We start from the raw sequence: 144,179 nt of genomic DNA on the forward strand, positions 1-144,179 counted from the left end.
CCTGTATTGTTTTCACTGTCTTGCTTTGACTGATTTTGTTCTATTCTGTTTTGTTTTATAGCATCAAGTCTGAGGGTATAGGCAACTACTTTCAAGACAGTAAGATTTACAATGATACCCGTTCTGGTTTGACTATTATCTTCTTTTGGAGTCATATAATGTCTCCAATGTTTTGTTTTTGTTGGTTTTGTTCTGTATTGTTTTGTTCAATATTGCTATACCTGATGATATGGGCAATTCTTTATAAGGTACCAAGAGGCATTATGGTAACCATTTTTGATCACCTTGTATTCTGTTTTTACATCATGTACTGTGTATTTTGTTTTGTCACATTTGGTTTTATTCTCTTCATAATAAAAAAAAGTTTGAAAAAAGAATATTCCCACCACAAGAAGAACCAAAGCTTTGAGGAAAACATTCAAATAATTCCGAGGAGATTGGAGTGGCTGTCATGAAAAGATGAAAGCACGATTCTATACAGTAGTAAAAGAAGTGAAAGTTGTAAAAGGAGAACAAATCAATCACATATCATTAACCTTATTGTTGGCTATACTGCAAGAAAGCGGAGTGTCACTGGGGACATTTGAACAAATGAATGACATGACCTGACTCACATTTTAATAGAATCATTCTTCCTATTCTACTAAGAAGGTACTCCAAAAGGAAAAGAATGATGGCAAGGAGGTGACTAAGTGGCAATTGGAATAGTCTAGGCGACAGGTAGGAAAACCTAGACCAAATTGGTGGCAGCCTCCAGATTTTTTTGTTGAAGAACTGTGTAAAATAAATAATGCCATGCTGTAAAACTAATGGTCAGTCACTAAATAAACCATGAATTAGCCACACTAATAAAATGTCATGAATACTAAACATCTGAGGTAAATTCTACACTATTCTCAAGTCATTAATTTCATAAATAACATCATAGCATAATTTTATCTTTTCAAGGCAATTTTATACCCATATTTTTGATACTGCACAAGATTTAGTGCATTAAAAAAACAAGTGGGTGGCTGAGCTGTGAATTCTGAGGCCAGATGGATTTGCTCAGTCTGGAATCTAATACATTCTCTCCCTGGCATAAGAAATTAAAAAAAGTAAATAAGGCCTAAAATATGCAATGGATATGGTAAAATGGGAATAAATTGTTAAAAAAGGAAAACAAGAGCTAAGATGGAGGAAAGGAAGAAAGAGGAAAGAGAGAAAAATTTCAAGTTAATTACAATATTAGTGTCTCTTAGTTCATAGAAAAGGAAAGTTTGTGCTAATATAGATTGGATAATTATTTATGCCCATATCTTGTGCTCTGAGAAACTACCTTAAAGAAAATAATATTAAATGTATTAACTACTGTTATTCTATTATCTTATTATGAAATATTTTTTTACTTTTTTTCCATAAAACATTTTTTACAAAAGAAGCTTCTCTGGCCCAATGTTTTTGATCTCTTGCCTCAGTAAAATGGTAAATTACTCAGGATTATTTAACATAAATAGCTAAATATTGGCAGTAGAGCTTCTAAATGACATGTGTCTACGTGAATTAAGATTTCAAAGAAGTTTGTCCAGTCATTTAGAAATTTCTTGATGCTTTATAAAACTGTCCACTTTGGAGCTGAGAGACTGAAGAGATTTGTGCAACATGGGGAGGGTTCACATGACTGTTACCAAAATGATTAAGTCATTGAAAAATAAGGACCATGAAGAAAGGTTAATGGAATGGGTATTGTTCAGCTTGGAAGATAGAATGCCAAGAGGGGATTTAATAATGGTCTTTAAGTGTCTGAAGAGCTATTACAAAGAGAATGCTCACCAGCTGGTCTCAATCTTCTCTTAGGACAGAGCAAGGAGAATGGAGTGTAAATTGCATCATGAGGGATTTAGGCAAAATATTAAGAAGAATTTTCTGACAAAGAACATTGTTAAATACTGAGCTAAGCTGCCACTCCAGAGTGCCTCTGACAATGTACCTGAATTTGCAAAGACTGTATCCATTTACGGCAATTTGGTACATATTTCCTCACTTCAGCCTATTATGGGTCAAGAGATTTTCTGTGGAGGGCCATTGTTGTAATTCACCTACTGACTTTGAAGGGAAGAGATTGTGACTTGGTTTATATAAGGAGTGACTTTAAATTCGTGAACTAGAAAGCAGAAGCTGAAGGTGGTATGATGCAAAACTTGCTAACTTTGGTATACAGATGCTGCTTTAATATGATAGGAGGAAAAGGGAATTATAGAGTGCAGTATGTGGGGCTGAAAGCAAGCAGAAGTGGGCAGATTAAATGGAGCCATGACGTGGGCAGATTAAATGGAGCCATGACGGTCATTCTGCTCAAGGCAAAAGGCAGGTGTGATGGGTCGGCTGGCCTGCTTGCTTCAAGGTAAAAGGGCAGAGCAATGGTGGTGCAGTTTATATTGCACCAGCCAGGTCCATGTGTGGAAGTGGACATGCAAAGTTACCCCAAGACAAGTCCAAGAAACTCTTTTCACTAGCCGAATTCATATTCTGACAGTTATGATTTATTTTCTCACTGCAAGTTTCTTCTTCAAGTTCTGTGGAGTGTTATCCAGTGGTTTTGCTAGATGTTTCGTTTTATTTATACTTAAGATTAAGGAATGGGGCCAGTTGAAAAAAAGAGGCATGAGTTTCCATTTGAGGTCAAAATCCTAAGTCCATACATAACATTGATACCAACATAACCTATTCCCTATAATTTAAGTAAATTTAGGTAGCATGTGTCAGGTGGTTGTAGAAATAACAAGTGTTCTTCTGAGTTTATTGCTGGTCACTTTAACCCCTCTGGGAGCTTCAACACATTCTTTAATTATCTTCACTTTAAATTTCTATGTCTGTAAAGCAAAGATAATAATTACTCCAATGAATTTTGTGAGAATTAAAAATTCTTCAAAATGAGAGGGTAGAGGAATGGGAAAAAAATCAAGTTATGTCCTATGCAGGTACAAATTCCCTATGATGAATGTTATCACTATGCATACCTAAAATGTACCAATAAACTTAATAAAAAAATAAGAGAGTTTGTGCCTAAGATGTATTCATCTTACACTAGTTTCCTTAATTTCTCTCACTGAAAAAACCCCACCAGCTATGAAATGACATCATTCTGTGTTCTTTCTCTGATGAGAAATCCTCTTTGCCTCAGTGCAAAGCTCTCCAGGTGGTTACCTTAACTCCTGTTCTTATGGATAATATCTAGTTACCCTTCTGAAGATACTCTCTAATGTATCAGTATCTTCCTCAGGTAATAGCACGATCAGAATGAAACAGGTAATCCTAAATATAATTCCCACAAGTCTAATTATATTCTCATCTGAAGAGAACATTATGACCTTATTGTAATGTCCACTGTTGTAGAAAATACGATTCTATAAATACATTCATAATTTGTATTGTTGTTTTTTACAGTTATATTCTACCCCTGAAACACACACTGACAAATCATAGGTCCTAGTTTTTTTTTATAACAGTGATAATTTAAATCTGACTTTGTCAGAAAGTATGTCATTGGACCAAATAATAAATTATCATCTTTTTAGCCCAGTGAATCTATGATTTTTAGAGACCAGGCAACTCTGAATGAGACAATTCAGTGTCCAAAATATCTAATGGATTTCTAAATAGCATATTCCGTATCATAAAATACTTCTCTGTGTCCACTGACCTAACAATAGACTATATCACTTCTATTTATTGCTAAACTTATTGTAAAAGTTCCCTGTACCATTTGTGTTCACTCTTTCAGCAGGTAATTTATCATCCCAAAGAAATCTCGCTTTCTTTAGAAACTGCTTTCCCAAAAGTCACCAAAGACCTAATTGTAAACTCCATTGGATTGTTTTCAGTTATATCCTTCACCAGTCACTCTGTGGCATTTGAGAATTTTTGATCATTTGTGTCAGTCTCATTCTAGCTTGGGCAAACTGAACACATATGGAAATTTAAGCGAAGACCTGAATGCAGGGGATGATTTCCATAGGCAATGGAAAAACTGATAATTCAAAGAGTGGATGGTAATGTCACATGAGATCAGCAACTTTAGAAACCATCACTGCTGAAGTCTGGGGAACAAAGGGAAATTGAAATATTACCAAAGTCCAAAAGATGAAACTACTGATTGAAAACTAGAAATGGAGAGGAAGCTAAATGTGCAGAGACAAAGAAGGGGAATGGCTACTGTGGCTTCTTTCCTCATCCCGTTCTCCAACCTTGTGTCTGTGGTTTTGACTGGGTTAATCTACTGCGAGTTTGCTGGGAATGGAGCCTGGGAAATAGACTGCGGAGGCCTTTCTGTTTCCCTTTGCCATACAGAGAAGAGAAAAGGAAAGGTGGAGTGGACATGCAGTCAAAGGGATCCAAAATGGTATGAGAGCCATTTGAGATCCATTCTTACACTTCTGACTAATGCTTCTTCATACTTCAGCCTAAACTGAGGCAGATTCTGTGATATAATACTGCTTATGTCCCCAACTCAAGCATGAAAGACCAAACGGACCCTCAGGTACTGTGTTTACCTGAATATCAGTGATTCAGCTTGGCCCATCAAGTGTCACTTTTCATGGTCAGGTATCCTTTAGACTAATTTGTAAAATGACACACTACCTATTGCCACCTACAACATAGTAGGTTGCTCTAATTTGTTTACCTACTTTGTTAATTCAGGCTTTCATTGTTTCTGATTGGATACCTGAAATAATCTACTAAAAATCTCTCCTCCTTTTTATTTTCCCTGAGATAATTCAAATTCTACACATTTTTCAAGTTTACCCATCTGAAACACATAACTGATAATGAAATATCATTATGTCCATTATCATTATTTCCATTTTGTATGACCAGAGTCATAAAAAAAAATTCAGCTTCCTTACCTCAACTTTCAAGCTCCTCCTTTCTCTGATGACCTTGCCCATTCCTCTGCATCCATTTTTAGTTTTCAACCCCATCTCCTGAGTTACTAAACTAACCCCATCACTCATAGACCAGAGATTATACAGAATTCCCTCAAATACTGTGGATTTCATATCTTTAATCCTTCAACAGTTCTATTTGTTTTACTCGCAATGAAAGTCTGGATTTTTTACCTGTTAGAATTCAATCCACTATATAAGGTTTAGTTAAATATTATCTTCTCTATAAAGCTGTCTTTGGTGATTTCCGTTGCTCTCTGTTATTGACTTTGACTATCTCTTCCTTTATATTCTTGATTATTTTGGAGTACAAGGTTTTTTGGTACTTAAAAATTTATATATTACAGCTTTCTGTTTTCTTCCTGCTTTTCTTAAACCAAGTTATATTTCTCCAAAGCTTTCTATAATAATAGGGATAAGGTCCCGTATGGTGAATGGGGATCTATATGAATGGTTATATGAATTGATGTTACAGTTGAATAATGTAGGTACAATCTCTTCATTCGGGTCTATCCTTCACTGTGGATAACAACAACTCTGTCGTAAAGCTATGTTGAGGAATATATCCTGAAGTGAGAGCACCTTTGAATCCTGGACAAGGGTAGCTCAAGTCCCCTAATTTTTCTTGGAAAAAAAAAAAAACTAGAATAAAATGTCATATTCTAAAAAGCCCAGAAGAGTCATATTACACAGAGAGAATGGGAATTGCGGGAAGAGCATCTAACCTGTTATTTGATAAACCTGGATCATTTTTTGCTTTGTTACTTATTTTCTATTATACTTTGAACAATTCTAAAATTCCCAGTTTCCTATTCTAAGACTCAGATTTGATCTTAAGACTGATAGGACATCATGAGACAGTACATTTGAAAATATCATATAAATGACCAAATATTACTACATGAAAAAGCGAGTAGTGTAATTTAATCATTAAAAATTTAGTATCTAATATCAGATACTCTTGGATTTCTGCTCTAAATCTATTCCTTATAGGTTGTGTGAATTTTGTCAAGCCATTTAACTTCATTGAGCTTCAATTTCTTCACGTGTCATATGAGCATTAAAGGGTGCACAGTTTTCATGATAGTAGCTATAATTAAAGGATGATGAAAGCTAATTACATAACAAAATGCAGCACAGTTAGGTAAATCCTCAATGATAATGCTAATGAAAGTTAACAATTATTATAATTATCACTCACAATCTGAGCATCAAATTATGCCAATGAAGAGATACACTAACACAGAAACCATTAACAGGAAAAAATATTTCCCAATTGTTTTACTAAATTATCCAAGTTTGATTCTTCCAGCTATCCTCTTATAAACTGGCAATATTGTAGTCTGGAATACAAATTATAGTGCATGGTGTGAGGTCTGCTCCAAAAACTAGGTAAATATGAACTTTTTTTTAGAAAAAAAAAAAAAAAAACGTATTATAGTAAAAGACACATTGTCATTAATTCTTTTCAGAATACTCCCAGTCTCCTCAAATACGCTTAGCTCATCGTTTTGCTCGCTTTCTGAAGCAATTCTGAAAGTCTTTCATGAAGGTCCTTAGTTGATCATTATGGTTGTGTTGATGTCCTGACGCAATTTAAAATGCATATCACAGTCATTTTTACTTTGGGGAAATATCAGAAGTTGCATGGTTCCAGACCTGATGAATGAGATGGATGGAGACACACGATAACTTTAATACTAGTTTACCTCTCATAGTAAGGTATACCACGGCACTGGGCAGCACATTCACTGTATTTGTACCGCACCTTGTAAAGACACTTATGTAAGAGGATGTGTAGAACTGCTTCAGAAAGTGGTCAAAACGATGGGATAAGTATGTTTAAATTGGGGGAGGTATTTGGAGGGTGCTTTATAGCAATTTAGCTTTTATTGTAATAAATTTTTATAAATGTAAACATTCATTGTATATTTTGACCATACCTCTTATGTTTGTAGTGTACAACTGTGCAGCACAATGAACAATTACTATGGTATGTACCAAGAAAATATTTTAGAATTCAACTATAGATAACCACTACCTTGAGGCCAGCATTAGTTTTCAAAGCATGGATTTTTCTTTTTCTTTTTCTTTTTTTTTTTTTTTTTTTTTTTTTTTTTTTGTCTTTTTCCTTTTTATCTGTACCAAAGATCGAACTCACGACTGCCTGCTTGCAAGGCAGGCGCTTATGCCCCTGAGCTAAATCCCCAGTCCCAAGCATGGATTTTTCTATTGTGATGATCATTTTCTAGTTGAACCAGTATTGTTAAAGCTTGATTATGAAAAAGAGTATCATTTTTAATACTATATATAAAGTAAGTCTTCCAAATTATTCTCAATTTTACATAATTTAAAATCAAATTTAAAATTTTTATTATTGAATTTCATTTCTTAATAAAGGAAGAAATGAAGCTGTCGACCTCTTTTCTCCTTTTTTGTGTGCTTTTTCCAAGTTAAGGTATACAAATCAGTATTTGAATTTCTAGTTGCTCTCCATGGTAAGTAATATATGGCACGCTAGCAGAATTGCCTAGTTGAGAGACCACTAAGGAACTTTACAGTTTGATATGACATGAGATCAATTTCATTTTTAACAGTGCATTTAAATTCAGAAACTAATATATCTATAATATGAATAGAATACCTTGGAAACAACACAAACATATCCTTTATTGTATCCCCTTGTGGACACTTTAGAAGTTATTTTGTTTAATCCTAAAAATACACTGGAAGAGTTACCAGATTCTATGACTTAACCAGAAAAAAATTAGAAAATGTGGGATATCAGGTCGAGAAGCAGGCTTCAGAGGATAGCACTGAGATTTATCAACTGTGATGGATTCAAGTATATTTAACTGCTTCAAGGGAATATTAAAGACTATAAAATGATATGTTTTGACACGATTTTATTTTGCGTCACTATAGAACTTCAAATCTCTTGTCAGGCCTCTTGCAGAATTGAAGAAAACAACACGTTTTGAAAAATAAGAGATCTTCAAAATTCTTTGCGTGTGGTTGACTTCTGTTTCTGTTTATAATGTGTGACTGGTACCAGGCTACCTCTCTCAACATAAACTTTAAAAATGTGGATGTTACTCAAGGGTATTCTTCAGGTACTGACAGCCAGGGAACTGTGACAGATAGAGAATGAAAATGCACCACTGAGTTCTAGAACATTGTAGTTCACTGAGCAGGGTGATTTTTCAAGCATAGTGAGCTGGTATATGAGCAAAGAATGAGAGTTTTTCTTAGCCTTGGGACAGGGAAATCAGAAATTTTGCTGGATTCTGCAAGGCAGTTAACAACAGAAAGGGAGGTTTGCAGAGGATGAGCCTTAATATCCATGTATGAATGCTCCATTTGCCAATGTGACATGTAGAGATACAGAAGGATCATGGAGCAAAATATCTATGATTGAGTGAAAAGTGGGGGTATATATAAACTAGAAAATGTGAAGAAGATGTGAAATTTAAAGCATGATGTTAAAACATTGATTATATTTTGATAATATATGGTTAGCCTTAGAGCAATCATTAAATAAATCCAGAGGTATATCTAAAAATCTAATGCATGAAATAAAATAGAACATAAAAATTCAATTCAACTCAAACATTAAAAAGGAGATGGGGAACATAATAAATCAAGTGGGAAAATATGATAATCACAAATTTAAAATCAAATATTTGATTCTATTAAAGACTAAGCACTTAATTAAAAGGCATATTTTAAAATTGGATATGAAAATAAAATGCCTATATCTGTAATGATTAACAAGAAACACAGAGTTATTAAATACACAAATATGCAGAAAGCAAAATGACGAAAAAAATTTTGTATATATCATACACAGCAAGGGCAGTAAGAAAGCTGGAGAAGTTTTAAGAAAAGCAAATAAATTAAACCTGCAAATAATATGTAAGTTAAGACGAGTAGAAATGCTCATCAACAGATCATTAGGAAGTGAAAAATTCTTTAATATGAGCAGGTATGAAAACAGAACGTCAACCTGAATAAAACAAAGGTGACAAAACTGTAAGCATCAAAATACAGTCACAATTACAAATGGAGATTTTCATACATTTTACTGGCATTTTAAAAAGGAAGAATCAGTGCAACATAGAAGACATCAAGAACATTTTCAACAAACTTTATTACATGTAAATACTGTGTGAAAGTAAAAGCAGAACACTTTCAAATTGCACTTGTTCTACTCACAAAGCAAGGCCAGGAAATAGCCCATTGCTTTTCAAAAACTTAACACAATATAGGAAAATATAGGATTATGGTTGTGTGACAGCAACCATAGCTGCAAATATTAATAAATTGCTAACTCCTTTGCAAGTCTTAGGAAAACCCAAGTGAAATATTTAAATTACCGAAATCAAGACTCAAGTTGGGTTATTATTATGAATCTTACACATACTGAAGTGAATTTAAATTACAGACATGACAGGTTGCAGAGTCACATGTGGACAGGTAATAAAATTAACTCGATAGAACTCGTTAAAAAATGATAACTCGATAGAACTCGTTAAAAAATGACATTTGAAGGGAACCGATGCCAGGGAAGTAATGTCTTCTGACCATGACCAAAAAGACTTACCTTGGTATATGGTCCTAGAATCCTGCCCGTAAAGCTGTCTGTGCTCCTGGGGCAAACTTCAGAAACAGGAATACATGCTTATCGCATTATTTATTGGTACTCAGTTTAGGTCTTGGTGTTTGCTGCTGTAATCTCTATTACCTACCAGTGTTACCCAAGGCAACGTAGTCTCTCTATTCTATCATTGATCATTGCTATTTTATCAACACTTCTGTTTGTAAAATGGATTGAGGATGCAGAAAGAAATCAATCCAAAGAGACAAAGTGGACATAAATATTGGGACTGCTATTCATACTAATATTATTAGTGTAAAAGCTGACAATATTCCTGAATAAAGAGATGGGTTTTATTTGTATTATACCAGAGAGTAAGTACTACATAATGACTCCTGTAATATTACTTCACATTGAAAAACACCTCTAGAATTCTATACTTTCAGAAAGAATGAGCATCAATAAATTATGGCAAATAAATCTCCCACAATACAGTTCTGGAAAGTTCTGCCGAAAGCATCTATTTTATGATCTTGCAACTGGCAAAGCCCTGTGCCAGAGCCAATGAGACATCACGGTCCAATTTCAATGGGCTCATACAAAAGCATGGGTATGATATATAATCCTTCTGAGAGTGAAGTTGATTATCTATATGGACCTACTATGCTACTGGAATAGCACATTGAAGTTGCAAAGAAAAATATTGTGAATTCAGGCTCTGGCAGGTAGATGGACTTGGGTAATATTTCATTAACGTCAAGGAGAGTTTAGATCGAATAAATCTCATTGGATTTTACAATGATGGGGAAAAATGAATCCCAAACAGATAAGTTATTTAATTAAAAAGCTTCAAACTAAGGATGTATCTCCGAGGCACACAGAGCCTGCCTGGCAAATGCAGGGTCCTGAGTTCGATTCATGATACAAAAAAAAAAAATAAAATAAAAAATAAAAAAGCTTCTAGTGTTCAATATAAAAAAAAATAAAGAAGGAGCTGTTCTTAAAATCCTGCCACATGCAGATAAAATAAAAATGACGGCTGATGGACACTTAATAAAAAGCCATAACCAGGAAACTAGAAGTGTGCAAGTCCCCTGAAGCCATAACTCAGATCCACTAGGAGAGACCATTTTGCTAACTCACAAGTACCACAGAATCCCATCAGTTTTGTGGAAAGAGAGCAGGATCTCCTTTCCAATGGTCATCATTCTCCTGAGAAATAATCCCTTTGCTTACTTTCTTGGTCATGTCCAGTTCTATTTTTGAAGAGAGCTCTTGTATTATGAGCATATTCCAGAGGAAACATACTGGGAAAAATCTTCAGGATATAAAAAATCATTGGCAAAGAAGGATAAATTTGTGGAGACGCAGGAGAATACGAACTGTTCAGAGAACGGAAAAATCAAGAGCTGAATCTATCATGTGGGTTTACGAAATATATTGGAAAAATTAATAGGATTTTTAAAATGTTCAAAGTTTAAAAACACTACAAAAATAGAGAATTATAAAGCCCTTGCTGTTGTAGTCAGTGGTTGTGAGGAGAACAAATGGAATTAGGACACAGAATCTATACTATTATTTTATGATGGTCATCCAGGGTTAAACACAAGAAAGTGCAGGAAATCTGTCCACAATGCTGATGACTCAAAATATTCAACAAAGGGCCTGGATCCCACAGCAGTGTCCTGCATGAGTCCAGCTGAAGACCTAGAGTCCATGACAACGCCTCCCATGAGTCCAACTGGAGGTCTAGAGCCCACTAGAAGGACTCACGCCAGTTTGTTATGCATCTGCACTTGGAAGACCCAAAGGTCAGTGGTGGAAGCTAAAAAGTCTACGTCAGCAGGATGAAGGGGCTGTGCTGGTCAATTGAGAATTCTACGCCAAAATGTCATCCTCAAAATAAGTACCAGAGCTATCCTAAAAAGCACCACAATCATCCTCAGCAACATGGAGGTCCCAAGCTCCTTCAAAGATAATAACATTTGAGTACATGCGAAAAGCCAGCATGAGGAGTGTCTCCTGGAGATTAAATGTCACACATCTTCTCCCCCAGTGCCAGGAAGCGATGTTCAATGTAAAGACCAGAGCTTCCCCAAAATGAACCACAGCCACACTAACCAACAAGGTCCCGAGCTCCCCTGATGACAATGGTGGAGTTCACACCATAGAAGTTAGGCATGATGAGCTGTTCGAAAAGAACCAAAGGCTCAAAACAGCAACACTTAGGAGAACCCATAACTCCCACCTCTTCCTTTCCATGTCTTTTTTTACACTGGCAACTTTCTTCAGGTGTAACATCTACACTCAGCACCATGCTGATTTAATTCAACTGGTATTAAGATGACCACCAGTTTTTAATCCATAACACTTGCTAATCCTTTAAATCAGGAAAAATAATCTATTTTTTGAAGAAAAATACTTCCCTGAACATCTTTCCCTCTGAGAATTCAGAAGACTTGGAGGTGGAAGAGAAAACTGAAAATGACAATTGAATCTATGATAAATTTCTTCTTTCAAGAAACTAGTCTTCTACTTCCTTCCAAAGGCATATCTCCTAAAAAAGTTGCCAGGACCTAATTTGAAACATGCAAAAGAACTCCTTCACTTTTCGCATCATGTTCTGGCCCACTCAAATTGAGAATGACTTGAAGATTATTTTGTACAAAGCAAATGCTCTAATTTGCAAAGCAGTGGAATAAGGGATCTGTGAGACTGCTTTAGAGAAACAGATTGAGGCCAAGCAAGAGGGACTGACATCCAAGACCATGTTTCACAGGCCGCTGGAAAGATCTGTGAAAGATCAAGACACACGATGTGTCATGAGCTGACAGGTGCAGAAATTTGAAGCAGATGTGTTGAAGCTTACAAAATACCTAGCCGCTGCAGAAAGAATTGAACTTAAGACCTGCTGGTGATGAAGTGCATCATATTGCATGTGCTAAGGTGGGAAAGAATGTGAGACCATTTTTTCAGATGTTAGCAATAAAAATGAGGTATATGAAGAAAACACCAATTCTGGGATGACATGTAAAACATCAAATGCAATGTATGGAAAGAGCAAATAAATAGAATTCTATGTGGAAATGCTATTCAATCATCATGACATAGTTTCAAATAGAAATTTCATTATTTAGATGAAATCGATGATTTTCTTTTAAAACAATTGCAGACTGATTGAAGCAAAAATTTAAAAAAACAAATATTTATCTGCTTATTAAAGAAATGTAAGTAATAAAAATTTAACTGCATATTAAAGAAATGTAACTAATGAAAATGTAACTAATAAAAATTTTCCTATAAGATTTTCTCAAATCCAAATAATTTCACTGGTGAAGGTGAAGAAATATTTCTGTAATAAGCAGTACCAAACTAAATCATTTCTTTCACATAGTAAAGTACAAAGTGGTCGGAATGGAAGAGGTCAAGTGGCGCCACTTAATCACCAAAAGCAGGGTCCACGTACTTACTGTAATGGACAGCAAAGGCAGAACAATGACCAGAATAATCTAACACGTGCAGACCTCTGGCATTGGCTGATTAGCCATGGTGATCCTAGAAGTGAGATAGATAGGAAGCCTACAAAATTTTTACTAGATTTATATAATCAAAAAAATTACGGGCAAGTAAATAGAATCTTACATCAAATCATGGTAACAGGGAATCACGACTCCTCAACCAGTTCCCAGATTTGGGCCAGTTTACAGAATCAGAACCCCTCGAATGATGGGGAGGCCAGGTCCCCTTGGAGAAGGACTCTGATGCACCAAAAATTTACACTGTTAATCTTTCTCCCATCCTTCCCCAGAGGGACCTAAGGCCTTTTGCCCAGGTGACCGTCCACTGGGTGAAGGGGAATGATCAGACATTTTGGGGATCACCAGACACTGGTTCTGAACTAACACTGATTCCAGGGCATCCAAAACATCACTGTGGCCCTCCAGTAAGAGTAGGGGCCTATGAAAGCCAGGTGATCAATGGAGTTTTAGCAAAGGTCCGACTTACAGTGGGTCCAATAGGTCCTTGGATTCACCCTGTAGTTATTTCCCCTGTTCCAGAATGTATAATTGGATTAATGTACTTAGTACCTGGCAGAATCCTCACAATGGTTCCCTAACCTGTAAGGTGAGGGCCATCATGGTTGGGAAGGCCAAATGGAAGCCACTAGGGTTGCCTTTGCCTGGTAAAATAGTAAACCAGAAGCAGTATCGCATTCCTGGAGGGATCCAAGAGATTACTGCCACCATCAAGGACTTAAAGCATGCAAGGGTGGTGGTGCCCACCACATCTCCATTCAGTTCCCCCATTTGACCTGTGCAGAAGACAGATGGGTCTTGGAGAATGACCGTGGATTACCGTAAACTGAATCAGGTGGTGACTCCAATTGCAGCTGCAGTACCAGATGTGGTTTCCTTGCTTGAGCTGATTAACACATCTCCTGGTACTTGGTATGCAGCTATCGATTTGGCAAATGCCTTTTTCTCCATACCTACCCACAAGGATTATCAGAAACAATTTGCTTTTAGCTGGAAAGGCCATCAACATACCTTCACAGTCTTACTTCGGGGGTTTATTAACTCGCCAGCCCTATGTCACAATTTGGTTCAAAGGGATCTTGATCGCTTTTCTCTGCTACAGGATATCACACTGGTCCATTACATTGATGATGTTATGCTGATTGGGCCTAATGAGCAGGAGGTAGCAACCACACTGGATTTGTTAGTCAGATTTGAGAGCCAGAGGATGGGAAATAAATCCAACAAAAATTCAAGGTCCTTCTACCTCAGTGAAATTTCTAGGAGTCCAATGGTGTGGAGCACATAGAGATATCCCTTCTAAGGTAAACGATGAATTGTTGCATCTGGCTTCTCCTACAACTAAAAAGGGGCACAACACTTAGTGGGCCTATTTGGATTTTGGAGGCAACACATTCCTCATTTAGGTGTCTTACTCCGTCCGATTTACCAAGTGACTCAGAAAGCTGCTCACTTTGAGTGGGGCTCAGGACAGGAAAAGGCTTTGCAACAAGTCAAGGCTGCTGTACAGGCTGCTCTTCCACTGGGGCCATATGATCCCACAGATCCAATGGTGCTCGAGGTATCAGTAACAAAGATGCTGTTTGGAGTCTCTGGCAGTCCCCCATTGGTGAATTACAGCGGAGGCCTTTAGATTTTGGAGTAAGGCTCTGCCATCATCTGCAGACAACTACTCTCCCTTTGAGAAACAGCTGTTAGCCTGCTACTGGGCCTTAGTGGAAACTGAATGCTTGACTATGGGACACCAGGTCACCATGTGACCTGAGTTGCCTATCATGGCCTGGATATTATCTGACCCACCAAGTCATAAAGTTGGACGTGCCCAGAAATAGTCTATCATTAAATGGAAGTGGTATATTCATGATCGAGCCAGAGCAGGCCCGGAAGGTACAAGTAAATTACATGAGGAAGTTGCCCAAATACCTATGGCTCCTATACCCACTATGTTGCCTTCAGTTTCCCAGCATGCATCTATAACCTTGTGGGGTGTACCATATGATCAGTTATTAGAGGACAAGAATTGTAGGGCCTGGTTTACGGATGGCTCTGCACCTTATACAGGCATCATCGGCAAGTGCAGAGCTGCAATATTACAGCCCCTTTCTGGGACATCCTTAAAAGACAGTGGTGAAGGGAAATCATCACAGTGGGCAGAACTTCGAACAGTGCATTTGGTAGTACATTTTGCCTGGAAGAAGAAATGGCCAGATATGAAACTGTATACTGATTCATGGGCTGTAGCCAGTGGTCTAGCCAGATGGTCAGGAACTTGGAAGGAATATAATTGGAAAATTGGTGACAAAGATATATTTTGGGAAGAGGTATGTGGATAGACTTTTCTATATGAAAATATTTGTTTCCAATGTAAATGCTCACCAAAAGGTAACATCAGCAAAAGACAACTTTAATAATCAAGTGGATAAGATGACTCACTCTCTGGACAGTAGCCAACCTCCTTCTTTAGCCACCCCAGTCATTGCCCAATGGGCCCATTAACAGAGTGGCCATGGTGGCAGGGATGGAGGGTATGCATGGGCTCAGCAACATGGACTCCCACGGACCAAGGCTGATCTGGCTACAGCCACTGCTGAATGCCCACTATGCCAGCAGCAGAGGCCAACACTGGGTCCCCGATATGGCAGCATTCCCCGAGGTGATCAACCTGCAACTTGGTGGCAGGTTGATTATATTGGACCACTTCCATCATGGAAGGGACTGTGCTTTGTCCTCACTGGCATAGATATCTATTCTGGATATGGCTTTGCCTTTGCTGCACATAATGCTTCTGCCAAGACTACCATCCATGGACTCACAGAATGCCTTATCCACCGTCATGAAATTCCACATAGCATTGCCTCTGACCAAGGAACACATTTCACAGCTGAAGAAGTGAGACAGTGGGCATATGCTCATGGAATTCACTGGTCCTACCATGTCCCTCACCATCCACAAGCAGCTGGATTGATAGAAAGATGGATTGGCCTTTTGAAGACACAGTTACAATGCCAGCTAGGTGGCAATAGTTTGCAAGGCTGGGGTAAAGTACTTCAACAGGCTGTATATGCTTTGAATCAACGTCCATTATATGGCACTGTGTCTCCCATAGCCAGGATTCATGGGTCCAGGAGTCAAGGGGTGGAAGTAGGAATGGTGCCCCTCACCATTACCCCTAGTGATTCACTAGCAAAATTTTTGCTTCCTGTTTCCATGACTTCATGTTCTGCTGGCCTAGAAGTTTTGGTTCCAGAGGGGGGGAAGGCTTATACCAGGAAGCACGACAATGGTACCATTGAACTGGAAGCTAAGACTTCCCCCTGGTCATTTTGGTTTCCTCATGTGTCTGAGGAAACAAGCTAAAATGGGAGTCACAGTGTTGTCCGAGGTGATTGACCCAGACTACCAAGGGGAAGTTGGACTACTACTCTACAGTGGAGGTAGGGAAGAATTTACATGGAGTGCAGGAGATTCCTTAGGGCACCTTTTAGTATCACCATGTCCTGTCATTAAGGTTGGTGGAAAATTACAGCAACCTAATCCAGACAAAGTGACAAGTGGTCCAGAACCTTCAGGAATGAAAGTATGGGTCACTCCACCGGGGAAAGAACCAAGACCTGCTGAGGTGCTTGCTGAATGCCAAGGGAATACAAAATGGGTAGTGGAAGAAGGAACTTGTAAATACCAGCTACGACCCCGTGATCAGTTACAGAAAAGAGGATTATGATTGCTATTTCTCCCCAATACAGTTTCAATGTAAAATAATATTAGACTTAATGTTGTGTTTTGGGAATTGTTAAACTTGTGCTATAATGTTAAGCTTATGAACTGATAGGAGTAAGCATCAATCAAAGAAAAGTTACATTGTGTATTTTGGTAGGGGAATGATTGTGTTTCCACTTGTACGAAGGACAGTTATAACATGTTAGGCGCAATTATATATATATATATATATATATATATATATATATATATATGTTTGTGTATCTGGAACTAGTTTAAAGAAATGTGTCTCGTTGCCAAGTTGACAAGGGGTGGATTGTAGTGGTGATTGATTGTGTCAACTTGAGACAGTTAGAAGCTAACTAAATGGGGTTAGCAATTCTACACCCAAGGATGTAGAAGAAGACCCACCCTAGGGTGAATCATCACCTCAAGGTATAAAAGGGGAGGAGGAAGGACGAATCCATTCCATTCTTGGGAGAAGCTCCAGTCTTTGCCTTTGGTTTGGACCTTGCCTCCTGGCTTCCAGTGTAGACTCTTCAGCTTTCCAGCATAGACTCTTCAGCCTTTCATCCATCAGCCTGCTGGTGTGGACTTGCACAAGACACTAGCGTGAACTCCAGACCTTGAAATGAATCCTTCGGCCTCCAGTGCATAGACACCCTCTGCACGCTTCCTTATCGGACTCTGTGACTGATTATGGTAAGCCAGTCTTGTTGTTTCTGTATATCCCGGGTTATATCTGTTCTCTCTAGTAAAACCCTGACCAATACAGACTAGTACATATTGCATTCCAAAATCTAGAAAATGCATTTGAAGAATATTCCTTATCAAGAAGAAACACAAACATATGTGTAAAACTTCTTAAAATTGGTAAATGTAATTCAGTAGCACGTAAATTATAGTAATATGACATGAGAAATGTATTTATCCCAGAAAGGCAATTTGCTCATTTTAAACCAATCTATAAATTTTATCATAATAAAATAATACAGTGTAAAATTATATTATTATTCCAATAAAAAAGGAAAATCAGTTTTTAAAATGTTAAACACATTTAACTGCAATTTTGAGCAAAGATATATCATCCATAATATTCAATGATTGACAGACTTGCCTTAATATCTGTAACTAGGCAAATGTTTTTTTTTTTCTTCTCTTAAAACTTTTACTTGAGAGTCTACACTGTTCAATAAGAAAATGAAGTATATAAAACTCATAATATTTGAACAGAAAGATTATATTGTTTCTATTTCCAGACTGTGATCTGTTGTAAAGATTTAGTTTATGAAAACACTAGAAATAAATATGAATTTGGTTAAACAAAAGGATGAAAGTTAAATATATTCATACCTTGAAAGTCATAAAACATCATTAACAAAGCTCCAAAAATAAAATGTTAAAATACAATTGTTAAAAGTAAAAATAAATCGAATATATGCACTATTTGTAAGTTGAAAAACAATAATCCAAAGAATCACTAATAAAAATAAAAAATGACATATAGGTCTATATCATACTTACAAGTTATAACCCTCAGTATTATTATTATTATGTTGTTGTTGTTGTACCTGGGATCGGACTCACAAACTTGCAATTGCCAATCAGATGCTTGCAGCATGAACTATATCCCCGGCTAAGCTTCTGTATTGTTAAAATAGAATTTTTTTGCCAATTCAATATATAGTCTTAATGCAATTCAAGTCAAAATCAACCAGACTGGGCTGCTACTGGTGACACATGCCTATAATCCTAGCACTCTGTAGTCAGAGGTAGGAGGATCACAATCAGTTTGAGGCCTGTCTTCATGTACATAGTGAGTCCAAGGTCAGTTTGAACTACATAGTGAAACCCTGTCTCAAAAACAAACAAACAGGGGCTGGGGATTTAGCTCAGCGGCATAAGCGCCTGCCTTGCAAGCAGGCAGTCGTGGGTTCGATCCCTGGTACCGGTAAAAAGGAAAAAGACAAAAAAAAAAAATCAATCATCAACAGATGATTGGATTAATAAAGAATGTAGTACCTATACATGATGGAATACTACTTGACTATAAATAATGACAAATTTGAGATATTTCTAGGAAAATAGAGGCCCCCAGAAAGTATATTGATGAATGAAGTAAATCACATACACAAGCTTAAGTACTGTATGGTGTTGCTGATTTTAGTGAGGCAAAGTACAAATAACGGACATGAAAAAAGCATAGGTAGAAATGGGCAAAGAGATGCATCTCCTGCAATAAAGAAGTGGCTCAGGGAAACAAGGGAGAAGGATGAGGAGGAGGAGAAGGGGAAATAAAAAGGATGAAGTTGTGCAGTGCACAGGAATCTATTAACCCTATTAATGTAAACACCATACGCCATAGCGTGAACTAAGACAAATATCAACAAGAATGGAAATTTGAATAGGGAAACTGGAGGAGGGGAGGGGGAAGGGGAAAGGAATTAAAAAAGGAATGAAGCTGTAATATGCACATGTGCCCAATCCCAGGATGATTGGCAACTGCATCGATTCCAAACATGTACACATAAAAAATTAATATTGCAAAATTAAAAAGTAATGGCAATTAAAATGTGAGCCAAACTGATTCTAAAATTTATATGATAATTCAGTTGAACTAATTTCAACAAATTTATTTTGCATCAACAAACTAATTTACTGTTTTATGTACAAAAATTACTCTGAAGCAGTGTTTTTCAACTTCAATATTATTGACAACTTGGGAGACATATTTTCTTTGGGAGGGGCTGATTTGGATACTGTTACTGTTTAGCGAATTCCTTACTCTTTGCAAACAAGATACCACTAACACCAACCCACTCAGTTGTGAAAACCAAAAGTGTAGGTATTGCTACACAGACCTTAGCAGACCAAAACTGTCATTGGCTGGAAAATATTCATCTCAAATTATAGTAATCAATATAGTGTGACACTGACATGAACATAGTACACACTCCAATGGCATTAACTAGACTTTAACTAAATTTCTGTGAATGAAACATTGCAAATGCTCTATGAACCAATGTAATACATTAATTAAGGTTGTATGCTATTTAATATACTTATTCTGGATTATTGTTTTGAAAGTTAAAAACAAATTTTCTCCAATCATTTTTTCAGTCTTTCTCCTGCAGAACATTTATAGAGAGTATGACAATAAGGATTCTAGACAGTTCTCTTTTAATCTGCTCAAATCACTTGACAAGAGCAGATACAGTTGGAAAATACACTTTCTAAATAAATGGCTCTGGACTAATAAATATCAGTCTAAAATGTAGTCTTGGTACCTTGCTTATACTGCACACACATGTGCACACACACACAAGTGCATGAAAATACATATACACATAATTCCAGAATAAATCAAAGACCTAGGTAGAAGACTTAAAACTACCACATAGTTTAAAATAATCATAGAGAAAGCACTCATTGCCTTGGGTAGGCCAAGATTATCAAGACAGAACATGAAAAGCATAAGCTATGTCTAGCATGATCTTTGTGATCTCCAGCCCAGGGATATCATTTTTAAAATCTGACCAAAGTTTTGAAAGTATGCTTAACAGAAGCACTGACTAGGATGAAAATTAAGAACATGCACATTTTCTCAATAATTGGTACCAATTAGAACTACAAGATATCATTATACATCCTGCAGAATGACAGAAATTTAAAAACTGTTAGTGATAGATGTGGTGCAAATGGAAAGTTAATCCTTTATTTCTGGTAGTGGAAAGTTATGCAGAAGCATTGCAAAACAGTTTAAGAGATTTCTATAATGTAAAACACACATGGCATGTGCAAGCACACACACACACACACACACACACACACACAAACACAGATATATATTGCAGTCTAGCAATTTTACTGCTAGGTATGTACTCGTGTAAATCATATGCTTACAGAGTTTTGTGGATGATTGTTCACAGCAACTTTATTCATAACATTCTCAAACTTGAAATTTCCCAAATGTGCATGAATAGGTGTATGAATAATGTAACTATGATATATTCATGCAATGCAGTACTATTCATCCAGGAAAAAATTGCACTGATACAGCAAAGACAAGGATGATTTTTTTTTAAAAAATGTATGATAAATAAAATCAGACACAAAAGAGACCTGCTCATGTTTTTATTTATATCAAGTTATAGGACCAACAAAAATAACCTTAGATCTAGTGTTTTGCAATCATCCAAAGTTCTTGTGATTTAAGGTGACTCTTCAGGGGCTTCTTGCTCCTTTAGTCTCATCTAGAACTCCTATAGTCTCATCTAGAATGGGTGCCTTTCAAGATAAAGCAGCAAGAAAGAAAAGTGACTGGAGAAATTTGTAACCTGGGAAGTAATTCTTAAAAGTTTTTTTTTTAAAACATTGCCAAAATAATATGGGTGAACTAATGATTGCAAATTGCTGAAATGCCATCCCTATACGTTCCATTTCTCAGTAGTCTTATAAACTCCCTCATGTACACAGTCTGCTTTGAACCTAGAGGAAGTTGTAACATGACTGGGGTTTTATGCTATTGCATCTCATTCTAGGTCTTCTAATAAATGCCATATTGTGCTTACCAAAGCATTCTTCCTGTCATAAGGAAATTCCTAAACTTCAAGGTTGAAAAGCTGGTACATATTAGTAGATGCAACCTTAGCAAACATGCATATTCCTGCTTCTCAATCAGCCTTCAGAAACAACACTACTAAATGAGCAGGACTCTTGAAGTTATTTGATAGCTAAAAAACTAGTGAAGATATATTTATCCAAAATAACACTAAGTGTCTTGTTATCCACCAAGAACCTAAAATACACACCGCTGAGCCACTTTCCAATGGCCTATGTGCTTGGTAAATCAAATAATTAACATCAGCAGTTACTAAATATGGCAATAAAAAGTTGACTGATGCTACTTTCCTAATTTGGCATCCATATGCAGAAAGTAAGTCCAAAGAACTACTCTTTTAATATATATGTTTGCATTATAACCACTGATTTGGCTGATAAGTTAAATATCAAAGCCTTCTCTGATGAGTATTAAATAACTGTATGTCATAAATTACAGCCATCTACATAGGTGTTTCTTTTGGATTGCTGAGGTGAAAGTAGAGGCCTGCATGCTTTCTTTGAAATTTGCCTGCAACTGAATCACTATAGGAATGCTTGGTAAGTACTCATCACAATTTAAAATTTTTTCATACATTTACATTGCTGTTCCTTCTACCATTCGTGCTGACAGTGCTGTTTTGAATGTCTTGTGCAGGTGCGCTGGGATACATGTATACTAACCTGTAGTGTAATAGTTCATTCAAGGTAATACCAACTTTCTCAATGGACATATAATGGAAAAAACCACTTGTGTCAAATTTTGCATTTTCAAAGCTTAAAAACTCAAATGTTTTACTTCTATGTCGAATATGGATGAAATTTTCATTGTCATTTTTAAGAAATATTTAATGCCTGAAAAGAACTTCACTACAAGAAAGTAGCTCCAAAGTTTTTTATTCTTTTTATTTCTAAATTGCCAAAGTGGTGTAAAATATATTACTTCAAGAGCTTGGCAAGGATAGTCATGACATCTGGATTTAATTTACTCTAGAAAACATCTTGCTTTTGGTTAGAGGGTGGGAATCATTAGCACCTTTGACTTGCGAGCTCGAGTTACAAGGCAACTGTGGTAAGATAGATGGGAGATAGATGATTCCATCCTAGCGACCTCTTGGAGCAAAAGAAAGATTAGCTAAAATTACTTATGGGGAAAAAAAAAAAAACTGCTTTGCCGCTAAGCTAAATGTAATTTAGATAGTATCTTCTGGTATAATATTGTGTTAATAAAGTGCATGGCTAACTGCTTCCATTAGTTCTGGACGATTTGAGTTACCTGAAAATGTGTGTATGTCAACACATACACAAAACTTCTATAATTCTATCATGTCATGGAAACAATTAAATACAAATGTCTTTAAGTCATATAAGCAAACATTTCAAACAATGAACTTGTCACATAAAAACTAGAAAGGGGCACCCTGAGGATTTGCAATAGAAGTGTTTTGGATAGGTACAATATACCAGGACATGATACTGATTTTCATTTATGTTTTGGGAAAGGCACTTTGGCACGACATGATCTTAAAGGTCAGTAGCAACTGTGTCATTACGTATAAAACAGTCTGGGTAGATGACATGCGGGGAGAGGAGCCTAAGCATTTAAATCCTCAAGTTAACTCACTGACCCTTTGAAGCAAAAATCTCTAAATATTCAAGTGCAGTTTTTATTCAGCATGAGATATTGACACTTAATATCTATTTATATTGATAGGGCAGAATATAGTTTGTCTCCCTTCATTTCTTTCTGTCTAAAGGTATCTTACTTCTTCCTAAAACAGTCTCCAATTGAGTCTCCTCCATTTTTTCCCACTTTGAGCTCCTACAGTTCAACCAGCTTAAAAAACTTTTGTAAATTCACACAGATCATGTAACATAAGAATAGGACTCAGAAACAAATCTGTCTGACTCAAAAGTGATAATAATCTTTACACTACTTTTTGGTGTCTCAATGTGAAAAACCATGGAATTTCATTTAAAAAGGCCTCAGGCAATTGTGGACCAGGGGCCTAGTGTAGTTCACACCAGTAAGCAGAGAATAGAAGCATAGAAAAATCTGAAGCTTTAGTAAGAATGCGAAGCAGCAGGTAGTGAGGAGGTGAATGGGCACTGTGCTCTGGCACATAGTCAGGTGAACCGAGGCAGTAAGGCAGGGTCTTCATTTTCCTTCACAGGGCTCTGAGTAAGTCCAGGAGCAGAAAAGTCACAGGTCACTTCATTGTCAATGTTCCAGAAGAAAGAAGAGGCATCCAGTCACAGTAGAATGATGGCAGATGAGAAGCAGACTGTTACAATCAGGTTTTCTCCCATGTACGACAACATGGTGGTTGTTGAGAGTCATACCCATCATAAGGATTACCATAATCCAGTACTAAAAGACTGGGTAGTGAACCAAATAGATAACCGCTTTTCATCCTTAGTAAATTAGGAAGATAAATTCTTGGAATGGGCACAAATACCAAAACCAGCCTATACCTAGAAAACTTCCCTGAGGAATAAACAAACATTCCATAGAGAAGCCCTGATACTAGTGATAAAGCTATTTACCTTAAGAAGTCTACAAGAACCAACACAGAAGACAAAATAAAATTAACAAATAGAAACTGACAAGGTATGGAAGCAAAATATAACTCCATTCCTCCAGTACACTCAGGACAACTGCAGTGCACAATGAGATAGAGGAAATTATAAGTCACCCCATGAATCTTTTTGAAATGATTGTAGCAGAAGTGAAAAAAAATGGATGAGGCTATAGAAAAAAAATGTCTCAGGTAAAAAATGAAATGACAATCAAAATGAAAGCATCAGAGTAGATACATACAGACAAATAGAGGGGCTTAGAAAAACAATGGGAACCATTTGCAAGCCCAATATGGGAAAGGAATGGAATCCATGGTGCAAATCCAAACAAATGCAAGAGATTAAAATCTCCATGGAAAGTATATGCCATGGGTTGACTGAAGACAAGGACTGAATATCAGCTCTAGAAAAGAGGACTGCAGCTAATGACCATGAATAGAAAAATAACTTAAAAAAAGAAAGGGGCCATGAAAAATCATTTCAAAAGCTACCAGATGAAGCAAAGAAGAACAGTATAAGCTTGATTACAGTCAATAAGAAATTTGCATAATGTGCAAATGCCATAAAAAATCTTCACAGAAATACTGGCAGAAAATTTCTCAGACATGGCTAATGAATTTGATATACAAATAAGTGAAGCATATGTAAGTCCATATAGCATGATCAAAATAAATCTACACCAAGGCATGTAATAATCATGATTCCAGAAATTCAGCACTACAACAGGATATTTAAAGCAGAGAAAATAAACAAATCACCTGTATGGGAACAGCCATTAGAATCATAGCAGACTTTCCAACACAAACCCTCAAATCAAAGGAGAATTTGGATTGAGATATTTCAAGTTCTAATAGAGAACAAGCTTCAAACCAGATTGATGTACTCCACAAAACTATATTTCAAAATCAGGGGAAAAATAAGATACTTCCATGAGAAAAGCAACTGGAGAAATTCATGACCATCAAACCAAGTCTCCAAAATGCTCTGAAGAATATTTTAGAAAGAGCAAATGAACACCACTGTATCAGTTAGTAAAACTGAAAATGTAAAGAAAAAATAAAAACATAGTGACAAAAGAAAATCCCAGGCCATGACGGAGTCACTGTAGAATTCTACAAGAAACTTAAAGAAGATATAATGCCACTAAGGCTGAAGCTCTAAGGAAAATGAAACTGAAGCAATACTTGCAAATTTTTTCTTAGAAGCAGATGTTACTCTGATACCCCATACGAGAGGAGGACCCAGTCAAAAATGAAAACTACAGACCAATCTCCCCAATGAATATAGATGCAGAAATTGTGAAAAATATACTGACAAACAGCAGCAAACCATCACAGAGATGATACATCATGACCAAATATGATTCATCCCAGGGATGCAGGAATGATTCAATATACACAAATCAATAAAAGCAAAACACTATATCAACAGAGAGAAAATCACAGGATCATCTCTATAGATGTGGAAAAACATTTGACAAAGTCCACCATTTACTCATGAGAAAACACCTACAGAAAATTGGAAGAGATGGACATTCCTTCAATCTATAAAAGTCATCAAAACAACAGACAGTGTCACATTAAATGGTCAAAAACTGAAAGCTTTCACAGTAAAATCAACAAGACAAGGTCATCTACTATCACCTATTCAATATAGTTCTGGAAAAATTAGCCAGAGCAATTAGACGACAAAAATTTAAAAAGATGAATAAGGATAGAAAAGGAAGAAGTTTAATTATCATTATTTGCAAATGACATCATACTCTACATAGCAAACCTCCAAAAACTTCACCAGAAGATTTGTAGGTTTAAATAACCACATTTTGTAGCTGGATACAAAATCAACGCTAAAAAATGAATAGCATTTCTGTACACAAACTAGAAACACAATGACAGAAATTAAGGGAATCATACCTTCACAATAGCATCACCAAAAATGAAACACTTAGGAATCAATCTAATGAAGGAAGTGGAAATATATCCACTGAAATGGTAGTATTCCCAAAAGGAGGTTGAAGAGGATATCGGAGAATATAAAGATACCCCTTGCACATGGATGGGAAGAATCAACATAGTGAAAATGACCATACTCCCAAAGTTGGTACAGAGACTTATTACAATCTCAATCCAAATATCATTAACATACCTCACAGAAATACAGAAAACATTACTAAAATTCATTTGGAACCAGAAGAGACCTAGAATAATAAAAACAATTTTGGACCACAAAGACAAGGCAGGGGGCATCACAATCACTGACTTGAAATTTTACTATAAGCGTTACTATGATAAAATTAGCATGGTACTGGCAGAAAAAACAGACTTGAAGATCGATGCATCAGATCATAATATGGATAGATAATTCCAAACACACTCAGCCACTTTATCTTTGACAAAAAGGCCAACCATTTTCACTGGAAGAAATATAAACTCTTTAATAAATGGTGCTGGAAAAACTGGCTTTCCACATGCAGAAGACAAAAATTAGACCTATGCCTTTCAAAATGCACTAAACTAAAATAAAAACAGATCAAAGATCTAAAATTTAAAATAGAAATATTAAATCTGCTGGAACACACAATGGGCAGTATTCGTGAAGACATAGGTGTAGGCAAAGATATCATGTACAAAATGCTGATTACTTGAAAAACAATATAAAGAGTCGACAACTGGGATAATCATATTTTTAAAAAATTACAGCAAAAGAAATCATCAACAGAGTGCAAAGTCAGCCCACAGAGTGTGAAAAAAAATTGGCCAGTTATCCTTCAGGCAAAGGACTTACACCTAGAACATATAAAGAATTGAAAAAAAATTAAACCCTCTAAATCTGAAAGCCCAATCCAAATATGAGCATCTGAGAACAATATACCCTTTTTCAGGGGAAGAAATGCAAATGACAAATAAATGTACAAAAACATTTTCAACATTACTCATTTTCAAGAGATGCAAATTAAAACAGTGCTGGGATTCCATCTCACTCCAGAAAGAATGGCTAGTATCAAGAAATCAATGAATAAGAAGCTGAAGTAACTGGAAAAAGAACCCTTCTCCATTGCTAGTGTCTATGTAGACTGTTGCAACCACTGTGGAAATCAGTATGAAGATTAGAGGTCCCACTTGATCTTGCTATTTCTCTTTATAGAATAATTAAAAACATCATACCACAGTGATATCCATGCACTCATATTTATAGCAGCACATTTTGTAATAGCTACATTTGGAAACAACGCAAATGCCCATGAACTAATGAGTGGATTGAAATGGAGAATGGAGTACTACTCAGTTGTAAAGAAGGATTACTTTGAGACACCCCTAAATGGATGTACTTTCAGACTATACTCTTAAGTGACACACATTTAAACACACATTTAAACATTTCTTTGTCTCCCTGGTATAAGAAACTGAGAGAGCAAATAAGGTCCAAAATGTGCCAAAGATATTGTGAAATGGAAAGGAACTATTCAAAGGGAAAGAGGAACTCAGGTGGGGGAAGGAGAAAAATAAAGAAGGTATAAGGAAAAATTGATAAAAAAAGATAAAAGGGAAACAAAGTTTCATTAATATGGAAGGGAAGAGAGGTTGAAGAGTGGAGAGGGGATTGGGAACCAAAAAAAGGCATCAAAATATATTATATGCAGGTACACATTCTCTATGATGGATATAATATTTATGTATTTCTAAATTGTACCAATAAACCTAATTTAAATTTTAAAAAGCCACATAAAGTAAAATAAACCTCAAAAATAAAAAAAAAATACTCAAAGTTTGCCAATGTCACATGAATTCCCTCTCTCTGCCACTTGTTTCATCTGTTCAGATCAGTTGCATTTGGTTACCAGGAACTTGTATACTTCAGTTTATGTAGACTATAGGAGATTCCAATCCTCCATTTCAGAGTCAGTCTGTTACCAACTTGTTGATGAAGTTCTCTCTGAGAGCTGGAATCTACAGAGAGCACCATGCTTCAGGTTTACACCAGTCCTCATCTCCATGACTGAAGGAAGAATTCAGTGGGACCCAAAGAAAGGTGTGCCTCTGAGTTCACCTCACAAGGAAGCCTGGGAAAGCTGATTTGGAGCTGGAGAACCACCGTTAAGGGTTTTAGTTTGGGGGGCTTTGTTAGCCCTTTACCATGCATCACAAGCAGGCTTTGGTGTCCTCTCTTACTCAAAAACTGACCTGTACTGTACTGCACATTCTCTGGTGAAATCTCATTGTGAAATGTTCCTGTGTGTAAAATTTGTGCAAGCACAAGATTCCAAGAGACTTTTATGTCATTCTGTCATCATCTCTCTTGTCTCCTTCTGTTTCTTGGTCTCTTTCTCAAAATTTATTGTGATATTCACAGAATATTTGATCTTTATAAAGTAAGGAACATCTTCTCTCTTTTGCCATAGAAATCTAAGGTATATATTGGGTTTGCTGGGAGGGTTTTCTCTATCATAGTTTTATGTCATAAGGAGCTCTCTGTTCACATAGTTTCTGGAGGTGATTTTTGTTGGTTTGTTTTTCCTAATTTATTTTTGTCAGTATATGTTTGCAGTAGATGATGCTCACATTCCTCATGCAGAGTTTGTCCTTCATAAAATATCTTAACTCCCTTTGTACCCTCTTTCCCTTCTCTCCCTTCTCTTCCATCTCCTGACCCTATTCTAACTTGGGGAAGATCCATTCTATCTCCTATGACCTATGACCTAGCTTCTATGTTGCTTGTTATTTATAATTTGGATTTCTCATATAAAAGAAACCATGCGATATTTAAGCTTATGTGACTGATCTATTTCACTGAAAATTATGGTCTTCACAGTGTCTTTCCATGTACTTCAGGGTGGCTGGCTTTGAACTCGCTATGCAGCCCAGGTTGGCCTCAAATTCTCGGCATTCCTCCTGCCTCAGTCTCCCGAGTGCTGACACCAAAGCAGTGTTTTATTTTTATCGGTACCTATTTGCAGCGCGTGATGATTGCATTTATTCTGGTGAGTTGGTACACAAACATGAAGCACATTCGTTCCTTTTTAATCCTCTTTCCCTTTCTTCCCCTCCCACTCAGTTCATCTTTGGACTCATCTTATATAACATCTGAATCGATAAAAGAAAAAAGCGACATTTATATGCAGTGGAGTCTTCTCTGCCATAAGGAAGGAGAAACGAGTCTCTTGTAGGAAAATGGATGCACATTGTGACCATAATGTTAAGCGAGGTATATCCAATACTCCAGTTTAATTATCATACGGTTTCTGTAATGTGAAAAACCCAAACTATAAATGAAGTGCAAAATAAAAGATGGATAATAGGAAACAGAGAAAGAGAGAGATCTTTATGTATAAGAGGGGAACCAAGAGAAGGCAAGAGTGGGGAAGGCAGTTAGGGAAAGGAGAGAGAGGAGAAAAAGAGATTGTTGTGTTTTGAATACATGCTTTTTTTAAAATTGATACTTCAGCTACTTATTAACTATGGAGTTGAAGTTTTGGATACCTATTGTCATGCTCCATCAGATTAGATGCATATATAATGTACTAGGTCACATCACAGTAGATTCATAGGCTGCACTGTTTTATATGGAGGCCATTTTTCTATTCTGTTATATTGTTTGGCAGAGGAGAATTCAGTACATCTATTTGGAGATCATCCACTGATTTGTGAAATATTTCTTCTAAGTTTTTTTTTTCTAGCTAGTTAGGAGTAATACTGACTGGGAATTTTTTTTAAAGAGCCTAATGGCATGGCACTGTAGCCCTTCCTACCAAATTGCATGTCTTTAAATTGTCCCTCTTATGCACACTTGCTAAACAGTTACTTATCCACATAACTGTCCTAGCTTCTAGTTTCTATATTTTTAATTTATTTTAAGCATCTCCTGATATCTCTTGCTAGATTACTTTTTGAGTCCAGTATTATTTTGACCTCCATAGATTCTGTTTTCACTTCCCTAGACTAAGATGCTCTGTACCCACAAATGTCAAGTCCAGCTTCCTGCTTGAGACCTGAGCAGGTCACAGTTATGGTTTGCTCATGGGCACTCCGGAAGAATGTCGAACTAAACAGAAGATTTTGATCTGAAATTGATAAATGAAGATTTAGATGATATCTGAGAGCTAATGTTGGTGTTCTTATCTTAACTTTATCATTTGTCTGAAATTTCCAACATCAATTCATGTCATGCTGTAACTTTTAGACCACTTTTCATTTTCTCCTGTGATGGATAAATTACTCAAAAGAGAGGACCCCCATATAACTGAATAATGCAATATCGTTTTGCTAGCCTTGTGAAGACAAAGTCCGATCATTTCTGTATTCACACAGTAAATTATTATTTGAAAGTCGAAGCCTTTTATTTAGGTAATGCTAAAGCTTCTATCTCTTGTTCTAGGAAGATGTTAAGTGGGCCAGTCTCATTGACGTTAGTCCTGATGATACTCTGATAGTCTCAATGGCCTGAGAATGTGAGTTCACATTTTAATCACACTCTGCTTTCTAATAGTCTAGGTGAATAAACATGTCAGAAATAGTTTAAATTCATCTTAACCTACTGAAATCCCTTAGTGTTGAATGCACAATAGGCCTACAAATGTAATTATTAATATTTCCTTGTTCTCTTTATAATCTGATCACATGTTAATCTTTTTTCCATTTCAGAAATTTCAAGTTCCCAGCACTTTTACTGTTTGAAAACAAGTGAGAGTTCCTAGTGAAACAGGAAATTAACTCAAGGTCTTGGCATGAACTCATTTTTATCTTGAAGAAAAGAATGGAAGTTCCTGGTGCCAATCTTTAAACAATATTGTAGCTTGGGAGTTATTGCTTGGCTATTTGGGAAGAAAGTAAATGAAATACCTGTATAGTCTCATTCCAAGAAATCTTGACTCGTGGAGTAAAATATCACATATTATTTTCCAATTCTCTGTTTTGTTTCAGTTTATAATTTATCCTACCACCTAGAATTCACTGCGGTGCTTGTCAGTTTTAGCACATCATCTACTTGTCAGGCTGGGCAAGTACAGCTCTTTTAGATGCTTAAATCACAATCACTGTAGTCCACTGGGAAACTCACCTGAGTCAACTCTGACTGCTTCCTCACCCTGGTGCCGTGCAGATTGTTGAAAGTTCTATGTATCGACAATAAATGATATCATCCTTGCATTTGCTCATGCACTATTTATATCTTTAATTCAAATATTGATCAGTCTAATACCTCTAGTACAGAGAGATTTGTCTCCTTCTCTGTGTAGGTAAGTTTTTATTGTTTTAAAATGTTGTTCCTGTACTTCCCTGTCCACTTTAACTTGTCTTGAAAGAAATAGTGATTTTGTACCTTCTATGGTCCCACAAATGAATCTGATGCTCAGACCCCATTCATAGCCCTTAGAATAACCTGTTAATCAGGCAGAAGGACGAGCCATTACAATAGTAGTTCTAATATGTCTATGACTTCTCAAACAGAATTATTTGCATCTCTGATCACTCCTTGTTAGAATATATTTGCTTGAGGGAGATATATGAATTCATAATGCAAGGTATTGTAAAATTATTAAACAGTATGATGCTATCCTTTATATCTCAGCTGAGATTGATTAGCTGCATTATACTTGGTTTTATTTTAATAGTTTTTGTGTATTCTACAGAACTATGACTCTGAACTCCTTGTTTATATCCTTTTTCTCTGGTACTTTCTGATTCCAGTGTGCTAATCTGAGCCGGGTTCTCAATTTCTCTCTTGACTTGACAGTTTGATTGGTTTTCTTTCTCGTAGATTATATATTGACTTCAGTTAAGCTTACCATTGCAGCTATAAATTTAGGATTTGAGTTGTAGTGAGTAGTTCAGAACAGGAGCCTAGTTGTGGGAACCGTTCATACTGTAAAAGAAAATTTAGTAAGAATTTCCAATTCCCTAACACATATGCAATCTCATTTGGTATTCTATAAAATGATATTTTGTAGGTGAAGAAATTGAGATTCAGATAGATTAAGTGACCTGTTCAACATCACAGAACCAATAAATGACAAAGCCTGGTCCTGAGCCAATTCTAATTGCTTTTTCGGCACTGTAATGCAGTTCCTCAGTGAGAATCCCCATCATTGACAGTATACTCAACTAGCTCACACTCCAGGCTGTGAGGGAACTTGGTGCGCAGAAAAACTCAGAGTCCTTATTTATCTAAAGGATATTCCTTCTACAAGACTATCGAACATGATTTGGAAATCCCAACTTTCCATGACAGGAAATTTATTAGCGCTATACTCAAATTTGATGAGCATATGGATCTCTCTAGGGGAATCTCAAGTAAATGTAAATTCAAACTGACTATATCTGGGGTAGCGTATGGGATTCTGCATTTCTATCACACTTTGAGTAGCAAGGCTTTTTTTTTTTTTTTTTTTTAATCTGACTGCAAGGGTCAAATAGAGAACAGTACTTGTAGTAAAAAGCTTTCTCTTCCCTTTCCTTCACTGGTTAAGTCAGATATTTTTTATTTTAAAAAGCAAAACAGATAAAAAGGATACAAATGGTACAGAATTTCAAAAGGAAGAGTAGACAACTAACATTATATTGCATATTGTTATTTTAGGAATAGTTGTTCAGGTTACAAGATCTGCTTTGATAACTAAGAAATAATTGACAATGACATAACTAAACCTTTTGCTCCCCTGAGTTGTAGAGTGCTGGTAGATTTTCAGGAGCATATTAGTCCAATACACTGATTGCATATTTTTATTTTCTCCCATTGAATAGGAGGGGTCAATTTCTTATACTAACTCTTTGATTATTATTTATGTATTTGTTTATTTTTTGCACCGGGGATTGAACTCAAGACCTCACACTTGCCAGGCAGGTGCTTATGCAGCTGAGCTAAATCTCCAGCCCCTTGATAGTTTTTGATTTGGAGTTTGGATTTAATCACAAGTACATAGTTAAATGTCCTAAGGTTTATGTTGCCATTGTAACATTTCAAAACCCATGTTTTCATGTACATGTACAACCAGGGTTTTATATTCTATAGCAACAACAAATAATGGCGCTGAATCAGGGAAAGAAGCATTTGCTATGCATTGCTTATGTAATCACTCAAGTAAGAGTAAGACAGCTTGATGTTGGTCAGCTGATTGAGAGTTTTTCTAAGTTTTCCAAGCCTTAGACCAAGAGTCACTCCAGAGTCACGGATAAGACATAGTACAGATTGCACCCAAAGGATTCTGGAGTAAGTTGCAGTTGCAGAGATCTAGGCAAAGAGTTAGAGTCTCTGAAAGTTCCCACTACCTCTCAGTGTCATTGTATTAGCAAGTAAATTTCAGCATGAGTTTTGGCAAGAATAAGATATATCCCATCCAAGGAAATATAGTGTTAATGAAAAACAGTTATGATTGTCAAACAATATCAAGCCTGTTTACTTGACTCCAACTGTCTCCCACTCTAAATGGGTGAAATATTAATAAGTTTTATGTGCTGGGAAACTTGGTGCTTCTTGGGGGTGTCCTAATGCTTTTCAGCTTGTGCGCCTACTATGTGACTTGCTTCCCAATTTGAACCCCACTTTATCAATGCTAAGTGACTATATTTGTTGTAGTCTTATTGGCTCACCAAAGTTTTATCCCACTTCATATCTATCCTGAGATTTTCCATTGGATGAATAATACCTAAGAGACTGTATGGAGCCGGGCAATCACCCTGCTGCTGTCTCCCCACCTCTCCCTTATATGGGCACATAGTGCGCCTACATCAACCATGATCCTCTTCTGCTCACCTCACGTACATGGACATGACGATGACCCATCAGAGATCACCCCGTAGCCTCTTCCTGTCCCACCGGCCTGCCTTTGCCCTATAAAAGCTGCGACCATTTCCTCAATAAACAAGACTTGATTGGACTTCCTCAACTTTTCGTCTCTCTTTGTCTCTTACCTTGTCTATGCTAATCCCCATTCCTTCTCCAGGTGGTAACCCCGCGGATTGACCCGCGGCCTGGGTCAAGGGACTATAATTGTAACCTTATTGGTTGACTTATTGATTCATTGGTTATAGTTCTTTCGCACCTTGAACCCACTTCACCTCTTGGCTTTGCTCAATAAAATACTCTTAAAAATGGGGTTGGCAGGCAATCCATTTCTGAGGCCCTTTCTCCCCCCCCCTTAGACAGAAGCTTTATTTCTCTCAATAAACCCATTCTACTCATTAAAAAATGGAATAGAGTTTTAAAAAATAAGATTCAGCCCAAAACTCCTCTTCTGAGCACTCTTGGCTTAGTGTGACACTCCCAGGAATTTTTTGTTCATACCTCATAAGAAAGATATTGAACACGTGGTCACCCTAGCTGTAAGTGAAGCAAAAAGTGTGGTATATGAGTTGCCATATTGCTGCCCTTCATAAAATGAGATTCTCTGATTAAGAAATAAGTGGAAAACATACCATTGAGTAAGTAGCCTTTTGATTACAATAAGTAATAAACTTAGCTTGGAGCATTTGTTTCTGAATGTAAAACAAAGAGCTAGGCTGATAAATATAAATGAAAGTGCTTTATAAACTATAGGTAACTGTATAAATGAACACAAAAATACCACATTTTAGGTGAAAAATTAGAAACAGAGTGTAGACACACTCTATGCTCCTTCTGTGGTTTCTGATATTTGAAAGTAATTTTGTTCATGCCAAAATAATTAGAGCATGAAATAAAAACAAGACTAAACAAATAAAACCAGGAAAAGAATTGTAGATTCTAATCCTTTATTTTTAACAACATTTGTAGTGATCATTGCTTAAAACTTTGCCCAAGGACCAGAACTTGTCCAGCCTTCATATTAGACTGGTAATTATGTCCATCTAGACCTGCTCTGGCCTTTGCATAATTCTCAGAGGGCAATCCTTATTTTAAGCATTTTGGAAACACTTTTTCCTCTCCTCAGGAATAATTTCCAGTCAGAATTTCTTTATGTTTCTGTCTTGATTTGGGTTATTGATGCTGTTCTACATTAATAGATTTTAATTTTAGAGCAGATGCATGTGCTCCATAAAAAAGGAACAGAAAGTACTGAGAGCTCCCATGTGCCTCTTCTCAGGCCATACGAGGAGAATATCACATGATTAATATCATATGATAGTGTTGCTCATTTGGAGGCATCATTAGCTAAAACCTGTTTATATGCATGTTCATGTTCTCTGTTGCACAGTAATGCAGATGGTGAGAAGTCCTTAGTGTCATGTGTGCATATGCTAGTATAGTACTGTACATCATAGGGTGGGTGTGAGCAGGGCATACCTGCAACACTCAGCTGTTCTTCGCTGTGCCCTGTAAGTTCAATATTTAGCACATTCATCATATGCTTTCTGCAATAACTTTGCATGGGGACCTTGTGCTTGATGTAATACTTGGGTCTTTCTATCTTGAAATTTTAGTTGTGCAGTTGTATTTCATAACTCATCAGTGAAGATACAATGGGTGTATATTACATACTCAGAAGAGATGTTTACAGTGTGTTTTTCCATAACTATTCTTTGACTTCTCCAAGCATCTAGAAACACTGACGTTCTGTGAAGACATAGGTCTGGTTGATCCAAGATGTCTCCGAGTTCAGTAAAATTTAAACTTTGTACTGTGCACAAAACAGCAGTGCACTGTTGAGTCCATATTGATTTATTCAAAATTCATTTCACAGATCTCTGGCCTCTAAAACCTCAGGATGCCACTGAACAGGGAAACAGGACCTTTAAAGAGGTCACTAAGGTAAAATGATGGTCCCTAAAATGAGATCTAAACTATTAGGTCTGGTGTACTTCTAAGAAGTTGAGTCTATAATACAGACACACTCTGAAGGAAGACCATGTGAAGCCAACGGGAAAAGTTGGCCATCTGCAAGTCACGAAGGGATTCCACTGAAGAAATTAGACCTTGGATTTCTGACCTCCAGAAGTGTAAGAAAATAAGTATCAATTGTTGATGCCACTCGGTCTGCAGTTCCTTGTGATGGCAACCTTGGTAAACTAATACCCTTGCTACATGCACACAAGTGACAGAGAATCATGGAGTTACCACTGGTCCAGGAACATTATCCCTCAATTTAGAGAGGTCTTGTCCTTGGTGATTTCATCAGGCTATTTCCTTTTATTAAGCAATCTTAACTGTTTTTTGATTTACAGAACATAAAGTGTGCAATGCCAATGTGCTCAAATGTGCCCACCCTACAGATCTATGCATTCCGTATTGTTTGTTCCATTATGTTTCAGTATTTTTCACTTTAAATTCATTAGGAACAGTAGCTACCACTTACCATGTATGGGCTGCATTTATACCAATTCTGTTACTTTTCTTATTTCATGTATCGGTAATAATAGTCTCATTATTATTCATAATAGTCTCATGAGTTAAATACCATAGTATTCTCAGCTTGCAGAGGAGGAAAATAGGTCCTCAAAACATTACATAATTTTTACAAGATGATTCAAATACTAAGGAGTAAATCCAGAACTCAATGTCAAGTCTTTTTGATTACCCAGAGCATGTTTTTTTTTTTTTTTTTTTTTTTTTTTTTTTTTTTTTCCATTAACTGCCTAAAGACATGAGTTATTCCTTCCTGGCTCACATATGTGTTAATGATAATCACTGTGCACCTAAATTCACAGATCCAAAAGGATAGTGATTACCTGATTCTGTGGTGTTCACCAAATACCCTCCATCCACTTCTCAGACCCACCTCTATGGCTGAAATAATTATTTTGCCTACAATAAAGTCTGAGCCATGCAGCTGGAGGAATTTTCATCCAGATGCTGATGTGTCAATTTGAATTGTTATTACAATAAAAGGTTCCTGTTCATATTTGTTCCTATTTGCATATGTATGGAAGACATACATGCAGTTGTTCAACGAAACCAAGCCATTTTGCAAAAATACAGCCCCAGATTTACAAAACAGTTCTAAAAATAGACCATTTGTGGCCTGTTGCTGAGAAGCAACTGCATAAAATGTGCAAAACTCTTGAATTTAGCACGGAAGAGTGTCATAGCTTTTTATCTGCAATCAACTTTCCATCTCTCGTGTCCCACTTCCCTTGCTTCCTTCTTTCTTGAAGTATAACCTGAGTTCTACTGTCTCCCAGGAATAAAAGAGACAAAGATCAAAAAAGAAGTCTTTGTCCCAAAGGAGCTCAAATGCTAAGATCTGAAGATTCATTCCCAAAACAGGGTTTTTCTCAGAAATGCACTTCTCATATTACTGCAGGACGATGAAATATTCTAAATGTTGTTTCTTGTGATCTCGAACTCCTCTTTGTGCTCATACTATCTCACTTACCATAGCAAATTAGAATTTTTAAAATTATTTTACTCAGTAGCTTCTATTCTAGGACCTAGAGTTAACAACTAAATATGTCTCTTAGCAACTGTCAGCATGGATAGTTCATATTATTTGAGCAAGACTGGTATATGTAATATTTATATATTGCCCACAACATGCTCCTTTGCAAGTCATGCAGAAAATGGGCAATAGAGTTCCTTCCTCAGCCAGGGTCTCTTTAATATAATGTTTCCTTTTCTCCAGTCTCCTTTTGCAAAGTGTTTTATTGTAAATTTTTTAAGACAGGAACTTGCTATGTAGTTCAGGCTCACCTTTGTGTAGCCCAAGCTGGTCTCAAACTCAAACTCACAGCAATCCTCCTGCCTCAGGCATGAGAGTACAGGCATGTACCACTATGCCCAATCTGTTAATTATATTTCTTCATTTGGAATGCTATGACTTGATTTTAAGTTATTCTTCTCCACAAATAGATATTGTTGCAATTCGCACTTGTATTACATGCTATTTTGTAGGTGACTGTACTTCATTATACTATAAGGATTTGCAAAATCATGCTAAAGATGAGACAAAAGTGCCAATGTTGTTGCTCATTTTTTCAAAGCCAGGAGATGTGACAAGATTCAGAGTACATTAGATGGAGTCAGTTTGGGCTAGCTACTCCATGTCTGTCTCTTCTTAGAAAGTCAGAGCTAGAATATGCATTTTGATGTTGAAGTCATAGAAGGAGTTTTTAGTAATTTCAACATAGACAGTGTTCTTTACCCTCTATGAAATATCTAATTATACCTTTGGTATAAGAGTAAGAATTATTCTTATTTTCCACATAAAGAAAATAAGGCCACAAAGGATTCAATAATGCCCTCAGATGATCCCAAGCTATTTTGGCCCAGAATCAGTATTGCTAAGAATAATGACTTTCATTGATCTAGAGGCTGCTTACTATGGATTAGCACCATGTTAATTATTTTATATGCAGTAATTCATTTAGTTATCACAAAAATTGTATTAAGTATGTATCATCATCCCAAACATTTACATTGGAGGAAAATTAGTTTAGAAAGGTTAGATATCTTGTTCCATTTCAAACTATAGGCATGTACCCATCTCTTCCACCATCTCCTTTAAGTCCTACTTACTATCCAGCCATTACATGTGACTACTCAGATAAATTGATTGTTCATAAGGTCAGTGTCTCCACTTGTCTACAAGATCACAGCTCTAACATATCAACTATTATCACATGAATTTGAATTGTTATTACAATAACAATGTGATAATAGCTATTATCACATTGTGTGTGCTTTGAGAAATGTCCCCATGCTACTGGATCATTCCCAACAGCAGAAAGTATATCATCATTTCTCCTACCTAAAAAGCAAACAGACCAACAGATTTAAACCATCACATCCTCTTTTCTTTCCTTTAGATAGTAAACCATTTGCCTCCACCCAGTTAGAGTAAAGATCTTTCAAAAGTGCTGTTGATAATCACTGACTCCAATTTTTCTCTTCCTATTCTCTCCTAGAGTTATTCTGTTGTACACAATTGCAAGTGATCAATGAGCTCTGCATTGCTAACTAGGGTGGTTCATTCTCTGTCCTCATTCTACTTGATCTAGCACTGGTATTTGATGTATTTGGTCACTTTATACTCTCTGAAACACTTGTTTTTACTCAATATAGCGGACCTCTAAATATCCTAATTTTTCTTTTAATTGGCTCGTCATAAGACATAGAATCTTTTGCCTTAATCGTATTATTCATTTAACCTTTTAATCTTGAACAACCCTAGGATCCATTCTTGGATCTTTTCTCTCTATATAATCACAGTGTCAATGATTGTATCCAGATGCATCATTCTAAAAGCAAGGAAACTCCTCATGGTTCCCAAGCATTTCTCTTTAGGATGACTGCACGTCTCTTCTGAATTTCACACACTTACTTGGAACTGCATCCATCTCACCACTGGGCTAAAGGAACAGGTACATTAGACATCATGTGCCCAAACGAGAGCAAAATCTTTCCCAAACTTGCTCCACTCACCACTTCCTCCACTAAAACCTTGTCAATTTCATTAATTCTCTTTTTCTAAGTTAATCTGCAATTATGCTAACTTTTTTGCCATTTTTGTAGCTACTTTTCTAGTCCAAGTCACCATTACATTTTCTCTGCATGACTTCAGGAGCCTTCTGAAAGATGCTCTTGTTTCTGACAATTATCTGTTAGTCTCCCCAAGGGAGCAACTCAGCCAAAGTAATCTTGGGAAAATGAAACCCAGGTCAGGTTATTTCTTTGTTTAAAACTCTGCAACGACTTGGTGTTTCTTAGAGTGCAACACAAGAGCCTCCTGTGGCAGTACAAGCCCTTACAATCATCTTCCACCCGGATCCTGTTCTTCCTTTGAACTCATTACCTCTATTTTCTCCTTCTTTCTCTGTGTTCCAGCCAAATTATTTTACTTGATGTTTCTCAAACATGTCAACTATTATCTAACCACAGAGCCTTTTTACCTGGTGTTTGTTCTGTCTGTCGTATTTGTCCTTCAAGAATAGTTGTGGTTACTTTCTCACCTCCTTCAAGTTTTGTTCAAATATTTCCTTTTCCATGAAGCCTACCTAACCACCATTTTTGAAATAACACATTATGTTGCTGTACTCATCGTTTTGCTTAACTTGCTCGATTTTTTTCTAGAGAACATTACATTTTTCTAATAAGTTATGCAGCTTACTTATGAGGGCTATTTTTCATTATATCTTTTCTACTGAAATATAAGGTCCACATAGGCCAAGATTTTTATGTTGATGTTAACATGGAGGATTGTAAGTATCTAGAATAATCCCTGCCTTTACTTATTATTCCAGAGTTAGCTCTTGAATAAAAAGAAATAATTAAATGAATCGGTGAGATAGTGGATCTGGGATTTGAAGTTAATCAAGAGGCTCAGAGGCTTACAATTCATTTATCTACATTAACTGTAAAATGTTACTGTTAAATCTTGGTGTAATATATCAGTTCCACCCATCCTAGGGTCAACTTTAGAGGCACTACTAAAGCTCTATTTGCACCCTTGCTATTTTTTGCAGTTATTTATCATCTCATCAAATGCTAAGGAGCATTTTTAAAGTGTTATGTATATATTACCTTTGTGTGATGTACTGTTCTAGCTTGAATGTTTTACTTTCCATATGACCTGAAGAAAATTCATTTTCCTCTTCAGATTGCTGCTCTAGAAATGAAAGCTTATAACAAGAAATTTTCTGAAGACACTTTTATTTCTAGAAATTTACAGTGTATGCTACCCCAACACCATGATTATAATTCACTTAGTGGAAAGTCCAAAAATTTTAAGTCACAGAAATTTGAAATTCATTTCATGTTTTAACCTATTTGAATACATCAATTCATGTTTTTGTACTTCAGATAAGTTATCTGTAAAAGTTGGGTTGTTAGCCCCTCTCTACTATATTTTACAAAAATGTTTGAGTATAAAATTACAGAATATAGTTTTAAATTGCTTAACACATGGTGGTCTATACCATAATAAATCTATATGTGGATTTTTGTTTGTGGAATGTAACTTTATTCATATTCATAGAAGCTTGTAAAAGAGTAGTCTCAGTGGAAATAGTATATTTTGGGTGTTACACAAGGTAGCACAGGACTGGTAACTGGATAGGGCCAATAGTTACATTGGTACAGAAACTAACCAGTCAGGCTGGTTGGAACAATCTGTAATGAAGTATTATTCATCTTTGTGTACTAAGCAGCTGTATCACTGTTAATTTTGCTTGAAATAGGAAGCTATCCATTGCACTGTGAATATTTAGAAGAAATTAACTCATAAACAAAAATATAGCTTGTAAGTTATCTGGACTTCTTATGTCTATTTTTCATATAAAGTGGGAGCATGGTTTTAAAGTGATAACTACTATACCTTCTTTACATTATTTAGAACTTAGAATCCAATATTGTAAGCAAAGCAAGAAAGGAGATATGCTCACCTAAAGATGATTGGCATGCTACTTTGTGTAATGCTTCAGCTTCCTAAACTTTTATATTAATTTTAAAGAGAATAAAAATAAACAAAACAGAACATAATAAAACAAATCAGTACAGAACAATGCAAGTGATGTATAGGTCTTCAAACAAGGTGATAGGAAATCAAAAATGACTGCCATGACATCTCTCATTTTCTTCAAAATGACTGCCCATACTATCACACTCAATAAAATCAAACAAAACAAATCAGAACCAAGCCAATCCCAACAAAAGAATGAAAGCATTATGGGACTTCAAAACAAGATAACAGGAAATCAACAATGGCTACCTTAATGTCACTTGTTTTCTTCAAAATAGCTGTCTATACATTCAAACACAATAAAATCAAATAAAACAAAACAGAATAAAGCCATTGTTGACGCCCTATTATGTTTTGAAAGCATATAGTGCTTTTATTCTTTTGTTTTGGGTGGTTTTATATCTATCTACTTTATCTTGACAACAATTTCATGATGTTGACTGTGATTCAACCCCATATTACAGATGAAGAAACTAAAGTACATCAGGATGCAGTGACTTATTGTAACAACTATAAAAGACACATTTCTTGTCTCTTGTCTCTGAAGCTGCCTATTAAAAGATGGAATCAATTTGCCTTCAGAATGCAGTAACCTAATTAGACCTACTTTCCACATCCTGCTATTAGTAGTTGCTAGTGCAATGTCTACCTTCAGTGTGTGTTGATACATGTTACTAGATATACAAGTTCCATTAATAGCTTTCTACTGTTTGATGCATGATACACAGCCACTCTGAAAGTCTTCTTTGGTGAATGACTTCCATATATGCAGAATGTGTCCATGAGTCATTTCCTTTGGGAGCCATTTCCTTGAATATACACCTGTGTCAGCGAAGAAGTTTCTCTGGGTTTATAGGCAAAGGGGATCCTCAACTTCCCTAACTAGCTTTCACTAGTAAAACATGTGGGTAAGCACTGTCCTTGTACAGCTACAAGCAGCTTTCAAATCAGAGGAAGTAAGAAGGAAAGAGCAAAAACCCAACCAGATATCTAGAAAGAGGATAGAATTTAATAGTAATAAAATGTATGTTACTTCCTTGACTTTGAATTTATGGGTGCTAAAAATTCTTCAAAAAATTACTCAGTGTCTGAAGTTTATTTGTCTAAATCTAGAAATAACAGTTACATCAGTCAGTGCTCTTAGGAAAACAAATACATAGCTGATAGATAGATAGTTATAGACAGGTAGCTATCAAATAGTTACATGGACACACACATATACATGTATTTACCTATTGTAGACTAGTACAGCTATTGTGAAATCAGTATAGAGATGCTTCAAAAATGAAAAATAGATGTCCCATTAGATCCAGCTATTCTCCATAAAATATCTTCCCAAAATTGTTAATGTCATTACAGGAATATATGCCTACCCATGTTTATAAAAGCAGAATTCCTAAAAGTTAGGTCTTGCAAGTGGCCTATATGTCCTTCAACAGATGAAGTGAATGTTATATTCATACACAGTGGAGTATTTCTCTGCCATAAAGAAGGATAATTTTTAGGACAATGGATGCACCTTGAGAACTTAATGATAAGTGAAATGAATGAGACATATAAGTTTAAATATTATATGATTTTTCTTATATGAGAAACCAAGAATATGACTACAGAGCAAAGTAAAACATAGCGAACAGGGAGATCAATCTCTTGCAAAAGAGAAGGAGATCAATAGATGGAGGGCAATGGGATGGAAGAGAGGGGAAGGAAATGAAAAATGAATTAAGATATGCTGTGCATATGCACTAAATCCACACGGAGAATGACATCACTTTGTACTGTCAACACTTAATAAAAAGTAAAAATTGAGAAGTAAACTCACATATATAGCAATACATAATATATTAAGTATGTAATAATATTTAAAATAGATTTGTTTCATGGAAACATACAAATTTGGAGCCTGGTGAATCTAAAATTCCACACAAAAGTCTTGTATTCTGGGCACTCTTGAGTGAAAGTAATTTTGCAAACAGAATATCTTCATTCTCGGGGATATCTCCCCTGTTTTTCAGGCCTTCCAACTGATTGTATGCTGGCTACCTAAGGTCTCTTGCTTTAAAGATAAGGTTTGTAGATGATAACTACTTCTAACAGTGCCTCCTGGAAAGTCTGACACAGTTCCACATGACCGTAATCCTAGGACTTTGGAGGCTGAAACAGGAGGATTAACAAGAATTCAAAGCCAATCTGGACTTCATAGCGCGTTCAAGACAAGCATTAACCGCATAGGGAGACCCTATCTCAAAAAAACTAAGCTAAGCATAATTATCTCCTAGAAAAATGTAGGTAATTGGTTGAATAAGTGGTAATATAACCTAACCAAAATAAATAAAACTAACAAAAACAGAAACCTTGTAATGATGATACAAATAAGTATCTTTTAAAATTATAAACAATTGAACTAATTTTTAAAAGCACTTAGTACACTGTCTAGCATGAGGTAGAAACCCAATAGACATTACTTTATTTTGAATAGAAGTAGAAGTAGGGGCTAAGGTACTATTTATTAATCCTTGTCTTTTTAGGTCTGTTGTCCCATAAATTCTTTTAATAGTGATATAGTATGAGTATGTGTTCTCACAAATCTAAAGCTGAGCTAAAATATAAGAGAAAAGCATGTCCAAGAAAAATTTTTAGATAGGTACATTACATTATGGTGAGAGGATTCTTTGCAATTATCCTATCTATATGCAGAGTCTTCCAAAACTGTATGTACACTTCAGGAAAAGAAGAGAGCAAATAGCAAATACTCCACTGTGTATGGTGTCTTTTCAATGGGCAGTGCCATCCACATATGGGAGACTTTAGAGGGTGTTATATATTGCAGAAAATTCAGTACACTGCTGGCATTTAGAGAAGAACTTGAAAATCTGTGTGCAGCAATCTCAACGACCAAGGTTACCCCAGCAGCCACTCGCCATATTAATAAATGTCTGAAAATTAAAGGCCACAACTTTGAGCACCTCTTGTAATTGTAGAGCCCAAAGGTAACTTGTGTTAATCTCATGATGTCTCAATAACTTAGTATGAGAATATTCATTCAAGTTGTTTCTTTCCCTGAAGTGTGTATATATTTTTGGTGAACATTTCTGTTTACATACATTTTATGTCTAAATAATAATATATTCTTATATTTCTACCATACTATTTTAGTGTTTAACTTGTCTATAATACACAGAAGTTTTAACTCTTTAAAGCACCCTTCAAGATTTTTGAGATTGTACATACTTCCTTACTAGTTATTAATAAAGGTCATTGTATATGCAGAAAGGGCAAATTTTATACTAACTTACTCTTCAAAATATATCCATGTACACTGCTGTATTAAATTAAAAATAATCTTGTCTCCTGGGTCTGGAAAAATGAGCTTTCATCTTGGTTTTGCTACTTGAAAGTTATGTGATTTTAGACAATTCAGCTAATCTCTCTCTCTGAATCTCAGTTTGATTAGACATTACACTGGAGAATATCCTGTCCATCCTGCTGGTTTATGGTTAATCTTTAAAAAGACAATACATGAAAAAGCACTTCACATGGTGCCAAGCAAAGTGATTATGCTTGATATAACATGGATATTACATCAGAAAATTACCTAACACTAGTATGTAAAGAAATAAAAGATTAGATGCAAAAGTACCCTTCAAACCATTGTGAGCATAGGTCTCTTGTACAGATGATAATGTTTTCTTGTTTATTCTTTTTTGGACAAATGATGGGATTTTGGGACTTTAAGGAGAGTCAGTCTGATAAGGTTAATCAGAGCGTGGCTACAGACCAGAGTAAGGGATGCCTGATGAACACTATCAAGCCAGAAGAGCAATGAATAATCAAGATCAATTTGCTACCAAGGGATGAATCTCTGCAAACGGGAAACAGGATTAGCAATACAGAAGGTTAGATTTCAATTTCTAAGACAAAATCAATTACCTTTCAAGAGATTGGGATTGGGCTACAAGAGCAGGATGAAAAAATGGAAGAAAATAGAAGATAAAACTGCCATTTGTATCAAGAGGGAATCCAGTATGAGAAATCCAGCCCCCACAGTGACACTGGCTTCCCCTTTGCCCCAGTGCTGAGCTGCAGGTTAACCCTACCATTCGAGATCACCATTTTCCTTGTGGGTATAAAAAATATCTTGACTCTGCATGTGAGCAAAATGCTTTTAAAACATTTAATAAAATTTTGCTGATTTCTTTTTGGTAGAAAGAAGATTCCTAGGCTTTATTTTTTAATTTTTTTTATCATTTTGAAAGTAATAAAATACAACAGAACAAGACAGAACAAAGCCAATTGAGACAGAGTAGTGAAATTGGTACAGAACTTCATAGCAGGTTACCAGGTAACTGTGATGGGTATCACAGTATATCTTGTTATCTTCACAATAGTTTTCCTTTCAATCAGGTGTAGCAAAATAAAATGAAACACAGAACATTATAGAACTTCTCAAAACAGAATATTGAATAGAGAAATAACATTAATCAGAGTAAAGCAAAACAGTGGTAAAAATATTTGCCTTCAAAGAGATGGTAGAAGAAAATCCCCCTTATTTGCTATATTGCATATGGTCAGCCTCCCAAGTGATGCTCAGATCTCTGGCTAACAGCCCGAGGGAGGTAGGATGTTTGATTCTCAGCCTGTGTGCTGATAGACTCACTACTGCTTAGCACAGAGGCAAGTTGATTGCTTGGTTTCCCTGCACCCTAAGTTCCTACATGGTGTGCATCTCAGGAGTCACTGGTGGTTCTCACCCTGGGGCTGCCGCAACCTGCCACACCACAGCTGCTTACCAGGGAGGCAAGCTGGTTGCTTGGTTTCCCAGTGCCCTAAGTTCCAACACAGTGTGGATCTCAGGAGACACTGGTGGTTCTCCTCCTGGGGTGGCCACAGCCTGCCACACCACAGCGGCTTACCAGGGAGGCAAGCTGGTTGCTTGGTTTCCCAGTGCCCTAAGTTTCAACATGGCATGCATCTCAGGAGTCCCTGATGGTTCTCCCCTTGGGACAGCTGCAGCCTGCCACCAATTCCTAGGCTTTAATAAGCATTAATTAGTGAAGACATGAAATGAGTTTGTGAATAATATTATACACATTAAGGAAAATTAAAATGACACATTTTCAAGGTTTTTATAATATCTACATTATATTTAGTGCAAAGGAGCAAAGTGATGCTGTCACAACTTGCATACAAATCTTATTAGATTTCATTGCATCATTTTCCTAGCTTTTTGTTTGTTTGTTTACAATAATGTTTTTCAACTGCTTTTTGATTTTGAGGTTTTCCAGATAATCCTTTTGAGAAGCCACGCTTGATAGATTTAACATGAAAGGCCATTATACAGGAAACAGAGATGAGAGAGCCAAGAGCCAGTACACAATAATCCAGGTACCATTCTTCTTTATTTATGACTTATATTCCTTCTGACAAAGATGACATGGTGTGACTTAATCCATACTCACCGAACAACAAAATAAGATAAATAATAATCAAGCTGTGGCCCACGACTTCATGAAAAATAGATTACTGAAAAGCACAGATTTACTGAGAGGTAATACTGCCTTTACTCTCTATAAACATAGCTCCAAGATATTGAGATGTCAAATCTCCAAAGTGATTTTCATTACAAAAGAAAAGTGTCAGACATTAAATATTGCACAAAATGATGTAATAATCTGTCTAACAATTGAACTCCAAGTTAGCTACATATGTGTTGATTTATACAGCCAGTATACAAAAAATAAACCCAACCACAATCATGTCTTATACACACACACAATACATCCAGATCTCTGTAACATACCTTTAATAATCAACTCTGGTTCAATGTGCTAATACACTTGATTTTCTGGCAGGTACTTTTCTTCAGTCATACATTTCCCTTCATGATCAGTAACTTTGGTCAAATTAAATCTCATTTTTCACATATATAAAATAGAAATAATAATGTTTCTTTGCCTTCCACTTAAGTTTAAATAGGAAAATTCATGGAAAATATATTGTGACAAAGTACTGTACAATTATATTTTCAAATACAGAAATTAATTTATTCATTATTATTATGTTTTCTAAATTGAACTTATAAATTCTAAACAAAAGCTATAGATATAAAGGAAAAACATAAGGCATCATTTTCATAAATTTTCCTCATGTCCAAATCATGACTATAATATTGAAACAAATACCTTAGAATTTAGGCAGTTAAGTGTGAGTCTTTCATAAAAGGTATCATTGCAATTTCTATTCAAATGGATATTTATTGCGGGTCACTGTTATAAGACATTTTCATTTGTATTTTACAAATACTAAACCAATGAATTCTTACAGAATTATATACGGATATAATTAACTCTAGTTGGCACTTAAGAAGTTAGAAGATAAGAAGTATTCAAGCCCATAGCATTCTTCACAGTTGGTGCCATTATTCAAGAATCGAGAAATTATTCCATACAAAAATCCAGAGGTAAGAACCCTGTATTCCAACAGAAAGTGAATACTTGCTGAATACTATCAAATCGGGGCAATCATCAGCCTTCTACTTTTAAAAGATAAGAAAAAAAGGTTTTTGAAAAAGAGAAACATTGTTAATAAATGTCTGAAATCAAATCTGATAGCAAAGGTTCAGTGAGATACCAAGATGAATGGCTTTCACAGTTAACTACGAGAATTTGACCTTAGTTAAGTGGGCAGAGTGACAGAATCATATAATGCCTTTGTGAAATCAGTAATTTAAATTGACTGTGACAGTGGTATCTGGAGTTTTGAACATTTGCAATTTGAGATGTAAAAGTTCAGATTTGGTACAATGAAGCACAGGTACCGTAAAACTCAGAGAGTTTTAAAGTAGGTCATGACCACCATACTCACTCTTCCATGGTGGTCCACTCTTACACTATAGGTTGCACATCTTTCCCTACTTTTACTTGGCCTAAACTTGCTCTCCAGAGCTTGTTATTTCCCTATATTTAATAAAACTCTGCACAAGGAAAAAAAAATAAGTAGGCCTTAACGCACATTTTTAACATGTTAATTCTAATTTATTTAACAAACTTGATATTACTTTATGTGAATGTTGATATGTTTTAATAAATTGAATGTCTCAAATACCAATTTTGGACTATATTTATTCATGAGCAATTATGAATCTTCCATTTAGGGTTTATTTCTTGTTTTACATTTTCAAGATTTTATTTGTAGTTACATTCTTCGTGTTGAAAATATTATTTCTTGTTTGATGCACACTGAAATATGAGTAGTGAATAATTAACCATGGGAATGTTAAAATAATGTTTTATCTTCAGGGAAAATGAATGAAATTTTTCTTGAATTGGATATACCAAATAAATCAGTAGAAATAAAATATGCATAAGATAAAGAAAACAGCTTGCAGGGTGTTTGCTTGAGTTTTTCCTGAGTAGAGGTAGTAATTAATGGTCACTTTAAATCAAGATTTTTTTGAAAATATAAGAAGTCCAACTGAGGAAAGACTGTGATAGAAGATAATATTAATGTCAAGATGCTTGTATATGGGGTTTCAATAATTAAGAGCATCAATAAAATCATAGTTTAAAAATTGTGTACTTTGGGGATTGATTCTTATTCATACAGCCCTACTTTTCATTTTTATGTTTATATCACTAACCCATGTTTTAAACATTTGATATTTGATGTTAGTAATTTGTATTTATTTAGTAACAAAAGTTTATGTGCCTCTATTTTATCAATATCTTAGAACATTAACCTTATAAATTCAGTTTTTAAAAGGTGCTATTTGATTAGGGAGTCTCAAGGTAAAGACCTGGAGATAAACCCCTCTTCAGTGTTCCATAGAAATAATTAAATGTGTATGTACTTACATGCATGCTGCTAGACAAGAAAAAAATACATCCTGAAAGACAGCAACAGATGGCTTAGAATGGCTGTTAAACTGAGAGCAAGATGGCGATACAAGAGGGAGAAATTCCAAAGGGAATACACCAATCAGTGTATTAATGAATATTGTTTACGTTTGTGTGTGGATATGGTAGTCAGTGAGGGGTAAAGGGAAAGGCAAGCAAAATAATTAAAAGGATATCTTTGCTACAAAGAGTATATTTGTGATCCTAGTTTAGCTAAACTTTTAATATGGGATGTCCACATGTATATGTCATGTATGTACATTCATCTGTGCGTATTGCTAAAGAGACGAAGAGATCATGCTGGTGCTCAAATGTTAGTGTAAAATTATGTTCCAGTAGAGGAATTTTACATGTTTCTACCGTGCGGGTTTTAAGGATGGATCAATTATATGCTAGTTACAAAATTAAGATTAGAGTGATGAAACTAAAACAGAAAACAGATGAGAGCAATGGGAAAATTCAAACAGAAACACACACACACACACACACACACACACACACACACAGCCAAAATTAAGCAGATGTTATTCACAATCCATCTCTCAAAATTTGGAATCATGAACAAAACCAACAGAGATAGTTCATGCAGCAATTATGACAATATATAATTAACACCCTGTAGAAATTCAGAGTAAATCCGGTTCCAAGTTTGCATTTCTTTGTCCTGAGTAGTAGTTCAAGAAAGTGCCTAACAAAGACAAAACTGAAAGTTTATTGAAAGTGGTTTTCTGTGAAAGTGTGGTGAGAGAGTGCAATGGAGACCAGCCACATACAGTGCTAAGCTCTCTAAGTAGCAATTGGAAGAAATTTGATTCCAGAATGACGAATGATCTTTGTTTGCCTTAGATATCCGGGGACAGAATTGGGAGAGTCCTTGCAAATGTAGTGAATTAATCAGTTTTTCTGAGTCTTGTGCTTGCCCTCAGGCTCTAATCTAAAATTTGGCTTTCTGGAAAGGTCGTAATAACCCATGACCTGTTGCTTCTCCTGGATTGCTCTCACAATTATCAAAAGCAAATAATAATGGTCAGAATCTGAATAATCCTTCAGGATAAAATTATCTTTATTTGAAAATAATATACATTATTTTAATATTATAGGTTGCAAAGTACGGAAAGATATGACAAAATTTCTTATGATTTTTAAAAGCATAGATGAAGATTTACTGTGAATATTGATAAATAAGTTTAAATATGAAGGTTAAAAATAAATACAAACAATATGATATTAGAATTTGGATATACAACTTTAAAACAGATCAGAGAGATATTAAACAAAGTAACTTAAAAATGAAAAAAGGTTAAATTTACATTCAAAGTTACAATAAGAGACACATTACTAACAAATATGCTATAAACTTATGGAAAGAGAGGAGTTATATTTTATGAGAAATAAATGAAAATGTATCTTTTACTATGATTAATATTTTCCCAGGTAACAATTTTATTTTAGTCTATAGCAAAATACTTTCCTCACATTTTAGTGGTTTTGAGAATGTTAGTGTTGAGCAGATTTGCAGTGAATCCACAAAGAGTTAACATATTAAAAGTAAAACATACACAATAAAGCAACAGCTATCCAGATATTCAGAATCATTAATATAGGGGTAGGGTGTTTGGGGTCATCACTAGGTACCTTAACTTTTACAGATTCAGCAGAAAGTGTCAGTTCTTCTGCTCCTCATTGCCCTATAAGTCACCAGAGTTCTAAATGCACTGATTAGATAAATTCTCTTTTAAAGTGGCATCAGTATGAATTTTGAGATAATAACCTTCTTGTTAACTGATAATTCTTGTGAGCAAGCTCATTACTAAAAAATAGACAATATGGATACTTTATCCAAAGGGAAGTTTATTTCGTTAAACCTTCATTAAACCCAAAGCGAAGGTTATTTCAAAAAACCTCATAAAACACCAACAAGAGTGATTCATCAATATATTAACTAATATTTTAATTTTAATATCACACAATGAGGAAAACTAAAATATATGTATAATTTGTAAAATTACATAGAATTTATAAAATTATATATATAATTCATGGACTGTACAGATGAGTTTTTACTTGTCAATGCAAAATAAAATAAAAAAGTGATATACTGAGAGATACAGAAGAAAGGCAGGAATGTGGATTTATATATGTAGCCCCACAATTTAAAATAAGTATCAAACAGGTATTAGATAGCCAAGTGACAAGACTTCACCACTGAGCATCAAACAGGCAAAAAGAGTGACTCACTGAGAGTCACCACGCACAGCCAAGGGCCGCCCCACCACACCTCTCCACTGCAGACACAACTCTCACCCTTGCTGAAAGAGACCCTGGAGAAAACACGGCAAAGGCACAGACAAGTGTTACATCCTTGGAATAAGTGAATGATAGTAAAACATGTTTGTTTCACAGGCAAATCAAACTAAGCCCTGCGTAGGGCCCAAAGCAGTGTGAAATTCAGAGATCGAGGTTGGCAGAAAAGTTGCAAAAACAGCAGATTTTAAAAATTGGAAACTTCTCCACATCTAATGAAACTGTCAGAAAAGGTATAGCATTTGTTCACTTGTGGAATGTTGATTGTTTGATGCAAAAATTCACAACATGAATGAGGAATCACAGAGATGGATTTCAATGAAATATTTTTTTAATCACAAAAACCTAAATTTCCTATTAAAAAAAATGTTACACCACGATAAAACACGGTAAAGAGCATTATAAGCTCTGCCCATGATTCTTTACACAGCAAATGGGAAAGTGACAGAAACATTTCTTTGTCTTAAAAAGGAAGTTTTCTTACTCCACTAAATTCTACAACCTCACATAGCAATTTAGAAAAATCATGCAGTGAGATCTATAAAATTAAAATACAAAATTCTAGTTTGTTAACATCAGCTGGCCAAATCTATCCAGAGTCCTTTATGACAATGGGATGGAATGAATAATTAACTCCCTAACTTATTTGTTTGTTTTGCAGGAGAAAAAAATCCCAGAGAACAGCCTTTACATTTTCACAGTAGTTATATTCAAAAAACATAAAGACAGTCAGGGCAATTGCTTCTCATGTCCCCCCTGTCCAGTGTCTGGCTCTCACCGCACGCCCAAGTGCTATAATTGAGATAATACTGGTTTGGAGACCTAGCACAGACTGGTCATAGAGGGCGCATAGAGACTGTGGGACTCCGGGAAAGATGTTTCCAAATGGCACAGTGATAATGCACTGCAGCTGCTGTGGCCATGAACAGATGCTGAATGACTCGGGCACACATAGCTCCCTAGCAACAAGTTCCCCAGCCCCAGGCAAGTTCTTGAAGTCTGTTGGTGTTGTTCATTGGCGTCAAAACGGAGTGTGGAGAATATTCCACCGTGAGACAGAAAAAGAGCTCACTTTATACTTTTCATGGGGGAGAAATACATAAACGGTTCCCCTTCCTGCCAGGAGCCAGATAAAGCAGTGGATGTGGGCTGTCAGTGGTCCAAGTTCTCAGAAATTAAACTGTGGCATGAAAGAAGCAGCAATGAAAAAATAGATAACCATCCTGTCACACACATGAAAGCGAAGTTCCGCTGTTTAAGGGGCTCATGCTCCATGCCACAATGTGAAATGCTGTGAAGAGGCCCACAGTACAAATCCACGCTGTTATCTTTTCCCAGCAGTCATAGCCTATGGCGGAGGCCACTGCAACAAGGAGGAATGCTTGTTTGTGACAGTTAGCAGTTTGTTGACAAGTTGGTTTGGAGCCGCCATTGGCTGGTCCCTCCTGGTTCATGAAATGCTAGAATGGATTCTGGCACCTCATGGATCCTCTGCTGCTCTTTGTGAGTCAGAAACTCTGTCTTCTCAGTGCTCATGGACTTGGGCTGTTTCAGAGGCCACTTGCAGGCCCCACGGATCCACCAGACCATTGGAGGTTCTGAGTGGGACACGATGAGGGTTGGGACAAGACCAGGGAGAGACTGGGACGCTGAGGGCTCCGGGCAAGAATGCGACCACTTAAATAGCACCGCGCCTCCCTCGCACTGCTCACCGGTTCCTCTGTCCCTCCCTCTATAATTAACTTTTTAAAATGTAAATGTTCACCATATTTTTGATCACTCCCTGTGGAATAACCATTTATGAGGATTTCATTCTAACAAAAGCATTTAAGTGTGTCCTCATCTACCTTAGTGACTGGTCCTGTGACTTTGAGCTCTTCCCCAAAACTGAAACCATCATTGAAAGGTAAATATTTTGAACCAATCTGGGATGTCAAGGCAGCCTGGAAAGTGAAAAAAACACATTCACAAGAAAGGACATTTAGAACTACTCACCAAGTGACAAGAACAATGCAAAAAGTATGCTCAGAGAAAGGGGGAGTATTTCTGGATGTGTTATGACAATGTGTCTTCGGCTGTAATACATATGTTTTAAAATTTAAACCATCATATTTTTGGTCACGTCTTGTATGTTTCTACAAAAATACACTTTCTTCTTAGAATAAAAAAACAACTTAACGTTTTCCTATTGCCTAACTTGATGTTGTTCCTATATTCAATTAACATTAAAAATGTGAGTGGTCTTATGTACATAATGCTAGTTGAGTTTAAGAGAAATTTGTCTGTTTGGTTGATTTTTTTTCTTTCACACTACAAATAAATGATCTACTTCCAATGCATTTAAAACCAGTATTTTCACTTTTTTTCTTGCTAATTTTACTGTTTAAAAGGCCCCCCAATCATTAAGCTGAAAAGGTGACTCTTGTCCCTGAAAGACTATGATATGTTTTGTGGAGAAAATGCAGTCATTAGATAAGCTTCCCCCAGGTATACATTATATTGTTATTGGCCCTGTGTTTAATATTAGCTCATTGATACTCTATATTAAATACAGTGCTTTAAACAATAACACACTGAAAAAGTTTATGTTATAATTCTTATAAGATGAAATCATTGTAACAAGCTTGTAGCTACTTTTAAAATTTAAGGCAGGCGTGATGATGCAGTATTGCAATCCTGGAACTCTTAGAGACTGAGGCAGAAGGACGGAAAGCTTGAGCCCAAGCAAATTATATATATATATATATATATATATATATATATATATATATATATATAAATTGTTACCAACACACACACAGATTAGACAAATTTAATTTAGCACAATGTATTTGAACAAGAATGAATCATAAATCCTACAATACTGAAAACCAGGAAAGTTCAGAGCACTTCACCTACAACAGAAGCAGATGACATTTACGTACTGAAAAAGGAGGCGAGGTACAGGAATTACCTGCTTAGTAGCATTTTGGTCTATGCCTTATTTGGCCAAAGTCTGATGAACATTTTTCCTCTATGTGAACATGTTGTAATCAATTGTCAGTCTTCCACTGACAAATTCATCTATTTTTATAGGAATATGTGCTTCAATTTGGTTGCAGAGTTCTTTCTTATCAAACATATTAAGTTGCATTGGAGTTCCTCCACACGAACTCAATGTATGGAGGTAAGCCCAGGCCAAATTTAGAATAACATTACGCAAACTTGTATTTCCCCTAGGGCCAAGAGTTCAATAATCATTAACTCGACATTTATGATGAGTTTATGGAATAAAATTAGCTTCCTAGTAATAGCAAAACAGATTATATAGGTATCTATTGAAACATAATATACAAAGAAACAATCCATATTATTTTCAGAAACAAATGGAACACTTATACACCTAATATACTATGTATTAAGTCAGGAAAATATTTTTTTTCCCAAAGATTAGAAACCGTATGACACAATCTCTTACTATGTCACATAAAATTAGAAATAACTAATCAAAGGAATTATTAAATTCCTAGAAAATGTAGCAAGCAAATCCCAACAATATGGGCATGTGTCTAGCAAAAGCATGTATCTCGAAAGACCTGTCTTTCACAGCCAGAACTTATTTTCTTAGCCTTCCAAGGTCCAGAGTGAGAAAAATAATTTCCCAAAGGCAACTTAATCCACATGGTTACAATTCTGTACACATTAAAAGCAAGCTGTCACATATTCCAGTTTAATGTTATTGAAAAAAGAGCATTTTGTTGTTACGTATCTAAATCCAAATGCCTGTGCACACATTGCTGAAAAACGAAATAATACCCACTTTTGTGTTAAATGTTAACTCTCTTAATGATAAAAATAACTGCCTCAGTTTTAAAATGATAGCCCAAATTTCCTCCAGCTCCTCAAGTCATTAAATTCCAGGAAGCCTTATCACTCAATTTCAGTCTGGACACAAGTTTTACTGATTCCTCTGGGCATTTGACAAGGAAGTTTATATGTAAAATCGAAGGGTAGCATAATATGTTTACAGCATTTAAGAAAACAATTGTGTGTTCATCGGGAACCAGTGCCTAATACAGTTCTTGAGGCAGTATAGACAATAGTTTCAGCTGTGGGGAAAACAAAGAGAGTTTCTTTATTTCATCATGGCAAAAATGGTACAAAAATAAGATTAAAGTTCATTACAAGCAGTAGGAAATAATAGTCTTTTCATGAAGCCGTAAGTCAATCACTTAGCTCATAAATAAATAGGAAGCTTGGTTTATAAATAAATATACATAAATTTACAGAACTGTGGGCATGTACAACTTGAAGGAAAAATCTGATAGGTGGTTAGCGTTGAATGAATTTTTAATTTAGTGGAGTAAGCCAATTTATGAAGTCAATTAGTTGTTATATCCTTGTCATTAAAAATTAATTGAGAAAAAGTTTAAATATTTGCTGTCACAACCCTGTTTTGGCAACTGTAAGCACTGATTCTGTCCCTGGACATGTTGGTTGCCACATTCAAATTTCTCCAACGATAAGGCTCTTACAGGGTCAGATGTTTGCTGCCGAGACTCATTCTGTCATGATAGAACAATTGATGTTTAACAACGCAATGTTAACTGTACTTCAAGGACAACCTGTCTGAACAAAGGACACTGTAAATCTTCATGGAATGTGACAGATGGGAAATGGCCCAGTATTATATGTGTGAAGAACTACTGCCAGCTAAAAATGCTCTTCTTTCACGAACCCTCTGATTCCTACCCCTTTGCATATGTTTTGAGGATGTAACATTAAAACCAAATCTTGCATTTTCCTTTGTGTAATAAGACTTGTATGAACACTTTTCCCGAGATGTCTTTGCTGAATGAGATGTTTGTCTTCTCCCAGTAGTGCTGTACATTAAGGGAAAATTGATCCATTACAGAAATATGCTGCTGAAAAAAATATTTTCTTATATATGGCTCACTCAGTAGAGGCACCCTTTTCCAATACTTTCTAAGTTAAACTTAGATCAAGAAAAGTTACATAAATCATGAATTACCTTTGTGCTCAAAAACTTGAATTTTGCTCCTTGTTTTCCAATTAACATGCTGTAGCCTTTTTGTCCATTTTTCCTTTAACCGTCTCTCCTTTGTCTCTTTTCTGGAGTTTACACAGTAGTTTCCTTTTTACTTTTTCCAAATTCTGATATCGATATTCCAAGTGATAATATACACCACTACCAAGTTTAGCACCATAAATAATGTAGATTTTTATTGTATTTCTTGAAAAAGTGTTCCCCAACTATCTGCAGAATGCTGCCAAGATGTAATGTTAAATGAAATAAATCAGAATATGAGCTTAAATATTACATGATGATAAACTGAAAATAAAAATAAAGGGTAAAATAAAAGGTAGCTAAAAAGAAACATGGAGGTAGGGCTTTTTCAAGTGGAGAGAGAGGATCAAGAGATGGAAGGAGGGAAAACAAAGGAAAGACAAAAATGAAAAAAAAAAGAATTGTGATCTATTGCATACATGTACCAACTCCACCAAGGAATATAGTCATTTTATATGGCATACATAAAATACTATTTGATAAAAGAATCTTAATTTGGTGAAGGCCATAATCAGCATAACTTTGATCTCTACTTTTTGTCTTATGTTCTGTCTTCCAATGATTTGACTTGGTCTCAAAGATGAATCCCCAAAAACTATGTTGGATGTGACAATCATCAGTATATAACTTATTGAGGTTTTGCTGCTCACCTGGGTCAAATATGGTGTGGTGGAAAAAAAAAAAAAAAAACATAGAATTTGAACTAAGTCTCGATTTCCCTGCATCTAACATGGAAACATAAACACAACCATTGTAGAATTGTAAAATCTGCCATTATTCATACAAATTGTTGCATACAGTTACTGTTCAATAAGAAACCAGTTATATTTCTTTTATAGACTATAGGCTCTGCATTGAGATGCTGGATCTGTCATTTTTAAGCTAGGTGCCAACTTTTTGGAATTTTTAACCTAGGTGCCAACTTTTTGGAGTCTCACTATTTTCATCTACTGCACAGATCTGCAGCAATATCTCTCAAAGGGTGCTGCAGTACATAGCTCATGTGATGCATTCCATGGCTCATAAAAGGGATAATTTATCAATCACCAGTTATGTCCATATCTCCTAATTCTAAATTTCTGTTTAAATGTCCTCCCAAGATGTCACTCATCGTCTGCTCATCTGAAAACTGTATTTTTCTTTTGGTTCATCTCTTTTACACAAGTAAATAGAGTTTTTGTTCACCATGCTCTATGAGACTGTGTAGATTGGTCCCATCAAGTACAACGTAGAAATTTCTTTAAGAGTGTGATAGAAATCCATCTGAATAGATAAAGTATTTTTAAGTGATTGCAATTATTTTATATCCATAAAATGGTGTAAATTTAAAAAAAAATAAATGTTTTGAGTTTCCTAATTAATTTGAACATAAACAGATTCCGTACTTCACCAAAGTCACATTCAAAAGATATGTGAACCGATTTTCAGTAAAAATCATATAAAGGAACATTCAAATTATCAGTATCAGCGCCTGCCTTGCCAGCAGGCAGTCCTGAGTTCGATCCCTGGTACCGATAAAAACGAAAAAGACCAAAAAAAAAAAAACAAAAACAAAAACAAAAAAACATCCACGGGGGCTGGGGATTTAGCTCAGCGGCATAAGCGCCTGCCTTGCCAGCAGGCAGTCCTGAGTTCGATCCCTGGTACCGATAAAAACGAAAAAGACCAAAAAAAAAAAAAATTATCAGTATCAAATAGGAAACATGCATCAAAATTGGTATCAGTTAATAAAATGATATGATATATAATGCAGGAATGTACCAGAATAAAGTGGATGAATTTCACAAACACAGACAACATGCAACAGAATTCAGAAACAAAATACACACTTCAGGCCTCCATCTATATAAAGTTTCAAGCCAGGAAAAATTAATCTGTTAGTTTCCATACACACATTCCAGTGGGGAAATCATTTACAATAAAAGAGAGTATTAGCCACCGGGATATGGATTTTCTTTAGTGGTACAGGAGAAATATATGATTTAGAAACATATGGGTGATTGAAGATTGCTTGGAAAGTATATTTTTAAACTGAGTAGTTTTGAGTTTATGTTTTATAAAATTCATTAGGCTGCATGTTTCTGTTTTTATGGGCCTTTCCATATATTTCAAGATAAAAATTTACAGAATGGGGAAATACAGTTTTCAGAATGGTAATCCCTAATGTGTGTTTTGCTTAGCTTCAAACGAATAATAGTAATTTTTACCACAAATAGCATCTAAAAATATTCTGGAAACTTTCAAAACTGGAAATATAACAATGATCCAGATTTTAGTTTAGTGCGTGGTGGAGAGATACGGCATTAAATATAATCTTTAGCATGTGGAAAGCTAGTTTTCCTATTGTCATTTATTAAAGAAGCTATCTTTCTTCCAGTGAAGGTACTTGTCCCCTTATAAAAAAATTACCTGTAGGTTATACAGGGTAAAAGGTAGATTAGTTTGACATTAATCGTTTTAGCAACTTGACAGTGCTGGAATAAATATCCTCAAAATGAAGAAGGCAAATGGTTTTATATTGGATTCTAAAATGACACTAATGCTTATAATTAAGTGTTTGAGTCAAAATAAATGTACTTTTATACACAGAAGACTGAAAAATTTATAGTTTATGCACTCTGTATATCATCTGTATATTACTTGAAGAATAAATAAAAAATGAATCAAAAGTACAGAAGAAAAGGTATTTGTAACATGGACAAGTTAGACTAGGAAGTCAAAAGAATTAAAGAGAAACTAAAAGAAAATTTTTGAACATGAATATTTTCAGAATCTAGAACTGAAGTAACATAGGTATCCTTCCTACCAGGACTCAGTAACGTAGGTATCCTATGCAGGTACTTAGTTTTTAGAAAAAATATGTATATGTAATTATGATAATGTTGTTTAAATTTCTTTTAGTTTCATTTTCAAAGAATTAACCTTCAAACTAGGCTTGGTATATATTGTTATTTTTGAAATCAGTTTTGTACTATATACATCTCCTTAATAATAAAGTAGCAATTCAACAAAATCAAAGAAGGAGAGAACATAGGAGCACAGTAATGTAGGAAGTAGCAATATATCAGAAACTTATGCTGTTTAGCATTAGGTAACCACCATGTTTTTGTTTGCTTGCTTTTTATTTTAGAAATAGTAAAACCCAATAAAACAAAACACAATGAATCTAATCAAAACAAAGCAGTGAAATTGGTACAGAAGTTTGCAGGATGATAACAGAAAAACAACAGTAGCTACCATAGCATATCTTGTGCTCTTCCCAACAGTTGTCCATTCCATCACATAGAGCATAGTCAAACCAAAACAAAGCAGAATAAAATGAATCAAAACAGAACACTGAATAAAGTGAAACCATTAATCAGAAGAAAACAGTGAGAACAATCTAATATTTCACAAACAGGAGAGAAGTAAATCCCCCATATTTGCTGTATTTCCTACTCATTCTCCCAATAGATACTGACCTTAGGCCTGAAAAGTCAATCAAACATTAAAAACACTGAGTTGCTTTTTGTATCTCAGTTATTATCAACTCAGCTTGATAATTATGGAATCTTCAGTTCTCCAGATCAAGAAATAGAAGTCTAAAATATTATTTTATGCTGTAATAACGACCAGAAAGATGGGAAGGTAGAATCAGGCACAATTGTCTACATTTGTACAGTGTGACTCTGAAGTGAAGAGGGAGAAAAAGTGTTCCTTAATTTTAGAGACTTCATCTGGAAACATACACACCAATCTTTTGATATTTGAGAGTGAGCTCAAGAGGATAAGCTGTCTTTCAACAGCACCGCAATTTTTAGCTTTAATATAACCTCAAGATATAAATAAAGAGTAAAATAGAAAGTAGACATTAGGAAGTTGGAAAACATTTTCAAAATGGAAATAGAAACAAAAGATGAAGGTAGGGCAGGGAAGAAAAGGAAAAAGGATCTAAAGAGTGAAATAAAGGGGAAAATGAAACTAGAGCTTTTGCAAAAGGGGATGAGACGTTTAGGACAGAGGATTGAGAAGGATACAAAAAGAATTAAGAGGCATTATGACCATGTGCCAATTCCCTATGATGAATGTGATTGTTATGTACTGCAAACATGAACTCACAACAAACTGATAAAGAAACATATATGTTCGTGAGTATATATGAGTAGGACAGCCCAATGGTTAGTGTCCTTTAGTTAGGATTTCTTATGAAAGCTTATGAAATCTCATGAAATCCCACCACAACATGAAAAGTTGTGAAAATGTAAACACCAAGACATCCTTTAACTAGGGGAGGGACCATCAGTAGCCTTCTGTACTTTTTTGAAAAATTAACAAGGCTTTTTTTTTTTTTTTTTTTTTTTGGTACCAGGGATCAAACTCACTACCCAGAGCTTGCCAGGCAGGCACTTATGCCACTGTGCTAAATCCTTGGCTCCCCTTCTGTATTTTTGTTTGTTTGTTTTTTTGCTAAATTTTGTCAAATCGCTCAGATCACATTAATCTATCTTGTTTGAAGAATTTTCCACACCCAACAATTTGAATTAAATATTTGACTTTGGCATTTGAATTAGAATTTATTTTAGGAGATATATCCCTATTTCTCTCATTTGACTTATGTGATTAATATATTTAATATCTCTCTTTTTTCTATACTTTAACTACCCATTAATAACTGTTATAGTCCATTGGACCTAATTTTTGTTTTCGAGCTACAATTTGAGCACTGTTAAGTTTTTGTAAGGACTGATATTTCATGACATTGAATAATTCTAAGTAATCTTTCAAAGGATAAAGAAAAACTTATCCAAAGACAAAAATACATTTTGTCTTAGTTGTACTGTACATTCATTGATCTCTTGAGTAAGTCTAAGATTCCATTTTAGGATATTAGATTATTTTGACATTTTGAAAGACATTTCTATTTCATCACCCAGAAATTATTTCTTCATTAGCTAGTTATTAGTAATTCCAAACAATATTTTTTTTCCTTTTGCAGTGCTGGGGATAAGACCCAGATCCTTGTGCATTCTAGGTACGTGTTCTACCACTGAGCTGTGCCACACTACTCCAAAAAAACTTTAAAAAGATTAAAAGAGCATGAATGCAAGATAATGATGGAATTTCCAAAAAATGATGCAATAGTGAAATAAATTATAAACTTTCTAATTTCTTAATGTACTATATCTAATACGGTATAAAAGGAGATCAGATGTAACAGCTTTGGGATCTTCATTTTGCATTTATTTCAGGATTGTTTCTTCTTGTAAATGAAAAGAAAAATTTTGTGAGGGATAATTCTTCCAAATATTAGATAAGCTAGAAGTTTAACCCAAAAACATAGCACAATCTAGATGATAATGATGATGGCAAAATAGATTGCCTAAGAAGATTAATGAGATTATATGAATTTTCATATAGGGAATTTTCTCAAGCTCAATTTAATGAATAAACTATATATTTTTTTTATTTTATGGAAAAAATAAAACAAAATTTCATAAACTAATAGGAGAATAACAATAGTTAATACGTTGCATATTGCTAGCTTCAATGTAGTTTCTCAGAGTACAAATATGGTATAAAATTCCTTCAAATGATATTTGCACAATCTTCTATTCAATGAAGTAAGAGAAACTAGTTATATGACTATCTTGTACTATTTTCCCTTTTGGTTCCTTTCTTTCCTCCTCTCTCCACCATAGTTCCTCATTGTTTTTAAACAATTTCTTTCCATTACACAAGATCTATTGTACATTTTAGACCTTATTTACACATTCAGTTCCCATACCAGGGATAAAATATGATGTATACACATGTAAGTCTGATTTATTTCACATATGAGTATGGTCTCAAATTGCATTTATTTTATTTTAATGCAAAAATGGAACATATTGATTTTAGTTTTGTAGATTAGAAACTTGACTACACAATATTTTTATATTAGAACTTGACTTATCATGATCTGCTAAGAGGATGTAAGATGATAATTCATGTTTCCTAATGATGTGTGTTAAACTTTACTTCCTACAGTGATGTTTATAATGTTTAATTAATATTGCATTTTATAGCACAATTTTAACTGTCATTTGTTCTTACTCTTTAAAGTACCTTTCTAAAATGTCTTTTAATAGCAACATGCAAAATAAATTTGAGCCAGCGACATAGCTGGGCCAGTAACGTTACTAAGTGGCATGCGTGCCTGCCTGGCAGGAGCAAATTCCTGAGGTTTATTCTCTGTACCAAAAAAAAAAAAAAAAAAAAAAAAAAAAAAAAAAAAAAAAAAAGATAAAAATCAGAAAAAGAGCAACGTCAGAGTTCAGCAGCATGAGGGCCTGAGTTTGATTTCCAGTACCAAAAAATGCAAAAAATAAGAATGATCCACTGAAAATATTATAAGGGTTGAATATAGGCTTCTTGTGCTCTGACAGTCAAATTAAGCTCTATCAAATCATAGAACCTACTTATTTTGCTTATTTCTGAATTCAGCAAAGTAGACCATGGCTGCTATGTGCATTGCGTACTAGAGATCGTTCTACATTCTTTATAACCATTAAGTCATTTTCCCCTCAATATAATCATTTGATTATTTCCTGTAATTAAGCCTTTCCACCAAAATGAATACCGAGACATAATAAAGATAAGTCTCTTGCCCAAAGTTGCATAGTATTTGGATAGGATCCTCTTCTTTGTGATAATCATAGTCCAGAGTTTTAAGCCTTATCCAGTATTCAGCATTTCTGACACAGTGCCTCAATTACAGAGCAATCCAACAAATACTCTTAAATGAAAATGAGTGTCGTGCGCTGTCCAAAGCAATGAGCAATAGATATGAGATGAGAGGAGCATTACTAAAGAATAAACAAGCAGCCAAATTCAATTTAGTTGAAATAGTCACGGACAAATTTGAGTTTTATGCAGTTCCAGCCAAAGTCCCAATCAAGAAAAAATATGTCCTTCTAAGTCTGCATTATCATTGGACATTGCTGGTCAACTAATTTGATGATTTGTTTCATTTAAATTGATGTTCGGATGTTCATTTGTTTTTTATTGGCCATTCACTGAATGAATACTTGTCAGTTCCTACTCTGCATCAAGCACTGAGCTAAATATTAAAGAAGAATTTGTGAGAAAGTTATGTTTAGTGGTTATAAAACAATTTTCAAAGTATATGTTTACACTTAGCAATATTGTTTCTAGACTTTCAACTTTACTGGTCATTACATATTTTTAAAAATGGAGTTTCTCACATCGTACAAAACCAGTTTTTCCTATTTTAAGGTCTTAGATCTGCACTGATCAATACAGAGATATTAAAAGTACACAACGCTTTTAATTAATGTTTAACTTACTTTCAATTAAATAGCTTTAAAACTTTAGTCTCTTAATCCCACTAACCATATTCCAGCTACACAAATAGCCATATGGGCCTAGTGACTAATGTATTAGTGCAGATACAGAACATTTGCATCATTGCCAAACGTTCTATTAGACACTTCCAATTAGAGAACATTAATTGGCATCATTCCTCATCACTATCACAAATGGTATTGAAATATTTTCCTGTTTTTTAAATGATAAAAATGAAGTGTTGCTTCTATGTTTAGAGGCAAAGAAAACCTCTAAAATTCCATAATATGGTGTTGCATAAATAATTCCTATAGCATGCATGATTTTCAAAAAGTAGAATTTCAAACTTGTAAACTAGGATGAGGAAATTAATCAGCTAGTCAATTCATAGGTTACTTATGTACTACACACATTCCTTGATTTAGGTTCTACAATTCCAGCCATCTCAGAAAGTCTTTTCATCACAGCAAAACTGATGCAAATTTCAGCAAGTTTGCCACCAATTAACCAGTTTCCTTGTGGTACAACTTTTCTCTAGACTTGTCTGATATATATATATAATAAATATAGATATAAATATATAATATAAATATATATATATATATATATCTGCAGACACATATAATGCAGCATACAAATAACTTATACTACTAAGAGATATTTAGACTTTTTTCTTCACAAAAGTCTTATCACCGGCAAATCCAAACAGAATGTTTATGGCAGTGGGTTTATGATGTTTTTGGGTTCTCCTTCTTAAAACTGCTACAATTCAGTTACATCTTCTGCTCACGTTAACTGTGCAATCAGGAATCTGACATGCATTTCATTTAAATCAACTCTGATTTTCTATGGCTCAATTATTATAACCTTGGATAAATAGGACCCAGTTGTCATCTCAACAGTGATGAAACCCAAGACACTCCCTTTAATTAAGATAGCCTTTGACATTACTTTGGGCTATCTGGTCCAATTTGACAGCTGTGCTTTTACTGCACTATCACTATTCTCATCACATATTTTCAAGTTAGCCAAGAGAGCACTAATTTCACTCAAAATTCACTACAATATTTCAGCCTTAATTATTCTTATAATTTAATTTTGCATTTGTATGCTTCTCCAGAATTCAAAATCTGAGCTCTCAAGGACAATTCTTTTTTCATTTTAAATTCTGCTTTCATTTATAAACATTAAATATTTCCTTGCTACACAAGATGAAATAAACATTCTTAATAATAAATACTGATTCCACTAAATAAGCATACTGTATCTGAAAATTAATGAGAACATGCAAAGCAGTATTCATTTCAAGATATGACTGTCACTTTGCTGTGGCAATGTTACTACTATTATTTTCCTGTGAAGATATAACTGCTGTCTGGCATAAGATTGCCTAGGTTTAAGTAAAAGATCTGCCATAAAAACCTCCATTATCTGAAGCAATTAACCTTTCTAAACCTCAATTTATACACCTGAAAATGGAATAAGCAATCTGGATGGGACGCTGTACCCACACAACCCCAGTACTCAGGGAAGCTGAGGCAAAAGGGAGGAGGTTCATAAATTGCAGCCCTAACTGTCCACTTGGAGATGTAGTGCTGCCTTTGCTCAGCATAAACAGTTTTTAACAGGGTTGATGATGTGGTTTAGTAAAAAGGCCCTATGTTTAAACATCATTGAGAAAAAAAAAAAAAAGCAAAGTGCAAATAAGTTCCAAAATGTACAATAGATTCTGTGAAAATGAAAGGGAAAGAAAGTGCTCAAAAGGAAAGAACAAGGGATAGGGGAAAGGGGAAAAGAAAGAAAGGAAAAAAATTTTTTTGTCTTTTTCCTTTTTGTCAGAACCAGGGATCGAACCCATGACTGCCTGCTTGCAAGGCAGGTGCTTATGCCACTGAGCTAAATCCCCAGCCCCGAAAGGAAAATATTTTATATTTATATAAATATATGTATACATAAATATATAAATGTGTGTGTGTGTACAAGATAGATACCTATATTACTGTAGTAGTATACTATACTACTATAGTACCACTATGAAGACGATCCAGTATCATACCATAAGGTGCAATCATGTACTATCTTTAAAGCCAAAGGAAAAAAATCCACAATTATGATGTGAACATTAAAACAACTCAGGAATTGATTTAAAGCTAATATGTGCCAAATGTAACAGCTCTGTCTCCCCTAATGGTAGAAAAAATCAACAATAAATTTATAGAGTTAAGTAGCTATCAAAACAGTAACAAAGTGTTATGATTATAGCATTAGAGATACAATGTTTTGGGAATGGGGACATGCAAGAGGAAAAATCTGAAACTTTAAACTATGGGACATGAGCAGGAGAAGGAAGAAGTGGCTTAAAGAATTATTTGGGGTGTAGAAAGATATTTATATAATTAGGTAAAGCTAATAAAAGTACAGACCAGGAATTAGATAGACAGATAGATAGATAGATAGATAGATAGATAGATAGATAGACAGATAGATAGACAGCAAAATGAGACAAAATTAAGAAGGAAAAGAGGAAAAAATAAGAAAGTAAAAAGGTAAGAAAAAGAGAACAGAAGTAAGGAAAGGGTAAGAGATATTCCCAAAACCCAGTGGACTGGGAAAGCAGAAAGAAAGAAGAAAATCAAAACAAAAAATCATGAACAATGTATACACCAACAACCATATAAATATAAAAATAATACAAAAACAGGGGGCTGGGGATTTAGCTCAGCGGCATAAGCACCTGTCATGCAAGTGCGGGGTTGTGAGTTCAATCCTTGCTACCCATAAAAAAGAAAAAGACAACAACAACAACAAAATAATAATAATACAAAAATAGAAAACAAATGAAAATTCTCTGTGATTTTGAACAAAGAGTTTTCTTGCAGAGTCCACAGTTTGGGGGCAGATAAAGAAAGCTGTCAGACTCCAGCTCCACCCTGGATGGAGCCAAAGGCAGGGAGTGGGATTAGAGCAAGGGTATCGATGTTACTCCGTTCAAATCCAGAGCCAGTCAGCTGAGACTGCCACCTGGCCTCCGGAATGCTCTTGGCTTACACCTCGCAGGGAGTCTCTTTCCAGCCTGACTGTGGCTTCCTGAGCATGGCTGCCCATTGTGGTTAATCTCGCACACAGGCAGTAATTGGAATATAACAGTGGGAGTGCTGAATTGAAGCTGCCCTGCGACTACTCTGAGTCTTGGGTAAAAACAACCCTTCCATGGAATGCTGTGGGATCATGTGCTCTCTGGTGAGTCCCTTGGACTGAAATAACTCACGAGCTGTTGTTGTCTGTCAAGAATTAGTCCTGGGAGAGAAGGAGCCAGCATTTTCCCTGGCCCTTTCAACTGCTGTCTTTCCCTGATATCCTCTGTGGTATTCAGGATTCCCTCTGTCTCTGTAAGTTTGGCTCCCTTTCCCAGCCATGATTTGGGATCCAGAGACAATGCAGATTTCCCTGTCCTTTTCTTCATCATGTTCTGTCTCTTTAATTTCTCTCTAGAGTTTAGTTTTTCTGTCATGTATCTCCTGGATCCTGAGGATCTGCTTCTCTTTTCCATTTCCTTCCCAGAACTGCTATTTCCACTGTCTGGATTCTGAATCTCAGGTTGAATTGTAGTTGCATAATGTGCTATCGTTTTCTAGGAACTCATAAGTGCCAATTTCTTGCTGATTAGACATACATATTGTTTTTATATACTCACTCTCTATTTGTATGTCTTCTTTTGACAAGTGTTGTTCAGGCCATTTATTCATGTTTTAATTGTTTTTTTTCCTTTTTCTGTATTGAGTTCCTTGTATATTTTGCATATTAATCCTTCATTAGATGTGTAGTTTGCAAATACGTTCTCCCATTTCATCAGTTGGCTCTTTAGCCTTTGAATTTTTTTATTTTATATACAAACTTTTTTCATGTAATCACATTTCTTGGTGTTTGTAATCATTGCTTATTATTTTGAGATCGTGATAAATATCTATACTTGGGAAAACATCAATGCTTTTCTACTTGTTTATTTAAGAACTATTGTTATTTCTTTTATTACATTTAAATGTTTGATCTATTGTTAGTTCACTTTTCTGAACTGTGTGAGATACACCCAACTTCATTCTTTTGTGTACAAATTTTGAAAGCAGTGACTTTTCTCACTGTCTACTGTCAGTGTTCTTTTTAAAGATTAATTGACTTATTGTGTTTTTATTTCTCAGCTTTTATCTTATTCCATTGATCTATGTGTTTAATATTTTATGCCAGAACCAAACTGTTCTGATCACTATAACTTACTTATATGCTTTGGAATTAGAAAGTATTAAGCTTCATGTGTTGTTCTTTGTCAAGATTGCTTTGCTATTTTAGGTGCTTTGAAGAACCATAATAATTTTAGATTTATTACCTGTTTACATCAAAATTACCATTGATTATAGGTAAGAACAGCATTAATTCTTTGAATCATTATGCATAATATAAACAGTATTTTTTTCCTTCCTTTTTGCAGAGACACAACAGCTGACATCTACAACTTCAAAGAGGAAAGGTTTATTTTAACTCACAGTTGGTAGAGGTTTGGTTTCAGTTCTTAGTCCACTGGTTCCCAGGCGGGGAAGTAAGACAGAGGTCATGGTAGGAAAGAGTTACTCATTTCATAGTGGTTGGAAGTAGAGCGTTCAAGGGAGGAAAGAGAGAGAAAGACCTTTCCAAATCAAGCCCTCAGTGGTCCTCTCCTCCTACCAGACCTCACTTCTCAATACGATGTTTAGCTATGAAGTCATCAGTGGGTTAATCCACTCATTATTATAACACCCTCATAACCCACTCTCTTACCTCCCAAAGGCCCCAGTTATGACCAGTTTTGGGGGACATTTTAGATATATACCACAACATATATTTTAATAATATTAACTCTTCTGATCTCAGAATTTGAGATTATCCATTCATTGTATCTTCAATTTTCATCACTGGTATAGCTTTTAGTGTCCAAATATTTTACCCCTTTGAGAAGGTCTGGTGAATAAACAGAAGTATTGCCACTCTAGTTACCATTTTTGTGATAAAATGCTTTACATCAACCTTCTTAACATTTTTTAAGAACACAATTTATTATTAACAATAATTGTAATGTTCTAAAATAAAACTTTTCAATTATAATTTCCTATATAACTGAAGTATTACATGTGAGAGATATCTCGCTCTTTTGCTTACAACTACTACAGTTTCTTGCCATCATTGATCTGTTCTCTATTTCCGTGAGACTGACTTTATGGCATTCTGTAAAATGAAGTGTTAAGGTGATAGAATGTTTGATTTTATGTTCTTGGATTGTTTCATTGGAAATAGTATCCTCCAAGTTGATTCATGTTGTCACAAATGAAAAAAAAAAAAAAAAAAACTTTCACCATTTTTTGGTAGAATGACAGTACATTATATATTACATTCCATATATTCTTTAGCAATTTATCCATTTATAGGCATATAGGTTGATTCCATACTTGACTATTGCTCATAATGCTGGTAATTATGAGAATACACTTTTCCTAGATATTAATTTCATTTTCTTTGGATATGTACCCAGTAGTGGAATTATTAGATCGTGGTGGTTTAATTGGTAAATGTGTAGAGAATTCATATAATTTTCCATAAAGCTATACTAATTTACAGTCACATCAACAGTTTGCAAGAGTTTCTTTTCTCTATGTCCTCATCAATCTTTGATGTCTCCTACTTTCTTTTTTTTTTTTTTTTTTTTTTTGGTCTTTTTCCTTTTTATCGGTACCGGGGATCAAACTTACAACTGCCTGCTTGCAAAGCAAGCACTTATGCCACTGAGCTAAATCCCCAGCCCAATGTCTCCAACTTTCTTTTTGATAATAAACCATTCTAGGACATGTAAAATAACACTGCATTGTAATTTTCATTTTCATTTCCTTGATGATAAGTAAAATTCTGTATTTGTTTTTATTCTTATGGTCATTTGTACATTGTATATGAAAAAATGATGTCGCTGATATTGCTTATATCATCTTAACTAGATTAGAAACTGCCTAGAAAACTAGTAAAGCACAGTTCTGGGTGCATCTCTGATGTATTTCAGTTGACTATTTGCATACAGTTCAGCAAACTGAGGAGGGGAATCTGTACTCCGTCCATGAATGGCACTATCCAATAAGCTTGCAACTTGAATGGAAAACCAGGAAAAAAGAAAGTTAGCATATATTTTAAATGGCCCCACTGTGCTTGAAACATTTCATCGTTTTCTACTGTGGCACAAAGACATTAGACTCCAACTTACTTAGTCTTCCAATATGATCTCATATAAGCCAGAGAGCGCCCTAAACTTTGGTCTTGGACTGGTGTTATATCCTTGATAATCCTTGTTCTGTGACTGCTAATTTCTTGAACTGATCAACTATTCAATGCCCTGGCTTTCCAACTCTCATATAGGCACTGCTCAACTTCTGATACTGTAAGACTACCTAATAAATTCCTTTGCATAATTATGCATATATAATAAGGAAACATATACTATCTTTTAGATTACCTAACCAGTACAAATATCTTTTTCAGATCTCTGCTCATTGTTAAATACATTTTTTTTATTGTTAAAGGGTTGTGAGAATTATTTAGTTCAGATATTTTAACCTTATCAGATACATGGTTTGCAAGTGGTTTTTTTCCTATTTTATGAGATATGCTTCTACTCTCTTGTTTCTTTTTCTTGTATTGTGTTTTTAATTTTTAATTTTGATTTAATTCCATTTGTCTACTTTTGCTTCTGTTGTCTGTGAATTTGTGACCACACTAAAAATTTATTTTGCAGAGCAATGTCATGGAGCTTTTTCCTGTTTTCCTTTGGTAGCTTCAGGTTTTATGTTTATATCTCTGTTTTTGAGGAGATGTTTACACGGTGTTAAACAAGAGTGTGATTTCCTTCTTCTCATGTGGATACCTAATATTCCTAGCACCATATTTTATTTCTTTTTTGGTGTTTGTTGTTGGTGCCTTTGTCAAAAATCAGTTGACTGTACATGTGTGAATTTCTCTCTGAAATCTGTATGCTATTCTGTTGGTATGGGTGTTTTGTGCATTTGGTTATTATATCTTTGAAGTTTATGTAGAGATCAAGTGGTATGATATATCAAAACTTATCTTTTTTTGGACACTTAGATTTTAGCTATGATGTTTTTTTGTTTTTCATCTATTTTACTTATTTCTACTTTGCTTATTATTACTTCTTTCTGCTATGTTTTAATTTCTCTTTAGATCTCTGAACTGTTAAAGTATACGTTTCAATTTTATGTATTTGTGAATGTACCAAAATTTTCCTTATTTGTTTCATAACATTATTATCAAAACTCATAGTGAATATTCATTAGTCTTAAGCTTAGTAAGACTTATTTTGTAACTTATTGTATGATATACCCTGGACAAAGTTCTGCAGGTTCTTTAGAAGAATACAACCACTTGTGATGTTTTTAGGTGGTACATTCTGTGTAAGTCTGTTAGGTTTATTTGGTCTGTGCTACTTAGTCGTGGTGTACACTTGAATAATAAATGCCTGGCATTTAGCACAACTCTCAGTGTGTCTGGATAATTGGCTTACTGAAGAGGAAAAATACATCCTGACTGCAGGTGAGACTATCCAGTAGATGTAAAACCTCAGAGGAATAAAAAAGAAAAGAAGATGGAATCTTGCTTCTCCATCTTTGGAGGAGTGCCAGTTTTGTCATTGACTTGAAAGTTATACCTTTCACTAGTACCTTAACAAAAGATTTGTGAGGGAAGCACAAGGGTCCCTGGAGAGCCCTATCTCTGCATTGTAATGACAATGGGTTTCATTGAGTCCTAGAGTGGTAGGTGTCAAATAGCAATACTCCACTGCCAGAGACAAGATAAGTATAGTTAGCGTAATGGACAACAGAAGCAGAGCAATGATAGGAATTGTCTGACATGTGTAGATGTATGACTTTGCCTGAATAACCATGATATTCCCCACAGTGGAATAGATAAGAAGTCTAGGAAATTTTTACTGGGTTTATAGAATCATAAAAACTTAGGCGTAAATGACCACAAATCTTCTTCCAAATGCAGTAATAAAGACAGGCTCTCAACCAGTTCCCAGATCTAAGCCAGTTTACAGACCCAGAACCCCTTAAATGAAAACTGTTTCTCATTAGGAAAGACCCTGGGGCACTAAAGTTTGTGCTGTTAATCTTTCTCACATCTTTCCTCAAAGAGATTTAAGGTCTTCCACTAGGCTAACGGTACACTAGGGAAAGGGAGAAGATCTTCCATGTCGGGGACTATTAGACACTTGTTCTGAACTAATTCAAGGAATACAAAATATCACTGTGGTATTTCATTATGAGTAGGGGCCTATAAAGGATCAATGGAATTTTAGCAAAGTTCCAACTTACAAGTGTGTCCCCAAATCCAACCTGTAGTTATTTCCCATTTCTAGAATGGAACAGATTACTTAGTTCTTATAAGAATCCTCACATCGTCTCATTTGGCTCACAAATCTGCAGTGTGTGGTGGAAGGCTATTATAGTTGGAAATACCAAGTGGAAGCATTAGCATTATCTGGAAAAATGGTAAACAAACAACAATATCATATCCTTGGATTTCAGAGATCTTCCACTGTCAAAGACTTGAAAGATGCAGCGGTGGCAGTTCCCACCACATCCTCATTTAATTTTCCTATTTTACAGAAGACATGTTAGTCTTGGAGAATACTGGTTAATTACCATAAACTGAATGAAGTGATGACTCCAACTGCAGCTACTGTACCAGTGAGATTTCTATGAGCTCTGGGGCATACAGATATCTCTTCTGAGGTGAAGGATAAGTTGTTACATGTGACTGTCCCTACAACCCCTAACCCAAAGAGGCACATTCCATAGTGGGTCTCTTTGGATTTTGGAGGCAGCATGGTCCTCACATTGGTATGTTACTCTGGCCAATTTTTTGAGAAACTTGAAAACTAGTTTTGAGTGGGCCCAGAAAAAGAGAAAGCTCTGCACCAAGTCCAGGTTGCTGCTGAGGCTGTTTTGTCACTGGGGCCATGCAAGCCAGCAAATCCTATGATACTCCAATTGTCAGTGGCAGATAAGGCGGATGTTTGAAGTCTGTGGCAGGGCCCCATACATGAATCCAGAGCAGGGATCTTTAGACGTTTGGAGCAAGACTCAGCTATTACCCGACAACAACTGCTCTCTCTTTGAAAAGTAGCTCCTAGGCTGCACTGGGCCTTAGAGGAAACTGAACACTTGACCATGAAGTGCCAACTTATCATGCAAGTTGAGAAGCCCATTATGATTTTGTATCACTTGACCTGTCAAGTCATAATGTTGGATTCCATAGCGACAGTACATCATTAAATGGAAATGGTATATATGTGATCAAGCCCAAGCAGGTCTAGAAGGCACAAATAAATTCTACGAAGAAGCTGCCCAAATGCCCATGGTTCCTTTTCTTGCTACATTGCCTTATTTCTCTCAGCATACACCTACATCCTTGTGGTATGTACCACATGATCAACTGAAAGAGAAAGACAAGCCTAGGGCCCGATTTGCAGATGGTTGCATACATTATCCTGGCAACCCCCAACAGCGGGCTGCAGCACTAGAGTCCCTTCCCAGGACATTCCTGAAAGACAATGGTGAAGGAAAACTTTCACAGTAGTTAAAATTTGGGCCAGTGCAGCTGGTAGAAAAAATTGACCAGATGTGTCACTATATAATGATTTATGGGCTATAGCCAGTGGTATGGCCAGATGGTCATGGACTTGGAAGGGAAATGACTAATTGGTGACAAAGTTATTTGGGGAAAGGGTACGTGGGCAGACTTCTCTATATGTTATAAAGGTATTTGTGCCTCAAAAGAAAAGGACTTTAATAATCAAGTGGATAGAATGACCTGTTCATAAATAGCATTCAGTATTTTTCTTCTGCAATCCCTGTCATTGCCCAATGGGCTCATGATCAAAATGGCCATGTTGGCCACAATGGGAGCTATGAATGGGCTTCCACTCACTAATGCTCATTTCATTACAGCCACTGCTGAATGTCTATCATGCCAGCCGCAAAGACCAACACTGAGTCCCCAACATGGCAGCATTCCCAGGAGCTATAAGCTGAGACCTGGTGGCATGTTGATTATGTTGGTCCACTTCCATCACGGAAGGGCATCACTTTGCCGATACTGGCAAAGATTTCTATTCCAGGTGTGGAATTGCTTTTCCTACAATGTAATCCCTCTGCCAAAACTACCATCTGTGGACTTTCACAGTGCCTTTTCTACAGCCCTGCTATTCCACAGATTGTTTTTAACCAAGGAACACATTTTACAGCTGAAGAAGTGAGGCAATGACCATGTGCTCATGGAACACACGGGTCTTACCATGTTGCTCGCTATTCAGAAGCAACTAGATTGATAGAAAGATAGAATGGCCTTTTCAATGTGCAGTTACAGTGCCAGCAAGGTGCCAAAAGCATGTATCCTTGGTTTTTATATTTCTTATTGGTTTATATAGGTGTCTGCACATTTGTAGTCATCTCTTGCAGGCTCCAGAGGCATATTTTCTCTTGATGGAAGAATACAAAAGCACTTGCTAACTGGAATGCACTGGTGCTGGCAGCAGTAAAGGTACAAGCTTTGTATTCTCTGTGCAGCTTGAGGGGTGATGCCTGTGCTAATGATGATTGGAAAAAAATATTTTTGGATAATGTGATGGATTTGCACAGTGAGAGTGGGGATTGTTGGACTCTGGGATGGTAATAGCTCTGAAGTCCTACCAATATCTTTTTTAATCCTCCCAGAAAAGTCATAACTAAGAAAATTCCTGTTGACACTGAATCTGCCTTGTGGTTTTGTATGGAGCAGTGGTGGCAACAGTGCTTGGTGAGTGGCACCTGTGGAAGAGTCATGTAACCAATCCCTGAAGTGTGTTCTGAGGTGGTAAGGTCAATCCTACCTGGGATAATAATATCTTTGCTGCTACATTTGCAATAGAATGAAAAACCTGAATGCTTTAAAACATCATAGGAGCCAAGGACAGGAACACTGGTGTATTCAGCATTAGAGTGGTTCCAGGGTTCATGCAGAGCCTGGCTCTCTGTTGTATCTGACCCAGTGCTGAGAGCATCCACAGTGAAAGTTTGACCATAGGACTAAGGATGAGAACTAAACTGTTTTGATATGAACTTTGATGTTGGGCATCTAATCATGTATAGCGCAGCTTTCTCCAGCAGCACCGGAGACAAGGCAATAGCTGATTCCTTTTTGGAGACGAGCTGATGCCTGGTATGTGAATATGGAATGAGATTGGGGCTCAGGGACCCCCAATGCGATCTAGTGATGACTCTGCTATCTGAGATACGGGTGACTGCATTGGGCCACAGAGCCTGGGGTCAGATCATGGGTCTTGGTGCAATGGCTGGGGCTGTGGTGTCATGGTGCGCACTGTGCTAGAGAGACTTCCTGCCCAAACTGGTTCCATAACAGCTTTCTTAGATAACCATGAGCAGCATCTCCCATGCTGGAGTTTCTAGGCAAGAATGGCTGTTTTCACGTTAGTGACAAAAGACCCAGATGCTGTGTGAGGAACAGGTTGTGGAGAAACTTCATGCTTCTTGGCTCATAGAAGATGACTTTTATCTCTGCTTTTTCTTGATCCTAGGTGTGACTTGGCCTTTGGCATCTTCCCCAGGCCTACTTTCCTTGACAATATCCTCCACTTTCCTCCACTGGTGCACATTCTTTAATGGGATTTTCATTTCTTTCTAAGTCCCTTTAAAACATACATCGTTGTTTATATTTTATTTGTATTTTTTTTCTTGAGAGATAAAGGCTGGTATCTCCTTCTTGGCCATACTGGTGACATCACCTACGTAGGCTATTTTTCTGATATAGAAGGAATGCCTGTTTCAGGTACATTCCCGAGGCAAACATTAGCGCGCATAATCTTCAGTCCAGCTTTCATGTGCAGATTTTGAATTTCTGAAATCCAAAATGACATCACTAGATGCACCCACATCCCATATTTAATAACTGTAAGATCAAAGAGAAACATCTAAAGAGAGACAAAAGAGAAAAAGCAAAGAATGTTTCAGAATGTGTGAGGTTTGCCTGGCTTCTTTTCTTTACGACCTATTCACACTGATAACCATAAGAAAAAGATGAAAAATAATGTTGAAAGTGAACATTTTTTTTTTATGTCCATTGTACAGGCAGATGAAAAGGAACTGTTTGGTTAGTTCACTACCAATATTCAGTGTAAGGGCTCTTCTTGGAAATGGAGGCTAAGCTAGTGTCATTAATCAGAATTTTGGAGCCTAAGTAAATAACTTTCAAAAATAGGTGATGGCACTGTTCTCAACTTTTGGTATAAATTTTCAGTTTCTCCACAGATTCAGTAATGAAAATAAGGTGATTATTTTATGGCAAGTTCAATCAGATTGTAAGAATAATTTTCTATTTACAGAGTAATGCATTTTTATAGGTAGGATCAAAAAAATGCCAGATAGTAAAAGTGTGTGATTTTAACACAAGCTATTTTCCTTGAAAATGCTATTCAAGGTCATTTCTAAGTATATAGATATCACTAAACCTACCTAAAATATATTTATATTATCCACTTTATGAAAGTTTGATTGTTGAGTTACAGTTTCAAGACATTGTTAAAAATAAAAATGTGAGTTTACCATAAAATGCCACATAAACAGAAATTTGAAAATATATTTTAGTTTATACCCATTTTCCAATGTTTATCTCTAACTATAACTCTGTTTCCATTGTCAACGAAGACAAAAAAGTGCAACTTCTAAAATAACTCCAAAAAGCTTTTCAGAACAAACCTAAAAGAGATATACACAGGCTTCTGTCGGTATTCACATCGCTTCTGATAATTTTTCAGCTATTTTAAAACTATGATAGACAAATATCTGTTTAAACACAAGATTTCCATGGGGTGATTGCTGCCTTTGTAACCTTTACATAATTAAAATTATTTATTATCTATTTAGGTATTATATTTATTTTATAAAATCTAGACAGTGTTCAAAACTAGATTGTGTTTTATGATCTCACACATATGCTTTCAATAAACATTGCAGTGACAAAATGCTAACTAATCTGAATGCTAGGCTGATGGGCTTTCTCTACAGTCATTCTAGTGTTTTTGCAAGTGACAATGATGGTCAAAAATAGTTTGCAAGCCAGAGGTATAGCTCAGTGGCATAATCACTTACAAAAAAACATGGTTTGGGTCCACTGGAGTAACAGTCATTATCATCATAAAATTTTATATTTCCTTTTTTTTCACGAAGAATAAATGTATTTTGTCTATACGTACATTATATCAAGCATATATACTTAGAGAATATAGCTATTCAGTGTACATGAGTAGCTTTGTATAATAATACCATATAGATGCCCATTATCAGTTTTATCAGTCAGTGCTCACTAGAGAATCCATTTAATACAAGATATATAATTATATAAAGACTTACAAGGTAGATTTACTATGGCTGCCTAGAGAATCAGATATGGACAATACTAAGGTATTTTCTGTGCCCTGAAGATTTGAAGGATCTTGTCAAAAGTCAAAGACCTGGTGCTCACTGTATAGTCTTGTGTGATTTCAAATCAGAAAGCCAATGAGTCTGCTCTGGCAGGCTGAAGGGTCTGCACTGGAAGCCAGGAGAAGATGTCCAAGATGAAGGTGCAGACCCCAGCTCCTCTGCAGAGACAGGAGCAGCTTTTCTTCTTCTTTCCCTATTTTTTCTGTTCAGAAGCCTATTGGATAGTGGCAAAACATTAAAAATAGCACCTTTTACATTAGTAAAATGCAACTTTAAAATTTTTTTCCTTTGCATAATGTGAAACACAGTTTTGAGAAACTTGACTCATAGGAGACAGAATCTGAAAAGATGAAGAGTTTCCATGTACTTAAATTAATGAAGCTTGTTTAAAGTCTGCTTGGCTGGATTTTTTTAAGTGATCCTCAACTGTTCTCTAGCAAGTCTAAAGACATTGATAGCACTTTAGATTTGAGTATGTGTCATAAAGCATATAGAAACACAGGCCCTTAACAAGAGGCAAAATATTACGGTCAAACATTGTTTCTCTTTACAGATAAGCGGGAAAGTAAACTGAAAACCACTGATGAAATGTGGTGTAGACACTCAACACTATATAAACAATATGAATAATTTCAGAGCTTAACAAGCTACATCCTGGAGACAGGAGAGGAAAGAAACATGACAATGAAAACAGAAAGTGGAATAAAGCTACACATAAATGTGATTCTTTCCTATAGAGTTGTGTTTACTAAATTTAAAAAAGTAGTTTTTGATGGAATTTTACCATGAAAAGTACATTCATTATTTTTCTTTGTAGTGAAAACTAAGAGAACCATTGTATAAGTAAAATTTAATTTTTGTAATCATCAAGGACAGTTCTCACGAATTTGAAGAGAAATTGTCTTCAATGAGGAAAGCATACGTATAGCATCCACACATCACATTCTCCAAGATAAACATTTAAACGTGTAACAGCTTAGTAATTATTTCAGATGTACAAGAGATCATTTTGACATGCAAATTGAAAGTTACTATAATCAAGAAAATTAACATACCATCATCTTGCAAAGTCATCCTTTTTTTGTGATAAAAGGAACAAAAATTGACTCTCAAATAGAAAATTTCCTGAATGAAAATTGCAATTGTTTTACATGGTAACCACGTGGCATGTTGTATATTACTGTCCTTTGCATTGTAATCCTGGTAATATTGCAAATATAGTGCTGCTGCAATAATACTCCATTGGCTTTAAGTTTACTCACTAGATTTATGTATCTGCAACATCGTCATGTCTGACCTAGATCTCCTCGTTCCCTGCTTGCTATATGTTATTCTGTTTCTACCAATTTATGTATTTAATGTAAATGTAATTAAGATAATGCACTTTTACTCCTGTGTCTAGCTTATACCATGTGGCATAATGCCCTCCAGTGTCATTTACATTGTCACAGATGCCAGGACCAGCTATCTTTATTTATTTTTGTTTTCTTTCCTTTTTGTTTTCAGTATTGGGAATAGAATCTAGAGCATCATGCCCATTAGTAAAATGTTATACCACTGAGTTACACCATATCTTTGGCTTTGGTTCTCCTCTTTAAGGTTAATTAATGTTTTTCTCTATTGATATCTATATTTATACTCATATCTGTGTCATCCATAGATACACATCTATACCTATGTCTAAGTCTATCTATATGTAAATCTATAATAACTGTGTTAATTCATGCACTGACAGATAAGTCTTATATATGTGATCGGTGCCTAACTCTGTGATTTTAGTTCTTAACTATGAATTTTCATTTTTTTCATTTTTTCATTAGAAAAGCGTCGTGTCAGAAATATGCATAAGCAACTAGCAGTAGACTGCAAGGCATTGTTCCACATGTCTCTAAATGCATTTCAAGTGGTATAGGAGCTCCTTGCTCATTATCAGATGCCTTCATGGTTTCCATCATGGAGCTCTGATTTCTGAATCTTCATAGGTAGCATCTATGCCAAGCAAAACCATGAGTATGCAGGACAATTGATGACACAATGTGTTTTTCCTAATATATTAACATTTTACAGATATTCATGCTACGTATATTAGAAAAGTAATATTTAAAATGTTATTAAAATAAAACTAATTATAAATAGACTATCAAAACTAGATTTAATTTAATATCATCAATTTCCATGGTAGTTTGAGGAATAATAGCTGAACTCACTTTAATTTTACATATTTTTCCAGACTACCCCATACTATTTCACACAGATGTTTTTTTCCTGTTGTAGCCAAACATTAGAGTTTAACATATACATACATATTTCTGTTTCATTTTCTATTGTTATAGCGCAATATCACATTGAGTACCTTATAAAGAAAATAAGTTCATTTAGGCTTGTAATTTTGGAGTTTGGAAAGTTCAAGGTTGAATGGCTGCATCTTTTCAGGATGATGTATTTCTTTGATTTATAGCAGAAAACAGAGGAAACATAGCAATCTGCAACAACAAAAGAAATGGCTGCCCAAATAACTGATCCATTTCTAAAAGAAAATAATTCATTAATTCATGAGGGCTTTGCCCCCATAAACTAAATGCTTTACACTAGTACCCCACCTTCCCAAACTACCTAACTGTAGAAATAAAATTTCAATATATGATCATTTGGGAGACATTCTGGAATCATAGTAGTATATACTTTTTTAAAAAGTGGAAATCATCTATCCACCTATCCTCTTTGATTCTTGGTAGTAATGCAAGTTATTTCATTGAATTTCTGCCTTTTATGATAATTAATAATGTGTGCTCCCTTTTACACATGAGATATTAAAATTTTAGTATTAATAGACTTTCCATGTTCACACAGGGTGAAGTTGAGATTTTGTGTAGACTTGATTTTAGTACACATTTATACTTCTGCTCTCCACACAGTCTTACAGCCATTTGTCTGTGACTCACCGATTCATCCCTCACATACTCAGTAGGTTGATTTAACATGAAAATTTGACTAGATCTTTGTCTTTCCAAAAAAGTTTACCCATCTTTGTAATAGATGCATTTAAAAAACAAGTTCTTAGATGACATATGTGTCCCTTCCATTCTTAGTCAGACCTTTGAAGACTAAAAAATCTAGGAAATGCTTCACACATGTAATGTTTTAGATACACAGAATTGCTTTTTTCCCATTGTTGTTGGTACATGTTTTTCTGTACATAATGATTGCACTCTTTGTATGGAATTGATACATGGGCGAAATACATTTTCATTCAATTTTAAGTGTCCCCACCTTCCCTGCTCCCTCCATCTCCTGATCCTCTTCCCATTTGAGAAAGATCTATATCCCTCCTTCCTATTATCCATTTTTTATTTTGCTCTTCATTTGTAATTTGAGTTTCTCATATAAGAGAAACTATGGGATATTTATATTTGTGTATCTAGTCAATTTCACTTAGCATAATGACATCACAGAGCATCCATTTTCTCCTCTTTTACAGCAGAATAGTATTCCACTGTGTGTGTGTGTGTGTGTGTGTGTGTGTGTGTGTGTGTGTGTATTCTTTACTTAATTATCTGATGATGAAAAAATAGGCTGCTTCAAAAATGTAACTGTTGTGAATTGTGATGCTTTAACCATTGCTGTGCATGTATCACAGTAATGTGATACATGCACTTTCTGATCATGGTGTTGCACCTGTGCTGTGTTCTCTCTTGGGACACCATTGCTCTCATCTCAGGAAACAGATGTTTATTTTTCCCCTGAATTCAATCACCACACTTCTGAGTTCTCATTTGTTAGACATGTCATGCACTTTTAGATGTGCATTTTTCTCTCTGCTCTGTGTCCTTTGTTTGCAATGCCCTTACTTCTAGAGGATGAATTTCTGTTGTTTCTTCAAGGATCAACTTATATGCTTCCTAATCAGGAAAGTCTTTTTAGATGTTTCTCATACCCTGACACTTTGCATAACTCCATAGCACATAAAATGTACTATGAGTGGTTTTCTCAGTTTGGATACAGTGTGATGGCTTCCTTTACTTTCTCCATGTCACATGAATAACTCATTTTGTATTTGCTTAGAAATTTTTACACACTTTGCTTGGACTTAACACCACCATATTAATACTTGTTTGAAATTAGTTGATATCATATAATACACTGAGATTAGTGAGGAAGACACTGAAATATTATGTGCCTTATATTCTTCATACTAGTCGGCACAGGATTTGCATGCTGTGGTATGAATAAATTTCCAACTTCAAATTCAAGTAGTAAAACACGGAAATAAATTCATTTTAAAAATATTTAAGAGAAGAAAATAAAGCATTCTATAGGCCTTCTGATGATATAACTACATATTTTCAGATTATCTGATAAATACACCATACAATGTTTCAAAGTGATGTCAAAAGCAAGACTAAATAAATGTATTATGAATGAAAGAAAAAAAGAAGTCTCCCCTTTATGTTTTTATATTTTGAGCTTGGCTGAGGATTGAACCCTCCATTTTCACACTGAATAACTCTCTGAACTGCTTGCTGAGGTAATCTCCATCCTCTTGGGACATCTCTGTCTCAACTCTCAGATTGCTGGGGTTTCCAACATAGAACACCACACCCAGTTTCTCTTCAATATATTATAGCATTCGAGGCTGACTATCATTCCTTTGTTCATATATTCTTTTAGCCATTCAGAAACATAATAAGGATTTTTATTTAACAAATCATTGATTAAGTTGTCAGAAGCAGGCTTTTTCCATAGTTTTCATTGGTCACTTTTCCTATTTAATGACTGGGAAGGAGCTTTTAAAGAATGGGAAGCAAATGGGGAAGATTACTTGAACAATGAGAACAAGAGGAGAGAAGAAGAGGAAGGAGAAAGCTGTGAGACCCCACATAGTTCCCTTCCATACCTGGAATAAATAAGGCACGGGAATTTCCCGTTTCAGAAAAGTAATATTAATGGGGTCCAGTTGCCCGCAGCTGAGGGCTTTGCTCAATTCAAGGAAGGTCACTGTACAGTCTTCAAGATCCTTTCAAACAACAATTAGGAAATATCCCCAGGAGAATATGACTTTAGTCTTTTAGAGAAAGGTTACACATTGACATGTAAGAGTTAATATGAAGCTATATAATTGGAAAGAAAACAACACAGATTATAATCAAATCCCAAGTGAGTTCATTATAATTATATTTAATTCATCAAGTGACAAGAAATTTAATAAAGTCTAGGGCCTGGCACATCTCCTGAATAGAGAAAGATTTTGATCACTCTAGGTTCTGCATTTTTCTTTTTCTCATTTTAACTTTCAAATACAAAAAATAACCCTAAAAATTAATAGATTTGACCTGAGATCTATTGTGAAGAGAGAGGTTGTAGAATTTTGGGAGTGCGTCTACTTTAAACAATCCACGGTTCACTTAAAGTAATATTGTTCAAAGTCTATTTAAAATTGTGTGCTAATTCTGTTAATACTTGTTCTGAGGGAAAGGAAGCCTAGGTATCTCAACATATTTATATTATAATCAAAGCAAAATGGTGGAATATAATCAGGTAAAATGCTGACTCTGTATTGATGAATTCTAATTCTGCCACTTGGCTTAGGTAATTCCCCTTCTAAAAAATATTCTCTTAAAGTCTCTCCTGTGGTCAAATGACACTTAGCAAGAACTGAATCCACTGTTTTCTCATTGTTTTCTCGTTATCTTCCTTAGTTATACCTAGTCACGATAAGAGCTTATATTGTTAGACCTGGAAAAGATATTATATACCAGCCATGACAGACATAGCTTTTCTTTTGTAGATAAAGCAATTGAAATCAACAGGAGGAAAACACATTTTTGTAGATCGTACAACTACCTGATGACAAAATTAGAAATGGAACACTCTAGCTCCCTAACTAGTGCAGTATTCAGGATACTACTCATTTTTGTCATGATCACTCACTCATACTTAATCCTACAATCATATTGTGTAATGCATTTAAACATAAGTCACAATCAGTTTGCCATTTTGTCATTACTTCATATTTCCACATTTGTTCTGTTTTTTAAATGTTGATAACTCCTTGATTATAAACTATTCCAGACTCAAGGACTGTATCCTTCCATGTTTATGCCTCACATTCAAAAAACAAGATATATTTAGATAGAAAAAATGTCAGCCTAAATTTGAATGACACATTTTGGACAGTAGCCATTAACTTTTCGGACTGATCAGGTCCTTGCTTCACTGATAACAAAAATTAAAACTGAATTAATAAGCATAAATTACAGGAAAAAGCTTTAATTGGAAAGTTAGAGACTATGAAGGGGTTACAGGCACATTCCTGAGGAAGATCAAGCTGACCTCTGACAAAGAAACGCAAGTGAAGCTAGGGTACACTTTTCGTGGTTACTTTTATTTTATTCTTTTATCATCTAGAATGAATTGGTAAGCAAGGTTGTACAACTTGCTCTTGTCATTCAACAATAAATATATCCCAGACGTCTCTGAAGATCAACAACCTTGTTTATTTTAGCTATAGTTAGGGAATTCTACAATATATTTATATAAGTTTTATTCAGTATTTATTGACCATATGTAGAGTTGATGTTTGCAGAACTGAAAAAGGCACCTATCTGAAGGGGAAAATCAGACTGGCCCACCAACAACAGAATGGGAACTTTTATGGGGTGGTATATGGGTTAAAGTCTAGGAAATATTGTGTTAATCTTGCATATTTAGTTCTGGAGGAATCCTTATGACTTGAAGGACAATTCAGGTCTCTTGAGATGATATTTTCCGGCTTGAGGCAATGGGGTATCTCAGATCCCTGTTGAGGGAATAACATTAATGTGGGGTGGTCTCTAAGGCTCTGCCCTTCCTGGAATCTGAGAAGACAGTAGCTTTATTTTGACACCTGAAGATTTCTAGGCATTACTCCAGGGTATCTGGATCTGAGTATTGTAAAACCTGGTCATCAGATGTCCCTGCGAAAGCTGAAAATTATTTTGTTATTCTTATTTTGAAGCAGGTGAGATAGGATATGTAAATTCAGGCTAGTAAACTTTTCACTCCACACACTCCTAAATTGATCAGCATGTTTGCGTGCAGAGCTGAGCAGGCATTTGAGTGACAATTTTAAGGTAATAAAGCAGTCAAAAAAAGACAGAGATGCCATGCTTTACTGTACTTTCAGTTTCCCATTGGGCACTGGCAGGTCCAGATTTTAGCTGGTAACACATTTAAATTTTTGAAAAAAAAATCTATATATATATTTGGGGATCAAATTTTTTTCTGATCAAAAAACGTATTTTAACACTACATAGCTAAGAATTTTTAGATATAGAGAATGGATCTTTGCTGAATGCAGTTGTGCAAGCCTGTAATTGCAGTATCCTGGAATGCTGAGGCAGGAAGATTGTGAGACCATGTCTCATAATGAAAAGTAAAGATATTAAGACATTATTCAGTGTCAAGGACTTTTGTTCAACCCAGAGTCTCAAGGAAAAAAATAACCTTTTAGATCAGGCTTAGTGGTGCACGCTTGTAATCCCAGTCCTTGGAGTCTGAGGCAGAATTGCTTTGAGTTTCAAGCCAGCCTGGAGCACACAGTGAGTTCAAGGCAAGCTTTAGCTACATAGTGAAACCCTGTCTGAAAAAACCAAAGGGAAAAGAAAGAGAGACAGAGAGAACAAAACAGAAGGACAATAACAAATAGCCCTATCTTTAAAAGTAAGGAGAGTTTTTGCTTTATGAGCATCCTCTCTATAATTATACAACTAATAAATTCCATTACTTTGATTTTAAACAAATCATCTATTCCCCCTTACTTGTTTAGGTTTATGGTTTGAATTTCCAGGAGACTAAAATATGACAACTCCCAACTATAACTTTTGCAAATAAGAATATTCCACTCCAAAATATGTTTTTTTTTTTTTTTTTGACATTAAGTGTTAGTAGGAGCTCATTGGCCTGAGAAACCATAGATGTAGAAGTCCATCAATGGAGTAGATGTTACCCAAGTCTAAGGAAAATTACAACTATTAAGGAAAGTTGATTTTGTAAGGATGGCTCCTCTGCCTAAAGAATAATGGAGAATTCTAGACCATTAGATGGTTTTGTCAAGTAAAAAAGCACTAATTTAAATTTGTATAACAAATTTGCCAGCTATTGTTTACCGGATTTTAGTGGTTATCAGTTCTTCTGGCCATCCACATCCACTTCTCTCTTTCCTTGTCTCTTCTATTCCTTTCCTGTTTTGTTTTGTTTTTTAACACTGGGGTTGGGCCACAGCGTTTCTGGTTTCCCTATGCTAAGCATGATCTCTATTACTGACCAGTACCAAATACCCTTCCATTTATTTTTGGAGACAATAATACCATGTAAGTATGAACTCTAGGCCCTGACCTAGAGTGTTAATCTTTCCCTGCCATCTCCCATGTATCATGGGTTATACTTGTTGATGAACTTGCTTTTCTTTCTGTTTAATCTCTTTTTTTTATAGTTGTTTACCTCAAGTAAAAACACAGAAAAGCAGAAATAAAATATTTTCCTCCCCTAAACATTGAAGTAGTTTCAAATATAATGAAACCACTGCCTTTCAAGGAAATGTGCTAAAAGAGCCATTTTACAAGATTTAGACTTCATATTCCTTCTCTGTGGACTGGTTATTTCTTTCCTGAAAGTAAATTCAAGGCTTTTCAATTAGTTACCGCATTTTTTATTTAGTCTACATTAGAAGAAATAAATGCTTCGGTTAGAAAACCAATAAAATACAGTTTTGTGTAACAGCTGCTTGTTTGTATTTTAGATTCTGAAACCACTTAGTCTCTACAAGTAACTTCATTTTTGCCAAGCATTCCCCTTCCAATTTTATGTGTTTGATAAAATCAGAATGGGAAAAGAAGTGAAGTTATATATGATGGCGATTCTAGAAGTAGAAATTCAAACTACTAAGTAACAAAAGGCAATATGCATGGCCGGAATTTTTAATTAAAATAACAAATAGCAAAATCAATGACTTAATGAGTTAACCAAGTAGAGTGCATACTTCTTAAATCACTTCAACCAGGCAGTTTGATGTTCACATCTGTTGTTATTACCAAATGACACTAGTACAGACATTATGTTGATGGGAAAAGGTGCTCTTATTTTGTGTTTAAAGGGGTAGATAGTCGCCACTACGTTTATATCTACTTACTAAGGTTCTGCCTTATTCACAGGGTTTAGGGTGCTATGTTCCATGACCACTTTTTAAAGTAATGCGTAGTAATTATATAGAGCAACAGGTTTCACTACAGCAATTCCACAGATATGTTTAATATATTATGAAAATATTAATTATCCTCCCTGATTATCAACACTTATTATCCTCCCTGAATCTCCTCCCTCCTTTCTTTCTGATCTCCTTATGTTTTGTTAATCAACTTTCTGCCACTTTCAGGTCTTTTTTATTTTTCATCTGCATTTCATATACTCAAAAAACATGTAATAATTGTATTTCTGAGTCTGATTTATTTTAGATACTATGATAATCTTCACTGCCATCCATTTTTCTGGCAAAACACATGTTTTAGTCCTTCTTTGTGATTAGATAATAATAGTCATGAGCATAATTTTTTTTATTCATTCTTCTGTTTACACTTAGGCTGATTATTTAACTTGCATCTTGTGACTTGTGACATGATAAACATGGGTACACAGCAACCTCTACAGCATTTTGATTCTTTGAGGCATATACCAAGGATTGTTACAACTGGAACATATGCTAGTTGTATTTTTAATTTTCTGAGAAACTTTTATACTGATTTCCATAGTGGCTATACTGATTTACATTCCCAGCAACAGGGTATAAGTATTTCTTTCTCCCTCCATGATTACTATTTATTTAATTTATAATTAGTTTTATTCTTGACAGTTATGCTGACTGAGGTGAAATGAGTTTCAATATAGTTTTGATTTGCATTTCCATGATGGCTCAAGATGTCGAACATTTTTCATGTAATTATTGCCCATTTGTAATTCTTCTTTTGAAAAGTTTCTTTCAAGTGATTTTCCCATTTACTGATTAGGTTATTCCCTCCTTTGATGTAAAGTTTTTCTTGTTCTGTATATGTGTTTAACTCTATTGGAAGAGTAGCTGGTAAGTATTTTCTCCCATTCTCTGTGCTGTCCTTTGACTCTACATGGCTTCCTTTGCTATGCAGAAGCTTTTTAAAGATTACACATAATTTATTGAGTGTCCTTCCTCTCTATCCTTGCTTGTGGTCTCCAGGTCAGCTTTACCACTTGTAGATCTTGTTTGCCAACCTCAGGACCCCTGCTGAGTTGACGAATTAAACTTCTAAACTTCTCAAATTGACACAATGTATCAACCATTTTTCCTTATAGGTCTTCATCTTTATTCTGCTGTTCCTGAAGGACCAAACATCGATAATATAAACTCTTACCATAGAAAATCATGTGTCAGGGAAATGGGGAATCTCTAGGAATTTATAGTAGCTTCTAGTCTAAAGCCAAGAAAAATGGGGGATCAATCCCCTCATTTCAAGCAACTGGACTATCCCAATAACATGAATGACTTTGAAGAGGGCCCACACCTCAGAATAGTATGCAGCCTTGACAACACTTGATTGAAATCACTTGAGACAGTGAGCAAAGGAAACATTTGAGCTGTACAAAATAATCACAAAATCAAACCAAACGACATATCAAAAATCACACACAATGGGATTATTGTGGCTTATTTGAGGGATGTGAGGGGTTTGATATAGGCTAATCAATAAATATAATTATTCATATCAATTGAATATAGGATAAAATCATATTATCATCTCTCTAGATGCAGAATAAGTATACAATAAAATTTCACATTGCTTTATAATAAAAACTGAGTAACTTAAATATAGAAGGATGATAACATATTAATAAGGCCACTTACGACAAACCCATTGCCAGTAATACTATGAATAATGAAAAACTGAAAGCGTTTTCTTTACGACCTGGACCAAGAAAGGATGTTCACTTACCACCCTTCTTCCACATGGTTTAATGAAAGTTTTAGTTGGAGAAATTATGCAAGAGATGGAATTTTAAAAATTTATACAAATCAGAAGAAATTCAAGTTATCTTGTTTTTAGATGATTTGTATCTGTATATGTAAGGACATAAAAACTCAAAGAAAAGATAAGATGAGAAGCAGTTTCTGTAAAGTTACAGTATGCAAAACCAACATACAAAGCCAGTAGCTTTTTATAAAGTGATAACAAACTTGCTGAGAATGAAATCATTTACAGTAGATAAAAATAAATACCCTGAAATAAACTGAATGAAAAAAGTGAAAGATTTCTACAATGAAAATTACAAAGCCATTGATTAAAGAAATTGAATAACATAAGAAATGAAGTAACCTCTAGTTTTCATAAACTAAAAGCATTGTTGGTAAAATGTTCAGAATTTTTAAAATTTATGTACAGATTCAAATTAATGAGCAACAAAATACCAATTTTATTGTTCACAGAACTAGAAAACATTCTTGCAATTCAATAGTAGTACTACAAGTCAGAGTAAAAATTATCAAAATGAGTAAAGTTAGTCGTTCCACTATAGTTGGTTTACTACACAATGTAGAGACATAAGAATCAAAACAACATAGCATTCAGATAGACATAAGAACAAATTTAATATAATTAACATATTAGAAATGTACACATGCCCTACAGCCGATGGGTTCTTATAAAAGGTGACATGATCTTGATTGTTGAAAAGAAAACCTCTGCAATAAGTAATACTGGGAAGACTGAATATGCAGAAGATTGAAACCTGGTCCCTGGGCCTCACTCTACACAAAAATAAACTTGAAACGAATTCACAGGACCTAGACAGATATTTTTAAAGAACATATACAAATGCCTGTCAGGTACATGGGAGTGTACTCACCATCACTAATCATCAAGGCAATGAAAATTAGCACATCACCTCACACCTGTTACATTGGCCACCATAAACAAAAAACAGGAGATATCAGAGAGCAAGAATATGGGGAAAAAGAAACATTCATCCCTGGTGATAAGGGTGTCAGCTAGTACATCCATCATTGACTATATTAAAAAGCTTCTCAACAAGGTAAAATAAAACTATCTTATGATCAAGAGTCTCACTTTGGGTTTGTGTGTGTGTGTGTGTGTGTGTGTGTGTGTGTGTGTGTGTGTGTGTTTGTATCTTAAGAAAACCGAGTCAGTATATGGAAGTGGTTACTTTCTGGTGTTTTTGCAACACTATTCGTAATAGGTGGTGTGTGATAACAACTAACATATCTGAATCAAGAAAATGTGGCTGTGTATACACACATATTCCATATACATGGACACGTCTACACTACAAACAAATACAGAGGCAGACACACAGTAGAATATCACTCTTTTGTGTATAGAAATTCAATTCCTTACATTTGCAACAATGTAGGTGGAAACTGGAGGACATTTTGATGGAGAAAATAAGGCAAACTAAAACTAAATGTTTTATGGTGTCAATACCTGGAATCTAAAAACAGTTTATTCATAATAACAGAATGTAGAATGTTTGTTGCCAGGAGCATGGAGTTTTAAGAAATGGAGATGTTGGTCAAAGATAAAAGATGAACAAATGACAGGGATACTAGATGACTATAACTAATGCTATTCCATTGTACAATTGGCATTTGCTGAATGACTAGATCATAAATGTGATTATTACAAAAATATAACTCAGTCAGGTTATGGTTCTTGCAAGCTCATTTTCACTATCTATCTATTATCTGTCTGTAACTTAGATATACAGAATTTTAAGTGTCTATTGTATCTTCATTAATCGGAAGAATGTTCTTCAATTTTAACTTGTCCTATAATTCCCAGAAAACAATAAAAATGAAACTATGAATTTCATCATGCACGTAAGTTTCATTTAGTATTTTAGTAGCTTTATTCTAAGGAAGTTTTGTTTTTCTCCTCAAAGATCTTCATCAGATTTTGATACTAAGGTTGTGGTACCATAAATTGTGAAATTCCCCTTGTTCTTGTACTCTGGTATAGTTTATATTACAATTGTTTAATTTTAGCAAACACAAATCTACTTTCACTTCATATATATATATATATATATATATATATATATATATAGTGTCTTCCAACTTTTAATCAATTTTGTTTAATATATTATTTTGTAATCCAATTTCACTTTGTCAAAAATTAAAACGAAAATTATTTCTTTAATTTTAGAGGTATATCTTTCTCAGGTTCATAACCCATTCTTATTTTTAATGTTTTCTATATCTGTTTTTCATTTTCTCTTTATTACCTTATTTATGGGCTTGAATCAGTATCTTTCCCTCTTTAAATTAATTTTATTGTAATTATTTATCGCTTTCATCAATTTTCTATTTTCTCCTTCATTAATTCTCATTTTATGATTCTATTTTACCAGTTTTGCTTAGAAGTCATCATTGGTCTTTTTGTAGTGTTTTGAGATTATGCTTTCAGTGTTTTCTTATAATGAAAATATTTAATACTAAATAATTAAAGTTATTTATAATTTGGTCATACCATGTATTTATTTGGTAGTATATTATGGATATTTTGTCAATTATTTCATTTAATTTTGGTCTTTCATAATCATTTTTAAAAGAATATTTTTTAGTTTTGGGTTTTGTGATGTTAAATTCTACATATTAATGTAAACTTATAATGCCTTATTATCATATTATTTCTTATAAAAATTTCTCCTCTATGTAGTTTGAAGCCTAATATTATTCACCAGAAGTACTCTCACAACTGTTGCTCTCTCCTAGACTCTAAACAAATAATGAAAGGAGTACATGTTAGTAAAGGAGAAATGCTTTCCACTTATTATTAATTTTGAGAAATTTCTAATAAATTTAGCACCTTTCACACTTCTTACCTAAATGGCAGAAATGATATCAAGTTATTTTGGATATTACTCAATAATATTTGGAAATTTATTTATTTATTTATTTGGTTAATTTGTTTCCTTTGGCTCCTACTGGGGATTGAACTCAGGGCCTTCACACTGAGCTGCATCCCTAGCCATGTTTGTTGCCTCGGCTTTCTATTTTGAGATGGAATCTTGCTAGTATAAGGTGCCCAGGCTAGGCTGTGACTTATGATGCCCCTGTCTCAGCCTCCCAGAGTGCTGAGATTGTAGGCATAGGCCGCCATGCCTGGCTTAACTTTATTTCTTTTAGTGCAAAAATAATTACACATAAATATTCTTCAAAGTAGTTATTCAAATACTATTTTTTCTTAAAATATAATAAGTGTTCAGTAGCAATGAAAACATTTTAAATATTTAATGTTTTAAATGAAAACATTTTAAATCTGATTATCCCTCATAAAGGGTTAACTTTTTATTGCTCCAAAAATCTCATTTTAATTTGCAATGGAAGTTTTGACAATTTTTCTTATTTGTCCCTCAAAGGAGTAATACTGATAAAATTATAAGGAAAATTAAAAGATGTAACCCGCACTTATATTTGGCATAATTTTGAGCTATCTAATAATTTGTCGAGTTGAATTAAAATATGTGCCCACCACTTACTGTACTTTGGGATTTCCAAATATGTCAATTACCACAGGACATCTTGTTTTACAGAAAGTACATCTATTATACTAATGACAGCTTCTCATTTTAGAAAAATACTGATACAAAAATATAACATTTGCTCACCTTTCATTTCAAGAAAACCAAGTTTATAAGAAAAGCTTTACCAACATTTCAAGTTCACCTCTACAGAAAAGAAAGGGCACCTAATTAACTTGCAGACTTTCCATAATTGTCCTTAGGGTTGTGCTTTAAGAGAACGAATAAAACACTAGTTTGGTATCCAGGGATGAGATCTTCATTTTCAGTCAATCATACCCTGGAAAAGAAAGCATGCTTCATTTTCACAAGTTGTTTGGCCTCAAACGTTGGACACAGTCAGAGAATCTGTGTGGCGTGATGGTGCTGTTGGTACTCCAACTGCACTCCAACGCGGACTCACAAGGGTCAAAATTTGACCGCAGCCTGAGAAGCTGAGCTCATTAATAAGACTCTCACTCAAAATTTTGAAAAGGGGGAAGATGGTTGGGAAATAGACTAGTGACAGTCCTATTTCTCAGTATATCCACCCAACAACCCCCCCCCCCAAGCAAAAAAGGAACAAACAAAAGCCCAACCAAAACAATGAAAGAAACAAATCCAAAGAATCTCTGAGCCTTCAGAACCTGGAAATTTGGTTCTAACAATGAAATGATGTGCACCAAAGCTCAGTCTGTATTTTTCTTTTCTATTTTGTCTTTATGAAGCCATACATGTTCCTATTTTAAAAGCCTAGGACATTCTGTTCCTATCTTAATGAATCTTTTTTTTTTCCAGTGAGCTTGGACAGCTTTCAGCCTCTTTTTGCAATTACTGCATTATCAGTGAACTCTTCCAAGCCCTTGCTCCAACTGCGCTCATTTCCCGTGGCCTAATGTCAGCTTGTCATTAAGCCCGGCTTACCGTTCATCTTCATTCACCTCACATCTGCTCGGCATTCATCAACTTTCCTTCTCTCCTCCTTTCCTTCAAACATATCAACCACAATCATCTCTCCCCATTCGTCTTCTTTTCACTCTGTGTTCTTTTGGAAGTTTCCAGTCTTTGGAATGTTTAGTTCTCCATGCTTGCATTGCCATTTGACTTTTATTAGTCTTCAAATTCTTTCCAAGGTAAAACACTGCCCTCTTTTCCTTGCTAACTCTTGAACTTAGAAAAGTGACTCAGCATCTCAGAAATCAAAAGGCAATATCCACTCCCACTTTATCAGTTTATTGAACGTTGGAGACGTCATATATGACGCGTGACCCGAGTTCAATTCTTCATTCTTAGTAGTTCCAAAATGGTACTTATTTTAACACACTGAATATAAACTAGATTCAAACCTTTGGAATTGTAAAGAGTTTGTTCTCACAAGGAAAATAAAGTGACATTTGATGTCTCTATGCATGTGAATCTATTTCAAATATAGCAAATATAGAAAATATTCAAACATTAATTCCAAAATACATCTTGTGCCTACCTCACTAAACAACTTATCCCAAAGAGAGAAACCTAACAAATAAATTATGTGGTGAAGTTACTTAATTTCTTAGGCTTCAGAACCATCTGTGTGGATCATTGCTCAAGAAAAGACTAAACTAAATGGGCAACTATTAAATCGCTACTGTTTGCCAGGCAGAAGGAAAAAAATATTAAACTCTGGAAAGCAAAACTATTGCAAGTCAAGTTGGTTAGACACAGAAGCTGATACATTGGGTTGTTTTATTCGTAAATGAACTCACAGCGACCTTTGAGCACAGCTTATTTTTTTGTGACATCTTGGTGAAAACAAAGAGACATTTTCTTGTGCAAACACATAACAAATGTGAAATTTAGAATTCCTTTAATATTCATTGAGCTGAAAATATGGCTACACCTTTTTTTAATTTTTAAGTTCTTTCTTATTAATACATGTTTGCAGTATGTGCAGTTTACAATCATCTTGGGGGATGGGTACATTTACATACTACAGATAGTTATTTTTTTAATGCTTTTCCCCTTCCTTCCCTATTTCCTCTCTCTTCTAATTCTCCCTTCCCTATTTTAGTTATTTTTTATATATTATCTTTAGCACATGTTTAAGTCATTTGCTTTGATGATTGGGTTCCTGTAATGGCACATCTTTGTTTTTTAATATTCTAAAGTAATCCTTTTTTTCTCTAAAACCTTTAACAACTTAAGTAGTGTTTCACTGTCATTATTTTATTTACCCCAGTGACAGTACAGGCAGCTAAGTATTATGATTCTAATTAATATAAATTAATAATTCTGAAGACAACCCGGCTAAGGACTATTTTTGGAATTCGAATTCAGGTCTGTTTTATCACAAGGTTTGGCTCTGTTTTGATATGAACGTTTCTTCTTCTATTAGTTTGTGTACATATGGACTCTGATCTCATAAATTTGTGAGAAGAAATTAGCAGGACAAATATGTACTAGAATTTTGTCAGAGTGTGATTGGCTATTAATCAATTTATAAGGGAGATATTTATATTTATGCACAACTAGACATGCGGTTTTTTAAACTGTTAACATTATCAAACTATAATTTGGTTTCTTTATGACTTAGGTTTATGATTAAGATACCTCTTTTGTCAGCTGATTCCACAGCCCCTTTGCATGTTTTATTTTGAGACAAGGTCTTGTCCAGCTAAGTCTTCCAGGATAGCATCTGCCACCCAATCCTCCTGCCTCAGCCTTCCAGTGTACTAGGATCACACTGTGTACTATCATGCCTAGGCTTTTAACTCTGTGCAACTCTTTTAGTACCGTTATGCTTCCTTGCCCCCACTGATAGGAAGGAATAAGATACAATATGAGTGTGAAGTTGTTCAAACTAGCAATTATTCTAAATAGAATTAATTGAGTAGTCTTTCTCACTAACTTAAGACTATTTACTTGGAAAACACTAAATTTACAGCATCAGGCATTCTGTCAATCTGCTTTCACTCACAGTGGACATAGGAAATTCTTCCTAGTAGTCTTCTCCAATGAGTCTGTAAATGACCACAGAATCCTTCTCAGCCTGAGCTCTGTACTGCAGTTCATTAAATGACTATGTATACGATGACCCCTCCTTACAGAGCCATGATTAGTATTTGACATATTTTAGTTGCCATAGGATTATTTTTGCCTATCAATCTGTCTCCAGGTTTTATTCAATTTGCATATCAGCCATGGTGCATTTATTATACATTTAAGAATATTTTTCATACAGATAGTCCAATCATTTTTTTGAAAATTCATTTATCCTTTTATGTGATCAGAGTTAGTTTTGATTCCTTACAGAAAATCTGGGAGATGCAAAGCAATAATAAAGTGAAAATCGCCCGTAATCACCACCAAAAGATAAGTGCCACAGGGAATTTGATGTGTATCCCTGCAAAGCTTTCTGTAGCTCACACATAACCATGCATGCATATATTGTCCTTTCTAAAAGGTATAATATTATATCCATTATTCTTAATTTTTAATAAAATTAAATTTAATGTTGACAGTGTTATAATATCATGTGTGGTGAGTGCATATGTTTCACAGTAAGATCTGCATGTCTCTTTGTGGCTTTATCCATACAATACATATTTGTCATTCAGCTACTATGTGCTAGAATGTGCCTTGGACCTGGAACATAGGAGTGAACAGAACAGACAAAAATCCTTGTCTTCGTAGAGCTTACATTTTAGGGAGAGCATATGTGTGGGATTTGGGTGTGTAGGAATATAGGAATTAATATAATGGAAGAGTGAACTACATGTCACTTAGAAGGTAGTGAGTGCACTAGAACAAAGGAGAGGAAAGAGATTAAGAGTAAGTGGAGGGAGACATGCTTAATGACAGATAGTGGTGTAGATATCTTGGAAAGGAATCTCTAAATAGACGAGGAAGTCAGTGGAAAAGTCCTATTGACAGAAAAGAGAAACATTGGTGTCGCTGAAACCAAGTTTTCCCCAGGGCAATGGGGAGAATAGGAGCTGGACTGAGAGAAATAACGGAAGTCTCCATCCTATAAACCCTTGTCAGTCAGATGTGAACAGCAGCAAAACATGTGGTGTTGCAAGTGGGCATTGCTGGTTTCTATTGGAATATGTTTGCTACCCATAAAATAATTCACTGTGATGAATTAGTACATGCATATATTACAACTTAATGTTTTTAAATTATTCTTCCCTCCCCGCTTCCCTCTCCTGTATCTTCAGATCCCAATCAAGACATATCTTGAAGTTCAGCCAATCGATTTTCTAACAGATTATATATGACTCTGCTTATAACATTTTTATTTACGTAATTTACGTATTCATAATTTTGCTCTACTCTGTTATATTCTCATAGCGGTACGCAATCTTCACTGCACTCTTCTCCACTTGTGTTTTGTTAAGTATTTTTCTTTCTTTTTATTCTTTCTCCTTTCTCTCTTCCTTTCATATTTCCATTCGTCACTCAGTTTTCAGCAGACATTCCAACTTTTGTATAATGTGATAACATGATAGCAAATACAGTTTTGTATTTTTCAGTAAATTAGTGTATTTACGTTTAAGGAATGTTAATTTTGTCCTTGTTCTATAAGGCTCTAGACTTGATTTGATGCCTATATTTGGGTTATTTATTAATAGATGGCTGCATATCACTGTGTGTCTTTGTGTGTATCGCTTTTCAGTATTTTGTGCTCACTGTGTCTCTTATAAGCTGCCCATAAAAGAATAAAACCCCTGAAAGCCTGTACACATCTCTCTTTTAATAAGATACAGAGTGTTTCCACTTTCCGCACTAACGGTGACTTTGGTTTGGCTCCCTCTATTTCCCTTTTTTATTAGCGCGTGTTTGCAGTACATGCAGTATACAGTCATCTTGGGCAAGGGTGCATGTGCCGCACACAACTTGCTTCTTCTTCTAACCCATTTTCCTTTCCTCCCCTTGATTCTCTCTTCCTCCCATTTCCCTTCTCTCATTTGCATCCTTTTTTTTTATTTTTTTTTATTTAAGAGGAAAAAGAGAAAAACACAAAACAAACCAAAGCGGTGTAAGGGTACTCATAATACAGAACTACAACAAAACAAAACAAAACAAAACAAAAAACAAACAAACAAACAAAAAAACATAACAGTAAGAAATCACCTGTTAGTAGATTACATATTATCATCTTGAAAATAGTTCCTCAAATCACAGTATCAAAGAATACAAGGTGGACATTCAAACAGGGAGACTGCAAACAGCTGTGTTCAATGATCCAAAAACATTGATATAGTCAGCTATTTAACACCCCTAAACACACTTGCTGTTATATCCGTTAGAGCTCTTTTTCTTTTTTTTTCCCTCTCTTTTTTACAACAAAATTTACACATTTTGGATTTTATTACTCCTTAGTGCTTATTACTTTTTTTTGGGGGGGGGAAGAATACAGTCAAATATGGCAAAACAAAGCTGTCAGTCAATACCAAGGATAGACATAGCACATGGCGTAGAACAGAGTACAAGTTTATCAACAATGGTTATCAACGTTGTCCCTTGTTTCCTTAAAAAGAATTGTCCATCTCATTAGATATTATAAAGTTGGACAAAACAGTAGAGAACAAGACCAATAAAACTTAGGCATTGTAAACATTACAGGACTTCCAAAGAAGACAATAGTCAAACCAGAATGGGTATCTTAGTGAATCTTATTGTCTTCAAAGTAGTTGCCTATGTCTTCAAACTTGATACTATCATATAGAATGGAACAGAGTCTAATCAGTCAAAACAAGATCGTGGGAGTACTACAGGACTTCAAAACAAGTTAATAGGAAATCAAAAAGAGTTACTATTTATATATCCTAATTTTTTGAATTTTTTCTTTAATTAAGACAAACATAATAAATGACTAAATAATTTTTTTAAAACAATAAGGGGGAGATTGAGATAAAACAGGACATAACAATATAACAATAGAGGTCACAGCATGACTGTTTCAACAACCTAGTACTTCACCACCATATAACCTGACTTAATAGTAGTTACCATAGTGTCTTTTTCCTTGAAATATTTGGATAAAACTTCATATACTCTAGCTTCAAATATTTTCATATCAAGAAGCCCAGAATAAAGCCTTTCTAATTAATGAGTGAAAACTTTATAAAGCTCCAAGGCCACCTAATGGGGAATCATGATTACCACATATTTTTATATATTTGAGTCATTACTTACATTAGGGAAACTATTCGGTATTCACACATGCGAGATTGATTTATTTCACTTATGAGTATGGTCTCAAGCTGCACCCATTTATTGATAAATATCTCAATGTGATCCTTCTTTATAGCTGAATAATACTCCATTGTATGGAAATACCACAACTTTTTTATCCATTCCTCAGTTGATGGACACATGGGTTGTTTCCAAGATCTGGCGATTACAAATTGTGCTGCTATAAACATAGGTGCACATATATCACTGTGGTATGATGCTTTCAGTTCTTCTGGGAATATGCCTAGAAGTGGAATAGCTGGAATAAATGGGATTTCCAGTCCCAACTTTTTGAGAAATCTCCAGACAGATCTCCACAAAGGCTGTACCAGTCTACACTCCCACCAGCAGTGCAGGAGAGTTCCTTTTTCCCCACAGCCTCTCCAGCATTTGTTGTCGGTTTTCTTGATCCTGGCCATTCTTTCAGGAGTGAGATGGTATCTCAGTGTGGTTTTAATTTGCATTTCTCTAATGACCAATGATGATGAGCATTTTTTCATGTATTTATTTGCCATTTGCATTTCTTCATCTGAGAATTGCATATTTATCTCAGATGCCCATTTTTGGATTGGATCTTTGAATTTCGGAGGTCTGAGTTTCTTTAATTCTTTATATGTTTTAGACAAGAGGCCCTTGTCTGAGAGAGAGTTCACTAAAATCTTTTCCCAGTTTGTGGGTTTTCTTTTCACTATGCTGGAGATTTCTTTTGACCTGCAGAAACTTTTTAATAAGAAGTGGTCCCAGTTATTGATTCTGGGAAGTATTTCCCGTGCGGTTTGAGTCCTGTTCATGAATTCTTTACCTACTCCTATGTCTCCAAGGTTTCTACCTAATTTGTCTTCCAATAGATTTAGTGTTTCTGTTTTAATATTCAGATCTTTGACCCATTTAGATTTTAATTTAGTACATGGTGATAGACATGGGTCTAGCTTTAGTTTTCGGCAAATGGAGAGCCAGTTTTTCCAGCACCATTTATTAAAGAGACTGTCGTTCTTCCAGTGAACCTGCTTGGCTCCTTTATCAAAGATAAGGTGGTTGAGTGTGTTCGTAGTTGTGGTTGTATCTTCTAATCTATTCCACTGATCTTCGGCTCTGTTTTGATTCCAATACCATGTTGATTTTACTACTGTTGCTTTGTAGTATAACTTCAAGTCAGGGATTGTGATGCTTCCTGCTTTGTCTTTGCTGCTTAGAATTGCCTTTGCGATTCTAGGTCTCTTCTGGTTCCAGATGAAATTTAGGAATGATTTCTCTAGATCTATAAGGTATGTTGATGGTATTTCTATTGAAAGAGATTCTAAATATATCTAAAGAAAACACAGATAAAAAATTGGAGGAACTAAACAAAAAGATAGAATCCCTAGATGAGCAATATAAGAAACAAACAGAATACATAATGCAGATGCACAGAGATATACAGGAAATAAAAAACTCCACTGAAAGTTGTAAAAACCGCCTTAATGAAAGTGAAGATAGAATTTCAGACCTTGAAGACATGATTGCAGCTAGTGAACAGGAAAGGAAAGATCTTTTGAAATATACAAGGAATCAGGAAACAACAATTCAACAACTGCAAGACGATGCAAAAAAGAATAACATAAGAATGATAGGGATTAATGAAAGAGAGGGAGACAACATGAAGGATGTCAGGAGGATAGAGACGTAATAGCTGAAAATTTCCCAAGCATGAGATCAGAAATTGACATCAGGATCAGTGAAGCATATAGAACTCCAAACAGTCATAACCAAAATAAAACTACACACAGACATATAATAATCATCATCCCAGAATTCCAACACAAGAATAGATTATTAAAAGCTGTCAGAGAGAAAAGACAGATCACTTATAAAGGAAAACCTATCAGAATCACAGCAGACTTCTCAGCACAAACGATAAAGTCAAGAAGAGCATGGGGTGAAGTATTCCAGATCCTAAAGCAAAATGATTTCCAACCAAGACTGATATATCCTGCAAAACTATCGTTCAAAATAGATGGTGCAATACGATACTTCCATGACAAAGAACAGCTGAAGAACTTCATGAACACCAAACCAACCCTGCAAAAAATATTGAAAGACAGTTTAGATACACAAAGGAAAAAACCACTAAGCAAAGCAAATAATTAAACAGAACCGAAAGATAAAGATGCAACAGCAGAGAGATAACATTCCTACAATTAACCAGCATTTAACAGTAATAACCATTAATGTAAATGGCCAGTGTTTGGGTTTTTGTTGTTGTTTATTTATTTTTCTTAAATTTGCTCAAAATCCTGGTTGCTCTGATGACTCTGATAGTCTCCAAAGATTTCTGGTCTGTATAAGGAAATGAGCATGTGAGCACGGTCTACTTCCAGAGCTCCACACATTCTTTCCACCACACTCTCTCATTTTTTCATATCAAAAGACGTTAACTTATATTCTTTTCTTTTTTCTCCAACGATGTCTCACTCTTACGAATAAAAATAGCCCCATGTACTCCATCAATTTGACCCAGTCTTCTTTACATTTAGTCATGGTTTCTTGCATTTTATGACATGTAAGTAGTATTCAGTCTCTTTTTTCTTAGTGATAATGAAGGGTGCCTTCTTTTCGTAGGTACTCTTGGTCATTTTAAGAGGAAGTTTGGAGAGATGGGGGTATCCTAATGCTCTCATTCCTGGAAGTTCATATTTTCATTCCACTGTCATTACCTCTGTTTTGATCTTTATGGCTTCCTTATTAAATTTATAAATTCTGTCTGTTTCTTAGTCATCTGAAACCTAGACCCTGAGGCATTTTGTTCTTGCATCGGATGAATCTTCCCATACTCAATCATTTGGCCCTTTATATTTTATTTCCCATACGTTCATTCTTTTCTATTCCTAATATTAAAAACTGTCTCAGTTGCTTAGTGACTCAGTCAAAATATAATACAGTATTGTAACACTCTACCATTCTTTTCTGCACTTAGACTGTCTTCCCTTGTTCCCAACTGTGGCTTAAGAGACAAATCTCTCTCCTTCTCTAGCCATCGTTACATCACCATATCCTATATCTGATTGTTTATAGAAGTAGAATTCATTGTGCAGTAGCCCTTCCATTGCAGCATGATATCAAGAGTGTTTACAGCATCATTTTACACTGGAACAGCCTCAGGTTTCATTAAGCTGTGTACTGCTGACTGTTTACTCAATGACAGGAAGAAGTCAGACAGCATGAAATACAAAGACTATCTGTGTAAACAAAATTTACTTCGATTTAAACTCAGGTAACCAGACGCCATGATTTTGCACACACTGATTAAATACTTAAGAATCAGATTCTTCATTAAAAATGCAAAAATAATGTCTCATGATTTGAGAATTAAACAAGAATTGTAGGTACCATAACAACAAATAGCATCTCAGCGTGTCAACTCTCTTTAACTACATTTAATGTCTAATACCTTCTCAGGTCTTTTAATTTGTAGGTTAGTGGCAGAATAGTCAGTATGCCAGGATATCTGTTTCCTAGATTCATTTTTTATTACTGATTAGAACTATGTCAAAATTTCCTGATTTACCTGTAATGCCTTCAAATGTATTATATGAAAATGATAAAAAAAAAAAGTTATCATTCCTTCTAAATGAGTCACTGCAGCCAGAGGTTTTTGCTTTTCCTGCATTTTGGAAGTAAATATCTAGGGGGGAGGTTGAATATTCTGTTTTTGAATGTTATCTTTATTTTAAAATTTTGAAGCTTGTACACAGCTATCCAAGTGTGGTACAGAAAATCCATGATAATCTCCTCTGCATAGGCACAAGCTATGCCAGCAACTTTTCCTTGTTGAAGATATATATATATATATATATATATATATATATATATATAAAATTAAGGCTCCATTGACTGAGACTCTGCCTAAGAGACCATGAGGACTAAGGGAAAAAATAATGTCTTTAGGACAAACACAGATCACTAGTGAGGTAAGTGCCAACAAACCACTCTGGTAGCACACCAGGAAAATATGATGAGACGTTTGTATTCATATGAACATAAAACTGGGTCCAGGGGACTCATCCCTTATTTTTCTACTGTAACTTTATTTTGAAAGTATAATAGTAGTCATCTGTGTGTCAGGATCTTTCCTGAGGGACACTGGAAGCAATTTATATGTTTACCAACTTGCTACACTGAACAACAAGTTGCCTGAATGTGTGCAAAAGTGTCAAGATAAGACTTTTCTCCACCTTATGCTCTGTGGAACTGGTTTTGTATATATTTGCCCAAGCATCACAGAAGGTCTAGTAGATCCAGGCCACTCCATGATTTGTTAAAAACAATTTTCTTTTGATTTTTCTGGTAACAGTAGCCCAGTTCATTACAGTGGCACATGAAAACCCAGATATGCATATTTTGGAGGAAGTAAAAAAAAAATGAATTGTCAGATTATTCATTTATGAATGATGACGATGCTCTGTTATGGTAAAGTACATGGTTTCACAACAATTTCAGTATATTTGCTGCCAACGCAAGCACATGCTTTCATAACAGAAGAGTGGTGTAGGTGGTGATGATGATGATGATAATGATGATGATTTTGATATTGGTCATGTGAGTCAAAATTCCTGGGTCATTTAAAGGGATCAAAACTCAACTGATGCAGACACGGGGAATGCAGACCTCCTAGATTAAAATGGTGAAGATAAAAAGTAATGCGAGTGCATATTTAACTAGTCAAAATGTTGGGAAATGGACACACAACCAAATGGAACCATCCGCTGTTAGAACTGGGCCTGAAAATATGGTGAGGGTCTTGACACGGGTGAAATGTATTGGACAGAACTGCAGTACTGCCATTCAATTTTGGAAATTGTAGCAGATAAAATGCTACAAGATGCTGGGTAATATACAAATGGTGAAATGCAAGTAAAACATTCTGTATGCACACACACACACACACACACACACATATATATATATATATATATATATATATATATATTCAGAAATACATTAATTATGACACTTCATTGGCTGAACTGAAAACATTCATAGGTCTTCCGACCTTAGCAAGGTTTTCCCATGGTTATAACAGGAATGTAAAATACTTATTGAAAAATGATGGATCAAAATATGGCACAAAGACTTATACCGTTATAGATATGAAGACTTATGTTTTTGGGTTGGATATTTATGCCAGAACTCAGTCATCAGTCCATACGTATAGTAATAAAACAAATGATGTTGTAAATACACTTGCTGCTCCATGTCCCACCTAATTAGAATGGGAATGTAACATTTGACAATTGTAGCAATTTCCAATTGATGCTGTATTTTCTGATAGAGCACAAATTAAGTAGTGCAGGAACAGTATGGAGTAACACCAAAATATTCCAATTACAAAACAGAGAATTGGACATTTCAGTCTTAGGATTTCAAGAAGATATGATATTGTCTCGTGTATGGCAAAGAAAAATCAACTGGTACTTCCATAATCAGGTATGGTGGTACATGCCTGTAATCCCGGTGCTTGGGAGGTGGAAGCAGGAGGATCACTGTGAGTTTAAGGGCGTCCTGGACTAGAAAGTGAGCTAAAGACCAACTTGAACTTCATAGTGGGACCCAGTCTCCAAAAGACAAAAAAAAATTTTCACCATGATGGAAATATTGGTAGAGAAATCCTGAAAAAATGAAAACCTCAGAAAGAAACATTCTACAATGAAACCAAAGGTGGAGTAGCTGTTGTTGATGCATGTTATGCTGCAAATATGATGTCAATGGAAATATAAATCCTTGGTCAACGGTTGTGTTTTACTCGATCCTAAACATGTGCATCATAAATAGTTCCATAGTTTACAGAGAAATAAGCAAGTGGAAAATATCCTGAAGAAATTTTCTTAGGGGATTGGGACTGTGTACCATAAGAGATCATTTACAGCAGAGGAAAAACAAAATATTTTTGCCTAGAGAATTATTCAAAAAATTGTAGCATATATTGATCAGCTGACAGGTGAACAGGCATGCACAGCATCACTAAAACCTACTTTGCAACAAGAAAACAAACCAAAATAAAAAAGATGTCAATTGTGCCCTCTAAGAAAATACAGGAAAACAAAACACACATGCTATGAGTGTAAGCGATACTTATGTATGAACCATGCAGTTGTCACATGTGGCAACTGCCCTGAGTGTGTTGGTTCAATCAAAGCTTATTTCTGTAGTAGACTTTTTGCTTGTGTTTACATTGGCTCACAGAGCATTTTATATTTGATCGCATCTTATAGGTTTTGTAAGGAAGTAAATAGCTGATGTGAAAATGTTGATGTCTAGTCTAAGCACTCATTGTATATTTGCATTTTATTTTATTGATATCATATTTACCTGCTAAGTGCATGCTGTAAAATACAGAGGGAGGCTCCTGACAAAACAGGAAGAGAGGTGACAACATTGTCACATAGGAAAGGAAAGCTGAGCATATGTGCTGTCCACATAAACAAGATAGGAGAATAGAACACGCAGTTTCATGTGTGAAGGCTGACTTGGGTGTAGTGGTTGAAGCAAAGTTTATTTCTGTGGCAGAGTTCTACTAATATTTTCATCGTACTTCATAAAGGAATTTGTTTCTGATGCTATCTTTTACATTTTTAAAGAAAATACACAGCTGATGTGGAAATGTTGATGTCTATTTTAAGCACAATGCATATTAAAATTTTAATATTTTCTTTTATCAATATTTTATATTCCAGATAACCTCACACTATATAATATAATGAGAAACTGCTGAAAAAACGGCAAGACGACTGAGACGTCAAGTATGTCCTATGAAAAGCCCAGGAAAGCAAAACATATGAGCTGTCAGGGTAAGTGATCCTAGGTGTGGGACATAATTTTGTCTGGCTTTAACACTGCCTCATGTGTGATAATTAAAGTGAAGGGATTTTTAAAAAGTGTTATTGGTATTTTCATTGTAGTTCATATAAGAATTAATTTGTATTACTCTGTTTCAGATTTAGTGCACCATAAAATGGTCAATGTCAAAAGCTTTGATGCTTTATATAAGCATTAGTTAATTATTAAAAATTCAATACTTTATTTTTGTGACTTTTTTTCCTGTTAAGTACTCACTGGTAAATATAGCAAAACTCATAAAACTAAAATTAATAATTCATCATCAGAAATATTCTAAAGACAAATGCAGGTCTGAACGACCCTTATTTCTGCATACTAATGACAAAATTAGTGTTATGCTAATTATGTTAAATATTTCAGATCTGTCACTAAGAGTGATACGGAAGTTAAGACTGAACTAAACTTTAGTGAACTTCCCCTTCCTGACTTCCACTTATCTTCTGACAAGGCTTTTCAGAATGATTTTTCAAAATCTTGTGTCGTGCTTAGATAAATACTGAACCGAGCCCTCAGGATGACTGGAGTATAACCCGTGGGATAATTCTCCGCTTTAGAATTAATTTTGCATGAAGCTTTGTACCTGATACATTCAGGAATTAGATGTTTTTTTCTATTTAAACATTGTGCTGCCAACCGTGTGCAAAAATTATCCTTCAGTATCCAAGTATAGCTAAGGCATATTTTAGCAATTATGGGCTTTTCCTTATTTTGAACCCAAATATGAATATATATATATATATATATATATATATATATATATATATTTCATATCAGAGCTGAGGCCATGTCCTGGTAGAGTGGTGGCAGACCTGTGGCATGCATGCTGCTGCAGGCTGTTGGCATCATTGAAAGCTCTAAATGGTTTGCCATCACTGTCCCTGTGTCACTTTGAGCTGGCATGTTAGATGAAGTGTTTTGCAGTTGTTTGGCAAGCTCTGATCCCTCTAACTATGAGTGATGATTTTGGTCTTTTCTACACTGGATAAACTATGTAAAACCAATAACATACAGTGGAATGCAATTTTGAATACATTCTTTTTTTTTATTTAAAGAAAAGGAAACAAAAAATACATGGAGATAAAAAAAAGGGTAGAAATAATACAAAATTACAGAAAAATAAACGGTAAGAATTTGCTGGTTGATAAGTCACATATTGTCATCTTAGAAATAGCTGCTCAGGGTACAAAATTAAAGTATTTAAAATGACATTCAAAAAGTGACACTGCAAACAGTTCTGCTCAATGATTGAACAAAAACTCAGTAATATGGTTATCAGTCCTACACACTTGTTTTACATCTCAAAGAGGGTAAGATTAAACATCAAAACAGAACAAAACAGTTAAAAAAAACAATTTAAAGAAATACAGATTTCAAAGCAAGTCCACTGGAGATCTTCACTGTCTATCTAACTTTCTTGTGGTTGATACATTGACATTCATTTGCTTGAATAGCAAAAAGGTATTGAGTCAAAAAACAGCTCACCACGCCATCTTTAGCACAGAAGTTTTGGATTGATGGTCTTCGGTCCCATTACTTTCACCCAGCCATATTGGGTAATGAACTTCATTTGTGCTTCACTTATCCTGGATTTTTTATGCATCTCTCACCTATGCTGGTGATACCCACAGGTATTTTGATGCTAATTCATGTTTCAGTATATATAGAGAGGGAGAGAATAGAGACTACAGAAGTACTCCAGTACTGTAAACTCCTGTGCTTACTTTGGTATGTTAAACATTTACTTAGCAAACTGGGATGGGGTGTATGCTTTAGTAATGAAGGCACAGAAATTAATCGGATACTATTTCTGTTCTAAAGGAGCTCATGTTTTAATGGGGAAGTTAAAATGTTCCCACAGATAATATAAATAAAATAACAAGTGTAAAGTTCATTGAAATGAAACTGTGCATATAAAAAATATGTTGTGTCACTATAGAATCTAAAGCACAGTTAGATTCCTGCAAGATACATGATGAGTTTTCTCCAGAGTAGAGTAAAAGAAACGTTTTAGCATCTAGCAGAGGGACCTCATAAAATTCATTGGATAGTTCGCTGCATTACTTAACTGATTTATAAAATTACTATATAAATACTTAAATTCCCAAAACACATTTCTCTAAGTGTGGTGCTCAGTTCTCCATTCATCTTTCCAATGTGATCGGTCTGATTAAAGATCCACATGAGTTACTGTCTTCTTTAATTCATGTTAGTGAATTTCTGGGTGGTAAAATAAACTAAAGAGATCAACTTTAACTACCAAACACTGATAAGAAGGAATGTATTTCTTTTTCACCAACCACGGTATGTCTGATTGATTAAACTATTTATATTTTAGCTTTTCTCATGGAATCTCTAAGAGTTGACTCCCGTAAATGAATGCCAGCCTTTTATATCTTGCTATAACATGACTAATATATACCTGGTTATTTGTCTCTGATTACCATTTTTCCATCTCTATTTATGAGGTCACCTTGAGAAATATGTATAAAGGCCATAGTTCACTGTAAGATAATTAGTGCTATTACCAACCATGTTGAATATAAATTACCCAGGTGTCCAGTTTGCTAAATATTTCAAAAGTACATAAAGAGTTGGTCTAACACAGTTGTAAATTTTTATCTTGAAACAGATACAGATTTGTTCCTACATTCTCAGTTTCTCTATAAATTTCTGTCAACTTTACCTATAAACCTTTGCCTAAATCATCAACCATTTTCTTATAAAAATATATCTTGTCTTCTAACAATGGAAACCCAACATAGTCCATATAACCGGACAAGGAATGAGTACATTAGGATTGTGTACCTTCAGCATTTGTCTTTCTGGTTCTCTTCTCCATGCCATGTCTTCCTCTTCTCCAACAAGAAATAAATAGACCCAGTTAGATGAAATACTAAGAAGTTGGGAATGAAATGTTCACTCTCTAGTTAACAGGGCTCCAGCTTACAAAGCACTAGTCAATAATATTCTTAGCTTGGAAAAATCACACAATATCAGCTCTGAAATATCTTCATGATATTCAGATTATCGTTAGTCAATACAACATATGTGAAATCCCTGAAACTAACTGTTATGACTCTGGAATCACTGAAAATCTGATTTGTCAAGCTGTGACACAAATTTGTCTCCAGGATTTTTTTTTTTTTTTTTTTTTTTTGAGACACGGTCTCACTATGCAGTTCAGGCTGGCCTTGAGCTCACTTTGTAGCCCAAGCTGGTCTCAAACTCACAACAATCCTCTCACTTCACCTCCTGAGTTCTGGGATTACAGGCATGAAGCACCACACCTGGATTTTTTTGTGACTTCAGGAATTAATAAAAAGATACTAAATGTCACACAAAGTGTTGAAGAAAGAGGAACACATTGAGTTGATATAGCAGTAATTTCTAGTTCATGTAAGCTACAAAGAAGATATTGTTACTGGTCAGAGGCTCTCCATTAAGCACTTATCTAAAGAATTCTACTTCTTCAATATAAAAACTTCAGTTTAGAACATAAAGAAGAATGTAAAGTTCTTCTCATATCATGAGGAAGTGTTTCAAGATGCTTTTCCTCTGTCTAAACAATGTTCTTTTGTGTCTTTTTCTAGGAAACATTTCATGGAGGTCTTCCATCTTCTGAGAACTTTGGTAAATTTTGGGTGGAAAAGCTTTAAACTACAGAAAATAACTATGTTGATATTACTGTCCTCGTTGAGCTTATTGACTGGAAAGGGTAACAGATATAAAAACAAATAAGTTTTGAATTGCTTAAAGAAAATTGTTCTTTCACTGATACTAATTGCTCTAATAATTGTATAACAGAGGGCATGTGGCCTTCTATGCAAAAGTGGCATTTAGAATTCATGCAGTCTCAAAAAGAATTCAAGTTATATACAGCTTCATGTATCTGTGGTATAGTTTTAAAAAGGTACATTCTACTACAAAACAAGACTCAAAATAAATGCAGGGATACCAATTGAATGGTGTTATCTTTACTCAGAATTATGTTAGAAACAACTAAAGAGTTTTCAATAAGATAATTACTTAATGAGATTCAGGAGGACTACTTTGGCTACTATGTGGAGCAGAAATTTATATGTGTGTGGAAGAAACCTAGGAGCCCAGCTAAGAGATTGTTGCACAAATCACAATAAGAGACATTAGTAGACGAGGCTTGATGCAGAATGAGGTCACCTGAGGAAATGAATGCACAATTTGTGATCAAAACCTAGAAGTTTCTTAGAAGTTTAAAGAGCATTACTATTTACACCTGGATGACAAACATAAACAAGAGCTGTCTTGTGTAAAATGTGATTGTCCTTGCCAAATTATTTAAATGTCAAACAAGGCTGGTATGGTCATCAAGAAAGCAGAGAGGGTAGTTGGTAAGAAATGAGGAACATTCAAGGAAATAGTATAACAGAAGCAAAACACTGCTGAAGAGCTAACTGATTCCTCATGACTTAGAGATGTCCCTTGGACATCTGGTACTCACTGGTACTCTGTGCCATTTCTTCCTCTTATTAAAATGGGATGGTTTGATATCTGTCTTTTCAACATGAGAAGAAATCTTGATTTATGACTAGCAGCCAGGACATTTGTGAATGAATGAGTGAATGAATGATGATCAAAGTGAAAAGCACAGTCTGAATTCAGCAGAACAGAGATAATTAGTGTCCATATTGAGAATGCATTTTGTTGGAGTAATGAGAAACAGAGTCAATTTCCATTAAGAAAACAAAGGATTGGGAGGTGGAAGAGAGAAGACAGAATTTTTGATAACTCTTTCTAGAGGTTTGGCTGTGAGCCATTGGCTTAATAGATATCTGTTCTCAAGAGTTGATTGTTCCTTTGGATCTTGTGAAAATGTCAGCTTATGATAGCTTTTCTTTCTGAAAGTAATTTTATTAGATAAGGGCAAATATGTTAGCTTAATGAAGTTTTAAAGGATTATGAGATGTTTCCATATATATTGTATATTTTGCCTAGAATTTGCATAATACCCTTAAGAATGCAATTTAATTTAGTATTACAACCAGGTATTTCTTCTGTGTCAAGATGTAGTGTTTAGGAAAATAATTCAAGAGCCATGTATTTCATGACTATTCTTCAGGATTCCTAGTCTGTATTCAAAACTGAGTGAAATCACTTGACAGTTATATGGTTGGACAAGTCCTTTGTCAGAGTGGCAAGCAATCTTATTCCCACTGTGATTACTAATGGCAGTTTTACAGAACAGTTAGGTGAATTCCAACTCATTTCACCCCTATATTTTGATCACTGAGGACAATTAGTTTTATATTGCTCAGTCTCTATGTATCACGCATTTTATATAGCACTTCTGTGTCAGTTTAGTGCTGAGAAAATTTTTCTCTAAGGGACTGTTACAATTATTCCTCTTCTCTAGTAACATTTTTTGAACCCAACTGTGTCTTCTCTGATGATTGTCAAAGAAAACAACTAAGTGGTCAGAAGGGTTTCATTTTCTACTTTTCCCTCACATTTTAATATAGACCATAGTTTTAAAAGGCTTGTCTAAATCATCTAGGGAAGCACACATAATTGGCGTCCATTTGTCTTTTTTAGTTAGATAACCCTTTTCATCCTCTCAGAATTACAGGGTTACCACTGCCAGAAACAAATAAGTGATTGACAAAAATCACTTGTAGTTAAAATGAATCACTCGTACATTCCGTGCATGAGCTGCACGAGAATATTTTGGTCAAAGAGAGGTCACACATATAAGGGTAGTACTACAAACTTATAACTGAATAGAAAATATCTTTTTCTTAATGATGTCCTAGCCAGCATTATTTGTGAGTCAATGTACCACCTACATATTGATAATGGTACTGGTGTAAACACACCTACTGTGCTCAGTTGTATAAAATATGACACATCCAATTAGACATGGCACATGATAATTATGAAAAGAAATAAGTACAATCCTGGTCTCTATTTTTTACTATAGTATATTTTATATAATGAATTCAAAGTAGTCTTTTTGTTGTAAAACAGTACATTGTGTTACACCAGTAGCAGTTTCATAGATCTTGTATTTTCCACATCTCCTTTTTGAATTATTTTCTCTTGTGCTTGATTTAAATTCATCTTGTTTCATTTATCACAGGCTCTAAGGGTACAGAATTCACTGCTCATGTGGGCAGTAAGAGACTATATCGAGTCATTCACATGGTAATAAGGTTAAAATTGGTCAGGGACTACCATGGTAGAAAATCAGTAAAGGTCATTGTTTGCTGTCCATCAAGGACTTCCCGTCCCACCACAACTACTATTTTGTAGAATAAGAATAAAATAATGGAGTCTACTGAAACATCTGCTTCTCTGAAGGCAATAAGACTGAAAAAATTATGATGACTTGAAAAATGCTAACGGCTTGGATTAAAGGATAAAAACAAGTATATCCTTCTTAGCATCATGATGGCCATGGCCAAAGTAAAAAAAAATGTATTTATATTAAAAGAAAATGTTGCACAACACAGGTCTGGGAGACTTACTCATTATGTAGTATGAGATAAAATGGTAAGTCTCGATGGGTTATTGCAGAATTTTTAAAGCTCTAGACACATTGATTACAAAGGACAATTGTTTATCAGAGTAATCTTCAATGTGGATATCTCTTTAATTCTACAAATATGTGAAAGGACTTTCATCCACAAAGAGGAAAAGTTATTTTCAGGTTTCAAGGATTTTAATGACAGAATACATATCTCGTATGGTTGCAGTGCTATAGTCTACATATTGAAACTATTTGTTTCCTGAAACACAGAGAACTATGGGGACCCCAAGCATATTTATAAACATAATTGCCCACGTATTACAGGAGCAATAAGAAATCATGGGTGATTCACCTCATATTACAAGATGTCTTACTGGTATGAAATGGAGGAGTACCCTGGAGACTAACACACATTTTCACAACTTTGCTTATTGTTAAGGGTGTTCCTCTATATACTCCCTTTGGTTGTTGATTTTTCATCTCCTAATCAAAATAGTGCTTCTCTTTTTAAATACCACCACTTTTCCACAAATGATGGAAGGATGGACTGCATTAGTTTTTGAATCCTGCTCGCAAACAGAACCTTTGCCCAGCAGATTATTGCTGCCAAGGCAGATGCTGAGGAGACACAGAAGCAGTACTGGAAGGAGGGTAGCTTGTTATGAGAACGTCAAGAAGCTTGCTTTGGCTCATGCTGATGTCAGCACTAAGTGCATGAATGGCATCCGGAAGAAAAGAGGCAAGGGGATTTGCCTTGGCTTCATAAGTTTTGCCAAGGAGGTTGGCTTGAGGAACTCAACAAGGTTGTGGTTGAAATACCAAGTAAATATTTCCTGGGTGGCACTGAGTGGCTACTGGAATTGAATCCTAAGGAACTGACCAGTCCCAGTCATCAGGTGATGGAACTGAAATAGGCACATACAGCTTGCAGAAAAGCAGCAAAAAGTGAAAATGCAGGGGAAGGAAATGGAGAATCTCCAAAACAATACACAGGGAAAAATTTCACAAAACATTTTGCCAACCTCAGTAACCTCCTTAAAAAGTTTGCAAACATGACCCCCAACACAGAAAAGTTTTCATTAGTATCGAAGAACGATGATGCTGCATTATCTGGGTACAAGCAATTCTGTGATGAGCAAAGACACAGCAAGCAAACCCCAAAGGACATGGTCCTGAACAGAGGGACACAATCTGAAGAAGAACCTCAGGCAGGGCTATCAGGGGAGGTTCCAGAAGCAGGCGTTGTCACTGCAGCTGATGACAGCTTCATTTTTACCAAGGGCTATGGAGACCCTCCAGTGGTACAAGGTGTGGCGGGGGAAGAGATGGTGCCAAATCTATGTAGACCTAGGCTAACACTTGTCCTTTTAATTTCATTTTGAATCAAAATTGTAGGTAAAAGCATGAAATTTAAGTGACAAAGGATATAGAATAAAATTATAAAGTATGTGTGCAGCGGTGCAACTTGTCTGTGGTTTGTGCTAAGCATTGTTTAACAGAAAGTCAAAAAATTGAAAAGTTTATCCGGTTCATTTTCACACTGATTGAAAGTTGCATTACTATTGGAGCAAGATTCTCCAAATCAATTTAGTGCAGCACACGAGTGTAGTGCACAGTAGTGAACTGCAGTGTTGTGCACTTTCCTATTCACTCTCCACCAGCTCAGTGGCCATCCCACAGCAACTTCCTGTCTCACAGGGCCATTTTTGGCAAATTCTCTGCCTTTTTCTACTGTGGCTTTTCTTCATTTATGTGTTTTAGATATACAAACACTTACTACTGTGCTAAAACTGCCGGGATATTATTCAGTTCAGTAATGGAAATATACAGTGCCAGTTAGAATTTTAGGAGCCATAGGCTACATCATATAATCTGGGTGTATATAAGGCTCTACCATCTTGGTGAGTATATTCCCACATGGTCATATGCTAACTATACTGCCTAATGGTGCATTTCTCAGAATGCACCTCCATGGGTATGTGATGCGTGACAGTACATGTGCTATTGGGCAAAGGAAATAAAACTTTTTCAAGTTATCTTCCAAGAAATTATTACTGTCCTTGAGGTCAACTATCTGCATTATGCTGAAAAACTCATATATAAGTCACTTGCTGTTTTTAAATTTAATTATTTAAAGAGAAAAAAAAAACCCAAAACACTAAAAGGCTACAAATAATACAGAATTTCAAAAAAAAATAAACAATAACAAATCAGGAGTTAATAGATTACATACTGTTATCTTAGAAATAGTTGTTCAAATTACAAAATTAAAGAATACAAAGTGAACATTCAAACAGTGAGATTGCAAACAGTTCTGTTCAATGATCCAACAAAAACTTAGTAGCTCAGGGGCATAAGCACCTGCCTTGCAAGCAGGCAGTCGAAAGTTCGATCCCCGGTACCGATAAAAAAGAAAAAAAGACCAAAAAACAAAACAAACAAACAAACCAAAAACAAAAACAAAAAACAAAAAACTTAGTAATATGGTTATCTATCTTATACACTTAAATATACATGCAGTTATATCTTTTAGAGCACTTTCTTTTCCTCTCTTTTAAGCAATAACAATTGCACATTTTGGGTTTTATTACCCCCACAGTTGTTATTACCTTTTTTTGAAGAGAATAAAACCAAATGTGACAAAACAAAACAAAACAGAGTCAGAACAGAAGGATGGACTTAGTACATGATGCAAAAACAGAATACCAGGTGATCAACAATAGTTACCATTATGCCTCTTTGCTATCTTAAAAAAAGTTGCTGTATCATCAGGTATAATAGAATTCAACAAACAGTACACAACAAAACGAATAAAACCTAAAGATTGGAGATTTTACAGAACTTCAAAAGAAGATAATAATCAAACCATAATGGGCATCATAGTGAATCTTATTGCCTTCAAAGTAGTTGCCTATTCCCTCAAACTTAATACTATCAAACAAAACAGAATAGAGTAAAATAACTCAAAACAAGATGGTGAGAGCAATACAGGGGTTCAAATCAGGTTAATAGGAAAACAAAAAAGTTACTATAATATATTCTGCTATTTTTAATTTATTTTCCCTTAATTAAAATAATTTAATTTTTTTTAAAAGGGAGATTGAGATAAAAGAGTACACAACAACAAAACAACACAGGTCAGAACAGAACAGTTTAAGCAACATAGTGTTTCCCCACCAGATAACCCGAAATAATAGTAGTTACCATAGTGTCTCTTTCCTTGAAATATTTGAGTATAACTTTGTATACTATAGCACCAAACACATCAAGACAGTGTGAAACCAAGAGAATGAAAGTATTATTGGGTATGTAGAACCAACTAACAGAATATGACCAATGGCTTCTACATTATCTCTTTGCCTAAAAAAAATTGTTTATACTATCACATATATTAAAATACAATAAGATACAACATGATAAAACCAATGGAGACAGAAGAATGACAGTTTGATGGGACTTCAAAACAAGATGATATTAAATCAGCACTAGCTATTATGTGATGTTTTCTTCAAAATAGCCAATAATAGCCAATAGACAATAAAATCAAACAACCCGGAATAAAACCATTCCAATTAATGAGTGAAAACATTATATGACTTCAAATCAATATAAGGGGGAATCATGACTACCACATACTTTTGTGCATTCTTGCCATTTCTTATACTAGGGAAACTATACATTGACTTCCACTGAATCAATCAACCCTAATACTCCAAAAGATAAATTTCAGTAAAATATGGCAGTATATAAGTAAGCAAACAAGTGCCTTCTCAGCTTTAGAGATATAGCAAGTGGTTTGCCTAATGTGGTTTGCCATTAAAGTGAATGCAAATCACTGTTGTATTCATCTATCAACTTATTTTAATTCAAAGATGATGTGATTATATGTTACAATTTATTTTAAAACTTTAATGTGGGGGCTGGGGATTTAGCTCAGCGGCATAAGTGCCTGCCTTGCAAGCAGGCAGTCATGAGTTCGATCCCCGGTACCAATAAAAAGACAAGAAACAAACAAACAAAAAAACTTTAATGTGTGTGCCTTGATGGATTTAAAATGATTTATTAAAAAATTCTTCTCCACCTTAAAATTTTCTATATTATTGATTTTAATAAAGGAATCTTTGATAAATGAAGGATTTTATTTTTAAAATACTTTTCTTCTATTAATAAAACATTGATAAAATTTGTCAGTTATTTCACTGTTTTTTACCAGCTGTCTATGTAATCATTTACCAAAATCTACATTTAGACATCACCTTGCTAGATTACCTCCATTAATTGTTTTAGAATTTTGTACATGACTCATTAACCTTTTGAACACTATTAAGGAATATTAGGGAGTAGGACAATTAATGAGAGTTGGAATTTGGAAGTTAGTCTGTAAGCTAAGGCTAAGACACTATTATTAAGAAAGAAAAAAAAAGTCCACCTCTCTTTGTATTGATGACTACAGATGATCAGAGCAGTCGTATCAAATAATTTGTGTACAAAATCCCCACTTCTGCAAAGGAGGGCACCAACAAGGGATTGGGTCACTGGCTTTGCATTAACCCAGAGGAGAAAAATCACGGACCTCAATCCTTGTTCAGTAGGAGTGACTACAAATTATGTTGCCTTGTGTTCATATAAGACTTGAAAGTTTGTCAGCTACCATCACCTACGTAAATTCATGTTATCCTTGAAACAATTTTGTGAGGTAGATGGGTCAATGTTATTATCTCCATTTTAAAAGATAAATAAGTTAAAGTTTCAAAAAAGATAAATTACTTCAAAAGCATCATGAGACTACTAAGTGCGGGAGCCCAGATTCAAGCAGTGATTCCATGAGAATGCTTCCCTCGATGACTCAACATTGTGGTTATGGATATTATCCAAGGGCCCTCTCTTTTCTCACATGAGGCACTTTTCTTTGTGAGTTTCAGTTGTCTCTCTAGACTGAAAAGAGGGTGGCATTAGGCCCGCTCTGATAATCCTACCAGCTCCTGTGGTCTGCAAGTTTAAAAAAGCTATGCACTCTAGCCTCTCAGTTTTTACCAGTTCCTAGGTAGTAATTTGTGGCTACTGTTCCCCTCTGTTCAGGAAAGCTCCTGTTAATTGCAGTTATCTGCCAAACTCCTTCTTCTCTGAGAGAAACGTGCTCTCTAAACATGTCTCTGCAATGAATGTTTTAAGCCAACATATAAAATTTGACAATCAAATCTTTACTGAGCATCAACTGCCTAATAAGACATATGCTCAGAATTTAGGTAGAGAAAAAAGAGATGGAAATAAAGAGGTACATCTGCCACATGGGAAACCAATTAAACCAGAGGTTGACAGTTTTCCTTTCATCTTTACGAGCTATAACTAGATGAAAGATGAGGCACTAAAGTGGACTGGGGAAAGAGAGACGAGGCAGTCAGATGTGTGGACTAAAATGAGTTGAAATTAAGAGAAAAAATGTGCTGGGCTATGTAAAAGGAGGCACTTGTCTCATTTAGATTAGATTATCTAAATGGAAATGGGACAAAAATAGCTACTCATTGCCTACTAAGATAGTAAATGAGTCCAGAATAAGACTTGTGACAGATGAAAGGGGAAACCGATTCCTTACATGGACTGAGGAAGCACAGAGACAGGAATTTGTTTAGTAAAGTTTCTAGAATTCAGCAAATGAAATTCAGAAATTTGAATTTCACATAATAATATTTTTCATGTATGTTCTGTGCAATATTTGGTACATCATTGTCTTGACAAACTGTTACTTCTCTAAAATTCAAGTTTACCTGGGAAACTCATGTTTTTTTTTTGGAAAGCTTGTTTGCAAGAGACATGTACTTCTTTTGGGAAAAAGTGAAGTGGCCCCTATAATATGCCAGCAGACCAGTAGCTCATAGAATGATGCTTACAGAAACTGCTACAAAAATGTTTCAAATGATGGGCAAGAAGGTTCACCTTCTCCAATTTGAAGTTGTCACACACACACAGCTGTTCATATTATTCAAGTTTGTGTTTTCGTTTCCACGTTTGTAACATATAGCTGAAACTTCACCAGTTTCATGAGTGTTATCGGGGTTAAGAATATGTGTATTTAGTCAAGACACATGTACAGTGATATAAAGACATTTGGATATATTCTCATATATAAAATATGTGTCTAACAGTCCCTGACACATGATAATAACAAGTTGTGGATTCTGTTACCCCAAACATATAATGCATTGGCTTTCTCCGAATAACATTTAGGAACGAGAAACATAATAGAACTTTTGAACATCTTTATTTATTTTAGGGCAATCCAGAATATCCAACAATTATAGAGGCATGTAATAATTTGGGAATTAAAGGTCAGTAGGAACTAGAAACTTGATAATTTAGTTGTCAAATGATGGTTCCTTGCCAACTTCATTGGTTAATATATTCATTAATTCATTCATATATTCTTTATACATTTATTGAAAAGTTATTAAAGTGCCTGATGCATAGTAAGTGCTTAATAAAAGTTTGTCAATATCTGCAGGATCATTTAATTATTATAAATGACCCTTAAATATTTTGAAGGAAACTTGCTAATAGAGGAGATAGCAAGGTTTATAGCAAACCTTCGTAGGAGCACCTGCAAAGTGATATTATGTTCATGCACACGTATGGGTAATAAGCAAGTCAAAGTTTATTGAGAAGAATATTTATAGAAGAAAAAGTTACTCCAAGACAAAGATGTGGGAAGTCGCATTTATGGCAAGAAATCCAGTCAAGAGCAAGCGCATAAGACAGACTATAAGTTCTATGGAATAAAATTGCAAAAGGGGGAAATAATTAAAACAGTATGCTCTTACAGATGTGTTAAGATTTTGACCAAGAACAGAGGAAAAACTAAGCAGAAGAGTGAGTGACTTGATCAGGTTTTGTTTCTGAAAGGTTTCTTTATAAATAGGGAAAACATAGCTTGGAGTATATTTATGATATCTGGATACCTAGAGTATGATATCAAATACATTACATTTTAACTCAAATTTCCTTAGTCTTGACTTAATGTACTTACAAAATTGTGCTTCCAATCTAATTAACCTTTAGTCCATTAAAACTAATCTCCTCAAAGTAACCATCATGTGGAAAGGCAACCACCTAACATGGCCCATGCCAATCCAACCTATTAACTATATAGTTGTCCTCAATAAAACCTCCTCTCTGAGTCACTTCCTGAGCCCCTCAACCACAAGTGTTGGGCCCTTCTGAATTTTCAGAGAAAAGATTCTATTTTCTTTTAAGATAGTTTCTTATATTGTGTGTACATTTGGAAGTGCACTATCAAATTTCTCACTCCCCTGTCTGTTCCTGGTAGCAAACATTAGTGTCCTGCACTGGCTTTATGATGCACTACACACAGCTTGATATTGATTAAAAATAAGTGAGCAAACACTTATTGTTTAAACAGATAAATACAAAGTAGGAGCAAAAAGTGGGCTGACTTTGCATGATTTATTTTGAATTCTGGTACCCTCTACTTCTGATCTTTTCATAACAGCAGTGATGTTATATCACTTTTATGAAAAATAGTCTGTACTACTCTGAGGTAATAAAAATAACCAATGCATTTTCCTTGAAATTGGTTTTTATTTTAGCCTATGAGTAGCCACTTTCTTGACTGAGACTCTATCCATTTGCTAACTGTATAGAACTAGGTTAGTTACACACTCCTTAAATCTCACACACAAGCACATGTTCTAAAGATGCTAAAAGAGTGAAATAATGCAGTGAGTGATTATTTCCCTTAGATTTAATTTCCAGATAAGTAGCAATTATGAACTATAAGTATTGTTAAAATGCTAATAAAATGGACCTGAAACTCTATGGGATAAAGGAAATACTGATGGTCACCACGTTATGTGCTTTGTACCCTTCCACCACTGACTTTATATCTTGTACACACACACACACAGACACACAAACACACACACACACACACACACACACACACACACACACACACACACGTCCCTAATCCTTTTCAGACTCTTCGGTTGAAGTAAGAGCATTTCACTGCCAAAGATGTTTGAGCCCTTCTGAATTTATTATTATTATTTCTGCAATCTACACATCAGAGGCTGAAGGAGAAAACCAGGCAGTCCTGACAGCCTGAACTTTTACAATGGCATTTCTTTCTATAAATGTGAAATGCCAACATAGGGCTCAATCCCTTTGCTATGCCTTGTGAAGAGGAGAAATAATAATGAAGATTAAATTTAACACTCTCTATGGGGATGCTTGCTATTTAACATTTTTGAAATGTATTGATAGCTGTAATTTTAATGTAGAATGGATAAAAATAGCTAGAGCTAGTGTTTTGTGTAGTTTCCCTCATTGTTTGGGGATGATAGGCTGTAATTCTCACTGATAAGCTTCATTCAGAGATGAGAGTTTTGGTTGGTTCAAGTAGATTAACATACAAACACATGCATTAAGTTCTAGAAAAACTTGTCAAATATTAGAAAAACAGGTGGGTTATAACTCAGCGGCAGCACCTGCCTGGCAAGTGCGATGTTGTGAGTTTGATTTCCGGTACTAAAATAAAAGTAGAAAACATGTCTCTAAAAATGAATAAGGTTAAAAATAACATGCCATTTTATTTGGGGCCAGGAATTTACAACTGCTGTCCCTGTGATGTGCAAAGCCACGTGACCATCTTACCCTTTTCATAAACAGCTTCATAATATGATCTTAAAAGGAAATGTAGAGAACCTCATTTGGCTGGAAAAATAAGTTCAAGGATAATGTGTCCCTACTTTAAGTGAGCAATTTTTTTTTTCTGTTTCTTCCAACGTAGTATCTGGAGCCAGATTTTATACTTGAATGTAACTCAAAATGACAGCGACATTTTTAAACTCTTTATGGACTGTAAATGAGTTTCATACAGCTTATATCACACACAGTATAATATGCATATCGTACCTCATAACATTCATCAAGTTGTATTTTTCTTTTTGTCTCCAGTGTAACCCACTGTCAGTGCATATTGGCAGTCTGTCCCTACACTTTATGAGGCACTCAACTCTATTTGTGCTATAATCTGTTTTTAGAAATTCTTATACATAATGTATTTTCCCATCCAATATATAGTTAATAATTAAGTATGAAATTTATGGTAATAACAAAAAGTATACTAAACAATATATGCAATAAAGGAAGAGGAAAAGTTTAGCTTATTGTAAAAAGATTGATTTGACTTCGATTTCCCAGATTCTGCTGGGAAGATATACTGCTGAAGTTAGGTGTCTAGGCTAGAGGCTTTTCTGTGTATGCATACATTAAGGCAGAGTATGAGGAGAGATTTGACAAAGAGATATAGTACATACTTCAATTTGAATTTGTCTCCATTTTCTTGGGCTTCTGTAACAAAATACCATAAGATAAGTGGTTTATAAACAACAGAAATATATTTCTCACAGTTTCAGAAGCCAAGAAGTCCAGCATCAAGGCAGATGAGGCTAAGAAGTCCAAGATCAAGGCACACTTTGTATCTGATGAATGCACATTTTCTGGTTCATAGATGAGACCTTCTTGTTATGGTCTCAAATGCTGGAAAGGCTGAAGTTCTCTTTTGGGTCTCTTTATAAGGACACAGTTCCATTCATGAGGACTACATCCACAACAAACTCACTTCTGAAAGGTCACACTACCTAGTACCACTGCCTTCAAAAGAAAATTTCAAAGTGTGAATTTGAGCAGCACAAAAACTTTCAGACCACAGCAGAGAATGCATTTAAAGGCGAAAATTTAATCTAACTTCTCGAATGCAAATAAAGGGAAGTGACAAGACATATGGAAGCATAATTATAAGGTATTAGAAATGTATGTACAATCCAGTGTTTGTTCTAACAAATATAATGTAAAACATGAAAATTAACACTGAAAGCTGGCATATTTTGGAAGGAATTTGGTGATTAGGGCATCATGGCTTTTTATAACATTATTTATCTCTTAAAACCTCAGATGTGACATGTGTTATGCTGATTTTTATCATATATTTACATTTTCCCCATTGGAAGAGTTTAAGCTATGTGAAGATAAAAACATATATGTATTATAGCACCTAGCAAGGTGTCTGGAATTTTGGGGGAAATAATAAATAGATAACAGCTAAAATGGTCCACAAATATACAATTTTCTCTTGCCAGTGAAATTAATTCTTTTTCTTTCCTTCAGCAGTGAGTATATACATAGACTGAGAAACCACTTTTAGAACGCACTAGGCTGTAGGGTGAGGCTTTCTATGTGAATGTTTGCCTAAAAGAATGCTGTCATTATTCTAGGAATTATACTATATTTAAAAAGCTCTCCAACCTACATTCCTGCTCTGAAGACAATATGGTTTTCTTTTAAAAATAATATTACTCTACATGTGCTCCATGTGGACTCACCCACAGTTTCTTCAACAGTTGATATACTGACAATTTTGATTTAGCTATGTGAAAAGATTTTAAAATGCATGCTTTTAAAGTTTCTAGTGTGCTACTTGTACCCCAAATTGGAATCTTTAAATAAGGAAGCAAAATGAAGTTGAACCTTTTGAATTCAGGTTAGTAACAATATCCTCCCTCATATTATTTTGTTTGTTTGTTTAAAACTATAATAAGCATTGTATGGTTTTTGAAACCCATCCCTGAATAAATTTGCTTGGCACCCAATGAGTAGCAAAGTATATTTTTTCTATTTCAGTTGATGCTGGTCTCTGATGATAGCATCATACTGCCTTTGTTTCCAAGTGTCTATTCTAGTTGCCATAATTAAATAATTTATTATTTAGAAAAGCAGTACAGTGGGCTTCTGGTAAATATGGCAGATAGATAAGAGCAGAATACAGAAGCTCCCTGAAAGACAACTCAGATGTGGAAATAACACAGCATGGGGAGTACTGGACACAGGGAGATGGACCCTCTTGACCCAGGAAGAAACTAAAGTGAAAAGAACCAGTCAAACCTGCAGTCCTGGGGCTACTCTTGAGACAGTTAAGATTCTGTGCTCTTGTGCCTCGAATTCTCACAGCTTTTGACTCGCTGGAAACGCAGTCTCACTGAAGTTCAGTCACATGGAAGTCGGAGGAGGTTCGGTGAGCCCAACAGAGAATGGAGCCAGCAAGGGACCTGTATCAAACTGCAGTGAATTCCAGGAATAAAACCCGTCCACAGGAAAGGGGAACTGACGAGACGATGTTTTAGAATCGGGCAGGGTTGCCAAGAACAAGGAACAGCAGTGACTTCGGTCAGTTGTTCCCTTCCCAGACAAGATTGGTGGGGTATGCTTGGTCTGGGTCACGCCCCTGGCTGAGACTCAATAAGTTGTCCTAAGCCAATTCCCTATGCACTGCACACACTAAAGCAGTGAAGGCCTCAGCAGGGTGACTGACCCAGAGGGGAGGAGCCAGCATACGCTGCCCTGTTTGCCCTTCAATAACACATTGGATTGAGCAAGATTACCTAGCCAGCACATTTCGGAAGAACCATAACCAACAAGAAAATGGACTTGGACCTCCTCTGTGTGCCTGTATGGAAGAAACAAAAAATATGAGAATAAGAAGCAACAAGAAATGTCTCCAACCCCCAACCCTGAGAACATTGACCCTAAAGAGGTAAATACAAAAGAAACTGAGGACAGAAAACATGCAATATCAGACATGACATCAGTGAACATAAAGAGATGTCTTTGGGACCTCATAGACAAGTTCAAAAGGGAAATATTTAACCAAGTAAAGCAAGATATAAGTAGATTAATGAAGGAAATGCTAAGCACCTCTCAAGAAAACACAGACAGAAGAATAGAGGAGTACACAAAAAAATAAAGAAACATTTGATGAAGCATATAAAGAAAACAGAATACATGAAGCAGGTTCAAAGAGATTACCAAGATATAAAAAAAAAAGAACATTGAAAGCTGGCAAAACTGCATGAAGAAAAACTAAGGATAGATTATCCAAACTAGAAGACAAGTTTGCAATGTGTGATCATGAAAGGAAAAATTTCTTAAAAATAACTAGGAAACAGGCAGTAACAATACAAAGGCTAGAAGACAACAAAAGGGTCTTTAACTTGAGAATAAAGAATGTGAATGAAGAATCAGGGGTACAAACAAAGGAACTACAAGGCTATTTACAGAAATAATTAAGCAAAACTTCCCAAGAATAGGAAAAGGAAATGAAATTCTGATGTATGAGGTATACAGAACTCCAGCCACCTACAACCAAAACAGAGCTACACCCAGGCATATAATAAAGATCGCAGAAATTCAATATAAGAACAGAATATTAAAAGACATCAGAGAAAAGAAACAGATTACCTATAAAGGAAAACCCATCAAAATCATGGCATACTTCTATACACAGACAATAAATCAAGAAGAGCTTGGAACAAAGTATTCCAAGCCCTGAAAGAAAATAACCTCCAGCCCAGATTGATATACCCTGAAAAACTGTCTCTATAAATTAATGGAGAAGTAAGATGCTTCCAAGACAAAGAGGAACTGGGGGAATTTGCGACCACCAATCCAACTCCACAGAGAATACTGCAGGACATTCTAGAGAGAGAGACAAAGTACCAAGATTCCAGGAACAGTGGCAGAGAGTCCTCAATGAATGGAGCAGAAAGTGGAATGAAGAAGAAAAGCAGAAAACTAATGGCAGAAAAAGAGCACAACAAAAATGAGGCAGAAAAGATTGGCTATAATCACTAATATAGATGGCCTTGATGCACTAAAAAAAAGGGGGGAAAAAGAGAAACACAGGCAATGTAGATCAGGAGGTAGGGTCCACCAAAATGCTCTTTATAGAAAATATAATTAACCTGAAAAAGGTTTTATGGATTGAAAATCAAATATGAGAAAATAACTTTCTATGTAACAGGAAACCAGAGAGTAATAGGGCAACTAGACCAGTGGTGGTGGATAGGTTGGAAAGACAGGCTTGTTTGGTAAAGGAATACAATCAGAGATCAAGTCCAGGAAGGAGAAGATTCAGAACCACTTAGGTAAATAGGAGGTTGCCCCCCCCAATCTAAAAACTGAGGGTGTTGATGAGACCCAAAAAATGCACAGTGCACCCTGGGGGAGTGAAAGGGGAGGAATTGTCTCAAAAAATATGGCAGAAGATATTGTTAATAGTGTATCAGCATTTAAAACCCACATTGCTTGCACCACTCTGCTTAGATAGATTTTATTCTGTCCCAGTTGGTCTACTTGCACTAGATCTGAGAGCACAGACAGCTATCCCAAAACAACAGGATATAGTACAGTAATCATCTTGAATTTTCTATTAGCTTAATCTTGAGCCCTGTATAACTTATATTGTTTTATCATGACTGATCTTAGTTAAATCTGGTTTGTTTGATTGCTATTTGGTATCAACAGATTTTATTCAACACTGTTGTGATTGATAGTATTAAGTCTGAGACTATAGACAACTACACTGAAGATAACAAGAATCACTATGATACCCATTCTGATTTGATTACTACCTGTTTTTGAAGTTTTACACTATCTACAAAGTTGTGTTTTTATTAATATTGTTATGTACTGCTATATTTAATTATACTATGTCTGATGATATAGCCAACTCTATTGAAGATAACAAGAGACAACACAGTAACCATGGTAGAACTCCTTGTACAGTGGTCTTATATGTCTTTTTCACTTCATGTATTTATAGGGATATATTTTGTTTTGTCTTGCATTGTTTTGTTTCTCCTTCTAATATAGAAAGGATAGAAATACATGTTAAGACTCATGCATGCATAGAATCTATAAACAGTTTATGGAAAACTGATCTTATAATGTATAATGAAATGAAAAAAATACTTTGAAGCAAAAGAGACACTACAGTACCCAGTGTTGATCTCATAGTGTCATGATGTGAAATCCAGCAATACTATTATTCTTTGTTCAGAGTGATTTTAGCCTACTATGGTTTGTTCAGTCTCAACATAAATGAAGATATGGATAACTGCATCTATGTTTAAGTGTATAGGATTGATAACCATATTACTAAGTTTTTGTTGGATAGTTGAACAGAACTGTTTGCAATCTCACTGTTTGAATCCCCACTTTGTATGTTTCACTTTTGTATCTTGAACAACTATTTGTAAGAGACAACATGTAATCATCAACTAGTGATTTCCTACTGCTTATTTTTTCTTTGAAAGCATGTATTATTTCTATTTTCTGTTTTGTTTAGTCTTTCTTTAAATATTTTTTTAAAAAGTAGTACTGCAAATTGACAAAATAAATATTTCTTCTGTTAAGTGAAAAATTATGCTTATGAAAAAATATTCTTTAGTTTCCAAATGATACCTCATCCTTCAATATTTTATACTTTCCTTGAACTACTATTGTACAACTCAACAAAAATTAATCATCTGTAAATTCTCCACAAATAGAAGGCATGCTTGGTTTAAATTTGTCTAGAAAAAGAGAAAAACAAAGATCAGGTATCTTTTCAGCAACAATTAATTATTATGTACCTCCAATCCTATGAGAACATGTAGCAAATTGAGACTTGCATTGCTCAATAGCATTAATCGATCACTTAGTCACACTTAGTTGATCGTTAATTAGTCATAGTAGATAAGCAGGCACAAGTACAAAGAGTAGACCCATTTTATTAGCTACAAATGGGAAGTAAAACAGAAACGAAATTTTCAATACACTGAGATCAGACTGATTTTTCAGACAGCAAGAAAACATTTGACATCTAATTGTTATTGTGGATATCTTTAAATATAATCAATATATCCAATATTTAAGAGACATCATAGCTGTTCCCATGCTTTCAATATATGTAGGCTATTTAGATGCTAGAAAAATCTCTGTGTTGAAGAAGAGAATGATACTGTCTTTAACACATTCAGGGATGTGTTAAAGAAAAACATGTGATGTTCCAGTCTTCCAAAAAAAAAAAAAAACCAGTTACCTATTCCTAGTTCATGGACTTGGCCAATTGTAAAGTGAAATGGTGAAGTAATTTTATATTGAACCAGTTCCAGTGTGCAAATCATGGACAAGAAAAACCTATGTCAAAAGACATAGTCAAAGATTTTAGTAGAAACCCTGGCATATTTGTGCTTAAAGCAAATCAGGCTTTCTGCTCCTCTGTTCTCAGTCCATCAGGTTTATGGACACAGATATAAACAGATTGAAGAGTTTCACCTTAATCATTGGATAATGTAATTATTAGACATATGTTCTACATGTAATGTGGATTTGAAAATTACATGTATTTGGAAAATTGTTTTAAAGTAACCTAGAGTAATAGGTGACCAAAATGCTAATTGAATATGACTTGCTTTAAGCACTGTCACTCTCTGTTTTTCTTCAGTCAAGTAGATTGTGTTGTTCCAAATTCAAATAAGTCATTTCAAAAGAAACTTTTGTATTATATAAACATGAGTGAAATGTCTTACTATCCATATATGTTTGTATAAATAGAAATAATTTGTAAATTATTTCTCCTTGTCATGAGAACTTCCAGAAAATATAAAGTTCAGTTGTATGTCCAAGGGGGAAAGTAAGCCAGGTGGGCTTTATTAACAAAGATATCATGGACAGAGAGATCATATAAAAAGATAGTGATTGTGAAGGAGTACAGGGTAATGCAAGAGGAAGAGAAGACAAAGAACGAGCTACTATAATATTTAAAATCTATCCAACAAATATGCATACATACACAGACAGTGAGATTTTAGGTCACCACTGGGCCATGATCTTTTCTTCAATCACTATTTCATTAGCGCATGTTCGCAATGCATAATGATGATATTCCTCATCGGAATTGGTTCATGCACCTAGCACACTTCTGTTACTTTGCACCCCCTTTTCCTCCACTCCTTCCTCTCCGTCCACCCCTTGGAGGATCCATCTTGCAAAATGCTTTTCTCTTTTGCAAAAGATCCACCACTTTGTTTCTACTATATGTCTTTTCTTTTGCTGAATATTTATATTTTAAGTTTCTACTATAAGGGAAACTGTGTGATTATTTTTCTGGGGGACACTAATGAAGATTGGAGTCAGGGCCTTCACACTGAGCTACATCCCTAGCCCTTTTGTATTTTTAAACTTTTTTCTAGTACATATTTGTGACTCCTTATGAATGCATTCATCGTGGGGACCTGGTACCATACACACCACATCTTGATTATTTTTCCTTTGCATTCTTCCTCTTCCTCTGTAGAATCCCTTCTGGTCTATAAAACAAAGACATCCCAGTTTCCCATTATCTAACATGTGCTTTGCTCTTTAAATTATTCATACTTTGGATTTCTCTAAAACAACATTTTTCGGTTTCTAAATTAGGGAGGGAGTATTTATTTTTTTAATTTTGAAACAGAATCTCACTATGTAGACCAGACTGTCCCTGAACCTTTTGCTTATCCTTCTGATTCAGCTTCCCAGGTGCTGACATTATAAGCAGGTACCATCATGTTCAACTTGCTTTATAAATTTTGAGACGGTCCCACGAAGTCTCTAAATTACCCAGAATGGGATTCAACTTGCCATCCTCCTGCCTCAGCCTCCCAGAATTCTGGGAATACAGCCCACAATCACCAGGCACAGATTGCTGTCATGTGGATACTGTCATAGCTTGCACTCGTTAGATGATGAAATGGAGATTGAGTAATTGCTGAAGATTGCAGAGCTATCTAATTAAAATACATGATAACAAGTACAAACCTATGTTTTTATTCCACTCAAGCATGTTTCCCATATTATAAGCCAGTCACTAAATTGTCTCCTGTACAGCAAATCTGGCCCTGTGCACTTCTTGCTGTAAATTGAACAGTAACTGTATCATAGCCATGACCATTCATGTATATAGTAGGAAGGCATTTTCTTGCTAAAACAAAAAAAAGTTGAGAAGTTTTGACAGAGACTTGGAAGCTGAAAACATTTACCCTGTGACCTTAGAGAAAAATGTGCTCAGCCTCTAATTGAAGAAATGATTGGGAAGTTTTAGTAGTGAGGATGATATTCTTGTGGCAAGAGAGATAATGTAATTATTAGTTACATAAGTTAGCAACAAAAATGGTTCAGAAATTGAACTACATTATTATGCAAAAGCATTATAATGTGTATTATCTTATTTCAGTCTTCACAGAGCCCTATGAAGTGCCCATTATCTACTCTTTTACACAGAGATAAAACTGAGGGTTAAAAACTCCTTTACTTTCCCAGTAAAGGGAATTGAACCCAGGGCCTACTGAACTACATCTGCAGCACTTTTTATTTTTATTTTGAGACAGAGTATTTCTAAGTTTCCCACAGTGGTATTCAATTTACACTTCTCTTGTCTTAGCCTTCTCAGTAGCTGGAGTTACAGATGTGCACTACCATGGAGTATCAGAAGCCCAAAAATCTTGAAGTATTTATTTTCTGAAAGTTGTAGTTGGGTAATGAACATGGTTGATATTTCAACCCAGGATTGTCTCAAAATCCAGTTCTATTTACACCACATTGGAAAACTGACCTAGAGACATAGGTAATCATTAGCAAGGAGAAAGTTAAACTGTTTTTCCAGTCTTTCTTGATTGGATCTCCTGTTGTCTCGATGTTCAGCGAGAAGTGGATCAGGACACTATGTAAATTCCCTTTCAGGAAGGAAGCAACAAGCAGAGTTTTAATTAAAGCAGAATTGTGATAATTATCTGAATTACGGGTAAATTTACAAATGTCACCATAGAGAAAACATGGTATGAACTTTAATAGTGAGTTCATTAGAGACGCTCTGAAAACACAGTCTCAAACCATTTTTATCTCAGGTCTGGTGCAGGAAAAGGGTGAATGTTCAACATAAGAATCTGGGTCCAGGAGCTGCAGTAGAGGCACGGTAGTCCTCTGGCCCTCAAGGTTGGTGGTGAGGAATATTACCACAGGAGCAGCTACTTTATCATTAGGTATAAAATCACACTGCTTGTTATCATTCAGTCAAGCTCCATTAGGCTAGCTCTCAAGATTCCAGTGCTATTTTGGTTTAGGGTCATGATTCAGGTAATTCTATTATGCAACACAATTGCAATTCATAGTTGCAAGCTGGAAGTGTTGTTGCCAGAGTCTACTTCGGTCACTTTGCATGGTCTCTTTCCTCTGCAGGAACGCCCTCTGCTGCTCCTACACCTGGAGAGTCTCCTAGGTTTTCAAGATACAAATCAAGTACTGTCCTTGACCTCACTGCTACAGCAGATGTATTACTTTTCAGCTTGTGTATTGCCACTTATCTCACATTAAATTTGTTCTCATCCTTGACTGAAGTCTGAAGCTTTTAAGGGTAGATACTGGTGTTTGCTGATACATTTATACCAGCTATATGATTTTACATAAATGTTTAGGTGTACTAAATATACACTTTTTATTAAATTGTAAGCAGTTATTTTCTACTCAAATCATGTGAATTTCAAGGCAATCCAACCTCAACCTCAAACATACATGTAATATAAAGAGCAATGTGAAGAGCACATACATTTGGTTAATTGTTGTGTTTTCAAATCTTAATATCTGCATATTGAATATTACAGCCTCAATGCGTTTTTGATAAAATGAATTCCAGAATGTTCACAGCAGACTACTATATGGAAGATGTAGTACTTTGTGGATCCAAAACAGGTTACTAATAAGGAATCTGAAATCTGGCAGAAAACAGAAGATAAATATTTTTGTCTAACACAGACACTGGTAATAAAGACGCTGACACTACTTGGAGAGTTGTTTGACACTTAAAACTTCTAACTCTGGAATGTCTCTGAGAAGTATTTGATTAAGGTTCTAGGCCTCAGTTTCATGGAATAAATTGTGTTTCCACGGTAGTTCTGGGGCAATGCTGTGATGACAGCTTTAGCACAGGCTGTCTGGGTGCTTACTGGGAGGAAGACAGAGGCAGGTCTTCTTAGGCAGTGCACCAAGGATAAGGAAGATGTCAACACTGTTGAAAGCTGAAGTGTGTGAATCCCTTGCTATCCGTCTTGCTCAGTCCAGTTCACTGATTTTCTCTTTCTGAAAGCTTAACTTTTCCCAGAGTCTCAACTGGATTGGGGCATGCATTGCATTTTTTACTTTCTGTGTAAAATACATGAAGTATCATAAAGGGCACTGGGCGTAGGAAATGGAACGCAGAGCAGGCAGCATTTTTCTGACTAATGTAAAGTAGCACATTGATTTGCAAGCAGCATTTTATGTTAGAATTGTCTAAAAACCTTTAAATAAAAGTTTATTCTGAGTTCTCTTACCTTTAACCACTATCTTTGTCGAAGGTGGGGGAATGAAATTTTGAAAAGTGATTTAGAAGCAATGCTAATTAGAGAAGTACACTAGTCTTTGCCTTCCGCCCCTTCAAAACAGTGGCCGCCATGTGAATATTCTCACAGGACTCCTATACTCAACCCCCTGTTGTTCACATTTCTGTTAACAGTCTCACGAGGTCTTGTGTAATGCAAAGAATATGAGATCAGTATTTGGATGTGAGACGTTATAGTTTAGATATGGTGTGTCTTCCCAAGTTCTCGTATGGTGGAAGCTTGCTTTCCAAGTGTGATGATACTAAGAGGTATGAGGACCTTAAAGACGGAAGGCCGAGTGGAGAAGATTGGGTCATGTGGACATCCCTGTCACGAGTAGATTAATATCTTGAGAGGGAGACAATATTAATTAATTCTTATGGGACGGGATTAGGTACCACAATAGTGGGTTGTTATAAAGGAGGGCAATCCTGCTTTTCCTCTCACACACATGCTCCCCTGCTTGGATTTATTTCTCTATCTGTATCTCTGTCATACAGTGCTGTGCCAAAAGACCTCACCAAAAGCTGAGCAGATGCTTTTGCCATGTACTTAGATCTCTGAAAGTGTGATCTGAATAAATATTTTTGATTTTCATTTTGAAGCATTCTGCCTCAAGTGTTTTGCTACGGTAGCCCAGAATGGACCAAGACATGGGCTCAGGAAACTTTCTGTTGAGTTGTCTTGGAGAAATTGGTGAATATTCCCGAATGGCAATCTCTTCACTTATCAAATGGAAAAACACCTGCAATGTCATAGATTAATAAGATGATTAAAGGAGAAAAGATGTACCAAATCTTAGCAGATTCCCATCGGAGGCCTTGCATTGCAATAATTTAACCATGAAAACCTAAAAGCTCCATGCATTTTATCAACACGAGATCTGACATCAGATAATAGATACTCATAAAGCATTTGGGGGTATTTTTGATGAACAAAAATGAGGACTGTTGCTGGCTTTGTAGATGTCGGCAGATGCAAGAAATACAGGTGTATGTCTCTAATGATTGGAGCCATTTGTGACATTAAAGTGGTTGATTTCCAGAAACATTTGCTCAAATCATTAAAATTTTCACAGTTCTGTTTTATCTACTGCTACTTTTGATGTAAGAATAATGGTTTCTTTTTCTCTTCAACCTTCTAAATCTTACACAGAGTCCTCATTTTAATATATTTCAAATTAGATCCCTTCTAGCAAGAGAATCTATGAGATATAATTTTCAGACTTCTGGCCTCAAAGGTCCATGCCACTGAATATAAAGGAGTCAAAATAGTGTCAAAATGCCACATATAAATTAGTAGAACATTAGAAAAATTGTCAGCAAAAGTATCCTTTATACTTAGTGATCTTCCACATCTGAATTGAGTCTCATTTCTCTCCTGGAACTTGCTAATCTACTCTGCATTCAAATTTTACTTGGTCCAGCTATGGTAACTTTTCTTCAGCCCAGGTCACCAGATAGAACAGGTATAGTACGAACAGAATCCTTAATCCAACAAATAGTAGATAGATAGTCAAACAAGGCTGGTTTCTTGTGATTTTACTAACGCCCAGGATTTTGAAAGAGTCTTTATTCTTTTCACTACAGTTGCAGACCAGTTTGATACTCTTTTGCTATCTTTGTGTGTTTTCTTTCTAGTGAATCCCAGAATATCATCACCAAGTATTTCCCATTCTAGGCTTTACTAAGTGAGACTACCCGGAAAACAGAAAGAATAATAGACTACAAGGTCCATCCCAATTATACCACATACATCCTGTGTTCCATTTAAACTTTTACTTAATCTAACTGCATTTGAAATTCAGTATTTGTGAAATGGCAACTGTATCTACTCAACCTGGTAACAACATATTCTCTTTGGTTGAGTCAGTTCATGGGATGAGCTCAGCATGCATAAATTTCTAAATCTAAGGCTGTTAGTGGGAGAATTTGTCATTCAGAACTCTCCGTTGATAAAAACAATGACCAAAAAAGTTGGGAGACCAAGATTAATATAACAGAGTAACAAGTTCTTAAAATATTAAAGGCTTCATGCTGACATGAGTAATTGAGTGAAAAAAGCAAAACTTTTAGAGTTATAGAAATTTTAGCAAATCCAAAAGGTAGTATGGGAGAATATTAGAGACAGACACTATGACTAGTGGTTGAGCATTTTCTATGCCCCTCATGCCCAAATTCCTAAGGTATTCAGAGTCAGTTAGTGGGCTTCAATAGAATAGATTCCACTTCACAAAATTGCTATGTTCATCAAAAGTTTGATAAAAATGTTTAGAAAACCATCAAATACTTTTAAACAAGGGATTTCATCAAAGACAGTGGTTTTTTGTTTGTTTGTTTGTTTGTTTGATTTGTTTTTGGATTTTTTTAGTAATGGGGGTTGAACATTCCAGGCAAGGGTTTTACTGTTGAACTACACCTTCAATCCTGGGTGGACTTACATATTCATTTGTTTATTTGTGTGCTTCAAGAACAATCTTACAGTTACTGTGCCAGTACAAACCAATCTGAGTTAACTAATTATTGTTTTGTGCTTGTTTGAAATTTTGTTCAAATCAGTTTATACATGTCCAAAGAAAGACCAGTAAATCACTGGAATTTAGCAATTATGGCAAATTCCTTCTCAATATCATTGACACATTTTTATAAAATTCACTGTTCTCACTAAGATGCTGTCATGGTTTATGTTGGTAGGCCCCAGGCCTCATGCATTTGCATTGGGCATTTGTGATTGGTTCATTGTATAGTGCTTGGATTGATGGTGTGAGTGCTACATCCACATAAGGGTGGAGCCAGGATGTGATGTAATGGCAGGAAGAAGGTGTGTCTCTCTCTCTCATGCTGGTTCCTGCCTTGCTGCTTGCAGCGGCCATGAACTGTGGCCCCACCATGCCATCCTGCCTTGGAGCCAAATGAATATGGACTGAAACCTCCAAAAACTGTAAGAAATAAACCTTTCCTTTCCCAACATTGAGCATCAGGTATTTTGTATCAGCGACAAGTAAAAGTAATTAAGACAGATGCTTATTAACCTCTAAATCACTCATAAATATAAAACGTCACTTTATTTCTGATATCTAAACCTATCATCTATAAAAGGTAACAACTCCTACACAGAAACCATTTCAATTACCATGATACTGACACAATTGTGATCTCTGCTATTTCTGAAACTCTACCTCTATCAATATCCTATCTTATATGTTAACTTTTATCTCTGGCCATTAAAGAATTATACTCTTTTTCTAGTACCTCATACTTTGTTAAGGCATCTGATAAACATCCCTTCACTCCCAAAGTTAACATACTCCTTAGATTCTTCAAGAGAAGGCAGTTCAGGAAATAATGGCATGGTTCTTTCTATTTTGTTGCATGTATCATATGATAATTTATCTCAAAGTTGAATGCTATCTGTTCCTTCCCACTTGCCCAACTATGTCTGAGCCGCTCTTCTACTACACTATAACAAGCTATTCCTCTATTTTCGCCTATCTGGGTTAGCCTGTGACTGCTTCAGCCAATAGGCTAATAGGTGTCAGAATTGATGGTAAATTACTTATGAGACTAAGTCATAAGCAACCATGAAGGTTTTGCCTGGCTTTTTGGAACTGTTTCACAAAAGAAACACAGGTTAGCTATCTAGATTAGCACTATGAAACATGTGATTTTAAGTATAGATTGCTTTTCAGGATTCTTCAAATTCAGCTAATAGTTAATTTTAATTGCTCTGTGTCAAATTCTAGCTTTCTTCAGGAATCTCCCCTTAATCCATCCAAAATACATATGTGAGTTATATATGAAGGGTTTTGTTAACAAAATTTAACAAAAAAAAATACAGTGAATGCTAGTGCCCACTGCCATCCAGTACAAAGGCAGACTTTTAAAATTATTATGATGCATCATGATTCACCTTATTCACCAGATCTGGCACTGTGCGAATTGTGGCTCTTCTGCAAAGGCAAAAAAATCATGAAGGGTAAAATCTCCAAATCAATTCAAGACATCAAGGCAACCAGAATAGCTTAGATAAGGACACTCAGAAAAGAGAAAGAGAATTTCCACAACCCCACCAGAATGTAGCAAAGGTGATAAGACATGTGTTCCTTTCATGTTGCTGCAAAAGACAGAACTTCATTCTTTTTAAAAACTTTATAATATATTCCATTGTGCTTACGTGCTGCATCTTCAAATTCAATGTTCTTGTTGGGAGAGATTTTGAGGGAAATTCACAGTGTGATGTGTTTTTCCTGTAATTTTGTTTAAATCAGGAATTCACTGTAGTTTCTGATCACATCACTTACATGCCACATGCCAATTATGCAAAGAATGCATGTCCATTTCTATGAGTCACAAGAGAAGATTAAATGTTCTGGTTTCTAATGAGATGAGCTGGGAAGCAAGTGCAAATCCAAAGAAATGGCAAATCCTACCTTTCAGACTTTTACACGCAGAAAGTAATATTTTTGTAAGTAATGATAAATGCTTTCATCAACGCAAAGGAAAATGTGAAAGTGGGTACAGCAAAAGTGATTTTGGCTGGTTCTACTTGGCAGAGTACTGACTCCTGTCTACATGTAGAGTGTACACCTCAGGTCTCCCACATACTGCCTCAAAGCCTAGAATGGAGGATCAGTGAGAATTGGTAAAATCTCTCAAATCCTGATGGTCCCTTGGTACTTGAAAAAAGAAAGGCATTTATTAGACTGAATTTCATAAGTGATTTTCAAGGTTAAAATTGTTCACATCATGTTGAACAACTTTAGACAAAAAATGTACCCATTTGAAATCAAAGAAAAGAGATTGGCTGGTCTTTTTGAGACAGGCAGATCTCAGTCTTATTTCTACCATATCATACTTATTAATTATTTTGAGTTTGGTCCCTTTATCCAACATGTCTTAATTTTTTTACAGTGATATGGTTTGGCAACTGGGAGAGCTGTGTGGGATAGTTAAAGCATGTTATTGGATACCAAGTAGAACCCTGTAACTTGGACACATTATAAGAGCAGGGGCTGCCTGAAAGAAACAAGATCATATTGTTAAGACAATATAGTGCATACTTTGAAACTGCTGAGTGAAAACTGTAAGAGTTTTTACTCTTAAAAATGATACAACACAAATTAATTCTTATTTTAATTGGCTTGACTTATCCATTCCATAACACACACATGTTGTATGCTATTAATAGATATGCCTTTTATTTGTCAATTAAAATTAAAGGCCCTACCATTGGTATGAATTCCATGAATGAAGGAATCAGTGGTAGGAAAATTATTTCAGGCAGAGGAACACATGTGGCATCACCGAGAAAAGGGAGGCACGGTGTCAAGTGACTTGCTATGAGTATAGAGCAGCTAGAGGGTAAAGTAAAAGACTCACATAAGAGAAGGTAGAGAGGTGAGGATGCAGGCTAAGGAATGTAGAAGAAGGAAAAGATCTGAGACCCCAGAACCAATAAGAAGCCAGACAAGGACCCTATGTTCCTTACTAAGGCAAATACACTGCGTTGTAAAGGTTAGTGCATGTCCATAGAAATCCTTCAAGTGTACTTCTTAAATATCCTCTCCTTAGCTAAGCAAGTAAAGCTTACAAAGCCTGATTTTAGACAGTAAGGTTAACCTGAGGTTAATTTATAACATCATTTTAAAAAAGGAAGATCCATACATAAAGTAGGGAACAGTACTGCTTCATCTTCGCGTTGTTCTCCTGTCCCATTAATTTAAAGATCACTAATCTAGGATATCAATCCCTTATCAGATACACAGATTGCAAATATTTTCTCCCAGACCATGAGTTGTTTCTTCACTGTGTTTACCATTTTTTTTTGTTCTCAGAGGCTGTTTAATTTTATAATCCCCTTTGTCCATTTTTACTTTTGTTTCTTGTGTTTTTGAGTTCCTTTCCACAAAATTATTATTGCCTATGTCAATATCAAGGAAGTTTTCGGCTGTATTTTCTTCTACAGTGTTGGGGCTTACATCTAAACTTTTTTTATTCATTTTGAGTTGATTTTTGTATATAATGGAAACTAGTTTAATTCCTCTGCATGTGAAGATATGCAATTTTCCCAGCAATAGTTATTGATCAGACTGTGTTTTCCCACTGTGTATTTATGTCACCTTTGTTGAAGAACAATTGATTGTAAATACACAGATTTATTTCTGGGCTCTCTGTAATATTGCTCTTACCTATATGTCTTTTTTATGCCACTGTTATGCATTTTTGATTAGGATAGATTTATAATGTATATTAAAGAGAGAGTGTGTGATCATCTTAGCTGTGTTCTTTTTGCACAAGAACACTCTGACTATTCAAGGTCTCCTCTGGTTCCAGAAGAATTTTAGGACTTTTTTCTTGATTAAAAATACATAAAGCCCACTATCAATTCAATAGCCAGAAAACAAATAATCCAATTGAAAATAACCAAAGAATCTGAGCAGACATTTCTTAAAAGAAGATACCCCAGTAGTCAACAGTTATACACACAAAAAAATACTTAACATCTGTTCACCAGGAAGTTGTAAATTAAGACTGCATTCAAATATCCTTTGACACATGTGATATTATTAATATCTTGTGACTACTATGAAAAAGATGACAAGTGTTGTTCAATACCTTGACACACAAAACACTGAAGAAAAGAAAAATCTTGAACATTGCCAATGGGAAGTTAAGTTTGGAAATTCATTTGGAAAGCTATGTGACAATTTCACAAAAATATAAAAATTGAATTTCCATCTTATCCACAAATCACAGCACTGAGTATGTATTGAAAAGGGTTGAAATTAACATGCTGAGGTGATGTCTCACATGTTTCAGAATTATTTACAATGATCAAACTAGACAAGAAACCTGTGTCCATCCACAGGAAAATGGAGAATAAAAATAAAGCATATATACAAAATGGAATATAATAAATCCTTTAAGAAAGATATAAGTTCTGATTTTGCAGCATTAGGGTAGAACTTGAGAAATAAGCTTGGCACAGGAGACAAGCACTATCAAATCACACTGATATTTAGAACCTAAAAATGTTGATCTCGGAAAATGCTAGGTGAACAATGGTTCCTAAGAGCTGGCAGACAAACGTTGGAATGAGGAAAGGAGATGCTGGAGGAATGGCTTCCTTAGGAGGAGAGAGGTTTTGCAATCAGTTACACTACATTATAATCATAGTTAATAAAACTGTATTATGCTTTTCAAAATCACTAGAGTAGATTTTTAAGTTTCTCACCATAAGTAAGATAAATATATGATAACATGAACAAGTTCACTTTTAGATTTATATACTCTGATAATGAACAGATTATAAATAAACATATCACATTTTACCCCACGAATATGCATACATTTTGGTTAGTTTACGACTTTTGGTAGTCTGAAGTCTTTCAAATGTCTGAGATTTTTTTTCTCCGATAAATTATTTGTTTTGGCCAGTAGAAAAATTAGCTGATGTTTCTGATTTTTGTTTTGCCTTACTTTCATCTTTTCACTCTGTCTTTATATGTAATGATGATACTCTTTTTATGAAACATGTTGCACTTTACTAGATGTCTAGGACCATATGTGGCCTTTGAGCTTCAGATTGGATGTACCTGCCCTAGAGTAAAAGTTCAACAAAAGTATTGGCTAAAATTACTGGGAGTGCATTTCCCCAGATTTCACATTAATCAGATGCAGTAAGGGAAGAGTAGACTTGAGAAAAACAAGTTTCTGTCCTGAATCAATCCTAAAGGTGGTGAATAGTTATGAATCTATGATGAACATACATCATAAAAGCTGGATTCTACACGTTTACTGGAATGTGTCTGTCTTTCTTGCTTGCAAGTACTTTAATAAGAAGAGTTTATTCTATCCAGGAAGTCAAGGGAGTTGATGAAGCTCTTTCTCTGTTCTCCAAAAAGTATATTTTCTACTTAGAATGAGACCGTCTAACATATTGAATTCAAGAAGTGAGGTTAGAGGAATCAATAATTCTCCCATTAACCTGTCAAAGAGGTGCTATGAAATGTCATTATTGCTTCCAATTCTTGGTTCTTTCCATTCAAAGTATATCAGCCAGATAAAATTAAATTTGAATGCACAACAGGTGTCCAAAAAAGAAGTCCCCCCAAACTAACAACATAATAGCTCAAAAAGCAAGAAATACTGGGCCTCTAGCAGACGGTTCCATTACTCTATCAAGTTGGTAGGCTCTGCACAGTACAGAGTGTGGTATAACCAGTGGGTCTTGTTGTGTCTTGGTAACATTCCTGCCCTGTCTTTACTGTGATTTGTGATCTTTAATCAGACACAGTTTTTAAGTAGAATCTCATACCAATGGATTTAAAACACCATAAGGCTTCTGATAATGGTGCTGGCTGAGACTGCAAACCAATTCAATAAGGGCTGAGTCTCTTTTGTAAGGAATAGATGGAAGGAAATCAAAGAAATTGCCATACAGGGCCTGGGGACAGATCTCTGTTGCTGGCGGTCTGCAGTAGTTAGAACAGTTAGTTACTGAGAGTTCATGCTGCTGGATCCACGTGCAGCCTCCATCTCTGACGAAACTGTTGTTCCATCCATGCATCATGTGACGAATGACAGAAACTTATTATATTCTAAATTCACACATATTTAGAGGTGCATTTCTTGGCTTTCAATTGTTCGAAGGTTCTTCCATTTCTACTCTTTTGTTGGCTGTTGTCAGTTTGTTAAGTTATTTAAAAATGTTTTAATTCCCCTCCTATAGTTCATGACCTCTAGCTAATTAATGTGTGAATACATCTTTGTTTCTACACAAAACATCTTTGCTCTTAAACTTTCAAAATTTTGTTTGACTCGTTCACCTCTGGAACATCTTCCATTCATCAAAGTGTCCTGTAAAGGGTTCATAAATTTTTACAGCCCTGATTCACATATTCTCCAAATGCAGACTGGTTCAGGAAGAGTGTTTCTGTAGTTTAGATGGCTTTTTGCAGCAGAGGTGGATTAACGGTCATGACACCTAAAGATTACCAGTTGGTTTCATTTCTACATTTGGGGAGCAAATCTTCCACGGAAGTATTCTTCTATGGTTCAGCCCTTGTTTATCCGACATGTGTCATGTAAACCTGTTTGAACCATCCTCTTGATATGTCAACTTCATTTGATGCAGAAATGCCTAATAGATTAGGAAAGCACGGTTTTGTGTGTCATCTAGTGAGTCACAGAAACATGGCCTTAGGGTTGGCATCTGACCCCTTGCCTCTTCCACTGTGGCACTGTTCCCTTGCACTGAACTAAGTATTTTTGTTTTCCACCACAAAACCACATTTGCTCAGGATGTTTCTGCCATAGATTCAGCTGACCACGGACTGAGTCTCTTTGAAATGTGAGTTAAAGTATATCTTTCTTCCTTTAAATTGTGGGTATCAGGTATTGTATGCCAGAAACAAAGAAGCTTACTAATACAACTGGATCAAGTGGAGACTCTTACTAAATGACACTGGAAGGATAGAAGTCTTGTGACACTTTGTTAGTGAAATCAGCAATTCATCTTGGAAATGGTATGATAAAAAAAGATCTGCCAACTTCTTGCCTAACATTTCCATCACTATGTTTATAGGGATAGCCCTGCAGAATTTCCTTTTACTATTCAGATGAGAAATAGAACAGTGAGAGAGACACCAATTCCTTTTAAATGCTCCATTCTGGTCAGTCTCTGTAGAACTTCTGGGAGGAGGGAATGCATTTGAAATGGGATCCATGGAAGGAGTCAAGGTACTCTGCCAAGATGATACAAGTCAATTGCCAAGAACAAAGCAGGGATGGACATGATGACAGACAGCAATACTCCTGTGATAATCAGATAACCAGAGGTGGCTTCACATACAGAGGTCTCTGGCTGTGAATCATCAGTCATGGAGCTCCATAGAATGAAATCAATACATGTATTAGTGAGATTCTATCTGATTTTATGTAACTAAACCTTATAAAAGGTCCAGTTGATAGGCCCATTATGATAGAAGGATGAGCCATGATTTATTTCCTAAATCTGTGAAATGTAATTTCCTGCATGTAAGAGGAGTCTGGCATTGCTAAGGAAAGGCATGGGAATATTGAATCTTCTCCTCACAGTCTTCATAAGTATGTATTTGCATAAAATGCACAGAGGAAATATAAGCACTCAGCAATCTCAGGCACGATATTATTCTTTTGGGAGACCCAGAACAAAATGGCTACCCACTAGTTACTATGTCCAATGAGATAAGTGTGAGATGTTCTGATCCATATCTCCTTTGCGGTGAGTGCAATGGGACCCTGAATGTAGGATATGTGTGTTTGTTAGTGTGTGTGTGTGGGTGTGTGTGTGTGTGGTGTATGTGCATGCTCTTTTTCTATTATATTCTAAATTCATACCTACACAGGTGTATTTCTTGTTTTTTATTATACAATATTTAATCAACTTTTACATAAATATTTATTGAAAAGTTTCCAAAATCAGTTCAAAATTTAAAAAAAAAAACTTTTTGCTTTGCACCTTTGGGAAGGACAGTCTTCAGGCTGGAGTCTAATGCACAATATTTCTGCCTTGGCTTCAAGATTACCTGAAATTAGAGCATGAAGTGCTACGTTCAACTCGCATTGACATTTTTATTCAAACGCAATTTAATTTAGATTTTAATTTTTTTTCTTTTTCGTTTTTATCGGTACCAGGGATCGAACTCACAATTGCCTGCTTGCAAAGCAGGCGCTTATGCCGCTGAGCTAAATCCCCAGCCCCTTGATTTTAATTTAATGACATTGAATTCTTTCTATAGAAGTCTCCCCAACCAAGGACAAGAATCATCTTTCCATTGATTTAAATACAGTTTATATTCTTCAGCAGCATTTAAAAGTTTCCTCCAAAAAGAACATGCACATTTTTTGTAAAGGTAACTCTTAGTTATTTTGTCTCCTTGCTAGCTTTTGTAAAGAATACATTTTGCCACCGTGTTTTCATAGTGATTGTTGTTTGTATGTAGGGCATCTTATGTTTATTAATTTGTAATTAAATGTTGGGAGCCGCGGCCGACACCGGTCGCCTTACTTGGCGGACGTGAGGCCTGTAAAAAAGAGCAAAGCCTGAGCTAGATTACCCCTCCCATCGAGTGAGCCAAGTTGGCGCCTGCTTCCTGCCCCCTGATTGCCCTGGCGACGTAAGCAGCCCGCGCAATAGAATAGTCTGCCTAGCAACAACTGATGTTAGCCAATCAGCCCGCATCGCGCGCTTTGAACTGATTGGCCACTGTTACCCTATAAAAGTGAATGCCTCTCCTGCCACGAGAGAGAAGCACAGAGAGAGATAGAGAAAGTCCACCGGCGAGAAAGGGCTGGTGGCAGAGCGGAGGCCTCGCGGGGCCCACGCGGAGACAAATAAAGGCAAGATTGCACACCATCAGAATCTGTCGCGTGTTCTTCCTGCAGGCCGGGAGCGACACCGACATCTGGTGGCCCGTACGGGGACTGATCAACCCCGAGACGCGGCGGTGGTGTGCAACGCTCCAGCGTGGTGCTGCCGGACAGGTGAGTGGGGGATAAGCCTGGGCTCTGGGTGGCGCGCACCTACAGGGCTTTTAGACTCCCCTCAGGCTCACGCGTAGGTGACGGGTTCTCTAAGTCACACGCGGTGAGTTACAGCCCTTAGAGGTTAGAGATGGGTAATTTACCGAGCGCGGAGGCGCGGCCCTTGGTAAAGGCCCTTAGAAAGCTTTTAAAAGCTAGAGACCTCAGGGTAGGTCAAAAAACACTGGAACTATTCATAGCAGAGGTAGATAGGGTGGCTCCCTGGTTTTTACCCACGGGGCATTTAAACCTGCCATCATGGGAGAAGTTAGGCGGGGACCTCGCCTCGGCGGAATTGGAAGGCGATATTTCGCCGGCTATTCGCCCCCTGTGGGAAATGATACATGCGTGCCTTGAAGGGGAGGGGAAGGGGTTCCCGTCGGCAGTTAGAGATGTGGAAATCATAGACGCACGCAAGGCTTTTGAACAGGCAAAGTCGGAATGCTCTCGGGAGGGATCTGTCCAGGGGGAAAAAATCCAGGGAAAGATAGAGGACACCCAAGCTCCGGAGTCCTCCGACTTAGATAGCGAGGAGGAACCAGAAGGTGGGGCAGGAAGCCGAGAGGCCAAAAACCCCTATGCCGAGTTGCGCAGCGAATTGTGTGTGTGCGCCGCCCGAGAAAAGCAGAGAGAGGAGGAAGGACCCCCGAGCGCTCTCTGGCGGGGAGGAGATAGAGAGCCATCCGCTCCGCCCTGGAGCTCTTTTCCAGAAGCGGCTCCCCGCCGAGAGGCCGCTACAGGGAACCCTCCCTTCTCTCAGCCGGCACAGGAAGTGACGCCCCATTCCACTCTGTCGCGACCGCCGTCCTATGACGTCGCACCGCGGGGCGGAAGGTATTTTCATGGGCGGTTATGGAAGGGTGAACGATGGTTCGGAGGGGATCCACCGATGCAAGGACTAGATTACGGTCCTTATGGAGTATACCCTGTGCAAATGGCCCCAGGCCAAGGGCGCAATGTTTGGGAACCATTTGAAATAAAACAGATCAGAGAATTAAAAAGCGCTGTCACGACCTTCGGGCCCACAGCTCCTTATACCATAGCTATGCTAGAGAATCTTGCCTCTCAGCCTCTTACACCGGGTGACTGGATGCAGCTGGCCAAGGCGTGCCTTCCTTCGGGTAGTTATCTTGATTGGCGAGCCTGGTATGCCGAGTTTGCCATCGAGCAAGCAGAAAAGAATGTTAACAGGGGGCATGCAAGGTGGAACGAAGATATGCTCCAGGGCTCAGGTAAATATAGGGATGACCAAACTCAGTTCCCCAATGAGGTGTATGACCAAATCTCTAATATTGGGCTCCGCGCATGGAAACAGGTGAACGGTGCGGGGGCAGCCTCATTATGCCTTTCAAAGATAGTACAGGGTGCCACAGAGCCATTTGTTGATTTCGTGGCTAGGATGCAGGACGCGGCTGATAAAGTTTTTTCAGACCAAGAAGTGGCGAAGCCCCTGATCAAACAACTCATTTTTGAACAATGCACAACGGAGTGCAAAGCGGCTCTTGCCCCGCATAAAAACAAGGATCTCAATGCTTGGATTAGGATTTGTAGGGAGATTGGAGGGCAGATGACTGCAGCAAAGCTTGCGGCGGCCTTTGTAGCCGCGACAGCACAAGCTAAGGGTGCTTCCGGACCTAAGCGAGTTCGTAAGCCCAAAGGATGTTTTGGCTGCGGGGAACCAGGGCATATT

General features: G+C 35.6%; 1 protein-coding gene, 1 long non-coding RNA gene and 1 pseudogene across 2 annotated transcripts; 2 read left to right on the forward strand and 1 right to left on the reverse strand.

The window, feature by feature from the left end:
* The first annotated feature begins 2,318 nt into the window (after nt 1-2,318).
* Nucleotides 2,319-16,779, forward strand: LOC106026455 (uncharacterized). The gene is given in 11 exon segments (XM_063245600.1): nt 2,319-2,383; nt 12,917-13,083; nt 13,257-13,595; nt 13,598-14,246; nt 14,248-14,405; nt 14,408-14,626; nt 14,629-14,688; nt 14,691-15,370; nt 15,373-15,397; nt 15,400-16,316; nt 16,318-16,779. Coding segments are annotated over 11 exon segments (3,741 nt in total).
* A 35,572-nt stretch (nt 16,780-52,351) lies between these two features.
* On the reverse strand, nt 52,352-52,969 carry LOC111755409 (monocyte to macrophage differentiation factor-like; annotated as a pseudogene).
* Nucleotides 52,970-66,991: 14,022 nt separating this feature from the next.
* LOC106026458 (uncharacterized) lies at nt 66,992-109,103 on the forward strand. Its single transcript, XR_001200093.2, has 3 exons — nt 66,992-67,146; nt 104,978-105,091; nt 108,731-109,103. It is a non-coding gene; the product is annotated as an uncharacterized LOC106026458 (long non-coding RNA).
* The last annotated feature ends 35,076 nt before the right edge of the window (nt 109,104-144,179 follow it).

The sequence above is a fragment of the Cavia porcellus genome, unplaced genomic scaffold, assembly GCF_034190915.1.
Source record: "Cavia porcellus strain 051 isolate PalLab524CR breed Dunkin Hartley unplaced genomic scaffold, mCavPor4.1 scaffold_3, whole genome shotgun sequence".
NCBI lineage: Eukaryota > Metazoa > Chordata > Mammalia > Rodentia > Caviidae > Cavia > Cavia porcellus.